The sequence below is a fragment of the Rhamphochromis longiceps genome, linkage group LG9 (assembly GCF_057381845.1).
Source record: "Rhamphochromis longiceps isolate RC_006_pf linkage group LG9, R_longiceps_female_GT1.1, whole genome shotgun sequence".
NCBI classification, from domain to species: domain Eukaryota; kingdom Metazoa; phylum Chordata; class Actinopteri; order Cichliformes; family Cichlidae; genus Rhamphochromis; species Rhamphochromis longiceps.
Window position 1 is genome coordinate 15,840,772 of NC_140565.1, and position 144,179 is coordinate 15,984,950.

The window sequence follows — 144,179 nt, forward strand, 5'->3', positions numbered from 1 at the left end:
GAATGGCATGGATATTCAAGTGTATTTGAATTGCATTTGTTTGTTTTTGTCAATATTATGCTAAAATATACTTTCCTCAACTATATTTAAGTTCCCTAAGAAGAGCCAACCTTCAATTTTGAAAATTCCCACTTTATTCCCATAAATTCCCGTTAATTCCCATAAATTCCCGTTAATTCCCGTTTATTCCCATAAATTCCCGTTAATTCCCGTTAATTCCCATGGAAAGATTCCATCTTTGAAAATTCCGGGAATTTTGCAACCCTAGTGTGGAGTGAGTGCATATGAGAGCATGAGGGTGGGAATGGATGTTTGTGTCTGTGTGTGCCTGTATGTCTGTGTCTATATGTCAGGTTGGGTATCAGACGCCACCTCTCTGGGGACACCTCAGGCCCTCCAAGGTTTGGAGGCCTATCTCCACCCACCACCACTTCCCCTGCCGGTGGCGGACTCCCTCAGGTGTCGGTGTGTTGGTGGTTCTTTGTGTCTGGGGGTGGGCGTCCGGGTACACACCGGCTCACTCCTTGGCGGCCGCTTGTCGGGGCCTGGGGCCTGGGGCTCGCTCGGGCCCCTTTGGAGGTGGGGTGCCCCCGGCCTCTCGGCCTGGGGCTCGGTCACTCAGGCACAGCTGGGGGCCGGCGGAGCTCACGGGCGCGTCACTGCAACTCCCCCTGACTTCTGCTCCGCGGCTGCTGGGCGAGCCCTCATCTGGGACTCTCCTCAGCTCTTACTGGAACAGTGGCGCGGCTGCCCCTCTGTTGGTCTTCCATGGTCTCTTGTGTTCTGGGGGCCTCTGGATGTCTGGAGTTTTGATCTCCTCCATACCCGCTTCACACCCTGGAGGACGGGGCTGTGGCCCCCCCACACTCCCTAGCACAGGGGTGCTCAATACGTCGATCGCGATCGACCAGTCGATCGCAAAGGTAGTATTGGTAGATCGCATGGCATTAAAAAAAATAGATGCCAGCCTATCATCCATCCCGTCACTTGATTGATACAGGGAAGCCAGTCAGATGACAGCAGATTTTTTCTGACGCTTAGGTCGCTGCGCATGCGCAAACAGCGGCGCGAAGTGTAGTAAAACTGACAAGCTAGTCAGCGAGTTAACTCCAATTTTTAGCTCTCGGTTTTTTCTCTTAAACCTGGCCGTCAGCAGCTACTGTCCGGACTATGCATCCCTGGCTGATTCAATTCAGTGCAAGTCATCAGAGTAAACTCAGGTAATGACAAAAAATTTACATAGTTAATTGTGTTGTGAAATATTGGATATTGCGGTTATGCATGTATATACATTGTAGATATAAAGAATCCTCAATATATTTATAAATAAGTATATGTTTTGGATTTTTGTAGTGGGTAGATCATTTTGACTTGGTCATTTTATAAGTAGCTCACATGCGGAAAAAGTGTGAGCACCCCTGCCCTAGCAGATCATTACATGGAGAAACCTTTGGAATGCAAGCATGCTGATCCACACAGGTATGCACACATGGGTATTCACAGACGCGGACTAAAGCTTTCTTGGCTGCTGCCTCAAAGCACACTGTGCGCTGTCTATCTTGCGTGCTGCACAATATCGTTTATTATTTAGTAAATATTGATATCTATGACTAGCTAGTTTATTGTGATGGTGCTTTGTTTTCTCTATTATTATGTTACTCTTTGTTGTTTGCTGTCTCCTCTGTTTGTTTTTTTTTGTTTGTTTTTTTTTTTTTTCTCCATACAGGTGACCCAGGAGTTCTTTTTTTTTTCTCTCTCTCTCTCTTCCCCCCCCTTCTCACCGTCTCTTCTCCCCTTTGGTTTTCTTTCTTTCTCTCCCCCTCTTTCTCTCATTCATTCCCCCTGTCCTATTTATTAAAAAAAAAAAAAAAAAAAGACAAAGGATGAACTGAAGCTCTGCCATCACGTAATGTCGCATACTGCTGTTTCTGATGTCATTTAAAAAAAAAAAAAAAAAAGTTTGGTCTTATCAAAACTCCTGGGGAAAAATGGCTGTCTTTTACGAAAGAAAGTTGCTCCCTGTAAAGTTTTTCTTACTTTTAAGAGTGAGGCCGCTTTAGGATCTCACATTGTCAATAGTTCTGATGCCGATTGGATTGTGAGACTTTATCATTTATTAATCGTTTTCAGCTTTTCAGAATGCCGTTCTTTGAGAAGACCTTACTTTACCCCTGACTGCATCACGCTATCATTTCAGAATACTTTGTTTTTTTTCAAAGAAATGACTATATTCCTCTAACTCTACCGGTTGTGTCACTGATTATATGTGGTTCTTGCTAAATTTGAAAGAATTGTGAATATAATGATAATATTTTTGAACTTTTGTTTATAATAAGGCCTCAGATCTGAATAAAATTTCAAACTTGTTCACAATCCATGTCATTAACATGTTTTATTGCATACCATGTTTTTCTTTCTTCTTTATTTTTTGTGGTATTATTTGGCAGAAGTCACTCATATCGCTTGCAGTGGGCAAAGCATACAAGCACACATTCAAAATAAAAGCGCTGGTATCAATTTTAAGGAGGATGCCCACAGCAGGACCACTTCCTGAGATTTAATAAAGACAAAAAATAAATCCAACCAGCTCAAATGTTTGTATACCTTTTAGAAAGGGTCTTTTTTTTAGTCTTTTCAACTTAAAAGCCTCACGTGTTATACTAGAACCAACCAGCAGAGGGCCCCTGCTGAGGATTCCCCATCAATTTCACAGGATTGGAAGAAGCTCTCATTCAGTGCCAACGCGGAATCAGGTCACCCTGTCTCAATCCCAGCCTGTAGCATCCCAGCATGACATAATAACTGTCACACTACCAGTGGACGGTGCGCTACTTATTTTGACACTTCTAAAATTTCTGTGAGAGATTTGGGTCGTGGGGTAGGGGTGGTGCTGACCAAGCCTGTGGCTCTTCATAATCCCAGGTTACAATCTTAGCCAACAGCTGTTTGAACTACAACGATGACCTAAATATGATCTGATTCATTCAGGGCTAATAGGTTTTGTCCGTTCCCTGCACCACACACTCACATGGAGCTTTCTGTTTGTGTGAAAATGGGATTTGTGAACAAGCTGTAACGGCACAGAGACATAAGCCTGTAATGACTCTAAAAACTGCATTCTGTTATTCCACAGAAACCTTTAAAAAAGTTGACTGACTGACAAAAGACAAACACAAAAGTCTAATGTAAATGAATTTGGCTTTTATTCATGGCAAGTTAACCTCGGTTGACTCGTGACAAACTGCAAACGGCTCTGCCAGCAAAAATCCATTTTCATATAAAACATGTTAATGTTAAATATGCTAATCCTGGAGCCACTTAGAGTTTCTGAAGTGTAGAGTTCAAGTAAATGTGCAGCTCGCTCCTCTTTTGTCATGTTCAAATTATTTCCTCTGGGCAGTATCTAAGCAGATTGCCACTCTGAAGTCAATGAAGTTTATTTGAAGAAACGATTTGGCTGTGCAGTGCCCTTGTAACCCCTTAGCAACTCATCACCATGTATATTAGACACACGCTCTTGGATAGCACTTAAGCCCCAATCGCCATGAGGAGTTAGGAGCGTGAAATTGTGCTCTTGAAATTCCAGACAATGTTATATCACTGCGCTCCCCGTGGCTCTGTGGGTTTAAATCACGGTTATTTTTCACCCCATTATTTTTCACTGTTTTAATGTCATAGCAGGAAACTGACCTCTCTGCTCTATAATGGGTTGGCTGTTTTTATGATCAGAGTGGCCACGTGTTACACGTCATCACTTCAGGCTCTCCTTTGTATGTCAAAACTTGCATGTAGTGTTTTGTTGTTTTTCTCCCCCTGAGCGGAGCCCCTAAAAATGCTATGGAGATCAAAAAGAAGACTGAGATTACTTTTCTAGCACTACATGGCTGAGGCATTTATAAATCATCAATAAGGCTAGGTTAATTGAGTCCACGGTCACTGTTAGTAGAAACTTTATTTCATTCGCAACATCCACACCTTGTGCACACGACTCATTCCCAGTCACTACGTGAAGTTAAGCTATGATCTGTGTTAACCCTTTAAAGCCTGGGCCATGAAATAATTACCAGAAAATTCTTTTTTTTAACTGACTGTTTAGTTTCTGATTGAATAAAAAATACATGTATACATTAATTTGCACATAATTGCTACATCAGGCATTGGTTTTTTGTTTTTTTGCAATTTGCATTACTTTAAAAATGTGCAATTTATGTACGTTTTTTTTTGGGGGGGGGGAATATCACACTGAGAGAAGCACGGTGGCACAGTGGTTAGCACTGTTGCCTCACAGCAAGAAGGTCATGAGTTCAATTCCACCATCAGGCCAGCAGGGGCTTTCTGTGTGGAGTTTGCGTGGGTTCTCCCCGGGTATTCTGGCTTCCTCCCCCAGTCCAAAGACATGCACTTTGTGGGGATAGGTTAAATAAAAAATCTAAATTGCCCATCGGTGTGAATGTGAGTGCGAATGGTCGTCTGTCCCTGTGTGTTAGACTGGCGACCTGTCCAGGGTGTACCCCGCCTCTCGCCCTATGACAGCTGGGATAGGCTCCAGCAACCCTGGAAAGGATAAGCGGAAGCGAATAAATGGATATCGCACTGATAAACATGATATAATAAACATGATACACTTGGCTTTAAAGGGTTAATTGGGTTATGAAGGGTAAATGCGCAGGAAGTAATCTAAAAATTTCTTCCCAACCTGTCAGATTCAAAAGCTATACATTTCAGTCTTCACCCTTAATTGAAAAATGTCATCAAAAGCATTTAAATTTCTCTCTCTACATATAAAATATATACGTTAAATACATTCAGGGTTTGTCACTGTAAAGCAAAAGAAGAAAGCATCTAAAATATTGTCAGGCAGACGTCACGAGATTCATTACAAATCTTGCTTTGCTTTCTCAGCCAGTAATGACGAGATCATTATTACTCCTCGCCGAATGACTTAAAAGATATATTTTTTAATAAACTGCTTTTAATTAACACATTTTTTTCTGCGGTAGGTTTCAGTTTCAGAGTGTGTGTTACTGTCTTCTGCTTCAACACAGTGCAACGTACTACAAAAACACCGGCGTAATGAGCACCCAAGGCATAAGAAAATATAGGCCCGGCCATCCGTTAAAAAGCAATAAATATGAAAAATAAATTAGCTTAAAAACATTTCAAGTATCAAATCCCCTGGGTATTCGCTGTTTGACGTCAGCGTCGTGCACTTCTAATGCTGTCGCTATAGAGACAGCCGTTTTTAAAGAGGTCGGTCAGCATCCAAACATTGCTGGTAATTCTGAGCTCACCCTGTGCACCTAACTGTGTAAAGCTGAAAACCATAAACGCCAGATCTGTCGGACACCTTGGCCCGTATGTTTTTTTGTTGTTTGGAGGGGGGTGGGGGGTTTAGTGTACACGATATCCTCTGAGGTAATGATATTATTTCCTTTTCCCAGTAGCAATATGTCTCCTCGTTGCAGCCTCCAGCCTCTTTCTCTCCGCTTCCTCGGCTTTTTTCCTTTCTTCCTTTAGCTCCTTGTATCGCCACTTTGGAACCTGCAGAAAGTTCCCCCCTCCATCTTTGGAGCTGCTCTTCCTCCGAACCTGTGCCGGCTCATAAGTGGACGATGGGGCCTTGGACACTCTCACCTTGGGTATGGTGAAGCCTGGCCTCACACTGCTCCTCCTCAGCACCATGTGCATGGGCAACAAGCTGGTTCTCCGTAGCTCCATCGCTTGGTTATAAGACACCAAACCCAAGCTGGAGCTCCTGTGCCGAGGCACCAGGCTCTGAGCCTGAAGGCTGGCCCGGCGAGCTGCTGAGTTCTTGGTCACCAGAGTCACGCGGGAGTTCTCAAAGAGTCTGAGATGGCTGTCCACCCTGTCAGGGTTGATGGAGCGAAGCTCCTTGGCGCGCTGCTGGCGAATGATCTCTGGGACCGCATAGCGCCGTTTGCCCACACCCGGAGGACTGTCAGGACACACCTGAAACAAAACCAGCAGAGTCTGATTGGTACTGATATCAGCAGCATTGCAGCAGCAATACTGGTGACTCTGGATGTCAATCATGCCTTTGTTTTCGGTATTGCAGACAGTTAATCTCACACGAATAACCTTCTTAGCGGATAAGGCTGGTGTTAATCATTTCCTTTAATTATTATGAACTAATCCTAAGGGAAATCACAGAATTGGTTGATATAATAAATGATAAATTAGTGCCACATTTTAAGTGTTATTACCATAATATGATCATTAACGTATAAGCACGAGTTTTATACTATACGGTGACAAAATAACTTTACCATTTGACTTTATGATTTCAAAAGCCAAGTCTGTGGAAGATTGTTTTCATACTGTTCAAAAACATTTGGCTTCATCTGAAGATAAGAAAAACAGTTTTGGTATCTCAAAGTTTGCCGAGTATAAGCACACATCATTGAATAACACAGAGAGCAACCTTACCACAGAGTGTTTATACTCATTCAATACCTCAGCTGAGGCTGTGATTGAGAAATACTTGTTGTGAGGAAGGCTGAAGAGGATTAATAAATAAATCAATAAATAGAATAAATAAATTCTAGAGCTTAGTCACTCACTGTGCGGCATGCCACAGCGACGAAAGGGCTCCTAATGCCAGTCGTAATAGAAACCATGTGGTCGATGGCGCCTTCATCCTCCGGGTTGGTGACATTTGCGATGTTGAAGATGTTGCGCATGGTGTCCGACAAGCGTTTCAAACAGCCGCGTGGCTCCTGGGATTTGGCCACCAGTGATGCCAGCGGGCGCCACTCTAGACTGGGAGAGCAATACTGACATCAGTTCATGTACCGACAGACGAAAAGGCATTTGTGTTGTGTTTTTTGTGTTGAATGTGTAATATTGTATGTTCTGTTCTTTTTAATGAGTCAGTGGTAACTTGCACTGACCTTTCTCAAGCAAGGCTTGTCTAGAAACACTAATGATGGCTACATAATCTGAAGCAGAGTCACAATTATTTATTTGCTACACAGCCTGCTATCAGGGCGAGATGATGTAAACAGAAAGCTCAGAAAGCTGCTTTTGTGGAGAGGATGCAAAGAAAAGGAGGACAGCAGGTACCTCATAATTGCACACAGCTTTTCATAACTCCATGTAAAGATAACAAGTGAGCAGGGCAGTAAATTCAACAAAGGGTCAGCGATTTTTTCTTCTCTTGGAAATCAGTTTAGAAAATGCCATCATAAACAAGGACTTGCACATCTTAGACAGCTAGCTGTGAATTGTACCTGTATGTATCACAGTACTGGTGTGGACAAGGCCGTTCTATTAAGCGCGTCATCACCCATGCAGTTTCATAACGGCCTGTAAACAAGGCCCAGTCCCTGGCAGTCAGTTGGCGGCCAAAGTCTTTTGCATTCAGGGCAGCTCCTGATGGACACAAAGAAGACAGGAAAAAGTTTAATTTGTGGATACACAAGCATGTAAGCTCAAAGATAACAAGGTGGGGACAGAGTGAGTTTGTGGCTAAAAGCTGTCTCGCTATGCTCACTGCAACTTGTGTACTCAGCACTCTCACAGGGTCAGTTAGCAGATTTGTGTAAATGCGTAAGAAGTCCATTATTTGGAAAAAAAAAAATACGTTGAAATTAAATCCATCCTGACATTTAAACCTCCTGCTGTTATGCTTTGGCATCAAACCTCAACATAAATCCTAGTTATGACTAAAAAATAAATAAATAAATTACTGTCTACGTATTCAAATTGTCCATCTGTTCGCCAAATTTCTGAAAATAACATTTTCTGCAGTTATAATCTAACCCATTCCAAGTATTGCACTGCTACAGAGTTTCGTGCATTTAATTTAATTAAACGCATTTCCTTACCTGCCAACATGAGCGAGCGCACGCACTCCACCCTGCCCTGCATGGCGGCTTTCATTAGGGCGGTGAAGCCGTGACAGTTTCTTCTCTCTATATCCAACCCAGAGTAGTAGTTCAGCAGATAGTTGGTGATTGTTATGTGGCCTAGAGTAACAGAGAGACGGAAAATAGTTACTGTTGGTCGGACAGAGGTGCTAAATACTGCAGATCCTGCAATGGCCACTCGAGGCTGGCTATAAAACCGAGGCAATTCCTAAAGACTTCTGCATTAAAATGTCTTTACAGCAGATACAGAATTACAACCTGGTCTCTAGCTAGGCATTTCAGTCTGCAAGTAAAAGTTTACTGGTTCGATTCAGCCAGAGACACAGCTCCCTTTTGCATTATGAAGGGCATTTGATGTAAAACTGCTAAATGTGTAAACATGCAGAGTTACCCCCTTGTAGCAAGTCGAAAGTAGCTTCTAAAGTTCTGATTGACCGCCATGTTTTGACAGCCAGCTCAGCTGATCAGAGTCACTAGTCCTCAACTTTTATTTAGAGGTTGTTGATATAATTCCCTAACAAATAACACAGCTTGCTGAGCAGTTCATTATAGTAACAGACCATCCAATATATATGTTCTTAAGTTTTTGTAAGTGAAATTCAAGTATTAATATATATGTTACTAGTGATGCAGGTATCTGCATCTGGTACAGTCTAAGTAGGTCGGTAGCCTTCAATATCAAAAGAGCCATTTTAGCTCCACCTACCCAACAATGGGAGGAAAAGAGCAGGAAACGAAGGTGACGGGGACAGGGGGGCAGATTACAGATATAACTGAAAGAGGACAAATTAATACATACTGTATATGTATTAATAGGGTTATGGTTAACCCTAATTCTAACCCGTGGCTTGCGAGCTGAGCCGCAGTTTGCTGACCTCTTGCCTTGGTGCAGGGATGCCGCTTTCCTACCTAGATGGCTAGCATTAACTGAAACTAATGTGCTGAAAACTCTACAACCTCTCATGCAAATATGGCTACTCATGGCACCAAAAAATTAGGATAGGCGTTGACAAAAATGCCAAACTTTAGAGGCTTCAGAATCATAGTTTAAAAACCACTGGGTGTCATGGTGGCTACATCCATCTTCTATTTACAGTCTATATTTAAAGTAAATGAGTAAAATGAGCAGCCCTGCTACAACACTATAAGAAAATGCCTTGAAAATCAGTTTCCCATCATGCATTCACACTTGCTAACAATATTTTTGAAGGAAATCATTGATATCATACGACTGGTCAAACAACATAGTCAGTGGCTCTATGTTCAAACACAAGTTTGAACATAGAGCCAGTTCAAACTTGTGTTTTTCTGGTGCTCATATGTGCGTTCATCTGTATCAGCATATTGTGTGTGTGTGTGTGTGTGTGTTTGTGCGTGTGTACAGTATTTGTTTCTGTACATGTAAGAGTCTAGCAAGACTGTGAATCAGCCTGTCAGTGTGTGTATTTGACTACTGCGAGCTGTGATTATATGGTTATGTGTTACCTGCTTGCGCAGCAGTGATCAGAGCCGTGTTTCCCTCGCTGTCCTGCCAGTTGACATCTAGGTACGGACACTGAGACAGCGCTATGACGACATCCACGTAACCTTGGTAGCACGCAACCAGTAGTCCTATCTGAGACGAAAAAGTGACAGGGCAGGAAAAAGAGATAGAACAGTTGAAAAAAAAAGAGAAGGGAGAGATATATATAAGGTTAGAATCAGCAAAATCGCTAAGGTGAACGAAAAAGAAGGTGAAGCAAAACTGCAATAAAGTGCTGACATATACGAAACAGTCTGCAGAAAAATGCCATCAAGGCAGCGCCGGTAAAAATCCACAAGACCGGTGAACCTGTGTGCAGTTCCCAAAACTAATATCTGTGATTAAACATGACATCTGTTGTGTTTTCGCTGAGAAACCTTAAACTCAAAAAAGCTATCTTCCTGTCTGATGTTGTTGTGTACTTTTTCGTGGATGTGTTTTTCTGCCAGAATAGTTGCTCTTTTATATGTGTGTGGACAAATGTGTAAAGGTTAGTCTGTGGGTGAAACTCTATGAGGCCTGGTGAGTGTTTGACACTGGAAAACTCCAGCAAAAGTTGTGTACTTTCTGGAAGGTGCACACTTCCTTGGCCAAGACAAACAAGTTGACTGAGCGAGCAGAATTCAGGAACTCAGCGTTCTCAGGTGATGTATCTTCACAGATATACAGGCAATACTTTATATGTAGCCAGACAGACAGACAGATAGATGCTGAATATAAAATAATAAATAAATCTAATAATATTATATACAACATATATGACACTTCATTAGTTACATTTATTCAACTTCTCATAAATACAAATATCTAATCAGGCAATCACTGAGCAGCAACTCAGCACACTTAGGGAATAGCGAATACGGTGAAGTCGACATTCTGAAGTTCAAACCAAGCATCAGAATGGGGAAGAAAGGTGACTTAAGAGACTTTGAACATGGCATGGTTGTTGGTGCCAGATGGGCTGGTCTGAGTGTTTCAGAAACTGCTGATAAACTGTGATTTTCCTGCACAACCACCTTCAGCGCTTACAAAGAATGATCCCAAAAAAGAAAATATCTCACGAGAGCCAGTTCTGAGGGCCAAAATGCCTTGTTGACGCCAGAGGTCAGAGGAAAATGACAAGACTTCTTCTCATAAGCCAGCTTACAAATATAATTATAAGAATGCAACAGTAACACAAATAAACACATCTCAGAACGCACAACAGATGAAACCTTGAAGGAGCTGGGCTATAGCAGCACAAGACCACACTGGGTGCCACAGCTGTCAGCTAACAACAAGTTTGTTGAGTAAGAAGAAGAAAAAAAACAAAATAATTGTGCGCAACTAGAAATCCGTGTAGCCTGATTATAGGCAATCCAGATGAGCAAGGAGAAGAAACAAAGGGGGCATTCTCTGAATTCTGAATTTGGAGCTGACAGGCAAACAACATGTTCATTACTTAACAAGCTACCAGACCCTACCCGGACTTTAAATCTAAATAAACTATCTAAATATGCTGTATTAAAGCCAGGAGTGCTAAAAAGAACAAGTCACACCTACTCCTTGTCATGTTTCAGCTGCACGTTGCACATGTATTCTGCTACAGGTTTATACACTGAGTAATACTGTAGTACTTTTTTGTTCTGTCTTGCATTTGCAGTAACACAAAATGTCAACTGTGCTAAAATAAAACGAGGTCAAGTTGACCACAAAGACTCGTATATCTCAACTTATACTACACATCATCAAGGTAACCCTATACTATTACCTTTCACACTCAATTTCTTTTAAAATGTGGTGTTCTCTTTATGACAGACCAGCCTGATGCTTTGCACCTTTTTGGCACAATACGTTTTTAATCTTGGTTTCCAAGCACACGGTGTTATTCCCCTAATTAATCTTTTCAGCTCTGGCATGAATGCAATCGAAAGTACCGGTAATCTCAGTATGAAATCTTAAATATAAAAACAAATGAAGATCGGTACGGATAAGGCCCGAAGATTTATATAAACCTCTCAAATTTATGCATATTCATAGGCTGGTAATTATAGTCAAAACAGAAAAACTTCAAGAAAAATCACAGTGTTTCGTTTTTTAAGTCGCGGAGTGTTTCAATTATCTCTAATTTAATAGGCTTCAACCGTATGTCTTTGCACCCAATAAATATAATGTTTTGATAAATCATTTAATTATAGCTTTTTGTCACAGTGCGGGTAGGATTGCTTAAGCATCGGCTTTATTTATGTTAATCAGACACATCACACTGAACACTGAGATTCCTATTAAAATATAGGAGACAAGCTTTTGGTTGAGGTTGAAGAGAGGTTCAATTATCCCTCAGATTTTACAGGACATGGACCTTAGCCGTATTAAACACTGAACTGTGAACTAAAACAAGTCAGTTGGAGACACAGTCGCACTAATTTTGGCACATCTGAGAAAAACAGCTGACAAAGGTCCTGCAGAGTAACTACTGGACTGTCTCAGAGAAGTTCACTTACACTGGCACAGCTTCAAATAGTTCCCTCTGCTTAGACACTCTCACGTAGACCTTGTCTGTGTCTCTCACGCTTTCTCACATACGCAAACACACATTCTTGGCAGCCCTCCGGTTGTGATGTGATGTACTTTAGCAGCACGCCCTGCAGCATGTCTCGAGCAATCTAAATCGTCTGACTTTGTTTTTGTTTTCCTTGCGAACCTTTGTCACACACAGGTATAAACACATACAAGCTTCTTTATTTATCCCAACCGCCCGACGTACTTGTTACGTTCCTGTCATACACACTACTGCAATCAGTTATTTAATGCACGTTAATGGTAGCTGCTGACAATGATGGAGCGCAGCAACGTACAGATATATAGGCTGTATACCAGCATCAGACCAACCTCCCCCTCCTCGATTGTCATAAATGGGCAAATAATGACAGGAAACTGGGAAAATCTCCATCATGAGAAAAAAAAAAGAATGTGATCAAAAGCATAGGTTTGCATCATTATAATCAATAATTCAATCAATCACTTCCAGTGACGGACGAGAATTAACGAGAATTCTCAGGGGGATTGGGTATTTTGTCTTTAGGGCAAATGAAGTTGCAGACCGGTTGCTGATGGACATCAACACATGTTCTCACTGTCCCCTGTGACATCACTCATTCTCATACTGACCTTTTCTTTTCAAGTAAAGTAATTGCATTGAATACATTGAAAATGTCTTAACTAATGCCAAATGTTACTATTTACTGTTAGGTTCTTCTGTGCACAGTCAAAACTGAAAGACGTTCCAAAGTAGGTTTAGTAGAAAGCACTTAAAAGTCATCCATCACTTCATAGCATTAACATGTTGGAGCATGAATGGTGTCAGGTTTATGTTGCATTCGGAAAATAATGGAAGCTAGCTAAAAACGTCTTTCAAAAATATCATCAGCTGCTGAAATTATTAGGTCAAACAGGGTGCTCTTATATAATAAAACATAAATAAATGAATTTTCAGCAGAGACCATGTTGATCAAATGCGTGCACAGGTCTTAACAAGATTAGGCTGAAGAATTCTAGCATCACTCGATTTAAAACTTGCATCTTGCAATCAAGATTATAATGTGTATTCTGATGAGCGGGCACGCATACACACATACACTGGACTGCCTGGACTTAGATGACCACACACACACACACACACACACACACTAACACACTAAGTAATCTGAGGAATATCCAGTGCTAGGAATAGAAAGGCTTAGCCTTATCAGTCAGAAAGACACGGAGACAGGGGGGAGGGAGAAACATAACCATGTATCTGCAGTTAATGTGGCAACACTCCAAAGACTGGTTCCAAAGAAGATGACACAATACGATGCAATACCCAGTGTAACCTTTAAAATTCCTTGATACACAATAAACATGTTTGCAGTAGTACCACGTTATCTTCACCGTGGATACGTTTTTTGATTTATGCTGGTCCTAAAAGAAAAGAGGAACTGCATCTTTTTAAGCAGCCAGTTATTAATTTTAGAGCTGCATAGTTTGTACGTAGTGAAAAAGTGTTGATAATCCAAAGAACGGCCGGTGTGTCCTGTGATTTCGATCACTCTGCAGTGGTGGAAAAGTTGGCACTCAAATAAAAGCCTTACTTAATACATATCAATATAAATAGGAAAGCATGTTTCCAATTAGAAACTTGCTAAAAAACAGCTCTCTTTCCGGTTGTATTGCTCTTTACCCTGGAGTGACTTAAAGGTGTATGTTCAAACACGTGCCGCCTTCTTCAGCGAACTATTCTGACTACTTTCTGCACTTATGGAAGCCTAACTGTAGCAGACAGCCTGCATGTCTGCAGCCTGTGCAAACCACATGTGAATAAATCAAAATGAAAACATTCAATTCCTTTTTAACTTTACAGGAAACCTCAGTACACATGAGCCACATGCTAAAGACCACCCTCATTCACATCCGTCAGACACACCACGGGCACAGACATACCAGGCCATGTTTCTGTCAATATCGCCCCTGTTAAATGTCTTTCTGTCTGCAGCTGAGCGTTCACACAACTGTATCAAATCAGATGTGTATGACTGTCGCTTTGATTTTTCCACTCATCAGTATTTGCTAGCAGCGTCGAGCTCGCTACCATCTGCAGTGCCACATTTCTGTCTCTATCTGACTATGCTTCATTTAGTCTATCTGCCTGCCGGCTTGTTGGTCGATACGTGTGTTGGTCAGCTGTTCTTTCTGTTGGGCGACTTTGCTGGCTCTCTCAGCAGATGAAACATACCGTATCTGTCCTGGTTTGTCAACTGGCCCCAATCTATTTGGAAATTTGGAATTATTATATTTGATCTGTGTATAAATCAGGTTGATAGGATTCTGTGCGTGTTTACTGAGTGCACATATGAGCATGACAAATTACCCAATTGATTGCGAGGGGAACACACAGTGTAGTAAACAGGGTCAGATGGGCTTTGAGGACAGAGCTGATACCTGAACGCTAGAAGAATTACCACTAATCTGTACCATGACCATATTATTCTTTTACTTTTAACATGAGAATGACGATAATTTACTGACATTTAATCCATCACGTCAGCCACAATGTCGCAATGAGAGCATGGAGATTTTGATAAAGTGTGCTGCAATCATATCACTGGAAAATTGGATACACATTAAACACACATACTTGTCATTATGTTTATTCCTAAATTCAGAATGCAGACATTTAATTAAGTTTCAATATGTGCACTTGGCAGCAGAAAATGCAGTTTTATTGCTTTTCAAAGCCTGTGTTGACACCAAATGTGAGTTTTCACAAGAACTAAGAAGGCCTCCTAAACATGCTGGGAAATGAAAAACGGGCATCAAAAGTTAATTGTTTTATGACAGCAGTGGTTCTGAAGAAAAATATCCTTTAGAGGATAAGCCTTCTCATAACCTTCACAAGTTATTCTCATAACACCACAAAACATTTAACTAAAAGTGGAGGCTTCAAGTGTTCAGTGAATCAATGTTGTCAAATTCCCCTTGAATTCCTGAGGGGCCATATGAAACTTTTGTTCTCTTTCTCTTTTAACTACACTCTGGTTTTTAATCGTTTTACTGGAAAACATCCATGCTGCAGAAGTACCTGTTTGCACAACACAGAATCTCTCACAGTTTCTGGGCTACAAGTCTGCAGCAGACTTTGTACTCAGTGGTCCCCAACTTTTTTTGCGCCACGGACCAGTTTAATGTCCGACAATATTTTACCCGTAACAAATTTCCCACGTGTGGGACTAGTAAAGGTTATCTTAATCTTAATCTTATTTTCACAGACCGCCCTTTAAGGTGTCGTGGATAAATACAACAAAATAAAATGATACGACCAAGACAATAATAAACGCAAATTAATTGTGTAATTGTGTAACTTAGAAGCGTCCTCCTGAAATGCGGCAACAACATTGAGAGTAACATCCTCCTCTCTGCCCCTTCATACTCTCTGGTCGCTATTGTAACGAGCAAATATTTATTTCAAAATAAGACACACAACTACAACACAGGAAAAGACCCAAGGAAACCGAGTTAATGATAAAACCCCCAAAAACCATAAATTTCACACCCGAGCCTCAACTCTCAAGGCCCAGTACCAAACGACACACGGACCGGTCCGGAGGTTGGGGACCGCTGCTCTAGCTTAGCTTTCCTTTTGGAGGGGACCAGAGGAAATGACCTGAAATAGTGACTAAACTAGGCAACATACACTCATACGTGCGTCTACGGAGCTTATCAAGTTTTGAAAAAACAGTATTCAGGTTATTACTAAAACCTGATCTTTTCATATTGGCCTGATGTGTCTGTGCTTCAGTGATTCTAAGCCAGGGGTGGGCAATCTCAGTCCACGAGGGCCGGTGTCCCTGCAGGTTTTAGATCTCACCTTGGGTCAACACACCTGAATCACATGATTAGTTCGTTACCAGGCCTCTGGAGAACTTCAGGACTTGTTGAGGAGCTAATTTAGCCATTTAAATCCGCTGTGTTGGTTCGAGGACACATCTAAAACCTGCAGGGACACCGGCCCTCGTGGACTGAGATTGCCCACCCCTGCTCTAAGCTCTCTGTACTTAAACTACTTCTGGACGCTAGATAACTATAATCTACCATCTTTTTAACATATTTGGACGAAAACTTTACCACAGTCCTTTTGATGGTCTAGATTAAGAATCTTTCGATAATAAATTTCTTTTTAAACTGATGATTAGTGACAGAGGAAGTGGCGTGTATGTTGTACTCAGACTAGGCCAGGGATGTAACAACCGCCTTTGTTTTACATGCCACTTGATGAAGCTATATTAAGACGCTGACATCTGTGTCAGGATGTGTTTCCAGTAGATGTGTTACCTAACCTGTATTGTGTCTCTGAGTATGTGCATATCCCCAAGGTCACAGGGCACGACAAAGCTAATGGTACATGCACAACCACACATCCTAGTCATCTGGAAGTCTCTTTTCCGATATCTCTCACTGCAGCTACACTCAAACACACACTAAATGCGAGCATGTGTCTTCCGTTTCAAAGTGCCTTGAGGACCTTTGACCTTTTCCCTGTTATATACTTTATAACATACACATATGTTCAGGTCACAAGGACTCCTTTCCATGTTCTCATGACTGGATGCACTATGTAAATGCAGAGAAATAAGGAGGGGTAGGAGATGATGAGAGACAGATGTTTAGAAAAAAGGGAGGTGAAATGTAAGAAGCGACAGATGGGGTCGGCCTCTAGGTCAAAGAAGCAGATTTGTGATATAAGACCACAAAAGCGCTCCTTATCTGAATCTACAGTGCTGTGAAACTTCATCCTCTCAGCTTAAACTAGCTGCAAACAGCCGAAAACTATGCTTATATATTTGGCTTTTTTCCTTGTGTAAAGATCTAGGCATGTGTGCTGCTTGGCACTGGGCTAAAGGGATTCTCCAACTTTCACTAAGTAAAGCCACAAAGACAATGGTGACTGACATGTGCTGCCTTACCCCACACTGAAGGCCAGCTCAATTACAATTATTGAAATGTCCTGATGAATAAATACAAGTATAGCATGCCATCACTGTGGATTTATCTCTTTGCCCTGGGCTGCAGCTGTTTGGCAGGACTGAAGCGATGCAGATTGATTCCCATGCAAATAGATGAAAACTAACATTCATTTTAGTTTATTAGGATCATTGATCAAAACCACTGAAGAGGACAATCTGGTTCACATAATTAACTGACATATAATTTGGTTTATGCTAGCGCTTAATTCTATAAGACATATTTGAAATGCAGCCAGCTGTAACGGAAATGGATCCAATCCTATTCTGAACTTTATGGTTTTAAAATGCATCCTGGTTCAGACTCTCATCTCATTGATATATATAATACGTTTACTCACAGACTCATACAAAATGAATCCACATATAAGTTAATGCATTTGAAGTAATAGTCGTTCACTGTCATGTGAAAAAGAAAGTGCACCCTCCTTCAGGACACAATAAAAAAAAATCATCTGGTCCTTAGCAGGTCGTAAAATCAGGTAAATATAACCTCCATAGTACATCAAAATATGACATATTACACTGTGTCAGCCAAAATACAAACGCAGTTCATGAAAAACTAAGTGCATCGTTATGTGAATTCAGAGCATAGGTCGACACTCGGTCCTGCTTATCAAATCCACTTGATTAACTGATCATTAGCACGTGTGAACACCTCTATAAAAGCACAGCTACAATTAGCATGTTAAATAGCAATGCAATTAGGAAAAGACTGAACAATTACAACTTGTTTGGAAAGGTTGCCAGGAGAAAGACCCTTTTTACTCTAAAAAGAAATGGCAGCACAGCTTAGGTTTGGGACTTATTTAAGACTTCGGACAGATAAGACCAAAGTGGAGATGTTTGACCATAATGAAGAGTGCTACATTTGAGGACCAAACATAGTGTGTCAGCACAAACGCCACATGTCAACTGTCAACCACATAGGGGGAGGTGTGATAATTTGGGTTTGTTTTGCAGCCCCAGGTCCTCGACATCTAGCAGTCAGTGCTAACTCTGTACACCAAAGTTCTCTAGATTCAAATCTGAGGCCGAGCGTCCGACAGCTAAAGCTTGGCGGAAACTGGGTCATGCAAAAGGCAACGATCCCAAGCACAGCAGCAAATCTGCAACAGCACAGCTGAAAAGAAAAGAATCAAGGTGTTGCAATGGCCCAGTCCAGACCTAGAGACACTAGTGTAACTTATAAAAGCTGCACACAAATGAATGCCTGCAAACCTCAATGAACCAAAGCAACGTTGTAAAGAAGAGTGGAGCAAAACTCCTTTACAGTGATTTGAGAGACTGATAAGGTCACACAGAAAAACAATTTCTTCAAGCCATAGCTGGAAATTTGATATTACCAGATATTCTTGGGCTGTACTTAGTTTTTCACAGGTTTTTAATAAATAAATATAGACAATCTATAACATGTTCTTCTGACGCTATATTTTCTTAATGCCTGCTAAAGACCAGATGACTTTTGTTATGAAGGCCTGATACATAAAACCTTAGAAGCACTTTCTGTTTCACACATAAATACGCCTGCATGACCACACGCGCAGAAAGGAGTGGTGTGTTTCCTCAAAAATCACAAGAGCCTTCAGTGTTTTTTAAAGCGCCTGAGCATTCTAGCTCCTCATAAACTGAGATCTGTCATCACACACAGGCACACACACAGAAACTCACACATAGAGGCCTTTCAGAAAGGCCTATCAGATAAAGGTGTGAGCTCATTATGAAAATAAACAAAGCAGAGGAAAAGTGCAAAAACAGCTGTCAGAAGTAAACTGCATGTAGGCCTAAGTCACAGAACTACAGAGACACTAATGTAAGCTACACTGACTTCCATATGACATGCATTACAAGTTGTAGAGGTCAAACCTTCCCGAAAATTGAAAATAGCTGAGTAAGCCAGAAAGCTCGGATTTAATTATTTCAGTCTGAAAATCTTTGACTGCATTTGTTGCACAAAGAATGGGCCTAAGATACTGTTAGATATAACTGGGAACTCCAAACATAAACCTTGTGAAACTGTTTCGAGATGCACGTTTTACAACAACTCTTGGTGTCACTGTGGAGGTGATCTAAAGCCACGTGTGTGAAGTTACTCGGAGTTTCTGTTGTGTGCTTCATACCCTGTTATTCCTGTCAGTCTCCTTGACCTCCTCCTCCTTCACACCATGCCGGATCATTATCCGGACTATGGCCGCGTTGTTGGTGCAGCACGCCTGGAAAAAAGACAGCGGCTCCGGGCTGTCCGGAGACGGGGAGCGCTCCGAGTCCGCGAACACATCATCCGGTGGATAGAAGGAGTCGTCCGACGCGATGCTCCGACAATCATCCAGGTCCTCAAAGTCAACTTCTTCGAACTCGTCATGGTCGTCCTCGCTTCCATCCTCAGTGTCCTCCTCACACGAGCCCAGGGAGTCCTCGTCCACATAGTGGGACAGAGGCTCCTCAGTTATGGTCGGGTGAACTTGGCGGATGTCTCCCCCGACTTTTTGCTGCTGCTGCTGCTGGAGCTGTCTGACTCGGACCGACGAGGCGCCTCCTCCATCCCTGTCGTCCGTGATCAGCACCATCTAAGCCCCGAGCCTAGGGTACCTAGGGTGGAGCGCAGCTTGGCAAAGGGCGCGCGAGCATCCAGACTGGCTGTCTCTCCACGACAACTAAACTAACGCGCGGGGAAAGTCCGTGAAATCGCCTTCGAGAGCCCAAATCACATAAAACACTTGATTCGTTTCCTCATTCTAATTAAAAAAATTACCCCACTTCTCAGTTTGGAGATTTGTGAGCCATAAAAAGTCCTGCGAAGTAAGCAAGTACGGAGTGCGTCCTCAAAACGAAACCACGTTGTGTTTTCGTTATGAGTTATCCGGCTCGAGGGTACCCGGAGACAGATACAATTTGGGTACTTTCAAAAAGTGTTGCTACAGCGAAAAAAAGGGAAAAACGGACTACAAGTGCAGGCACACAGGGACGTCCCACCTAGGGCGGAGAGAGGCAGCTGTATGTTAACCTACAGTCGCCTAATCCGATTAGAGGTGACTGGGACCTCTCTCTCTCTCACTCTGTGTGTGTGTGTGTGTGTGTGTGTGTGTGTGTGTGTGTGTGTGTGTGTGTGTGTGTGTGTGTGTGTGTGTGTGTGTGTGTGTGTGTGTGTGTGTGTGTTGGATTATACTGCTGGTTGTAGCCCTATAGGAAACAATATTCCGAGAATAGTATAATAATATGGATAATATATGGATTTTTGACTATGTTTGGGAATTAGCATAGTTAGTATTCAATTCTGGACTTTTAAGTGCAATACTAAAAAGATTGAAGTAAATATGAGATTGTATCTGACATGCATCTAGTTAATCCAGCAAACACTGAAGAAGCCCCTGATGTTAAAAGAAGGGCTACAATTTTAATGATCATATTTTCTACAGGTCAGAGATAATGTCTTTCTTTCTTTTCTTTTCTTTTTTTTAATCCTCAGCCACCTCTCTCTCTATATATATATATATGTCACTCTTTCTTATTTCCATGAGTCAGTCCAGATAATACAGACTTAGATTGGCCTTCATTACTCGGTACTAAACTACGGGCTTGTGTCTACGCTTTTGAGTAACCGCTTTCATCTCATGGAAACTTCACACTAATTTGGAAGGAAAATACATATCGTTCAGCTCTGGGCAAAGCAAAACGACTGACTGTGTGGGCTCAACACTGAAACCTTTTATGTAAAAATAAGCAAAACCTTACCAAAAAAATCACTTAGTGTAACACTAATCCCATCTGTCATTACATATGTGGTGTCACCATTGTGGTTGGGTAAAAAGATTTAGAAGTTCTGAAAACCTCACATAGATGATGTTGCAGAAGCAATATCAGCTCACACTGTCTGCGCTAGTTCTCTACATCTGACCTCTGCTTGATTCTGATGACTGTTTCATTCGACTTTACACTGAAAGGCAGGATTTCTGGGAATTTTGTCTTAAACTCAAATTCTAAGATGTAGTGTAGTGTAGTATCCTTTTTTCTCTCAGTAACAATAACATCAATTTGCTGACATCATCTGCTTTGGAAAAGAATCAAGTGCATAACAGTCCCAGTGTGTCCCTATTATTATTATACCTTCATCTACGCCCAGCTGAGAGCTCTGCTCTCCCATGGCTCATCCATCTCTGTCGTATCACTCTGCTGCTGTGTGGGTATCAGTCACTGTTAGCACTTTCAGAGATATATATCTGTGAAATTTCACTTTCTGCTCAGGCAGCAGAGGACTCAAAGACACCAGAGCAATAGATCACAGACTCGAATGCCTCACCTCCAGCTTTGAGTTAGTTTAGATCTGTGGTGAAGCTGCAGCCTTTTTTATTTCCCCTTTTTATTTGATGTCATTTCACAGATTCACCAACTAATTTTCATAGATTTCAAACCAAGTCAGCTCACAATTGTGGAAACTTATTGGGAGAGGCCTAAAAGTGACATTGCAACATTATAATTACAAAAACTTGCTATATTGAGAGAAAGGGAAAAAAAACAACAATTTCACACAATTTCCCTGAAACTTATGTAAAAAGAACAAGAAAAATTCCATTACCTGCTGGACAAAAACAAACCCCACTGGTTTTTGGCTCAAAACAGTCAGTGCATGGTGGGAATCTGACTATCTGAGCACAGTGACTGACTACACCAAAACACACATAAAACACAGAGCAGATATTCTACCAGTAAGAAGGTCAGAGGTTTAATCCCCGGCTCTTCAAGGCAAGATACTGAACCCTGCGCTTCCCCTGATGCGTCCATTGGAGTGCAACTTACGTTAAAAGTGCTTCAGCATAGAAAGAAATGCTTGTGTGCGTGTGTGAATGAGGCTTGGCATAAGAAAACACTTTGAATGCTGAAATAGAGAAGAAATCCAATATATATGTACCAGTTTGTTTATATAAGTATCAGTTCATAGAGACTGGCCAACAAAGACAAAACTGGATCTCTAAAGATGACAGGTTAGGAAAGAGCCACACTCTGTGCAACAAAGCAGCACCTATGAAGACATTAGAACAAATGTAAGCTCAACGAATGGGATAAAATAATATCGCGGTTTATATGGGTTTGTTTTAAAACTTTACAACTACATAAGAAGGCGGGAGGATGGGTGTTGCCGTCACCAAAAAATTCTTTTCGGGTGCTCAGCTGAAGACTGTGGTCAATTAGTGTGATACAAGCTACCAAGCACAATGGAAGATTATTGAGGAGAGCATGTTTTCTTCTCCAATACAAGCTGTCTTGATGGATTCGAACATTCGAGAATGTATTGACAAGGTTTGCAACCCCTGGGTGTCATGTACACTTACTGTATGGAGAAAAGTCGTGAAAGAATTTAAATTGGAACGGGATTTGGCTTTATTTAAATGGTATGCATATGACTCTGACTTTGTCCCGAATAAATTGGACTCACATTTTAAAAGTTGGTCTGCTAAAGGGTTATCTACATTCAATAGTTTGATTAAGGATGGGAACTTAATTAGTTTTGACACACTGAAACAGAAATACAATCTAGAAAAACAGGATTTTTATCGATACTTGCAAATAAGACATTATATAAAGACAACAATCGGTGTGATGTCAAACACTAATGTGGAATTGGTAACTCTGTTTAGACAGGCGTATAGTGGGGATGTCGATACAAGACTCATTTCCTTTTTGTATAATTTTCTTATAAATAAGCTTCCCCACTCAACTGACTATGTGAAGATGTTATGGGAAAAGGAGGGAGGGGTGTGTGTTTCAAGGGAGGAATGGTCTCAGATGTGGGAACGGCAATGGAGGAGTACTTCCTCCAGCAGCTGGAGGGAATTTGGATGGAAGTCTATGATAAGGTTCTTTATTACTCCGTGTCAAAAGGCTCATTATGATGCAAATCCTCCTGTGTGCCGGAGAAACTGTGGACACCAACGAGCACATCACACCCATATTATGTGGGATTGTTCTTTGCTACGGACCTACTGGAAAGACATTCATGGTACACTACAAGGCATTTTTGACTGTACATTCCCTTTGGACATGAAGACAATCTTTTTTGGATGTATCACAGCAAAATCTCCAGTGTTAAATTAACACTAGAGAGTGTCTATATGGGTCCACACCTCTGAGTGTTAAATACAACACTGTTGAGTGTTAAATTAACACTTTTGACAGTGTTATATGTTTAAAATTAACCTAGTCAGTTTTGAAGATTAACAATGGCTAACACTGAGCAGTGCTGATTTTCTAACACTGGAAAATAACTCAAAATGTTAGAAATATTCCAGTGTTAGAAAATCAGCCTTGCTCAGTGTTAGCCATTGTTAATCTTCAAAACTGACTAGGTTACTTTTAAACATATAACACTGTCAAAAGTGTTAATTTAACACTCAACAGTGTTGTATTTAACACTCAGAGGTGTGGACCCATATAGACACTCTCCAGTGTTAATTTAACACTGGAGATTTTGCAGAATTGGTCTAAAAATGATACATGTCTGTTAAGAGCTTTACTTGTTGCAAGTAAGAAAGGTATAACTAAGAAATGGTCCTTGCAAGATATACTGACTTTGTCAATATGGTGGGAAATTACGCTAGAGATTTATAGGATGGAGGAGGTAACAGCTTATGTCAATGACAGGGTGTGTTGGTTCCATTCGTGTTGGGATAAGTGGGTCTTATATGCCAATACCCATAAGCCGAATCTTCTTTTCAAAGCTTGAAATTACCAACCTAGCTAACTGGTCACTCCCGACTGTTCAGTGTTCCTTTTTTTTTTTTTTTCGTTTTGTTTTGTTTTTCTCTTGTAAACTGTGTTGATTAATGCCTGTAATCACTTTCGTGAAGTAATAGTTTAGAAATAAAGAATTTAAAAAAAAAGAAAAAAAAGAACAAATGTAAGCTTCCATCCATCCATGTCTTGGAGGCAGCAGCCTAAGCAAGCAAGCCCAGACCTTCTGCCCTCCAGGTACCTCTACCAGCTTATGCAGCCAGCCAAGAGATGTCATCTCTCCAGTGTGTCCTGGATCTGCACCACAGCCTCCTTCATACTTCAAGACTAAAGTGCAACATCTCCTTGGGAAACAAACGTGTGATTGCTATAAAATTAGCAACATTTGTTTATGCATGACAAGAGACAACCAGTGCAACGCATGACAACACTGATACAACTGTGCTGTCATTGCTATTCTGCTATTGTATTGTTATTAATTGTTTCTTTGTTAAGCTGAAACACATATCACTTCTACATGCAGTCAGCCTGTTACACACGCACAAATGCACACAAAGTGGATGGTCCTAGCTATCTAGCAGATTTTTATCCCTATATAGTATTTTAAACTGAGCTATTCAGAATAAAGCACGTGAAGTAAAACGGGGGGGCAGATAGTAGGAACAGACTCTTTTACTTCTCTTTTCCCCTGCTTCTCCTGCAATATTCCCAAATATCTAGTCTACTCTTATTTATAAAAAAGGGTGTGAACAAAATATTGGAACTACCTCTTATTGTAATGCAGCTGCAGTGTAATGCAAAGAGAGAAACTAACTATAAAGGGAAGTCCAGACACAGCTGAAATAACCACAGCTGAACAGTTATAACTGTCACAAAGGAGGCTTTATCACAGGCCTGTGGTGTCAGACCACAATCCTTTTAGCTAAGCAGAGCAAACCAACAGGCAATTGAGTGTTAATACTTCAAGTTGGATTCTGTTCCAGTCTTACATTTTGATCCATCCCTCAGCTGTAGTAGTGCTATTCAGTGCAATGTTCAGCAGAATAAAGCTCCCGTGAAAGCAACAATTTTCCTTTAGTAAAAAAGAAATTGGCTAGTATTGCTTGGCACTAAACTGGTCTTTCAGGGGATTAAACTCAATAACTAGAGCCCATTAAAGTGCAGGGATTCAAAGATGGCATCATATTACAAGTTCTTATGCGAAACAGTTTGCCTTATATTATTATTATTGTTGTTGTTGTCATTATTCAGCTTTATTTCCTGTGTTTGTTTTCTATCATGATATATAAATGATGGTTAGACAACTGTATTATAAAATCAAATAACCTGCTACAACATGCAAATCCCCACAGTGTCACTCTTCTCATTCTTCTCATTCAAAATGGAAGGGTACATTAACAAGGGTGATAATTTAGGATAGGAACTCTTTATCTCTTTCAAAGGGACATTTTATCATCAAGGCCTAGGACAGAAACACAGCTGTTGGGAAATTTATGTTTCAGATAAGGACACTTTACATTTGCAGACATACACTCTGTACTGTATATGTCCTACAGCATCCCACGGTGCAGGATTCTGCCTGATAACTGAGAACAGCCTCGTTGCAAATCAGACTTTGTTCATTATTGCACGAATGGAAAGTTGACAAAGTGATTGAACTTATTAAATCACCATGAAAATATGTATGTTAAACCACCACCAGTAAGGTGGCAAGTGTAATTTAAGCGACTTTTATTAAAAATAGCACAGTATTAAGTATGAATCAGGTCAATGGCTCATCACTGCTTGTAGTCATATTTATATCACATCGTGTTTATTGCACATCACATGCTTCACATGCACAGCTTTGGCTCAACCTTGGCTCAGAAGACAAACCATATTTTCTCTAACAGATCAGCTGACCTAAGGACTTCTGATAATGTGTGGATTTCATGAAAGTGTGAGTGTCTTACTGAGTCCTCGATCCACTGAATACATTTGGGTCCATACGTTTTTGGCATGACACAATGTTTGTCGTTTTGTCTGCTTACACCTCCTCAACCAATTTCTAAATCAAAAAATCAAGATGTGACTGAAGTGCTGACTTTCAGCTCAAATTCATGAAGCCGTTTTTTATGCAGTCATCATTTTCAGAGGCTCATAAGCAATTGAACAGTTCACTGACAAGTAGTTTTGTGGTATGGTGAGATGCTGATGCAAGTGAGGGTGGCCATCATTAGGCTGCAAAACTTAAATAAACATATCAGAGAGAGATAGCAAACTCTTTAGTGGCCTGAAAGACAGAAAACTATTAAAGTGGACGAACTCTGAATTACTTTGTTGGTTTCTTTCACATCTAGTCGAGAACACTGTTGAGGAGGTAAGACTATCACTGTCAAAGTCTTCAGTCAAAAGATGCTTTCATGAGTGGAAATACTTGTGGTTTGCAGAGCTGGCTTTTTACTTACTGAAGGCAGTGTGATCCACAAGCAGGCAGTTGCTGACAGAGCATCTCAAGCAAGGAAACACAGCATTTGGTTGTATGTGTGGGTTCTAGACTTCAAGCAGTCAAACAGTCACTTTTGAGCCTCTGATAATGGGGAGTTGTGTATACAAATAGCTGTAACTCTAAAATAAAACCAGAATGTCCTCACGGCATGTGTTTGAAATATGTCTTAACCTATAAGCAGAGTAATATTACTTTAAAAAAAACATTACCATGGAATATTCTTCATGTAAAAAGGCATTTTCCGATAAGACGCGTGTACAGTGGGATGCAACCTTGTTAATAGTTAATAGTCTTTATTTTCCTGTATAAATTGTTGGTTGTTAGATTAAAAAGTGTCAGTTAAATATATCATATTTACACACACACAGTGATATTTGAGAAGTGAAATAAAGTTTGTTGGATTTACAGAAAGTGTGCAATAATTGTTTAAACAAAATCAGGCAGGTGCATAAATTTGGTCACTGTTGCCATTTTATTGATTCCAAAACCTTTAGAACTAATTATTGGAACTCAAATTGACCCCTGACCTACATACACAGGTGAATCCAATAATGAGAAAGAGCATTTAAGGGGGTCGATTGTAAGTTTCCCTCCTCTTTTAATTTTCTCTGAAGAGTAGCAACATGGGGGTCTCAAAACAACTCTCAAATGACCTGAAGACAGCGATTGTTCACCAGCATGGTTTAGGGGAAGGATACAGAAAGCTGTCTCAGAGACTTAAGCTGTCTGTTTTCACATTTAGGAACATATTGAAAAAAATGGAAGACCACAGGCTCAGTTCAAGTTAAGGCTCGAAGTGGCAGACCAAGAAAAATCTCGGATAGACAGAAGCGACGAATGGTGAGAACAGTCAGAGTCAACCCACAGACCAGCACCAAAGACCTACAACATCAACTTGCAGCAGATGGAGTCACTGTGCATTATTCAACCAATCGGCGCGCTTTACACAAGGAGATGCTGTATGCAAGAGTGATGCAGAGGAAGCCCTTTCTCCGCCCACAGCACAAACAGAGCCGCTTGAGGTATGCTAAAGCACATTTGGACAAGCCAGCTTCATTCTGGAATAAGGTGCTGTGGACTGACGAAACTACGATTGAGTTATTTGGGCATAACAAGGGGCGTTATGCATGGAGGAAAAAGAACACAGCATTCCAAGAAAAACATCTGCTACCTACAGTAAAATATGGTGGTGGTTCCATCATGCTGTGGGGCTGTGTGGCCAGTGCAGGGACTGGGAATCTTGTCAAAGTTGAGGGACACATGGATTCCACTCAGTCAGCAGATTCTGGAGACCAATGTCCAGGAATCAGGGACAAAGCTGAAGCTGTGCCGGGGCTGGATCTTTCAACAAGACAACGACCTGAAACACTGCTCAAAATCCACTAAGGCATTCATGCAGAGTACAACGTTCTGGAATGGCCATCTCCTACAACCTACAGGAAGTGTTTAGAGGCTGCAATTTCTGCAAAAGGCGGATCTACTAAATATTGATTTCATTTCTTTTTTGTGGTGCCCAAATTTATGCACCTGCCTGATTTTGTTTAAACATTATTGCACACTTTCTGTAAATCCAATAAACTTCATTTCACTTCTCAAATATCACTGTGTGTGTGTCTCCTATATGATATATTTAACTGACATTTTTTATTGTAACAACCAACGATTTATACAGGAAAATAATGACTATTAACAAGGTTGCCCAAACCTTTGCATCCCACTGTATGTGAAAACTCTTCTTTCCAGGAAAGAAAGATGAGTTTTCTTGAATTTTTCTGCAAGAAAATAAAATGACCTTGCTGTTGCTTGTATGTTTAGACAGGCTCCTGTATGCTTTTCCTCTTTCAGTCATTCATTTTTCCCCTGAAAACCTCAAGCAGCCAAAACACCCACGATGCTCCCCTCTTTGGCACATAGCAGGAGTCCCTCACAATGATCTACTATGAGCCCTGTATGTGCACAAGCACTGAACTGTTAGGTGCATGCATGTGTGTAATGAACTGAAAATGTGACTTAAATTAAGTGTTTATGACAGGCTTTTAAAGGATTGTTTCTGTCTGAGAATAGGTTGGAAAAAAATTTTTCTCTTTATAGCACTGACCCTAACGTGGTGATTATTGATTAGAACCTTGATATTCTTGCCTAATAAGTTAATGAAGCCAGGGCAGAAAACACTACCAGCACTCAGAAGCTGAGGGCGACACTTAAATCCATGGTGAGAAAAAGCTTTTGTAGAATGTTAAGTAGGGGGAAAAAAATTCAATAGTCTACAAGTGGTAATTAGCTAATTTTAATCAATCACTAGAGGCCCTTAATTAAGTGCTGTGTATTCATGTGTTTAAAAAAAACCCTCCCAAATACAGGCTGTACCAATCAATGTTACGTATTGGTAGCATGATGTCAGACCAAAGACAAAATCAGGCTTGTAAATAGATTAATTTAAAAAAAATCTTTAAAAATCGTCTTTCAGTTTTAAGGATTCAAGTATACATCCTCCACTAGGCAACAACACATGAAGCATTACACTGGGTTATTATTTATTTAATAAACAGTATGGCAAAAACAGTGTGTGTAAAAACTACAAACAAGTGCAACCTTACATAATATTGGAATTAAGACAGTAAGTAGCTGCAAGGTGCTGTTAATCCAATGCACTTGATCAACTGATCATCAGCAGCTGTTAGTACTAGTCTGTAGCATTTAAGTGTGTGTTAAGGAGGAAAGACATCAGCAAAGACCTTAGATTACCAATTCTTGATGGCCATCTGGGATTGGTTGTGGGGTGATCTCCAAATAATCTGGTCCATCATTCTGCAGTAAGAAAATGATTCACAAGTGGAAAACAAGATAGATGTAATCTTTCCAAGAGCAGGCAACTCACCCCAGAGGACTCATTTCACCTGATAGGAGGCAACCTTTCTGCAAACAGTCCCAGTCTGACCCTGAAAGACTGCAACCACTCTGAGATTATGCTGTCTAATTAATAAATGCAGACAGATTGCCAGCATGTTTCCATCAGTCTGAATGCGTCTTTGTCAGTGAACACAACTCGAGGTTATATCCCAAAGACCAGGAAGGTTGTAATAGTTAAATGTAAATTTCTATCTTTTCCTGTCTACATAGACAGGACGAGATACGTGAACTGCATACAATTAACAGACCTCAACCTGACTGAAACACTGTGGTGGGACCTTAATAGAGCTGTGCATAAATAAATGCAAGAAAACCACAATTAATGGAAGGAGTACAACAGCAAAATCCCTTCACAGTGATGTGAGAGACTGATAAAGTCACACAAAAAACTATCACTTCAAGCAGCTACAGAATCATACAGTTTACTTAGTTTTTCACACACATTGATTTTCATTAATCAAATAATGAAACTGTGTAATATTTCACGTGATGTTGCTCATCCTTTGTCTCATTAAATCATTTTAGAACCTGGTAAGGACCAGATAATTTTTAAGAAGTCCTGATATATAAAATCTTCAAAGTGAAAGAGGGGACACTTTCTTTTTGGCCGTCTTGCAGAGCAACTAATGACTGTTGTGCATAATCATGTAGGTAATGCTACTGTACAAGGGACTTATCAAGCTGTATAAAATACTGGTCCTTCAACGGCAGCATGATAATGGCTGCAATAAATCCCAGAATGTAATGAAGCACCCCCACCCCGAACCCCGAGGTCCTCTCTCAAAATGCAAAAAGTAATTACAGTATTTTTTTGAACGAGTTTAAGTCTCAATAATTAAATTCACACCTGCTGATATGTGTCACAGTGGGGATTTTAAGATCACTGTTCCATTAGGAAGATAATGAGGCTCAAAGAGAAAATGCTTTGCGGGTCTTTGCTTGATTGACAGGTGCCTGTCAATCCCATCTTAAAGATGGCGGTGAGCGTATACCCCAGACGTATGAGAGAAGTGAGGGTGATATCACAGACAGTTCAGCCATATTTCTGTTTTTAGCATTTACAATGTAGACAGTATTTCCAGATCATTTCGTTATTTTTGACATATCAGCACATGATGCACAATCCTTTTAGGATTCGAATCCACCTCCACTGTTAAACCTCCAGCTTCGGTGTGCAACGTTTGTTATGGAGCTGAAGCCACATCGTCCCAGTAGATAAAGTCCAGTGGCTTTATCATCCCATGTTGCAGGTCCCTGTAATATACACGCACTAAATATGTTACATGTCAATTAAATTCATTTCATTCATATATATACAGCAAAACAATTCATACAAACATCTCCAGTCATCACAGATTACTTATCTAGATTTTCTTTTTGAAGTAAACTGAAACTAACCGACTGATAAAACCTACCCATAAATCTTTCAAACCAACAATGCTCTCATGCTCCCAAAGTGGAGTCTAGCTCAACCCAGTTCAACAATACAGCTCACAGAACGATAAATTCTGCAACTTCAGAAAACAGCTAGAAATATGTTTTCCCTTATCCTTACCCCGAAATCTCTTACACAACAGAGTCACTGTAGAATGAAGCCTTTGTGTCTGCTCTCTCTTCTACTGCCTTTTTTTTCCTTCGCACTGCCCTGCAACATTTGTCACATCCCTGGAGATGTGATGTTGTGAGCAAAAGTTGGAGAAACAGTAAAGGCTGCGCAACAAGGTCCACCCTAAAGCTGAGATTCCTAAACCACTGACATCTTTGCAATTACATCATGTTTTTCCATGTTCTAACATCCTAAAACAAAGGGGGCACACAGCATCTGTAACTGTAAGCCTGACTATTATAGTGCAAGATGCCCCTAAAAAGAAATTTATTGGAGAGAAATTTGAGGATATCCAAGGAATGCTTTGTGAGGAGCATATAATGTGTCGCAATCAAACAGTAGGTATTTACATATACAGTGATTTACAATCTATTCTTCTTTTGCTGCTTCATAAATTTACTTCTGCACCTTACTGTGTGCCTCGGCACCTCTATGGCTCTCCCTCAACATGTTTTAAATAAATAAACTAATGATGATAAGGAGGAGGAGGATAGTAATGCTTCTCTGTGTTGAGGCCACAGCATTCTTGGTGGATTGTACTTTTACTTTACTAGAACTGTCAACCAAGACAGGTGTGACTGACAAGACAGACATTTTTCTAAAGAACAAGAACATGTTGTGTCTCAAAACACGTGCAGTTTGCCAGCTTTGCCAGGTTTAGTTTGATTTAAGTCAACAGGAGGCTGCTCTTTGTAATTTGCTGTCATGAGGCTTGGATTTTGTAAATCTCAAAGAATTATGTGCACAGGGTGAAAGACATGTTTTTACTACTTTGCTGTTTTACTGTAGCAACATTACCAGAGTATCTAAATCCAATTAACAACGACATAATAATTCACTAGATCAAAAAGCTTTCAAATAGAAGCCCCTAACACTCATGCAAGCAATAGTGCTTGCAGACTGAATAAATACACAACTGAGCTTTCAACATAGTGTTTTATTGTAAGCAGTAACAGCATTAAGGGTAATTCCTAGATCACTGGAAAGTACCAGCTCACAAACATGTACTTTTTTGAGAAAAGAAAAAAACTATAACCCCGCAGGGTTTTTCCGGTTTCAAAATGGGCCGTTTTTATAATCCTTATAAAAAATGATCAGTCAAGGCTAGTCTGTATTTTGAAAAATCAATGGGTTTTTTTATTATTTCTGTGCAACTGATACACAGTAATGCCCACTATGTAATGGTGAATGAATCCCTAATAAGTAGTTAAAAAAGGAACTGTTATATTTCCTCTGGCTATGCATAAAACGTGTGGGGTTGCCGCAAATTCCTGTATATGAGAAAACCCTGCACAGAATCAAAAACTTCCTGATTTCCTTATCAAAAGAGGTTCATCGGCTCCTGGGAAAAAAAAAAGATCCACAGGAAACCAAGTTCAAATCAGTGTTTATGTTTTCTACTTGTCAATTTATATACCTCTTTTAATACAATATAAGTACAGCTAAAAATCTCGTCCTGTTTAACCTTGTAATTCCAGCTGGGCGATCCACATCCTCACGCATGGCTTCTGAATGTTGTGTTATTTGATGAAGACAAATTATGCGCTGTCTGCATCGTGCGCTAAATCTTTGATACCAGAGTTATCTCTGCTTCAGACTTCAGCCAGACATAAAAGCTATCAATACAAATAGGAATCTTTCCAAATATAAAAGCATTATGAGCAGATTACAGTTAATATTGAGTTATTTTCAGCGCGCTCATTTACTCAGTTCTAACGTGGGCGTTGCACAAAAAGATCACTGCTGGAAGCCCTGACAAAATTCTTTCTCTGCTGTGTCATATGGGCGGAGAGCCTGCAGTTATCGAGTTAGCGGGGGCTCTATCTGTCTTCCAGTCTTCTTTGACTTGACCACAGTTGCAATCCTGGAAGGGGTAAGCTACAGTATCTGTGTGTCCGTGTATCCTCCACCCCTGCGACCAAATGCCAAAAGTGTCTGAAGACAGAATTTTCTCTGATCCCATTTGTTGTGCTGTCTGTTGAAATACCTCCAGCGTAGCAGTTTTGTGTGTGTTTGTATGAGAGGCAAATATGTTAATAACAGTCATACTGTATCTCTGGACCTCTGGACCTTTCACACTGTCACTGTCACTGGTGTTGAAATGTGCCTGTGTTTGTTTACAGTACTGCACAGAGGAGTGAATATAACACAAGTCTCTAATGCAAGCTGAAACTCACACTCTTGTGGCGTAGGCGCTTATCTATTTGACTTCCTTTTTTTTTTTGGTCTGCTGGGTGAAATGCAGACGCGAGCAGAGAGGCCAAATGTGGTGAGGCAGCGTGCATGATAAATGAACTTCACTAGCCGAGTCATACGGGAATGGGAAATAAAAGGCATCCACACACGCCCTACCTGACAGTTTGAGCACGGCAGCTTTGTGCTTCTATTGCTGCTCATTAAATCCAACCAGACTCATAATAGCGGCTTGATTCAGCCGGACACTGATGAATAATCGGCCACAGTGGCTGATGCCAACAATTAATGGGACCAATTTCTTTTTGGAAAAACAGCTGTGCTTGACGAAGCGTTAGCTGCTCCATTTATTAATTGGGCGCCATCATTTCCTTATTCCTATTTCTAACTTCTTTCTTCCACTGCTTTCTGCCTCTGCTTCCCTCCCTTCCTGCTGGGGTAGAAGTTGGAAACCTGAATCATGCCGTTCTGCTTGTTGCTGTCGGGCAGAGAAACCAGCGAATCAGTGCAACAGCTCCACTCAGCAGCATAGGGATTTTCACAACACTGAACATCACAATCTCACAACATTATCTGAGGCTATAGTGGGAAATGGCTTAGCGCTTAAACTGTCTGTGCTTCTGAGCCAACTGCCACTGACTGGCAGAAATGTTGGGCCAACAGAGTTAAAATACTGCTTAGCACATCCAGAGTTATGACTGAATTACAAAAGAGGAAAATGTTTTTTTTAAACAAACAAAAACCTTTTTTTTTTTTTTTTTTAGCTCGGACTGAAGAAATAATTCAAACTGGGAAACTAATTACGCTGTGTGAAAAAAAAATAGTTATGCATACAAAATAGCTCAATTTTCCACTACTACACCCATTCTGCTTGTGGTGTGACTGACAGCTGAGGAGAAAATGACACCTACACTTGTGGCTGCAGAGTGCCGAGGAAGTTGTCAATGCGTTCCTGTGGCACGTCCCCGTCTAGCTGAGCCAGGTAAGTGTAGAGCCTGACAAAGGTGTCGAACGGGATCTTTGCGGCACCACCCGTCTCATCCTCTGTTAGGATCTCGCAGGCAAACTTAAGCGAACTGATAAGAGTCTGAGGATTTGTGTTGCCACAAAAACAAAGAATTAGTTTGCTGTTGCATCGCATTTAAGCAAGACACACTGCAAATATACTTGCATGCACACACTGTAACTCAGACAGCTAAATCTAAGTAGCATAAGAGTGCCCTCGTGTGGTTAAAGTGTTCAAGAGCCTTGAAAACAGGAGTAGAATTCTACCCAAATTACTAACACTGAGCACATAATGCTGTTAATGCTTAGCTGCATTTGCTTTCCTAGACACCAACTTATCTTCTGTAAAGTTCTTCATGCTTAAATAAATTCTCTTTGATCTGTCACTACTGCTCTATCTGAATCTGTGAAGCCAAAAAAAATATCATTGGCTTAACAGCGAAGCAAAGATTCAAGTAGTTGCTGAAGGATTTATCCAGTCACTCTTTTTTGGAGCCAGGGGACCCCGATGATGGAGACTGCATTGCAAATTCCTGGATCTAACATTAACACCTGGAGACTAGAGTGTGCTGCTGGAGGATCTCCAGCTGTGCTTGGCCTCGCACCAGGTTTTTAAGGCTCAAAGGAAGAAGTATATAAAGTTGTATTTGCATTTATAGCCAGGATTGTGAACACCTCACCCCTCCAAGAGCGCTGCAGCCCAGGGCAAAAAACTCCATCCAGTCAATATCTGAGCCAAAGCTGCCCAGCGACAGCAGGGTCTCCAGCTGAGCCACAGGTAGACACAAGCCCTTCCACTTCGCCTGCAGTTCCTCTTTGCTACAGGTTGTCTTGGGCGACAGCTATGATTTGATGATAAAAAAAAAATGGGGGGTTAGGAGACTTTAGGGGGGGAAATCTAGTTATTCACTTTCTAGATAAAATCTGAAATGAGTCCTATTTCCACAAATAAACAACAAGGTTGGATATGGAGAATCTGGTGGCTCTATTTACTTACAATCTCTTTTTTCTCTAGACTTTTATATGTGGACAGCCAGGGCATAAATAACCGCAAATACTGATGCACAGTAATCCAAATAAAAAGTAGATTTGAGCAGGATATAAACACTAATAATAATCTCTCAAATAATGGCACAGATCTGCATTTGTTTTGCATTCAGATTTTCTGGATTTCTTTCAGACTTTCTACTATCAATGCAGTTTAAAATGTTACAAAATGAATAACTCGAGACAACAAAAGAGCAGCACTCTCACAAGATTTATGCTGCCGCTTAAGTGCTAGCTTTTAAGGAAATATTAATTATTCATTTCTTTTAATGAATCCGCCACACCGAGATGCCAGTAAACAGCCCAGGTGAGATAAAATGGATTTAAGACAATATGAAACTTTAATGACCCACACGGGAAACATCACTGCTATATGGAGACACACACATAAAAACACGCATAAAAGAATAGAAGAGTAATCAAAGTTGGACATTAAACTCAATGGAAGTTATAATTATACCCATAAAAGCAAAACAGTAAATGACGAAACGCAAATATGTGATAAAGTAAATGCATTTATTTCTTTCAAAAGCAACAGTGAGAATAAAAATTTTATTTGTGCGACAACTTCTACAGGTTATGAGCCTGCTGTTGAGAAACTACCTGTTTGTGGAGGATCTTCAGAAGACCTGGAGTCAGCCCAGTGTCCGTCTTCTGGGTGGCAACATTTAATTCCAGCCTGTCCTTAACAGGCAGACACTCTCCTTTAGACAGCGCACTGAAGTATCTGGAAGAGGACACAGTCATAATAATTAGCAAAGAATTCTTAAACACTGTGTTTAGCATCACCATTCTCAGAAATTCATCTGCCCCCAAGCTTCCTAAGTATACCATTCAAATATACCATTTGCTTTTCTTTGTGAGAGGTTTTAAAGGCATGCTGTGGCATATTTCACTTCATTATTAGAAAAGAAAAAATATAACTTTCCATGCATTTACTGACTTTCAGGATCTCTGAAAGGGAACAGAGCCAAGTATTACTTTAATAACATAAACATCTCATCACCCAGGAGGCGCTCGATTTGTTTTTTCGCTTCACTGTATGACTCACTTTATTGTCTATTGCTATAAACAAAGCCAAGCTACATTGGTCAATAAAAAAGAAGAGGATGCTGAGAGTCCTTAGAGGTAGGAAATAAAAGGTAAAAGAAAATAAATTGAATATTTCCATATCATCGAGTGCTTTTAGCATGGTTTTTCTTTATTCGAGACAGTAAGATAGTTTAACTGCTGCACTAACATGAAAGCCCTTGGGATCTAATTACAGCTAGTCAATGCAACGATAAGACACGCACAGGTGAAAGGGGCCTGCCTTTCCCTACAGTGATGTAGCCTGGAGACATGGTTTATGCTCCTGTTTGTGAGAATTAAACTGGAATAAAACACAATCACACACATCTCTACTCTTAACCTGAACCTTCATTGACAGACATTAAGACTTACGCTGTAGACCACTGCAACAAATCCTTGGGCTGTGTTCGGATGGCTGCCTTAGTAAAGTCTTTAAGGATGTCTGGCAGCTCGGGAGGGATGTTGATTTGCTGGGCACAGTAGAATGTGTCTGGAAGAGGCATGGCTGTAATATAAACAATGCAATAATGTCCAATTAGTTGAAAAGAAATAGAATCCAATAGAAAATTAAAAACTACAATAAAAATCACCCGCACTGACAAAAAAAACATAATTAATATAAAGACTGCATTCTGGTGCTTCAAATTTGTCTGTGCTAGCCATGGGAGTTTGACAGGAATATAGACATATGATTATGAATACAGTGTGTTTCAAAGAAGTAAGTTTAAAATTTGCATATACACTCTCATCTGGTACCGTTTTTTTTTTACCGATTCAACTTAATAAATTAATACTAATTTCTAGTCCACCAAACATAATTATAGTATGTTCACCGACATTAATCCACTGTATGGTACTTGCTTTAAAAACTGTAGCCTGTTACCTGGACTGATGAACAGAAAGTCACCGGAAGACGCCCCTGAAATATGAGCTGCTAGCCTAAGTAATGATTATTTATGCCTAGCAGTTCATGGGAGTGTTGTAGCGTCGTCGCATAGCAACGGCGTCTTCTTCTTCTTCTTCTCCCTGTGGTATTAGAAACCCCACGGGAAGAGCACTACCGCCCCCTCTGCTGAAAACACTGTTCCTGGTACATGCTCAATCATCCAGCTAAGGAAATCCCAGAAAGTTGATTCTGTTCATGTGGAGGCAGCGTTATCTGTCTGACGAAAATAACATGACACCCATGGAGAACACTGACATAAATCTCAATACTCAGTCAGAAATATTCCTCCAGTGAAAACAAACTGGTGCACAAAACACCACTTTCAAAACTTTTTACTTAAATAAGAGCTAGAATCAGTAGCACCAGTGGCCCGTTCTATGCTGTATAATGGTTTGGGGCACTATAAGACAGTACTGTAGTAATATTTCTAATACAGTGACTTTGATGGGGCAGCCTATCATATTTCAGGATGCAGGCCCCTTTGCTCCCCTTCTAGACACCCCCCTGCTGTAAGGAACAAATGAATCATTCATCATAATTTAGAACTATTAATGGAATATTTACACAGATATACAAAAGGGCATTTTCAGCAGAGATCAGTGTTCAAACAGCATACTGTGCTCCCTCACCTAAGTTTATTGTAGTAAGACTAACTGATCATTGGGAAAATACCTTTTCCCTCATGTTAGTTACGCTAAAACCTGTCGGTCAAATTGAATAAATGATACATTTAATCAGATATGTGTTTAGAGGAATCTTTATGGGTTTTATTACAGTCTCAAAACTTTAAACAAACTTTCTTTTGAAACTGGTCACTGGCTTTAATATTTTTATTAAGATAAAATTTAACTTTAGATAGAAAAGTGGAAGACCAAAGTAACACTGCAAAAGGACAAACACATTAGTTTCGAGTTTAGAGAGACTGATGTACCCTCAGAAGGCCTCTTAGGTCCTGACTACATTATAAGGAATCTGTAACCTAGACTGTGCCTTTTTTTTTTTTTAAAGGAACAGTAGAAGTTAGTGTGAAAGCGTTAATTTTAGGGCAACTTCCCAAACTTTGGCATTATATGGCTTACAGCCTTGAAAGCTTCATAGTACAATTATGTTGTCACAAACAGTCTGGGTTAACTTTGCTTCGTGTGATGACTTGAAAATATATCAGATGCGGGAAGAGCTGCTGCAAAGCATGTGACATACAACATATTGATGGTTGAGTTTTTCCTGTGTCAACACACATTTATTGAAGTGATGCCACAAACAGGCAAAACATCATATTGGAGATTTTATTATTAAACAGCTTTTAGAAAATTCAGGATTCCACAGACTGTGATTAGAAAATAATAACAACAACATGGACAATTTAAAAAACAAACAAAAAAAAAAAAAGCAGAATATCTGACCCCCGACCAGCCCCAGTACTCAAAGGAAATATGATCAGACCAGAGAGACAATTTCATACTTGTGTGACAGAAACACATGCACATTCACACAATCACCGTCAGGTCACATACACTGGAAAGTGCAGATTTGTTCTAGCACATGTAGAAACTGAGCAGGTACAATATGCATATGAAATCCCTTTCAAATTCAACCAACTTAACATCTAATGAACTCATGTAATACGAAGAGCACAAAGTTTCGAATCTCAAGTTCTTGCAACAGTACACAGGGGCAAAACACCAAAAACCATAATGTGTCTAAAAGTAATTAATGAGGATGGAGTAGCAAAAGAAAAAAAACAAAACACAGGTTACATGAGCTAGATAATGGGCCAGCTCAAGGTTCTAGTCCACTTTTACCTCTCAAATCTCATATCTTTCTCTACTTGATATAAAAATAAAACTGTGCTTCTCAAAAAAACAAAAACAACAACCCTGGACGCTCCGGAGCCTATAAAACTATCTAGGATGTAATATTACACTCCTTTGATACTTCAGACGGAAACTCTGCCACAAACATTGCTCCATAAATCTTATCTGATCGTTTCCTGGACGATCCTTGGGCCACGTGATCATTTGGGAAGCGCTCGAGTGCATTTCTGTGATTGACAGTTTGTGGAGCACAGCAGAACCATTTCAAAGCATTAAAAAAAACAAACGGAAAAAACGTTGTCTTATAAAATGTTCTGGCTTAAGCAATTTCTCACCAGTAACTGAGCAATTTGCAAGTGAGCCAACAATCCCAAAGGCATTGTAGCACCACAGACCAAAGTGTGCAGAAAGAAAAACATTCTGAAGCAATGCAAATGAGCTAAATCCATGCTTAAAATGATATAAATGCTATTTTATCCTATCTTTACATGCCGCTGCCTACTGTATTGATTTGGGTCCTCCCTTCTTTACCAAAGGCAAAAGTAATCACTGCTAAAAACAGAGTCACTCGTGTACTTCTGCTCTAATTTCTGTAGTCTAATCCCTCTGCAGAGTTGGATCCAACAGGAAAACGTGAATGTGGGTGAATTAAAAAGAAATGCATGTAGAAGACTGGACAATTCAGAATAGCATATTTCCTCCGTTTTGGTTGGGTAATGGTCATTTTAGCATCGTCTTCTATGCTTTTGGGAGATCAAGCTGTACTTGCTACAAACCCATAGCTGGTCAGCTGCTCAGTAACATGCGTCTATCATTTCCCGTTTCTATCTCTTGCCCCTTTTGTTACCAGCTGGGGGCTTCTTCAACTGGAGTAAGGGTGCTGCTGTGGCAAAGCCTCCAGGAGGTGGGTTAGACACGCCAAATGTCAGGCCGGCAGAGGGGTTGATGCCAGGGTTGCTGAAGTTGAAGCCTGAGCTGTTGGTGCTACCAAAACCTAGTAAAGCAAGACAAGGAACAAAAAACAAAAAACAGTCAAATACGAGAAAAACAAAAAGATAAAACATGAATAACATGAGGATTTAGAAAATCTGGTGTCAGAAAAAGGAAGTTCAAATGAAATTCAGAGGTTTTTTATAAGGATTTTGCCATCCTAGCTTAAAACCCCCAAGATTCTAAAGTGCCAACACACACAAACAAACATATATACACATAACTGTATTTACCCACTGCTGGGACGTTCATTATAACTTTAAAATATGGATATACTAAACTTGTTGCAGTTCCATTTACATTACACTAATGAGACACAGTTACAGCTTAGACCCTTTCCAAACTTTATACACTTAGCGAGCTGAGCCTTTATTCTTTGTTGCCATCATGTTTGGTGGCCCAGGTGTTAAGGTGCTATATACAGCATGTATTGTACCTGCACTCAGACTGCCTCCTGTGGGCTTATTGGTGGAAGAGAAGGCAAAAGAAGACCCCCCAGTCCCCACCCCACCAAATCCTGGCCCACCACCAAAACCTGTGGGAGAGAGTGACATGGAAGTCAGACTGGTCTAAGCACACAGCCTAGACTAGATACAAAAACAAGAAGCGCCTCAGGAGTTACACACTGGCAGGCATTAGCAGACAAAAGCAAGCAAAAAAGAAAAAAAAAAAAGTCATAAACTAATCCACAGAGCACCACACTTGGCTTAACTTCTGACCGAATAATGCAGAATCAAACAGGACTCACAGTGCACTACACCGCAAAGCAAAGGCCAAAGGAAGAAAAACGGCAGATTTCACCGAATACCCAAACTACGAGAAAACAGACAATACTTTTGAGTGCGCTCAGACCACTTGCTTCCACACTCTCAAGTGGATTTGCAATTTGACATGCCCGTATTTTAACACCACAGCGTTTCGCCGTGACAGCTGAGTGAAACTGTTTACCAGGTAACAACTGTACGATAGGATTGCAGTTTTTGTGTGTGGTGTGAACGCACTTGACTCCTCGCAAAAGGCAGAGCAGAAAAGAGAAACAGCTAAGCTCTGACTGCACCACTCTGTCAGACACATACACACCAGCTGCTTAGTCTGTCATACAACCAAACTCAAATACATTTTCTTTAAAAACCCACTTTGATTTAACCACCAGGTAACATTAGGGGAAATGGCAAAGTATGCAGGGGTCTAGCAAAAAATAAAACACACGAGAAAACAGGGAATATTCATTTAAAAAAAAAAAAAAAAAAAAAAAAAAAAAGCAGAGGTAATACCTCCCAGGGTAGAAGAGCCCAAGCTAGTGCCCAATGCTGAGGCAAAGGGGTTTCCAAACCCTGCCCCCAGAGGCGCCTGGGTCCCTAAGGCACAAAGAGAGAGCACAGGCTTTTACTCTTCTTTTATGTGAGACAAAAAACACAAAGTAAACTGCACTGCTGTCACGCTGACAGCTTTATTTTAGCTTTAGAAACAAGTCCTGCAGTTGATTCAAATAAAATATGATAATCTGATCTAATGACTGCGCCGACAGAGGCATCAAAAGACTACAGCATCTAATTAACTGCAACCTCACATGAGCTGAAATATGACAATAATTAGGCAACGGATCAGGCTTTCACAAAGTACATATGAATATGTACTATCCTGCTATAAAGGCTTTCAACTATAATATTCCAGCTAATCAGCAGCGCATTTATCACTGCTGGCAAGCTGGGAGGGAAAAAGGAAGCACTGCTAGTTCTTTCACTCAGAAACTTGTCTTGTTTTCTTTAAGCGTTCTCTTTTATCTTATCAAATTTGGGAGCTTTTCAATTAGTCTACATTCTTAAAACAAGTTCAGTGAAAAAGAAACAAGGACAAGCGTTTCTTTGTTTAAAAACCAATTTATTTTCAATTAAATATGCAATTCCACTTACATAAAACACAAACAAACAGTTTGGAACAACAATTGGCTGTTAATTGCTAAGTGCTACTGCATTTGACAAGTTTCCAAATTCAAGATTTCTGAGAGTGAATGAACTAGCATACCTAAAATTTAATTTAAAAAAAACTTTTTAAAAATGCATCACACAATTACTGAATATAGCTTTAAAAGGCACAACATATTTATAGATTAAATATACTGTATCAACAGGCATTGGATATATAAGATTAAAACACAAGGTTACAGGTAAAAGCACTGGAGAATTAGATAAGAAATGTGAAAACGGCATTCATGGCTGCCTTTGAGTGTAAACTGGTCAAAACAAAGAAAATCAGTGATTTGGTACAGTTTGCCTGTGAAAGACAGCGTGGTCAAGTTTTGAGTCATGCGTCCAACATAAACTGAAGGACCTTTGTTACGTTCGTTTAAATAATTTTACACCGATTATGAAAACAAAAGCTCCATTGTAAATTACTATAAGCTACAAATCCGTCTTTGTTGGATCGAGTCTGACTTTAGAGAGAGATGACAAGCTAAAACCTGCAAGAGATTGATTTTTTTAGTCTAATTTCAGATAACTAACAGTAAATTCTACTGGTTCCAAAACACCCTGTAATAGTCATGCCTCCTGAACGCCACTAGCAGGGGAAAAAACAAACAAACAAAATACTAAACACTATAAATGACAAAGAATATGGAAATGTTTTGGAGATAATAGCAACATTCAAACAGTCAACTAATCAGGCCCATTATTGTGAACTGTTGTGCTCAAGCTTAACACACAGAAAAACAAAGATACCAAAAGGTATAATTCAGATTCATTACTGAGCATCTCAGGTTCATGTAGGCAAATTGTGACACTGGTAATCTACCTACCATTTTAAAAAATAAATAAATAAAAAGTCACATTAATTCCTTCACTTCTTTTATAAAAGGAAAAAAGAGGTAAATGGGAACAGCTGTTATATTAGCACTCATGAAAATACAGCATTTGCATACACGTTACTGACAGTGAGAAGATACCAACTAGAGAGTATTAATGTGGCTTAATATCCACAATTACCTTCAAAGTCAAAACAACTTTGACAGACCAATAATTATTACATTATTTAATAGTCATTATTGTGCCAAGTGAGACTGTAGAGGTGTGGAAGACGATATTTTAAAGTGTGAGCAAAACTGCACAGAATGTCAAATTCTGGATGAGTGTGGACTTCCATTAAATCCTACAAAAACAAACAAAAACCTAGCGTTTGATAAGAGGACTGACTGTCCAAAAGCAGCAGTGTTTTCATTAGCAATTAATCATTTAGGTTGTTTTTTTACCCATACACCACCGTAATCAGCAGCAGTATGCCGATGATTACTGGAAGTGGGTTCAATGAATTCCTGTTTGTATCGCGACATGTTCAACGGCAGTTTTCCAATCTTTATTCCTCTGAGTGCCAATACTGCTGAGCTCGCAGCGCTATCTACAACAAGCAACGCTGTATCCTCAGATGAGAAAAATGGTGGGAAAATAAACTCCCCTGTACAATCAAGACACACAATGTGGCCATACAGACCAGTTTCTTTTGGCACTAATGTATCTCACTGGTACTTATGGACCAGTGTGAGCAGCAACAAATTGTTCTCTTCTGAACTACCAAACAGTTAAACCAACAAGAAAAGTAGACTTTTTACAGAATTGAGAAGCAAATGTCTGTACAACATACCATCGCCTTGGATAAAATACCTGAAATCACAACTTGTGAACAGCTCTTTAGCTCCACATTTTCTCTGAAATGAACTCTATGTGAAATGATCCAGCCCTGTTGCACTGACAGTAGCCCTTAAGTGAAATCACTTTCATCAAGTTACAGTGGTATGGCCTTTATTAAAACCAAACCAGCCAAATATATCAAGGTATTGAACAGTGAGATAATGCACACACTTACTGTCACTGCTGACAATTCATTATCCAAATGATCTGTCCACATAAAAGACCAACCTCAGCTCCTTGTTCACAACACAAACACACTGAGAACACTGCTTCATTTAGGCCAGTAAGTGACCGGGGCTTTTCACCGTTCTCAGCCTTAGTTCCACTAGAAAAAAGTACATTTCAGAGTTATTTTCAGTCCTGAGTCTTTTGGTACCTTAACCCAATGTCCATGGAGACAGAAATCTGAACAGTGTAGGCCCATTCTCATCTGGCATGTGTACAGGTCGGATGTGAATCTACCAAAAAACAAACAAAAACAAAACAAAACAAAAAAAAACCACTCCAGCCCACTGCATCTTTAAATGCTGTGATACTGATCACCCTCCAACATGACATTTCAATAATGACCCAAGTTTAAGGTTGACCTATTATATTTCGAGCTCTACTTAGATTTGCATGACTCACGTCCCCTCAGTTCATCCACTGACTGAAACAAACCTGTTTTAGCTCCTCTCTCTTCAGTCAACTTTCTTCTGATTGGCTGCCCCTTGCAAAAAAAAAAAAGCTGTGAAAAGCAGGTGGGTGGGGCTACTATAACCATATTAATGATAATCCTTTGTTATTCAGTGTGTGAATGTGAGAGTGAATGAATAGAGGAATTGTAAAGCGCTTTGGGTGCCTAGAAAAGCGCTATATAAATGCAATCCAAACAGTGTCATGAGTTAAGAAAAAAATATTAGAAAACTTGCATTTAGAGTTCTGAAGGCTGAGTGTTTGGTTTGCTGGGATTACTTGTACACTAAACTCATTTTGAAACTTTCAACATGTTTAATATGCAACAACTAAATGAATCTAAACAGGTCACCTTTAAGCAGAAAAAATAAATATATAAATAAATATACTAGCCTGCAATTAGGCTTAGCAGAAAAGGTGGGAGATTTGCTAAATAAAGCAATCAATTACCCTAGCCAAAAATAATTTACAAACCCGACTCATGTTAACCTCATATACTACAGCCTTGTTGGATAGCTAGCATACCCAGAGCACAAATGGATAAAATGAACAAGTGATCAAAAAAAATTATTTGATTTTTAATGAAATTTAAAAAAAATCTTAAGCAGGCACCGAGGTGGTGTGCACTTCTACCACACAATAATAACTATTGTGGCTTGTGTGTTAAGTTGTTGTTATTTTTTCTTTTTCAGTAAACAGTGGCTAAGGAATGGATTAGTTAAATAGTCCCATACCTACTTGGCACATAGTTAATTAGTTTAGGTGTTAACGTACAACTCCATCTGCATACCCAAATAAGTGTTCAAAAGTATGTGAAATATTCATTAAAAATGGAAAAATTAGCAAACATCTGGTGGGCAGCAGATCTGATAACAGTCAAAGCACATCTCATGAGCTTTGTCAAATGAGTAGAGATCAGACTAACATTTTTAAACCAACCTGCCTTTACATCCCATCAACCTTTGAAGTTACGTCAATAAAGAGACTGCAAAAGCATGCTACCGTAATATATAGCTTAGTGTGTTAGCTGTATGCAGGTACCCTGATGTGCCAGTAAAAATGGCTTACAACTCAAACCAGATGTTGCAGTAAATATTCTTAAGGTTATGTTGGCTGTAGTTTAACAAAACTGAATTTGAGTCCTTGACTGCTCAGTATAAGAGTCTCATTTAGATATTTTAGGATATAAGCTACTACAAAATGCCAAATCAATTTCCGATTAAACACAATGTTTAATCCGTGTATTTATGCCTAATACAACGTACTTAATAGTATTTTTTTTGTTACTGTCAAAGAGTAGAAAGAATTTGACAAACAGCATGACAGTCAAACTGTAAATGTCATTAGGTTAAGGTTATTTAGAGAATGGTTTCTCTAAAGTGAATATCTGTGTCTAAACTAGACTTTTTACTTGTAAGACCTTGGGCAACAGAAGCTGTGTGCTTGAAGGAACGGTGGGGATGACAACTTTAATATATTCTCTTCTTATTTTACTACCCTGTATATTCAGAGAGGAGCATGTTGATTCGGTGTCAGATTAACTGGTGTTTCCCACACGTCTGAGATATCATTCGGATTTAAGATAGCTGGGGCTACATTGCCATAGACGTACACCAACTCAACGCCCAGACTGACGTGACAAAAATCTAAAGATGCACCACTACCTGGACTAATCATTCAGAAACCACAAAATTCGCAGCAAGTGCATTAATTATCCTAACTTCATTACACAACAACCTCAACTGAGTACTAGGCTCACTTTTAGCATTGCTAAAACAAAACAAAACCCAAAACTGAGGTTTAGAAGTTTCCAGATTCAAAATGAGATTGCTCGACTTTTTCCACCACTGTGCATTTTCCCCAGTGATGTCAGCCATAAAGCTGCTCTGGTATCCCATTAGAGAGGGCACACGGAGGAGGAGAGAAATTAACAGAAGGGATTTGGTCTTCATTTTGCACTGGGGCCATCTATTTAATGTCCTCACTCTTGAATTGTAAGGTGCATAAAATAAATGTTCCCAACCCTTGTACTGAGAGTCAGAGACAAGACGGTAAGGCAGCACAAATGTCTCCTGTTAAAGTTAAGCAACAGATTTCTCTCATTTCTTCCTTTCTAGCCTCTTTTCATTCACTACAGAAAGCACAGATACCTTAACACCAGATAAGGCTGCTGTTACTTTTGTACTTTTAATCATCCTCTCTCACCTTTTGAGTTATTTGCTACCAAAATATGTTAAAAGCACACTGATCCTGTCTTCTCCACAACTTGCTTTTATTATTGATTCTCCTTCCTCTCCTTCAGTCTCCTAACAAAGGAGAAACTTGCTAGAACTTGTAGGCAGTCAGACCTGGAGTTGGCTGCTGTTGCTGGGTCAATGTGGCTGCCATGGCCACAGCTGCAGCATTGGGCACACTGGAGAACGGAGCAGGCCCAGTAGTGACTCGCGGCGTGCTCTGCCATTTCCTGTTAGACACCCGTTTGGACTCAAACACATCCGTGGAGTCTTCCAGGAAGGCTCTGCGGTAGGAGAGGTACTGATGCTTCAAAATCTATACAACAAGACACCAGAGAGAAAGACACGTTAAATGAAAACGCTACAACTGCCTCGTCACCCAGTCCTATACATTATTACACATTACATTTCAAGCAATGCGAATGAGGATCTTTTTATTATTATTATTAACATATGTAAAAGCAGGAGGGAATAAACTGACCTTGACATTCTCATGGACAGACTGGAGCTGGGCGGCCTGTGCGACAAATGTTTGATACAACTTCTGCATGGCCAAGGTCAGATCTGTAAACAAAAGCATAAAAAAATGTCTGCATAAATATTTGATGTATTTTAATAAAACAGGGTGGGTTACAGAAAAGAAAAGAACCAGAAACTGTCTTTTTTCTCTTCATCTTGAATGCAAACACATCTGTAGCCTGTTTGTTAATGAAACATGTAACACTGTGATCAAACCGAACTTTAACATGAACAGAATTACGTTAACAGCCAGACAAATGTGTTCTCACCCTGAGGAGTGATGTGAGAGCCGCTGCTTTGGGTTGTCAGGTGGTTCTCCAGCTCCTCTATCTGCTGCCGGTACTGCTGAAGCTGCACCTCAAATTGCTCTACCAGGCTATGGAAATAACTACACACAAAAGGGACACATATTTTAAATCTCAGTACATTAAGCAATGTTCATTATTAACCTTTTGAATCAACTATTAAGAGAAGCTTTTTGACAAAAACATCCACTGGCCAAGTGTATTTTTTTATTGCTGTCCTATGATATTAAAATGAAATAGAGTCGTTTGAAACAGAGTCTATGAGAACTAAAGGACTGCAATAGCACACATTGACCTTGGATTTACTTTCTGACTTTCATCCAATAGCTTACTTACTCTGATGGAGCCGTATTCTCGTGCTGAAGTCCAGGGGGGGTCTTTTGTGTACGAAGTGCTATGTCAGCATTTTTCAACTCCTTAGCAACAAAGGAAAGAGGAAAGTCAAACATCTAGAAAAAAAAAATCTGTGAGATTTCCAAGGGAAACTTTTTCATATTTTTAGTTTGTGAGGTATAAGGAACAGGAAAGGTTAACCCACATATTAAGTTCATCTGAAGTCCAATTTAAAATAATTCTGTTTATCTTAGGTACAGCTACAGATGTTTTGGGAAATGAACACTGATACTGGACTTCCTGACTTATATATTTTGCAACACTGCATACACTATATATTGTGTATCCACTAGAAGTTTGGAATGCAAGTTTCTGATTTACTGACTTTCTAATGACAAATAATGTGCATCAGAAATAGACACCTGTGTCAACATAAGTACACCGTTTTTACCTGTGCCGTCTCCAGTTTCAGTTTGTCGATGGCCAAAGCTTGGCGCTGCAGACCGCTGGCGCTGACGGACAGAAGCTGTTTGAGGCTCTTGATGTCATCTTGGACTTTAGAAATGGCTTTTGATGACATTCTGCTTATATCCTCCTGAACTTGTTTTTGCTCTTTCACAAATTTTCTGCAAAAGAATTAAGAAAAGAAGGAAATCACTTGTAGATGACATAAAAGCTCTCTGATAGATATGGCAAACTATCAAAATATGCTTTCAAAGTGCTACTACTCAAACTATATGTATGCATCTGGGATTTTACACAGAATGGGGACTCCTAGAGACCTCACCAGATAAAATTTGGGTTGGGTCATACTGCTGCATTCAACCTATTAAACACCCGATTAAAAAAAAAAAATTAAAAAATAAATAAATCACACAACGATACTTACTGAAAATTTTCAACATCCTGACAAATAACTGGGGGCAGGTTCTCATCTTTTAGAGCTTTGCTGTCCCTGAGGGTGAGAAAAAGTGTTTTTCATCATTAGAACAGAAAGGATAGTCGGTGCTAAACATTAACAGCAGAGTGAGACATTAGACATATTCCATAAGACAGTAAAGGACCGTGTTGGTCAGCAGGACGTACTGCGCATTGGCTCCAGATGATGTGTCGCTCTTATTCTCAGAGGAAGTGCTGAAGTCGACTCCACCCAGGCCGATACTCTGAGCAGGAGCTGCTGATGACGCTGTCGAGGTTGCCAGCAGAGAACCGAACGATAACCCGCCTCCTGCACCAAGAGTAGTCTGACTCAGACCTGCGGCAAGAAATAGTCATACAGTTTATAGAACTGTGACAACTAATTAAAACGAACACTCTGTAATTCAAAGCATTCACTGTACTCCCACTTGGCCATGTATTTAACACATCAGCTCTGTAAAGCTGACAGTTTGCCTCTCACCTGTAGGCACAGTGCTGGAGAAGAGACTGCTGCCTAGTGATGGACCTGTTAAGGCTGCCGTGGTGGTGGTCGTAGCTCCGCCGAGACCGAGGGCAAAGCCAGTGGCTGTAGGCTGCTGTGGAGCAGTGGAGGTCAGGACAGAGCCAAACGTCAAGCCTGTCCCAGCAGCGGCTGTCGAAGAGGTGCTAGTAGCTGTGAGGGAGAACGGCGTAGCTGAGGCTGTGGGCTTGTTGAAAGCCAAGCTAAAGCCAGTGGTGGCAGCTGTATTGGCTGGGGCACCTGAGAGAAAGTAATTGTTTATTAAATAAAAAAATAAAAATAAAAATAAAAATTCACAATCATTACCTGTTGTTCAGAAGCTCTTCAACTTAAAAATACCCCAGAGAACCCCAAACATACCTAATGTGAGGCCTGTAGTGGGCGCAGCAGCACCTGAAATAACACAAGGTCCCAACATAAGATGGGCAGCTGGCAGAAATATCACAAATACTTTTATTTCTTTATTATTTTGCATTCTTACTTGAGGCAGGTGTATTGAAGGAGAATCCTCCAGCAGGTTTCTGAGCAAAAAGACTGCCTCCTAGGCCAAGAGACGGGGTGCTGGTGCTGGTACTGGGGGTTGCACTTGCTGTACCCAAAGGTGTACCAAAAGAAAAGCCACCGGTATTGGCCGCAGGAGCACTTTCGAAGAAAAAAAAAAAAAGTAATATGTTTAGGCCCATACATTCTTCTACGATATCTGCCAAGTTTCAAACTAATAAAAGATTGACATTGTGTTATGGTTACAGTACACACAGATTAACAACTAGGATTTTGTCGAAGAAAATACACAGGGTCTTAAATTTCTATATAGAAAACCTAAATGGTGATAAGTGCTTTACAGATGGATGGTAATCCCAATCACATTATTACCAGTAATGAACTAATTTCCCTCTTAAAAAATAAAAAGTAACTACAATTACTATAGCTTAATTGTCACTTCAAAGACTTCTCTTGGCAGCCCGCAATTTGCAAGAGTTCACTCTGCAGTGCGTGCATGTGCAAAGTTTCAAATAACAGAGTTTACAAATGTATCTAATTAAAATGCTCATCTATAACCCGACATTGCTGAGTAGCTCGGGAAAACAACGTACCCAGCACTGACTTTGAAACTCGCAAGCCGTATCTGCTAACGCCAAGATACCTCTGGTTATGCTAGCGTTAGCTAAGTGGGCTATCTAAAATTTGTCGTTACCTGGTTGCGGCCCCAAATGCGAATCCTCCACCTGTGTTGGTGGACCCAAGAGTTCCCGAACCAAAGTTAAAGCTAGACATTTTCTTTTAAAAGGCACGGTGTCAACACCAATCGGTTGTGGGCTTAGCTCACTTCTGAAAACATCACAGCTAATACGACAGTTAGCTTAGACGCCCGCGTGAGGGCCGAATCCGCGGTCCCGTCTTCACCAAAACATACTTGAACTCATCAGCTCTCTCACTAAATCCCAAAATATTCAGTTGCCACCTGTTATGTTTACACAACCTGTTCCTCTGCTTCTATTTCTTAAACCTGACAATTATCGCAGGGTGCATTCACGCATGGTGTCACTTTTCTTATTCCCCGCCTGGTATATCCTAAATGCTAGTGCATTTTGGGTAGTGGATTTCCTTTCTTTCAACTACATTAACCGTCATCCCCGCAGATTTTGCGTCTCGTGATGTGTCACGCATGCGCATGGGATTAAGTCTGGCAGTCCTGAGCAGCGGATGTATGTTGAATCCGGTGTTTCTTTCAAAATAAAAGAAGCAGCTACAGACTATAATAACAACGAAGAACGGCTCAGAGTACATTAGTGTATTTGCAAAGCTGAGTATAACTGGTTGCACAATGCTGTTTCAAAATTGTCATTGTCTCTGTGAGTTTAAATAATCTGTTACTTACCTGATAAACGAGCAACAGTTCCATTATTCTGAACCCAGGGCGGATGAATGGTTCACAGGTTTGTATCATTAATAGTTTTTGGTAACCTAATAAACCTAAAAAATTATGAAAATAAATATGTTGCAAATGTGTTATCTGAGTTTTTCCAACATTTATTGCATTGTTCCACCTTTTTTGACCCAGAAATGTTGCAGACCATCTTTTGCAAACTCTGAAAAGTATATTTTATCAATATTAATATCAATTAACAAATTAACTATTCTACATTCTACATTTCTTATTATAAAACAGCATATAAAAATATTAATACATGTTTCAGCAGAGATTTATTCAGATCTTTTGACATTATGTTTGGGTTCTTTTTTGTTTGTTTTGCTCTCACTTTGATATTTGCTAGATGTAACCTGTGTACAGTCCTGAATTTCATCCTTTTTTAGAGGGTGCCAAGAGGAACTGTGGCACTGCATGAGGAAGTCAGCAGTGGCAGGGAAGTATGTGAGGCTGGTGCCGTACATTTGTTAGGACAGCAAGACAGTGGTGAGGTGTGTGGTAGGCAAGATGGAACCTAGCGACATGGAGAGAAGATGTGATCTGGAGAGAAGAGGAATGGAAATCAGAAGAAACAAGACAGAAACTGTGAGAGTCAGAGGGAGACATTTGGAACCATAAAGCTGCAAGGAACAGAGGAATGATAATGAAGTTGGATGAGTTTACCTGAGGTCACCCATCCGAAACAATGGACAGATTTAGAGATGAGATAGTCTGAACATGTGCAGAGGAGGGATGCTGTATCTACTGGTGAAACGATGTTGACTATAGAGGTGGCTGTAGCTCAGGTGGCAGAGCAGGTCAGCCACTAATCAGAAGGTTAGTGGTTCAATCCCAGGCTACCAAATATCCTTGGGCAAGATACTAACCCCATGTTTGCTTACTGGTGGTGGTCAGAGGGCCAGTGTCCGGCAGCCTCGCCTCTGTCAGTGCGCCCCAGGGCAGCTGTGGCTACAATGTAGCTTGCCATCGTGAATGACTGAATGTAGTGTAAAGCGCTTTGGGTCCTTAGGGACTGAGTAAAGCGCTATACAAATGCAGGCCATTTACCATAGAGCTGAGAGGGACAAGGAAAGAGAAAAACTTCAGAGGGGGTTTGTAGATATAGTGAGCGGGGCATGCAGGGGAGATGATCCGCTGTGGTGATCCCTAAGCATTTAGGTAGTCAAATGGCGACCCATTCTTCTCCAGAGAAGAGCACACTATATTTGCTTTACTTTGACAAGTAATCATGCCAATAATTATTATAGGTTGTAAGTTTTTTGTTATCTTTTATCTTGATTTCATTTTAACTTTGCTTTTCATTCAGTTAGCTTCAGCTAGTTCCCAAAGTAGGTTTGATGGTTTCAGTTCAGTTTTTATTGTTTGGAAAATGTTTAGTTTTAATCTTTTGAAGTATTATTGTTTTTAGAAAATATACACTAATCTAAATCTATTATTGTTTTTTTAATTAACTAAAGCGTTTTTCACATATAGTTTAAGTATTTAGGTTGTTTTAATTCTGATTACAGGCAGCACGGTGGCACGGTGGTTAGCACTGTTGCCGCACAGCAAGAAGGTCCTGAGTTCAATTCCAACATCAGGCCGGGGTCTTTCTGTGTGGAGTTTGCATGTTCTCCCTGCGTGGGTTCCCTCCGGCTTCCTCCCACCGTCCAAAGACATGCAGCTTGTGGGGATAGGTTAATTGGATAATCCAAATTGTCACTAGGTATGAATGTGAGTGCGAAGTGTTGGCCCTGCGACAGACTGGCGACCTGTACCCTGCCTCTCGCCCTATGACAGCTTGGATAGGCTCCAGTGCCCCCCGCGACCCTGAAAAGGATAAGCGGAAGCGAATGGATGGATGGATAATTCTGATAACTTCAAATTGCTTACAAACTCTGTCCTACAACCCCAACCACCAAAACAGTAAAGGAGTTAAAAGTTGAATTTGATCCCGCTTTTATTTTGAAAACCCCCACCTCAAGTGCCGACGTACTTTGCGCAAGCTTTACGCGGATGGAGTGAAAATAATTGACAATAAACACATATCGTATGCCCCCGAAAAAGTGAAGGAGTCTTGTGCAGGAGTCGAAGCTTTCACATCATCAATGATTCATTTCAATCCGGAAGGTGTCGTTTGAAGCTTTGTAGGCGCTGACAGCTGTTTCGACCCGGGGGGAAAATGGAGCATATCCGAACGCCAAAGGTAGCTAACGTTTCTTGCTAATTGCAAATGGATGGGATACAGTCGGCAGCTGGGCCTTGTCTGTTTGCGATTTTGTTGGAAGGCTCGAGTCAGGCTCCGTTTTCTGGCCATCAGTGTTCAGAGTGAATTTGCGTGAATCAACGTTATAGCGTAACGGCTAGCAGGTGTCGCCAACGACTCCAAATGTCAGCAGACGTGGCGAGCATCAATGAGCCGTTTGTTTTTCCCGTTCATCAGGAAGATCGGCTTCCTCTATCTAATTTTACTACTTGCACGCTCTGCTATTTATTGCGACAGATATCCACCGTCAGTACAGTCATTGAATTCAGTATGATTGAAGAAGCAAGGAAAAGCCGGGCCATATCCAGCACAGACTCGCAGGGCTGACTTGGGCTGTACGTCAAATTGGGCGATCGCAGTTTTATCGTAAGCATAAAACGCCAAAACAGTGAGCTCACTGCCTGGGCTAAATCACTCCCAATAGACCAGATTTAAAGGAAAGCAACCAGCTGAAAAAGGCAAGACTCGAGGAGTGCTGCAGTACGAGTTTAGCCCTGCCAGGCCTGTACTGCTAGAAAATATACTGCTATGTGTGTGCACAGCAGTATATGCAAGAGCTGATCCTTTTAACCCTTAAATCATTGATCCTTTCAAATCTGATCTGCAGCCACTCAAAAACAACCAACAACCACCAACAGTCCTAGTACATACTTCATAATCTTCATAATTCCTTTTAGTCTGCCATAAGGTGGCTCAGTGTGCTTAATTTTATCTAACGTCTCTGTTTTTGATCATATTAGGAAGCAGTATCACACGGTTCTTGAGGTTCAATGACAATTGTGCTATTTGTCAGTGGGAAAAAAAAAAAATGCTGAGATCTGGCATGTAGACAGACGGGGAACACCCATGCAGAATGGGTGTTCCCCATTTTTCTCCACACCTCTCAGTGGTTTGTCTGGTTTAAAAGTCGGAGGAGATTATTATTTGCTGTTATAGTGTTTAAAACAAACAAAGAAAACAAGCTGCTTGTTGTAGCAATCAGGGTAGTTTAAGTTGCATAGGCATGTAACAGGATGAAACACAAATCCTAACATTAACTTCCCTATAAGATGGTATGAGGTCTCTGTCCTCCTTCTCTCTTCCCTTTCTCTCTAACCTGCTCTCAAGCACACGCATGTGGGCACACACACAAAAACAACTGACTTCCCGTATGTTCCAAGAAGCTGACTTATGACAGAGCCGCGACCCGCAGGTTGCTGAGCGACCGAGAGAGATTTGATCATCATATCTCAGCAAACGGAAACAAAGTGGAGGATGTCTGAGTCAACCGGAAACAGCTAATGTGATGAATCATGGATTCGGACAGCTAGTGCTAACAGCACTGCACAGTCCAAAAATCAGTGACTTTCCAAATGCACTTTGGCTATAGAGTGAAGGTGACAGGAGCTTTTATTTTGATATGTCTTGCATCTGTGATGCAGAAGGCAATAAAATACCGTAGATGCAACAGTGCAGAGCAAAGTCCAATGGTGATATTATTTGTTTGTTTTATATTGTTGTAACATCAGTCTCATAAAGATCTTTAAAAAGATTGTGCTGTATAAAACTGGTTTTATTCATTTATTTATTTTTTCTAGGATGTAAACCAGAAGCACATTAAAGGTTTTTTTTAAAACCTGTTATAGCTATTAGACCCAAGCCTGTGTGAAAACTCGTGACTTGAGTAAATATATTACTCATTATATCTGCTATTCTGTTTGGGCGTTTGTGGTATTAGTGCAATCAGTTGCTACACTTTCACTGTTGCAGCTACTGAATATAAATTTTTGAGAAGGAAGTCAAAACAAAATGAACTGTGTTTGACTTTAAGCTAGATAAGATTGTTTAATTAAGAGGCAGGTGGTTTGTTTATTAAGGCAGTGGCAGCAAATGTCACTTGTGACTGCACTTATTAAAATTAAACTGGCAGCTGATAGTGAGGACCAGGTGGCCAGGATTAATTGGTGTGCTAGCCAGAACTGGTGCCAGTAATTTTTCTGTCAGGTGTCAACCCTGCTCGCAAGATGCCATCTCTTGTAGTCTCAGTGTATCCAGCAAGAGAAGCAAAGGGTGCTCCTGATTATTTAGATATTACCATTATGTGCATCTGTTTTTGCAGGTGGAGCAGGTGCGGCTGTTGGATCGCTTCAGCAACAAATCCGTTCATGGCACTCTGTACCTCACAGCCACGCATCTCATCTTTGTGGAGAGCAACTCTAACAACTCGGCCTCTGCTGGACATGAGGTCTGGGTGAGTAGTTTTGTGCCAACTATGCTGCCCATTAATGCAGGTTTCAGAGTGCTTGCATATGGATGTCACCTCTGCGAATACACTGTTGTGCAGAGGCATAACTGGAGGATAGCAAGTGCTCACAGAACTTTTACCTCCTGTTGCCAGTTTTCTATAAATTGATGGTGCAGTTTCACACAAACCAAGTGTGCTCTTTAGACAATTTGGGCCTGTTTTTAGTCTAGTAATGAATATTTATTACCCTGCAAATGTTTTTAATACACTCCTGTTTTAGCTCCTAGCCTTCATGCAGGTTTGTTCTGTGTGTGTGGTTTAAAACCCCCTTTTTCTAGGCTTTGTGTTTAGGTGTATGATTCTTGCTGGGGTTCAAATCCTGAACGAGGCCCCAATTGTTATAACCTGTATGTGTGTGACATAATAATAAATTAGGTGAGTCGAAGTCAGTATCAGCAGTGTAAAGTGGTGCATGGATAAGCTGGCAAGTGTATGAGACCTGGTGTGCAAGGAAAAAGCAAGTTAAGATAACCCAACGAAAGAACCAAACGAGGATGCAGAGGCATGAAGACAGCACAGGCACCATCACAGGACTGGAGTAAAGCACCAACAGGAGTGGAGACCGGCAAGACCTAGAGAGGTAGGGTCTTAAATAGCATCTCCTGAATCTCCACCCAGGCAACTCATGGAACCCAAAAACCACACATATGCAGAGCAAACCCGCATGAAGGCCTGGGGCCATAACAACTCCATCACTGAAGGAACCGTTGCAGTGCAATATTGCCATTGGCTGGTGGCAAAGCGATTCCTGTAGATGCCAAGACCTGGGTGGCATATGTTTTGAGCTCTCAAATCAAAACCAGAGGAATATATGCAAATGAAGGGCAAAACATACAGAAACTGGAAGTTCTGCCACATAAAGAACCATTAATGTGATCACTACAGGGAAGCCTGCAACCAGACAGTTTGTTTGCATGCGATTTGGGAAGGAGAGAAAGATTATGAAAGTTAATGTGTGGTAAGAGGAAGAGATAGAGTTTCAAAATGTGCACACGTAGTATTTGTCTGTGTGTGTTTTTCTTCCTGCCCCTGAAAGAGGATCGCTGTCAGTGCACTGTAAGAACTAGGTTAGTAACATCTAGCAGCAGCATTCTGGTTTGCTGATGGACTTATTTGTGCTGCAGTAGCGGCAAAGTGGTGGTGTTGGGTTATGCGAGAATTATGGGCGCGTGTTGCAATGAGCCTAGAGCAGGCACTGAAGACAAGAGGCTATTTAATATTGAGAAATTAGCTGCAACCGTTTAGAGCTCAGGATTTCAACACATGACTTGCAAGATTTTATTTCCTATATTGAGTTGTGATTTGTCAGAATGACTTCATAGCATCAACTAGCCCGGTTTAGTTGGTTTTACATTGTACAATTGGAATATACATACTTGCTGGAATGGTATTACTTCTGAGTGTGCACAATAGTGTTGCGCTGTATGAATCCTGGTTTTTTTTTTTGTTTTTTTAAGCACTAAGTATTTAGTGACTGGCCTACATGCCTTGTGCAGCAGAACCTGGGCCGTGACCTCTTTCCCACCATCCTTCCTGTTTTATGTGCATTACTTCCCTATGTGTGTCTGGCTCAGCGCTGTGTGTGCTGTAGAGTAATTTCAAAGTAACCGTTTGTGGTGTTTGTGTGTATCATAAAATATTAAACAGCATGTGAGTTACTGCCTTTCTCAACAACTGGTGAGATCAGCAATTAGCCTGTGTGTGTATGTGCACATGCGTGTGTGTCCCACTAGTCATTATCAATGCTGATCCATGTGCATCTTTATGATTTCTCTTGGTTGTGATACTCAAAATGCACTCATGAATATGGTGATGTGTGGCATCTGACTCTCTTGCCCTCTATACTTCTGGGTGATATTAAAATAATTCATGACTGAGCTGAGCTTTTTATAGCACTCTTCTGTTTAAATGCATGCTCTTGAACCCGATCCCCTCCCCCCCCAACTAGATCCCTTTAATATTCCAAATCTTATCTGTTCTTCATTGTATTCATATTGCAGATAACACTCTCACTGTCCACTCGTGTTCATTGATGCAAATGTCTAGCCAGCTAATCACAAGGCAGCAGCTCAGTGCATTTTGGCATGTAGGATTGTCAAGGTGGGCTGCTGAAGTTCAGAATGAGGAAGAAAAGTGATTTAACTGACAATGAATGTGGTTGATGTTGCCAGATGGACCGGTCTGAGTATTTCAGAAACTGCTGATCTACTGGGATTTCTCCTCAAAGCCATCTCTAGGGTTTACAGAAAATGGTCAGAAAAAGAGAAAATATCCAGTGAGTAGCAGTTTTCTGGGAGAAAATGCTTTGTTGATGCCAGAGATCCCAGAGGAATGGCCAGGCTGCTTTGAGCTGATAGGAAGGCAACAGTAGCTCAAATAACCGCTTGTTACAACCAAGCCGTGCATCTCTGAATGCACAACATGCGACTTTAAAGCCACAGCAGCAGAAGACCACACTGGGTACTACTCCTGTCATCTAAGAACAAATAACTGAAGCTACAATTCACACAAGGCCACCAAAATTGTACAACAGAAGACTGAAAAATGTTGGCAGATCTGATGAGTCTGCAGCATTCAGAGGGTAGAGTCAGAATTTGATGGAAATGACATGAAAGCATGAATCCATCCTGCCTTTTATCAGTACTTAGGCTGGTGGTGTAATATTGTAAGGGATATTTCTTGGCACTTTGGTCCCTTTAATACCAACTGATCTTCATTTAAACTTTGCAAGTCTTTAGTAGTTCATTGAGCCTCTTTAAATATGAAACTATTCTCTAAACTGAGGTTCCTAAAGAGTAAGGCTTTAATTTTGACATACGTGTTTTTTAAAGTGTGCATATACAATGAGTCCTAGAGTTGAAGAAAAACATTTGTATAACACACACAAAATATATTAGTATGTGTGTATGTTTTGTAAAATATAAAAACAGCACCAGGCTTTATTAACAATACGCTAATGTCATTGTTGGATAGTGTACTTTGTTTAAATTAGTGTATATCGACCCAGCCACTGTAAATCACCAGCCTCTCTTTTCACGTCTTCTTTTTGCCTCCTCTTTCCTTGTCTGCAGATTTTGCACCATCATATAGCCTCTGTGGAGAAGCTGTCCCTGACCACCTCTGGCTGTCCACTGGTAATTCAGTGTCGCAACTTCAGGGTGGTTCATTTTGTTATACAGAGAGAAAGAGACTGCCACGACGTCTACAGCTCACTGCTTCGTCTTCTACGGCCAGGTCAGCTTCGCGTTCTATTCGCTTTGGGCATTTCTCCTATCCACTTAATGCCTAAACAGAGATACATTGACATATTAAATAGTGCTTTCTCATCTGTCTGTGTTTAATGGGTTTCTCTCTGTTTTTCTTCTCTGCGCAGTATGCTATGAAGAGCTTTATGCTTTCTCCTACAACCCCAAACAAAATGACCAGCAGCGAGAGGAAGGATGGCAGCTCATTGACTTGGGGGCGGAGTTTGAGAGGATGGGCGTCCCCTGTGACCAATGGCAGCTCACTGATGTGAACAGGGACTACAAGGTAGGTAGTAAAATCCAACAAAGTCCTCTGCCCACTATAAACTGTATTTATTTACAGATTCTAAACATTGGTACCATCACTGTGATAGTAGTAGTATTTGTGATAGTATTGATATATTATTTACTATAAGTTGACTTATAGTATTTCTGTGTATTGGTCATTGCATGTCTGCATTATGGCTTTAAAAGTGCCAGAAGAACATACTCAGAAAGGGATGTAACTCCAAACGACCTCTGTAGCGACTGAGTAAACACAAAAGAGGAAACGACTGTGACAATAACTGGATTTATTTAAATGGATAAAAAACATTCCCGCCATGTGGTCACAGCAGATGGCAAAGTCCATTAGGCTGGCCTCTGCACTTAAACCAGCTCCACCTTCAGCTTCCTCTGTTGCTTAAACAGGGATAGGCTGGAGCAGCAGATGAAAACAGAAAAAAAGAATTACTGCAGCTTGTACAAGTCACTGACAAAATCATGTAAACCTAAAATGTGCAACATTGTTTAGTCTTTAGCTTAGTGTCATAATGTATTAAAACAAATTAATCCGAATAATTAAACTAATTGATTGTCAAATAACTTAATTGCAAACGAAGTTAATGTGAAAATGAGGTGGGCGTATGAAAGCTTACTCTGTATCTGATTTAAACAGATGAATATTACCAGAGTATTTCAGTTGTGTGGTTGTGGACAGCACCGTCACAGTGGTACAGTCTGGATTAGGGCTGTTGATATAACATATATATCGGATGACGATATAAAAACGTCTATCGTATCATTTTACGCTATCGTTTGTTTCGTGGTGTCGCAAAATAAACTGTTTACGGCAATATTTTTTCATCGTTTTGATGGTCACTGTAGTGGCTATATTAATTTCTTAAAGTTCTCTTTCTCTTATATTTTATATAACCACACTACAGACGGACAAGCGCCTGTTTTTATGCGTTGTCGTTAGCAACAACGACGGTAACAGCATCGGTGTCCGCTTGTTTATGTTCCTCATAAACCTTTCACAATAAAGCTCAAGATCCTGTTGAGACTTTTCAAAATAAACTGAATCACGTGAAAGAGCAGATTATTTACGGATGAGAATTAAAAAAGAGCCGCCAGGTGCTAAAAAATAAACCTTAGACTTAAACGTTAGAACAGGCTTTTCCCCCCAGCACGCTGTGTAATAAATATTCACAAAGAATACGGCGGCTGATACAACTTATGTCTAAAAATGTACAGTTTCATGCATCGGTTAAAACACTCGACTCCAGCTACATGATGCGCAGCTGGAAACACTTCCCGCAAGACGAGCTGCCCGAGATTCACAGAATTTACAGAAAATGTTACATTTTTGTGATTTATGTCGTTATCAGGACGATAGAATTCTTATATCGGAATATGAGATTTTGGTCATATCGCATAGCCCTAGTCTAGATTCAGCTGGCATCCAAGTGATATCACACAGGCTGTCATTATTTGGGTTTAATGACAGCCTGTTAACATTATATCCAGGGGTGCACATAAGGGGTCCGCAGGTGCGCATTAGCTGTCAAAATAAAAGACGCGCACCAGATAAGAAGTTGCAACGCGCGTTTGCGTACATAAGATTTTCTGGAGGAGGACAGACATAGGTTTAGAACTCTAAAAGCTGTCAAAAAAGCAAGCTCCTTTAAGCAATTACTTTGGTGTTCCTCCACCTCCAAAGAAATGTCAGAAGGAGTCCGAACCGCAAAAGAAGCGCGTGTTCTCGGAAAAGTGGTTGCAGGAGGTGAGCTGGATTCAAACAAATGATGAACGCACAGAGATGTGGTGCAGAATATGCCGTGAAAATCCCACTCTAGCGGACAAAAACAGTGCTTTTATATGTACGCGAACTCTCGTTGCAGCTTCTTATCTGGTGCTCGTCTTTTATTTTGACAGCAAATGCGCACCTGCGGACCACTTATGTGCACCCCTGATTATATCACAGAAACCAGTTCGACGTTACCACATCTTAAACACTGTGCGCTGTGGTCCAGAAGAGGGTGCTGGAGCTTCACTGTTAGTTAGCTCCAGCCTTAGTGTGATGGACTACAGAGTCTTTGAGTCAAAAGTAAGAATTTGTCTGTAAAGAAGAAGAGCAGATCCCTGCTCACAGGCAGACTGTATATCATGTGCCTTTATAGATTGTAACATAGTAGCACGAGGCATTCACAAGGTACTGCTGTCTGAACATGGACATTAGTACATTTTTAATTCTTATTTTAGTTAATGGATTTTGTTTGTGACTTTTTTCAGGTGTGTGAGACATATCCACGGGACCTCTATGTTCCTGTCACCGCCAGTAAGCCTATCATTGTGGGGAGCTCCAAGTTCAGAAGCAAAGGACGCTTTCCTGTCCTCACTTATTTCTACCAAGAGAAGAAGGTACATTAAAACTGTGACCATTTACATACGCCAATATTTGTCTTTGGTCCAGTTTCTTTATTTAGCTCTCCTTGGCAAGTTGTTGAGTAGTTACTGAGCAAGATCAAAGTCCAAATCTTAATATTCCTAAGGCAGTACAAGCAAAATGGAAATGGGATTGCTTAAATTGAAAATAGGGTCAACTCTCTCGGTTATATCGAAGTGCAAATATCATGGGAATGAACCAGTGGGATTATATATTAACACGTGCAAAGTTGAGTTGCTTGGCCAAAGGTGGATTTACAGCAAAGCTCATAAAATGTCTAACACGGAAAGGATTTGTACTCCGCTTAACAAATTTGCATGACATCTGCTCATTCGATTTTTTTTTTTTTTTTGGTGTGTTTGTGTATGGATGGAAATTTTGACCTTTCGCTGGCATTAGAAGAAACATCACCACATTACAGAAACGATTAGTAACCAAGGGTCTGTGAAATTTGATGGAATAGCTGCACTTTTTTTTTTCTTTCTTTAATTTTCTCGAACAAAACGTCAGCATCGCTGATGAACAAACCTTGCTTCCAAAGCAAGCGAGGGAAAGAACTCCCACACCCGAAATGTGCAGCATATTTTGAATTGTGATTTTCAGGTTAAACAACATTTAGGTGGGATGAGCAGTTAATGACCTAACATTCTGGGGAATCTTATTGTGTCAACTAGAAACACCTGACTTTTAGGGAAACAATGTAACTACTCAATGGCATTAACATCTAAGTAGTTACATTTATGGTGTTAGGTTAACCAAAAAAGTTTATGAGACTCATGTAGTTGTTCCATTATAGGCAACCATTAGAAGGAAGTAACACAGGCTCAGGTGTCCTGGTTTTAAGGTTATATTTAGATTTTTTTTTTGTACTCTCTTTACCCTGACAGGCAGCAGTGTGTCGTTGTAGTCAGCCTCTCTCTGGGTTCAGTGCACGATGCCTCGAGGATGAGAGCATGCTGCAGGCCATCAGCAAAGCCAATCACAACAGCCGATTTCTTTATGTCATGGATACCAGGCCGAAGGTAAGGTGGTGACGGCCAGGCAGTTTCTCAGAATAGCAAGCGTTGTTCATTAACTTTTAAAAATTTCTTGTATGTGTAAATGGGTTCAGCACTAAATGAATGTACTTTTGAAAACAGAGTTCAGAGCTCAAATGTGTTGTTGTTGTTTTTTTTGTTGTTTTTTTTCCTGTCCTGCAGCTGAACGCGCTCGCTAACAGAGCAGCAGGTAAAGGCTACGAGAATGAGGACAACTACTCCAACATCCGCTTCCAGTTTGTTGGCATTGAAAACATCCACGTGATGCGGAGCAGCCTGCAGAAGTTGCTAGAAGGTTAAACATCTGCTACAGACAGAGGATTTTAAAAAAGAAAGAAAAGATGTTTACAAAAAGGCTTTTTTTTAATGAATGTCAGTCAGTGCACAGTTAATCTTAAATTCCTTTGATCCTTTAGTGACTGGGACTCGGTCACTTTCCATGAGTGACTACCTGGTGGGACTGGAGAGTAGTGGCTGGCTTCGGCATATCAAGGCGATAGTAGATGCTGCTGTCTTTCTCACCAGGGTAAATGTTTTCTGGTTATACTTCTTTAACTGTATTCTGGTGGAAGCTGATAAAAAAGTCATTGTTGTTTTAAAAACCATATTTCTGTGCCATCTGTCTGTTCTCTTAATCCCAGGCGGTGACAGTTGAAGGAGCCAGTGTTTTGGTTCACTGCTCAGATGGATGGGACAGAACCGCCCAGGTCTGCGCCCTAGGGGCGCTGCTCATGGACCCTTACTATCGTACAATTAAAGGCTTTATGGTACCAGCCACAGACGCATGATGTTGAACATGCAGATACTCAGATGCTCCATGTTCTCTACTCTTCACTCTTTGTTTTTCTTCTAGGTACTGATAGAGAAAGACTGGATCTCTTTCGGTCACAAGTTTGCAGACAGGTGAGGTTTCAACTGGAAAATGTGAAGCACTGCATTTGCTCCAGTTCACAGTCGCAAGTTCATATTATTCTATACGTGGATTGTATGCTCTCAGGTGTGACCAACTGGACGGGGATCCAAAAGAAGTGTCTCCTATTTTCACTCAATTCCTCGAGTGCGTCTGGCAGCTGACTGAGCAGTTCCCACAGGTGAGTGGGAGAGTGCAAGCTACGTGAGATTTATATTTATTTCCTATGGTTTTTTTGCTTTTATTTATCCACAACTCTCCGTTTAGGCGTTTGAGTTCAGCGAGTGGTTCCTGCTGCAGATCCACGAACATGTTCACTCCTGTCAATATGGAAACTTCCTTGGTAACAATCAGAGGCAGAGAGAAGAGTTGCAGTAAGTCAAAAACACAGATTTATGCAACTGTTGACGGTTGAAATACTTTCTAATGTCAACTGTGAAATCTATCAGTCTGTCAAGACAATCTCTTTAAAAGATCTGTGCGTCAAGAAAGCCACACCTGGATTTGTTGTCACTGAGTTTGCAGATAACCAGAAGTGATAAAAGACATATAATGTGTAATCCTTCTTTTTAGTAGAAGACAAATAGATTAATTACTATATTGTGAGCTTCTGTATGCGTGTGTGTGAACCAACCATTGGACTATGTCGATATGCTCCCATGTGTCTAACTGCTGTTCTGGGTTGCAGACTAAGAGAGCGGACTCACTCCCTGTGGGCATTTCTAATGAGCGAAAAACGAAACCACCTGAATCCGTTCTACAGCCCTGCGTACTCCGAAGCACATCCTGTGCTCGAGCCCTCCACCCTGCCTTATCATTTCAAGTCAGTACAGCTTGCTCCCCTTTTGGTTGCTGCTTATATCTAGAAGTAAACCCTAAAGGATCTTATCTACATGTGTAACATTGTGATCACCAGGTTCTGGAGGAGTATGTACCATCAGTTTGACCGATCCATGCACCCTCGTCAGTCTATCCTGAAAACCATTTTGACTCTGAAGGAGAACAGTCGTAAGGCAGAGAGCACGCTGCAAGCACTGGAATCTGTGAGCACATTATTGCATATTGTCATATTCCTAAGTTTTAAGCTTGATCTTAATTTTGAGTATTTAAATGACTGCATGAGTATTTTTAATATATAGTATTTACAGTATAGTATTTGTATTTGAGTATTTAGATGCACTTTATATTTGGAATATGTTGTTTTATATACTTAACTGTCGTATCATTCAGAGGCTGCAGCAGCTTGGTGTAGTCCCGGTTGCAACATCCGACCCCCCCGCACCTCCTCCCACAAGAGATCAGCTCTCCAACTCCCACAGCCTCCCGCCACGTCCCGACTCCCTCATTCTGGGAGCGCCCATCAACCACAAAGAAGTGCAGCGTCACGAGGAAGAGGATGAGCAGGAGGAGGTGGGTGAGGAGGCCACTGAGAGCACAGATACAGAGCGGACAGTAGAGGGCAGCAGTGGCACCGAGAGCAGGAAGCAGAGTTATGGAGAACTGGAAGGGACGTATAACAGTGATCTGGTCAAAGAAGAGCCAGCTGTTGTCAGCCTGGAGTTTGGTGTAGCACGTATGACCTGCTAAAACCAAAAAAACAGGGATTGTGAGAGACTGAGGGACATGAGCAACTAAGTAAGAGAGCATACTGAAACTGTGTGTGTGTGTGTGTGTGTGTGTGTGTGTCTGTGTGGGTGTGTGAGAGAGAGTGGGAAGCTGTTGCTCTGTGTGGATTATGTGCCGATTTACGCATTGGTCCTGAATGGGCTGAATGGATGAAGTTGTGTGTCTGTATAGTCTAAAATCTCTATGGAAAGCCTCATTATTATGTCATATACTGCACTTACAGTGGGAAAAAAAAAAGCTTGTTTTCTTTTTTTTTTATTAATGAATGTTGAAAAAGCACTATAAAAAATTAATGAATCGGGTAAGAAAAATAAATGAATCAAAAAACAAAGAAAAAAATGTCGTGTCTTGTAATTTGTACAGTCACGTTGTGCATTTTTGAAATACATGGCCTTGATATTCTTCACACGAAAATGCAGAAAATCCCAGTTTTGGCTCATGAAATGTTTCATTTCATCCAAAGGCTGAAATCCAGCCTAATCTGATCATGTTGGTGAGCTGACATTCCTCTGGTCTGAGTGATTTAAAAAATAAATAAAATCAGTGTAGAGAAAAAAACATTTGTTTGAAACTGTTTGCTGACAGAATAGACAGTTTGTTGACGTCATTTCCAAGAAAACGCACATCAGGTTATGTCGTTGGCAACACCAGAAGGTTTCAGAGGGATTTTTCATTATGACCTACCTACAGAGTAAATTTAACACAGACGTATATGTCACCTGTGCATTTCCGCCTTAACTAGACTGCTATAATTTGTTGCTCTTCTTGGTGCTTCTGCACTTTGGTTGGGAAACAGATGATGAATCATGTGTGGGGCAAATACCAAACTTGAATTGGAGTATGTTTACATAAATACAGGAAGAACTCTAGGACAATGAAGCCTCTTTAATCCTATTTCTCTTCGATCAGGTGATCTTTCTTACTAATGCTTACTGATGCTGATACCCAAATCCTACTGGTTGTATCTGCCATGTCAGTGACTTATTATTTATGACAGCTGACCTCGATTAAAGTTCACCGGCACATAAAAAACACCGCGTGCATGCAAGGTTAAGTTCTGTGGGTTTGGATAGCTAAATACTGTTAAATTCAACAATAACCATAAAACTGATTCCCCTAACTGTGATCTTTCTGCTTGAGAGGTTTTGAAGCTCAACAAAAACCATGACATAGCAGTTCTCATAAGTAAAAAGAACTTCCTGCATCTGGCAAGTTTAGTTTCTGTGATGAATCTAAATAAAATGATGTGGAATTATTTATTTATTCATCAGAAAAAATGTCCTTGGGGCTGGATGTTGTTCGACTTTGATTTGTTTTGGGTTAGATTCACTGGAGTTGTGGCAATTCAGCACAATTTTTTTTAGGCTCAGCTTGTTTTGCCATGAGTCATTACAATTTTTTTTTTTCAAGAACATATTCTATATTAGTTCCTGAATAATCATTATTGGAGCTCAGAAAGGATTTGATCTTGGATTAGATTTAGCATACAAGCAAATGCCCAACCCAATCAGTTTGCTGCACAAGAGCAAGATGTAAAACTTGGTTTAAATGAAGTTACACAGAGTTCATGTGTGTATTTGTCTGCCCTGCAAGCTCTTTTCATCCTGCTGTGTTACATCCAGCAAAAGCTACTAGTCTAAATTCTTTATGGAATTCAGACTAGTAGCTTTTGCAGTGAACTTGTTCCTTCTTAAACGCCACTCAGTCCACAGCCCTCCGATGCCATGGGACTAAATGTAGCAATAAATTGAGCTCTGTGTTTACTTTCAGAAGCCAATTAGACAAAGTGAGCACTGGCCCTTAGACAAATCAGTGTCTATGAGCAAATAAAGTCATTATTCAGCTGTAACAACTTGGAATAGAGAGAGGCTGGCAGTGCAACGTGATGTGATGTGTAAACCCACTGTGCCACTTTACTCTAAAGCTCCATAATATATGAACTGAAAGAAGAAAGGGCACAATAACTGATGTGTAAAGTGCCTCTATATGAAGATAGCTAAAAACAAAGGGGACTTAATCTTCTACTTTAATTCTCTCTTTTCTTGTGTTCATAATTTTTGCTCACATTTTCTAACTGATTATTCAAAAAGACCTTAAAGGTGTTTTCCATGAATCGCCACTGATGACTTGAATGTGTAAAAGAAGGACCTTGTTTATGGTTTAAACAAGTAAAAAGTGCAACAACAACAAAAAACCCCCACTGCATTAGAGCGTCAGAGCTTTTATATGACTCAGTCCCTTTTTTGAATGTGGATAAACAGTAAATCATGTTAATCCACAATCAGCTCTAAGTTTTCTCTCTCTCGTGTTAGAATGGTCTTCCTGTAGCCTACTTGTGCATATTACCTTAAATTAAACATTGAGAAGTGTCTTCCAGAGACAAGCTGCCGAGGGCTCTCCCAGGGCTCTGAATCATTCAGATGAGTAGCTTATTGCACGCCATTCTGGTAGAACGCTTTACTGGACAAGGAGGAAATGCTGTACTTACAATCAGGGCCAAATAGTCTACATATCGGCAGAGCATATGCTATACACATGAGCGCACGTGTATGCATGTTGTATGTGCATTTTTTTTTTTTTTTGGTCTGTGTGGAAAATTGGTTTGCGCCATTGCCCTGTATATAACATGTGACTAAAATCTCTGATGATTGTATTACTGTTAGGACATGAATCTATTTTTATGTATCAGGCTGACACACAAGTGCAGTGTTTCGAACAAGGCAGTGGCAGCCCAGAATATATCAACGGCATTTCTAAATTGACTACAGCACTTGGCTATTTATGCCCTTGTGTAATTTGTTACAGCCATTCTCTGTCATATGACACAGCTTCTATGGCCTTTTTCAGTTTTCCAATATAGCCACTGTACATTTCTGTATAATTATTTTGATGAATGCATTTGAAATAGGCATGTTTTACAGTGGGCTGTGGTGGTGCCACACAGCTCTTAGCCGGACAGTGTTATTTACATGGGGGTTGGACAGATACTGATGTCTCCCAGAAAGTTTTTACATTTCATTTTTAATCATTTTTATCATGTTTATCATGTTTTTGTCATAATTTGTAGAGTGTAGAAGTACACTCCAGACCAGGGGTGTCAAACATAAGGCCCCGGGGGACAGAATCGGCCCAGCAAAGACTTCAATCTGGCCTAGATGACTTTGGAAAATGTGAAAGGGAACAGAAATTTTGGACTTTTAATTGTATTTTCACAATTTTTAAAGCTTTTCTGATTGATAAAGATTTCCCACATGGCTACACTGAAGTAATTAAGTTATAGATTTCTGTAGTTTTCTTTTGCACTGATAGATTGCTTTCTGGTGAAATAGAGGTTATTTTTTTATACGTAAGATATCTCTGGGATTACATTTGCACACTGGCAGGAAGGGCAGTTTCACTGGTGCAGCCAACAAAAGATCAAAATAAGCTGTATGTAGCCTGCGATGTAAAAAGAGTTTGACATCCCTGCTCTAGACAGTCGTTTCTGGTAAGTTTTATTTCGGGTCAAACTGAATGAAATAAGGGAATGTGGTATTTGAGTGTTAAGATAAAGTTGGATAGTGGTATGTAGTATTTAACCTCCTAAGACCCAAACTCCTTCATGGCATGCATTTTTAATTTCTCTTTGCTAATTGGGCTGATTGGGACCTGATGAATGTAAAAACAAAGAATTAACAGATTTTTTTCTTTTATCTGATTTTTGTTTATGAGAAAAATGAGGTCCTCATAAGAGGGCATTCATTTTAAATTTCGATAGAACAGGCAGTATAATGTCCTCATAAGTGGTAATCAGGCCCTTGTAGAGCAAAAATTAGTATTTTGGTCCAGACAACCCAAAATGTGATGTGGACACCAGGTCCTAGGAGCATAAGAATCAATTCATTTAGCATTTATATGATGCAACTCCATTTCTATGAGTTTGTGCAAAGTTGCTACTGGTTGTATGTGGTGGCCAGAGGTATAACCAGGCTTTAGCCTCAGCCTCTGAAAGTAGGAGCATAAATTATAACGGTAATGAAAATCCCCTCCAGATCTGTCATCTCAGCAAGCCACGGCAACTAGAAGTCCAGAATATATGAGTCTAAATGAAAAAAAGGAACATTTTTTACTCCAAACAGTCGAATAACTTGCCTCAAAAAAGTAATTAATGTACAAACATTTTGACCCTGACATATTCAGAAAAATTGATAATTACTGCATTGCAGGGAACATGTATAACTTTTATATACTTTGGGTTGCTTTTTCTGTGTGATAAAGACAAGTTTTCAGAAACACTTTGGTTTTGCAGTGTTTTGAGTGTAAAAGTGTCTGAGCACTCTGGGTTTAGGCAGCTTAATAACATTTAGTACTGCTCCCTGTTGATTACCAAAGTAACAAAAGAGCACAAGCAGTAATCCTTGGGGGTTTAATTTTCATTAACACATAAACAGGAACATGTGTGTATGCACACACACAGACACACAGCTTAGTTTAATCCAGAGCTGGAAGACCCCCTGTGCTGACACAATCTAACCGATAGAACCCCTAATAATGATGATAAAGACTATGTGGTGTGTATGTGTGCCTGTGCCAGGAGCTAACCACTGATGTATGATCAGCCACACCTGTGTCTTGTGTGTGTTACTAGTCTTTGTTAAACCTCTTGCTTGGATCCTGTTGTGCTGTTTTCACAGATGTGGTACTTGAAAGGAAAATGGGTAGATTGCTGATTGTATTGTTCTCACATTTGAAAAGATTCCCGTAGTTACTGATATGTACTACGTCTGACTGACAGCTAAAACTATTGTGGTTTGTTATGTGAACCTACAGTCATGACCACATCAGAGCTACTTCTTTGTTGGTGTCCTCTATGATCCGCAGATAATAAAACTCTTGTGAGATTACTGATAAGATACGTGACTTATTATTATTATTCAAGTGAGGCAAAGTTCAGACACTCTGTGGGGATATTCTGGTTTCTTTTTCTCCTATATGTGAAACTGAAGCAGGAATCCCATAGATGACTTTCTAAAATAATAAAGGTGTTAAAGCAGGAGCCTAAAATAGCATAATGTGTTTTAATGTAATGACCTTTTGCATTCTTTTTATATTGGTCACATACCAAGATTAAAAGTCTTAATATGTGACCGATTTAAAAAGACTGACGTGGACTGAATGAAGATGATGTCATGACTGTGACACATGACTGTGACACTATCAGACAGTTCAAGATGGATAATAAGGATACACGCTCTAATTAATTAGGTTATTTATACCCTGATGTGAAGACACCGAAACTCTTTACAAAATTTAAAGCACCCTTTTACTTTGTTGACAGATATGCATTTCCTTGAAATGATTTACATCTTTTTCACAACTTCTGCCTGGTAAAGGGTGTACACACAATGCAAGTTTCACATAACAACACACAGTCTGTTTTTCTTTTCTTAGCAAGACAAATTAGGCCTTTTAAAAAAAAAAAGTATTTGAGTCCTGAGGCTCTTTCCTCACAGAGGAATGAAAAAAAAGACATTCAGCTGCTACTTGTGGGCACTGTGCAGTGGAAGCACACTGACGTAAAAGAGGAACCATATTAACAGACAAAACAGTGAGAGACATGAGAGAGAGAAAATGTCCTCCAACTGTCCCACTTAATGCTGAGCTTCGCTCAGGGGGCTGAAATGGGAACCCTTTTTAGAGAGGGTGGGGGCATGGAGTAGGAGGGATAATAGGGTGTGGGCTTCTTGTATTGCATGTGTGAATCTGCCTTAGCCAGTACAAGTGGACTGAAAAGAATAATTAGGTTGCAAGGAGAGCACATGTTGCATTATCCAAGCACCAAACTAACCAAACCAGTTCAATATCCACAAAAGCCTCTGGACAAAAGTTCTTTTACACTTACATACAAGCCCCATGCTTTTACAAATGGCCTCATATATATATATATGTGAGTGTGAGGGTGTGTATTGCTTTCCTATGTCCTCCATTTAAATGCAGTTATACAAACTGCTCGATAAGCCCGATATGGTCTAATGGTCTCCATTGTGGAATATAGTAGCATTGTCGTAATGTGTGCATTTGCTTCAATAATTTACTGATGTTTATAGCACTGTAATAATGTACACTGCCACTCTAAGAGCTAAGCAAAATCCTTTGTCTCATCATGCGATAACTGAGCTCCCTCATCAGTCTCCACTCATCAATCCACCTGCCATCTGCTGCTTAGACTCAGCTTCAAGTCCACGCAGCAGCCAGCTGACCTGCTAGCACTGCTGTAGGGCATTCTGCTTGAACATCTGATGTACCTGAAAGCATGCATAGTGGGTGACTGACTGGCAAGTAGACAGGCTGGCTGACTGACTCTTGGGGACATATTATCTTTCTTATTGGTGGGGGGGGAGCATAGGGATGATATGCTTCGACGCTTCACTCTGGGGAAGCCCTCAAAAAGTGTTTGTGTGGGTGGGAGCATGTCTCTAGATTTGTGGTTGTGTGTATTGGGCTCATGAATGCAGACATTGTTTGATAGCAGTGGGATGGAAGAGGAGAGCCTGTGCTCACAGTCACTGTGGAGGAGGAGGAGAGAAAAGGAGAAGGGGAGGGAAGGGAAGGAAGGTTTGTAAGTGGGTCGGGATAACAGGGAGATTCATGGGGGGTTGGGAGCACCCCCAGTGGATTGCACTCAGAAAAAAGGAGAACTGGGTGGATCTACGGTAAATGGTGATTATGTAATTTGTTCAGATATACAAACTGGTTGCCATTCTCCAAAATCAAACAAACAAACTGAGATGTGGAATAAAAATTATTTCACTCTTTATTATTATAATTTTTTTTTAATTTTAATGTATAATACCCTAATTCATTCACAATTTTACTTATTAGCACAAATGCATTTTGATAATAAAACTGGAACACTTGTGCACTTTGTAAAGACACGACAACAATGAACAAAAGTCAGCAAGTTGATCCGCTGCCACAAGGTTTCCTTCTAGTTGGTGAACAGTTAATTGTTCTACATGCCTGCAGAAACTCTGCTGGTTGCCAAGGTATGCTCTAAAACTATAACTAATGTGAAAAGAAAGAGTGTACTGTGGGCTGCATAATTGGTGACACAAAACCACAAACACAAGGAAACTGAGGATGACGTGATGACAGTTATATGTGGCATCACAGGGCTCAGACACCTGGCCCTGTGTGTCCATATGGAAGAGGCCTCAAGGCCATATGGCTTATATGTGTGTGTCTCAAACTCTATTGAAGGCTGTGCTATTTGTGTTTGTATGTTTGTCTACTTGTAAGTTGTGAGGGGCCTAAATCTTTTTGCAGAGTCACTTGTAAGTCATTTAAGTTGTGGATGAGAAATTGGTTGTGACTGGGAGGTTAAGACCTCCGTGTCCCTTGAAATAACAAAAGCCTGACTGCACTGACATTTCTAAATCCATATCCTGGTCTAAGCCCGCTCATACTGTTGATCAGCAGGTCTTGTTTTTGAGTCCACTAAATCGCACTTGTGATATGCTTAGTTTCGTTTACTTTGAACTTTTTCACCCTCACACTCCAATTTAGCCAGTCTAATAAGCCTGGGTGAAGGGAGAAGGCTAATTCTGATCAATTTACAATGTAAAGCTACTGTTTACCCAAAGCTCTGACTTACCTAACAGGAAAGATATACCCAGAAATTAATGTCCACACATGCAAAAGTTCTGTTTTTAGTGGGCAGCATCATTGTCAGTTTTCCCACATCTGTGGTCCATGTCCTACAAACAGTCTGTATAAAGATTAGCCTGTGATCTGTCCTAATAATTGGCTATTCAACCGAGCTGCCATTAAGGAAACCCTCATAAACATATTGAACTCATGTCTAATCCTTTATAATGCATCAGCAGATCAGTGGGTGCGTATTGCTTCATTGCTACCCTGGAATGGGTTTGTACAAACACAGAGACGTGGACACACGCACACACGGTGCACACACACACTGATGGATGGGGTGAATTTTGGGCTTCGGAAATACTCAATAGTTAAAAGGAAAGACCAACCAGTGCATCGGTGACAGGCAAGGTGGAAGCAGAGAAGAGGAAAGGGGGTTGGGGGAGGGAGTGGAGGAGAGACGCTGGCGCCCCGCCAACGTTGACGAAAGCTGCTTAGCCCACCCAGTTGCCATGGATACAGTGAGGAGCAGCATGTGTGTTTGTGTGTGCGGCTGTGTGAGAGAGAGCTAGAGAGAGAGAGAAAGAGAAAGAGGGAGGGAGGCAGACAGAGAAAACCAGCAGGCAGGCGTTAAAGCAAGTCAGAGTGGGAGTGAAAGAGCACCAGACAGCAGGGTGGAGGGAGAGAGAGAGAGAGAGAGGGTGAATGTATGTGCGCCAGAAAGAGAGAGGATAAAAAGGTAGCTAAAGAGCTCGAGGGAGACGATAGAGTGGGAGCAATAGAGTACTAGATAATGGAGGTGCACTCAGAGTGTGTGGAGCCTCCTGTGGCCCCTCAGTGTGACCCTCAGCCTACAGGGAAGATCAACAAAGCTGCCTTCAAACTCTTTGGGAAGCGGCGCACTGGATCTGGAATGGCCAGCTTCTTTTCCTTCAGGAACAAAGGGGCTACAAACAGCGGAAACAACGGGAATTCTGACAATGGAAATTCTTTGAATGGAAACAGCTCAGGGGCATCGGCGGAACTTGTGAGGAGCAAAACCCACGATGGACTAACAAGCTCTAATAACGACGCTGATGGACAGAGAGGGGAGGGACTTGCAGGCCTGGAGGTGGGGCCGGTGAGGTCTCTGAGCAAATCGCTAAGTTTCTTCTCTCTTCTCCGACGCGGGAGTTTTAGGTCGAGTGAAAACGGAGGAGCAGGACTTGTCAGAAGAGGAAGGGGCCTGAAAGGGTTTTTCAGCAGCATGCGATGGAGACGTAAAGACAAAACAAATGAGGGCGATGGAGAAGAGGCGGAGGCGAAGAAGGACAAGGATGGAGATGCTGCTGATGCTGAAAAGGTAAAGGACATTACTCTAACCCTTGAACCACCTCCCCATAACCACCAAGCAGACTGTGAGGATGCAGAAGCAGGACCTAACCTCCAAGCACTAGAGACTCCCACCACGAGCGTTACCATGACACCTCCACACTGTGTTGCCATGCCAGGGCCATCTGGTGAGCCAGACTCTCCCTTTCCCTACACGCCCACTGACTCACCACTGCGACCACCCATCCAAAAAGCCAAAGCCTCAATTTCCAGTCTCACCCCCTCCCTTGCTACACCCCCTTTGGATCGCTGCAGCACTGGTGACCCACCATCAGAGCCCTCTGTGGACCGACTCTGCTCCCTCCTCTTCACTGACGTCACGTCCCTCAAGAGCTTTGATTCTCTCACAGGCTGTGGTGACATTATTGCTGATGCCGATGAAGAGGGCCCAGTGGGTAATGGGGGCAGTGGTACCAGCAGCAGTAGCAGTGGGGGAGGAGGAGGTAGCGTGGGAGTGGGTATTGGGAGAGTTGTTGGTATCACCAGTAGCATCTCCCCATCTAAACCCCCTTTATCTTCTCAGATGCCCCAGCCCATGTTCTCTGTCTCCCCAAACTCTGCACCTGCCTCCCTCCCTGCCCGGACCAGGGCACGACCTCAACCACAACAGCACCCACCCGGGAGTGGTGTGGTGGCCTACATGGGTGGAGGGGAAGAAATGGCAAGTCCAGAAGGAGTGGACGATGCAGACATGCAGGGACTCTGGCACATGTTGCCTTCCACAGGAGACAACTCCCCTGCATTGCCCCGATCGCATCAACCTTCCTCCTCTACCCCTACTTCTACTTATCCCCCTCGCACCAACCCTGCTAGCAGCTACCTTCCCTCAGCTTCCAGGAGTTCAGATAGAAAGGTACCACAGGTGAAGGCGCTGGGACTCAGTAAGATTCCTGTAGTTGGTGGAGCGGGAAGCCGGGCAGCTAAACCCCCTCTCCCTCACGCACATGGTCGTCACCCTACATCGCCAGGTGAAAAAGAGCCGCTTAGTGACGAGGGCTACTGGGACACACCGTCAGCAACACCTACAGCAACACCTGACGAAAGTGGGCTGCAGCATAACCAGAATATGGCCCTATCACGTGACAGTTGCTCTGGAGACCACCTGTATGACCTCTACAATGATCCTGAAGAAGAAGCAGAGGATCAGGAGGGAGATGAAGATCCAAACAGCTCGCCCTCTCCGTCCACTGAACACAAAACGAGCCCCATCTCCCAAGCAACTCTGCCTTCCTCCTCCTCCTCTTGCTCCTTCCGATCAATGAAAGGCAGCGCCAGCCTTCCTCGAGAATCCAAGATCCCGGTAAGCACCAAACCAACCACACCCCCTCACTCTGCAAGCCAGTCAGCCCTGTCGTCCGTCCTAGAGGCTGAATCAACTCCACCAAAGACGCAACCGCCTCCTCCGGCTCGCACCAGAATCCCAGTATCCAAGGTGCCAGTTCGTCGTTCTGGAAACAAATCTGGCGGCACAGCCAGAGGGACTGCCCACAAGAAGTAGCTTCTGTCACATGGGTGATTTTCCGCTGGACTGGAGTGCACATTGCTACACTGCAGCTTACGTAGAGCCAAATGTTTCCCCAGACAAAGAAAAATGTTGAGCTGTACAGTCAATGGCCTAGGAATTCCTCTCAAATCTTTAAATCTCTCATTCCTTAGGCGTGTTGGCTCACGAACAGCTACATTAGAGTAAGTGCTTTGTTCACCTGAGAAAGTCACTAGGAAACTTGAAAAAGCTAGGTTAACATTTTGCAACCCTCCTTAAACCTTTGGGGGTTGACTGTTGACAATCTGTTAACTATACAACCACCACTTTGACAGAAAACAAAAGCAGAGCACCTTTTTTTCTTTTATGTTTTTCTTTTAGATTTCCACAATTTGTTTAACTCAATCTGATAGTAAGGACCTAATCTAATCAACATTATTATTATTATTATTATTATTATTGTTATTATTATTATTATCTAATCTGTAATACGTACCTCCTAATTCTCTGATTTTAGAGCCAAAGTTTTTTGATTTTGTCATAGTTTGGAAAAGTCCCAACAGTTTTCCTCCATTTTTCCTTTGGTTGCTGTAAATGGTTTTTTTTTTTAACATGGTCTTTTGCTGATCGCACACTGGTTTTAAAACTATACATGAACTCTGAACTGCTTTTATTATCTACTTTGCAGCTACAAAGCTATCCTGCAGAAGGTCACACTGCATCTCATACTTTTTAAGATCGATTAGCGGATTTCTTTTTTTAAAATCCATTTGGACTAACTTTGGCTTCAGCCTTTGTACTTGGATCTCACTCACACCCGGCTGCTTCACTGGAAGTACATTCACAGAATTTTAATCTCTGGGATTTACAAATGTTTAAATACCAATGGAAACCTGCAAAACTATCGCAATACATCAACCTGGAGGGATCCCTTGCACTAAGGCTTCGTTGTCTGCGAACACACGCACATGCAGAATCATACACACACACACATACACATTTCTTCTCGCTCTCTGCATGTAGTGCCACATATCAAGGCACAAAGGTCAGGGAACGTCATCTAATGCTGAAGGATCTGACGCATGTGCACTGCTCAACCTTTGGCACTGTATTTGTAGCTACACTGGATAACTTTCTTCTCTACGAACACATGCACAAACACATTTTTTCTAGCTAGTACTTTGTTCTTCACTGGATTTCGTACTGTTTTTATAGACTTTCCCTTTCCGCAATCATACTGCACGGATCCTTAACTGTGACAGCACCAGCTTTCTAACACTCTGCCTTGTCTTCTTTCTGTTACTCTCTGTTAGCATACTGTATAGGCTAATGTGGATGGATGACAAGTGCCAGTTTAGAGAACTAGGATATTATACATAGCAAAATTTGGGAACTAATGCTAAATGATCGACCTCGCCCCTTCTTCTCCTGGCTATGAATAAAACAAAACAAAACAAAACAAAAAACAATGTATAGCCTAATTTCACGAGCCACCACAGCTGCGAGTGAATGTGAATGTAGCTTGACATTGTAATGGATATTTGTGAGGACATAGTTTTCTGTGTTCTACTATCCTCTTTGTCCCTCTTTTGTGGGGGCAAGACAAACTGGATTTGACTCTTTTCTAAGTCCCCTGTGGCTTACATTGCAAAACGCCGCTTGTTTTAGAAATAAGAAGGTGTGTTGCAGTCCTAGAAGGCCTTTGTTAGTGATTCAGTGCAATCAGTTAAAAGGGAGCAGGTTGGTCCCTTATAGGGATTTCCATAGAATTTTCATAGGATATGCCAAGTTTAATGTAATCATTCCCACAGAAGCTATCAGTGACACTTGAGTGTCATTCTCGTTCTTTAAGCCATCTCATCTCATTTAGAGTCTAATGATTGATCCATGACACTGCTCCGGGTTCAGATATCTTTTCAGCCTCCCTATGGTGTAGTGTAGGCAACCATGGAGTAACCTGATTCTGAGACTGCAGTAGGAACTCTCCTAGCCAAATAAAAGGGTGCCCTAGAGGTCACCTGGGAAGCAGCAAGTGATCATGTCGGTTCACATTTTCCCTTTCTTTAGCTTTAGACCTTTAGCTTCCTTTATTCATTGCTGATTGAGAAAAAGATTTGTTTTTTAAGTAAAGTATTTTTTTGGTTGATGTTATTGGTTGGCAAGATTTTACTTGGATTCCTTTAACAGTCAGATTCTGTAGAACTGAAAGATGACAGGTCATTATGCAATCAATGTCCACCAGGTTTTGTTTAAATACAGGACATCACTCTATCCAACATGTCACTGTTTCTTAGCTTCATCCAGGTATGACATGGCATGATACAACTGTTCCACTGGGACACACTCTTACTCCTGAGGTCACCATGTTTCCATCATGGGCTCACCAACACCAGACTCAGCTCAATGTATTTTTTGCAGGCACACACTTCTCTTTTTTTTCTGGGCCTTTATGTGATCATTTGCTCTGATGAAAAGCAGATTTCCCCCCCTCCTTTATGTTTCTATCTGTTTATATTGTGAAAACCTCATTACATTTTTAATAAAGAAAACTGTATTTGCGCTGATAGATGAGCCCCTGACTCTTTGTAAGCACGTTTACACCATCATAGGAGTTATGTCCTTTTTGTGTTTGGAGAAAAAATAAAATGGAGGTTGAATTCCACTTCTCTCATCCCACCCCTCATGTCCTGCTGTCTTAAATCCCTAAGGATCAGCCTGAGTGAGAAAAGGTGATGCATTGAGTAGAATGTAGCTTTAGTTTTTGGATATTGTTGTGGTCCGGCACTTAGGGAGAGGTCATTCTGGGTCGGGGATTACAGGTTATCAATAAATCCTATTGATTGCTGACATGAAAGCCCGACAGATGCGTCCCTAGCTACTGTTGGTCTCTGTTGGGGAAAGAAAGGAGACAGACAGGCACGGTGATGACAAAGAGAGACAACTGATGCATGTGGATATGAGACCCGTGTGTGTCCTGAATAGATGAAAAGTATAGTTGCATTTTTTCAAGAATGGCTCATGTTGCTAGAAAAAGCTTATATGTTGTGGTTTATCCATGTGAAGTAGGAGGAGGATTTGGTGCAGTGCGAATCCCCTTTGTAATGGTGCAGCAATTCCCCCTCCCTCTTTATCCAGCTCTCTACACTCCGAGGTTTATGTAAAAACCTTACGTAAGACCATAACACTCACTTGTACCAGCCCACCACATCAAAGCCAGGGATGCTGACAGTAAGAATGGTGCGTAATGTTGCATGTGTGTGTGTGTGTGTGTTTGTATATATCTGTGTCAGCTGATCTCATCAGTAATCTGCTGTTTGGCTGCTCGATGTGGACAGTTGTTCTCAGTGTGAGCCATGTTTGTGCTTATTTGTTTTCGGCCATAAATCTGGTTAAAGAGTGCAACAGAGAGCACTGAGTTTCTGATGAACAATGGGGTTCTTATTCAAACCAGTGAGGAAGAGAACAAGGGAAGGACTCATGGTGAAAAGCAAAGAATAAGTGGCAGAATAAGATTTATTGTGAGTATGTGAATGGGTTTGAAGAGCTTCAGTGCTCTTAAATGAAGCTTTTATTTAGCTGGTATAACTTCTGATGATCACCAGCCACAAGTATCCACTTGTCACTGGCCACTTCATTAGGTACAGCTTGCTAGTAGTCCATGCCAGTCTCCTGTTCCACCACATCCCAAAGGTGCTCTATTGGATTGAGCTCTGGTAACTGTGGCGGACATTTGAGTACAATGAACTCATTGTCTTGTTCAAGAAGCCAGTTTGAGATGATTTGAGCTTCGTGATATGGTGTCTTATCCAACTGGAAGAAGCCATCACATGACGGGTACACTGTGATCACAAAAAGTAGACATGGTCAGCAACAAGCTGTGCCATTCAAACGACAATCAGCTGGTTCTTAGGAGCCAATATGCAATAAAAATGTGCAATAAAAATATCTCAGACAACACCACCAGCACCCTGAACTGTTGATACAAGGTAGGATGGATCCCTGCTTTCAGTTTGTTTACACTAGATTCTGACCCTACCATCCAAATGTTGCAGCAGAAATCATGATTCAGCAATTTTTCCCCTAATTTTCTACTGTCCAGTTTTGATGAGCTCTAAAATTCTTTCCATATATGAGTGGCACCTGGTGTGGCTTTGGTCTTTCGTAGCCCATCTGCTTTAAGGTCTGGTAGTGGATGACCAGTAGTTTTGCTCTAATAGATTTAGACCTACAGTTTGATTGTAGGCAAAATATTCTAGCACGGGCTGTAGTAAATAACAAATAAGCATTTACTGCTGTCATAGTACTGTAAGTAAAAGTACTACCAGTTGAATATAACAAAAAAAAATGAAAAAGAAAGACTACACTACCTATCTGGTGGTAAAGAAAAGAAATTCTAGCACAGACAGAGAAAAATGAAGGCCACTAGTATTTACAAAAACACAACATCTTGATGGTAGGTAGGCTTTCCTGGCCTTGATAAATGTGTGTGAGTGCATGTGTGTACGACAGAGCACCATTCAAAAGCTGTACCCCACATTCTGCATGGCAGCCTCTCCACAGTTGTTCCCATAGTAACTCCACTAGGTCAACCAATAAAAAGAGGGGGCTGGGCAGGAAGGAGGATGGGAGTCTGTTTGGGGGGTGGGTGCTGACACAGTGTGTGAAAGATGTGATTGGAGTTGAAGTGCTGCAGTAAAAAATGCATACAAAGACAATAAAACACCAAGTGAAGCCTTTAGAAAAATGGAAATGCAATACATTTGAATGTGTGTGACCTTCAGCACACAACACATCTTTGCATCACTGGATTTCAACTTTGCATCCCATGTGAAGCCTCCTCTCACTACTATTTTTCGCCTCTTCACAGGTGTTAGTGTCATTTTGTCCTCTGTCCCTCTTCACTTTTCAGTCTGCCTTTTGAGTGACACTACAGTTCATCTCAGGGAAAAATTGTGCAATCTTCCTTTTATTAAGAATTCATGAAGCGCAAAGATTTTGACCCTTGAAATGGGCACATCTGTTTGGTACACCGTAAAGACGAGAAGATCCAGTACAGTATGACGCTAGTACAGCTGTAACCTTCAGAATGTGTAAGTCTAGTTTATTCCTCAGGACGCCAGACAGTCCTGGATACCAAACAATGTTAAGCATCACATGGCTATGACACCAGTAAGTTCTTTCTAAAAACAGCATGTGCTCGTCTAGAGTGATAAATTCTGCTTTGAAATGATAAAACGGAAAATGTGATTAACTTGCAAACTGAATATGACCGTGTCAGGCATGAAGCAAAATGATTCAAAATTTAATTATCAATCACAAGATAAATATTGAGAATATTAAAATGTAAGGTCAGACACAGCAATACAAAGTACAAAGATTTGAAATTTTTACTCAATATTGAATTAAAAATTATACTAAACTGAGTTTGTGCTAAAACTTTCCTGAGATTACCATCTTATACTAACTCAATTCTCAAAATAAATTTCCCTAAAAGCATTAATATAATATATAATATAATATACAATATGATGACCACATTAAAATAATCAGTCTAACGTAGTGAATCCATAGATGTATCTAGACATGTATAGTTAAAGGAGCTTGCAAAGAAAAGCGTCTGGACTTCTTTAAGTTAAGTCCAGACGCTTTTCTTTGCAAGCTCCTTTGACTACGATGACCTGGATGACTGAGAACCTTCACAGACACCTAGACATGTATAGCTGTACTTAAGCATTATTGGTATTTTGTGAAGAGCAGGTGTATAAAATCACCTAGACACATAGACTGCTTCTACAAACATCTCTAAGAGGATGGGTCGCTCTCAAAAGTTCAGTGAATTCCAGTGTAGTTCTGTGATAGGCTTCACGACTAGACTGTACAACAAGTCTAGTCGTGAAATTTCCTCACTAATAAATATTCGACAGTCAACAGTTAGTGATAATATAACAAAACTGAAGTGATTGGGAACGACAGCAACTCAGCCATGAAGTAGTAGGGCATGTAAAATAGTGGGGTTAGCAGATGCTGAGGCACAAAGTGTGCAGAGGTCGCCAACTTTCTGCAGAGTCAGTCACTACTGACCAAACTTCATGTGGCCTTCAGATTAGCTCAACAACAGTGCATAGAAAGCAGCCGCATCTGAGCCTTAGCAATGATGTAAAGCATGTCGTCACTGGACTCTAGAGCAGTGAAGACGTGTTCTCTGGAGTGACGAATCATGCTTCTCCACCTGGCAATCTTAAGGATGAGTCTGGGTGTTGCAGTTGCCAGGACACTGGTACTTGTTGGCCAAGAGTCAAGTTTGGTGGAGGGATGGTAATAGTGTGGGTTTCGGTTCCTTTATTCCAGTGAAAGGAACACTTGATGCTTCAGTATACCAAGACATTTTGGACAATTTCATGCTCCCAAATTTGTAATAACAGTTTGGGGATGGCCCCTTCCTGTTCCAGCATCACTGCACCAGTGCACAAAGCAAGGTGCATAAAGACATGGATGAGTTTTTTGTGGAAGAACTTGACTGGCCTGCACAAAGTCCTGACTTCAGCCACGTAGAACACCTTTGGGATGAATCAGTGACCCTTAGCCTGACCTTCTCATCCAACATCAGTGTCTGACCTCACAAATGTGCTTCTGGAAGAATGGTCAAAAATTCCCATAAGCACATGTCTAAACCTGTGGAAAACCTTCCCAGAAGAATTGAAGCTGTTATAGCTGTAAGACGAATGGGATGTCACTCAAGTTTATGTGAACATGTGAAGTTCAAGTCCATGTGAACAGGAGTGGACTGGTAATCTGACATACCAGGCTGGTGCACTTTTGGGCTGATGGGTCAATTGAAGGTCCGCTGCACTGCAAGCACTGGCAGCAGCCCATTTGTTCGCTGTAGAACCAGGTTGGTTTCCCTTTTGCGTTCAGAAGTTCCTTAATACTGGTTGGATAAATTCAATAAAGAGCTGGCAACATTCAGAGGTTTTGATCCATAATGACCTTTGCCAACACATTGTTGCAGTAAATTTGTCAGCTGTACAGTAATGATGGAGATCTTCTGTTCAACCACATGCCAAAGGTGCTCTGTTGAATTAGTGCTTGTCGAGGAATGTGAGTACAGAAAATGCATTATCATGCTCAAAAAACTGGTTAGACAGAATCTGAACTGTGTGACATGGTGTGCTATCTTTCTGGGAAATGGGAGGAACGTGCTCAGCTATAACACTCAGGTAGGCTATTGTGATTAAATGATAATTGTTTTCCCCGATAAAAATATTAGAGAAAAAATATGTAAAAAATATTGCCGAAGTTTTTCTTGTCTCTAAGTGTGCTAAGAAAATATCCCACACCATTGCACCACCACTAGCTGCCTGAAAAGTTGACACAAGGTCAAATGGATCCATGCTTTTATGTTGTTTATGAATTGAAATTCTGACTTTACCATCTGTCATTTCATTTTATGATGAAAATAAACTCCATAGTATACAGTCTCACTTGTGAAGTAATTGAAATCCAAATGCTCTAAATAGACACTATTAGCACAAACATTGAGCAGACACAGTGGCCGTGGCTGCCTCTGTTGGTGCCAAATGGCAACTCCTGAGGCTTAAAAATGAAGCCATTCATTCATTCATTCATCTGAGACAGCAGTTTTAATGTTCTTATCTTCTCTAAGAATATCTAATATACAATAGTGTCCCATTTATCATGCTCGTTGGTAGGTTCTTAAGCATTAAATTTAAACCTTTTTTTCACCTTCCTTTAGTTACTTTACTTTCTACCTCTTAGATATAGCGCACAGTTATAACACACTTTTTAAAATATATGTATATGTATATATATGGTATATTTATGCTTATATCCTTACTCTCATTCCCCTTATTGTATCTGTAACATGCAACTTCTGTTGGTGCTGTGCTACTGGTAACTAAATTTCCCAGAGGATCCCACCCGAGGGATTAATAAAGTTTCATCTAATCTAATCTAAACTGGTAGGTTACTTAACAGCTGATCAAACCCAGCCAGAAGACATTATACTTCTTGTTATTTGCTGTTTGCAAAACAGATGAAATCATCACTTATAATTGCTTATACTTTGCAGAGTTCAAAAAAAAAAAGTAGAAACAAGCACTGGAATTTCCCTGTTTGTCCCAGTGCAGCAAAAAAAAAAAATGAAAAAAATGAGTTGCTTGAATATTCAGAATTTCAACATTTTCCTTTTGTTGGAGTGGATACCTAAATTAATTATTTATTTATTTATTTTAGGGCAAATTGGATTCACAGAGATTTTAAGAGCATAAGTCACTCGTTCAGTTCTGAGATCAAAACACCAATGAATCACTGGCCACGCAAGAGAGTTAAATTGCATTCAGGCAGATCATTCAGGAGAGCCGATATCTACAGTGATAAAAGTGTACAAGATATCCTTCTCAATGTTCTTTACTGTGTATTTGAGGGAATTGATGCCATCCGCATTCATGGTCCAATGTGTTTGAAACAGTTTATCAGGATTCTTTGGATTTGGGTCATTGTGCGCGTCTCTTTGATGTTTGATCATCCTGTACCTGCCCGTCAGTAAGTCAGGTCGAGAAACCTGCATTCCACGTAAGACTATTCGTTTGCAGATATCATCGTCCTCACCACCCCAACCCCAGTAGGTGTTTGGGAACCCATTAATTTTCAAGTACTGATGTTTGTACAATGAAGCGACCCCACCAAAGAAGGTCTTATAGGGTAAGTCGAAATTAAATTTGTCCATGCCTATAGCCAAGTGTCGTGGATTGTCAAAACATCTGTAGAGGTTACGGTCATTTAGGGGAACCAGATCTACGTCAGAGAAGAGGAAGCAGTCATAATCATATTCCTTGAGCGCTTCGACATATCCTGCATTCATCAGTTTAGCCCGATTGAAGACTCCCTCTCCATCTTGGTTGATGACATAGACTCCGTAGTCCACAAGCTGTCGCTTCAGTATAGGATGCAAGTAATAAAGCCAGTGCTTCAAATGCTCGTGCCGATTCCGGAATGGGATGATGATTGCCACCTAAAGACATGACAATAACTTTTACTTTAACATTTGAAAAATTAGCCCGTGATTCACCAATAATTTTATTTGATTGATTCTAGGGTAGCTTTGCATGATTCAGTATTATCTCATACCAGGTGACAGTTCATCCTCTCTCTAGCTCTGTTTGCCTTCCCTTCAAGACTGCTTTCTTTTGGCTGGGAGCAAACCACAGGTGTGTTTGCTTGAAATGACCATATTAGTGTCACTGGGATCCAACTGTAGAAAGAATTGTCTGAATTGGAATGTTTGTAGCTTTCTGAAGCTTGTGCTTTTAGCTCATGATAATTGTGCTCATACAATGACAGACCTCATTATTTAAATGTGACGATGTTTAATATTAGCATGTATGTCACGTGTTATCTTTAAAAGCTTAAAAAAGCATGACGTTTTTTCCGAGTTTATTTCAAATGATACTGAATCGAATGAAGCCAAATAAAGAAATATGTGAGTGAGTTAATCATTATATGATATATATGATACCATTTTATCTCTATATATTACCTCTAATTTCTCTTTTGGTTGGGTAAAATCAGGTTTTATTTGATCATTTACACCTGTTTAAGTATTGAAAATAAACTATGAAAAAAGAGTGCCAAAAACATGTAAAAATAAATACACAAACAAATAAATAAATCCTTACATAAATAGTAAATTTAAGGAAACTTGTCCCCTTAAATGCAAGTTGCTATCAGTTGCTGGTTTCTTTCTTTCCTCTCTTCTTCTCAAGTCATTCACCTACCTTCTGCTTTGCAACACAGTCTTTTGGCTTGAACCTTCCTCCTTTTTGAAGCAAAGGACTGACTTCCTTTCTCACATGTTCCCAAGTCCTTCCGAAATCAAACTCAACGAGGAGTGGACCTATGAGATCTGGGGGGTTTTCAGGGCAGGGGCCCAAAGTTAAGCTGACAGCAGATGGTGTCGGTGCCATCTCACTGCTTTTGTTTGAGGCTTTGATCTTCCTCTCCAACAGCTTCGCGACTTGCTCCTTTACCATCCCTGAAAATGTTTTGTTTCCCAGTGTCAAAATATGTTTTTCAGGAACAATAACCACAAAGCTTCTTCTGGAGTAGAATAAAACCAGCACAAAACATGCGACACTAACAAAAGAAAAAAGTACTAGAAAATTAAATAATCTTTTGAAGTTTCCTGCCATCTTTTATCTTGAGTATACTCAGCGGCTCTAATTTCCCTTGTTACAGCTCAGTTGCCAGCATATCTGTATGTTTGCAAGTCAAAGGTATTTCAAACAAAGAGCAACCCAACCGGTTTTTATTTTTGCTGTACGACTTCCTTGTTCACGTCACCTTATCAGGATAGGCCTCGCACCTGTGGTTATTAATTAAACATGACATCTTTTGACTAATTTCTCCAGTGTACAAGACTCTGTTGACTGTTTCATACCTAATTTGTTTGTAATGTGAAAGTAGATTACTTCCTGGCTTTCTGAGTAATTCAGTAAGAGAGCACTAGTACATTTTCCTAACATCACTTTCTTTAATGTATATCTTACCTCCAAGCAATTTCAGATGGCCAACAAAGTAATGTAGTGACAAGAATTAGTGATTATTATGGGAAAGGTTTAATTAAAAAAGTAAGTTCTGTTTGAAAATACGGATATAGTGATATTGGGGGAAAAGAAATCTCTGAAAAGTTGTTAAAGTGTGCCCTCTCCTGGTTTGAATAATAGTGTTTAAGTTTGAGATCTGTCTACATGTGGTAATTTCTGTAATCCTCTGGATTGTCGCTGATAAGTATCCAATGCTCTAGATGACTATCATCAGAAATTAAGAAACTGTTTCCATGTAATTGGTGACAATAGTCATGGAACACTGTCTCATATTGTTTGCAGCAGGAACTCTTTACAGATGAATGATGGGTCCTCTTTAGCAAAGTAATATTGGAACTGTTGGCAGGTTATGTATGTTTAGGATTGTGATTTTATCAGCAAAGCATAAACCAGCGTTTAATGACGTTGTTAGTACACACAGCTCCCTGTTTTCTGAATGATAACATGAACAAAGTCCAGCTACTGTATAATTACACTTAGACTTACTGACATCAGTAAATAAAGCTTGCCCAAAAAAGAAGAAGTCAGTGTTTAAGTCATGGGACCAACTTAAATAGTGAACAGAGGCCATGCTCATCTGAAAGCATAAAAATATTCCAACTGACTAATATTAAAACACAAACGGATGAAATGCCACGGTGTTGAACTGATCCGATGATTGTCTCAAGAACACAGCTCCGTCCTTCCATCTCAAATCACCACAAGCATTCTACTCGACTTCTACTCGACCATTTTCATATATCAAATAATTTCAAAGATGGTTTTTGTGTGTGTGTGAAATGGTCCATCCACCCACTTCCAGGCAGCTTTTTGGCACAGTGAAATCTACCGCCATAATCGAACATGAACATGTCAAAAACTATTAAAGATAAAAGCCTGAGAGTTTTACTGCCCTTTCTTACTATCAGAATGAATCAGGATCTGTGATTGTTGCTCAATCTCAAGTTGTACCACCAAAAAAACAAATAAATAAATAAATAAAACAAACCAACCCACCACCCCCCTAACCCCCAAATATCTTTGAAGATATTTGGTTGCTTTCTTTTTCTGCATTCCTTTTACCAAATGCAGAACAGAAATGGCCAAACTTTCGCATCTTTAATGTAAGCTTTTGGAAGTATTCCTTCTACATTTTAAGTTTAATGCATTACTGTTACACACAGGACATATGTTACATGTTTCTGTTTGTCTCACAGAGCTTGTTCACAGAGTTAACCTCCTAGGTTATGGAATAAAAACAGAGCCCGGACTTGTTAAATGAACTGAATGCTCTCCCCGTGACCCCACTCACTGGCAGTATATTGAAGGGTAACATTGAAAGACTGGAGGAATACGTTTCAATCCAGTTCAAAATCAGCTGAGTGGAAAGACAGGCACTGTTTTGAAATGTGAGCAGACCTCCATTGCAGTAGGCATTCTCTGGTCAGCTGATTTGAAACTGCCACGTCTTAAACAAGCCCACAGACCTTTGGGAAAAATTTTTGCTTCACAGAGTGAAATCAGATACTTGATTCACAATAATAGCACAATTAGCAATCAGTTCTAGTTCAGCAGTTGAAGCTGGAGCTGGCATCATCAAAGAATCGGTTATAACCTTTCAGCATATTGTTATTGAAGTGGTCTGAGAGGGAAGTGGACTCTTGCGCCTCATCTGGAGTGAGTTTTTAGGGCTTAGAAGATCTAGCCTATGAGTGGAAACGCTGAGCAGCCACATCTTTAAAAAAACAAAAACAAAACTGATAAACAGTGTAAAGTTGTCATGGTCTCCGTGCCTGCCCGGTCGGCCCCACAAGGCTACATTTGCTGTTTCAGTTCTCTCCCTCTCTCCCTGGGCGGAGCTCACTGTGGGCTCCCGCCCTTGGCCCACACACCTGACAACAATCACCTGTCATCACCAGGAGCACTATTTGAGGCTGGAACACAGATCCTCTCGTCGCTGGATGATTGTATTACTGATGTTAGTGTTCTCACAGCTCCTGTGGACTTGTGCTTCGTGATTTGTGATTCGTTTGTGACTTCCCTTCTCTTCTGCTTCAGACCTTCCCCCCCCCCGGACCTGCGACCTCCCTGCCGTGTGAACGTGTGTGAGCGTGGGCAAGAAGACGTGAGCGAGTGTGAGAGAGCTACCCTGTGATTCCCTGGAGTTTTGGATTCCCTTCACTGTATATATATTGTGCACTGGAGCCGTAAATAAACTGTATTTTGGAGACATCTAACCGCTCTGCGCTTGAGTCCCTACAACCAGATCGTGACAAAAGTAGTATAAAAACTATCAATGCAGATGTGGTGGCACATCTTTAACCTGTTAAAGTGACTTTTTCCAATCCTGTGAACAGAGATGGGCAGTAACGCGTTACTGTAATCTGATTACTTTTTTAAAGTATCGAGTAAAGTAAGGGATTACTATCGCAAAAACGGTAATTAGATTACCGTTACTTTACTGTAGGAACGCTGCAGGAGGGCGGGGCATAGACTGCTAACCTCCTTATTTTGACTTTTTAAACTTCGTTTTTGTTCCTGTTGCAGCTTCAATATAAAAAGATTTTCTTTAATTAAAAGTCGTTGTTTTTCATATCTTGTGCTTCTTGAAAAAATGGCTTTGAACTCTGATTCTTGATGATTGCTTGTCTATAGCATTTTGTTTCAATTTTAACCGTGAATAGTGAGAAGACAACGTAGATGGGCTGATTTTGTTTGACAAAAGCGAATGTTTGCACGACAAAGGCATTCAAATACCAAAAGGCCAGTGGCAAAAACAAATAGGAGCTGCAAGGCGACCAGAGGGCTCCACAAAAATGATCCAAAAGACGAAAAAGAAAATATCAGTTTGTCAACACCATGAACAAATTAATACTTTAACACCAACATGTAGGCCTACTGGTCGATTTAATTGGTCAGTTGCAAACAATGTATTTGCAGGGTTCTTTTTTAATCAGTTGATTGTTTTAATACAACTAAACAACATTTTCAGATATGGACAGATATGGGCAAAAACCTCCAATATTTTCGCCCAGTTTTGTTGTTTGTGATTTTTGACAAACCTTTATGCAATAAACGTAAACAGTACACGTAATTTATGTATTTCATTTCCTACTATATGAGGTGTGAAAAGTTATCCTGAACCTAACCGAGTAGTCAAAGAAATCACAAAAAATAAATAAGTAAAAATTGGTGAGCCTTTGTGAATTGTGGCCTCATCTTCCTAATTTTGCCCAACAGGAGTGGCACCAGATGCGGTCTTCTTCTGCTGTTGTCCATCTGATTTCAAGGTTTGATGTGTTGTGCATTCAGAGACGCTCTTCTGCATATCTTGGTTGCTATTTGAGTTACTGTTGCACTATCAGCGTGAAGCAGTCTGGACATTCTCTGTCACCTAAGTCACTTACGTCACTTTCTTCCCCTTTGATTTGTTTCTTTGATTCTTGATTTTATCTTTATCTTGATCATAACCATTTCCAAATGCCTAAATGCATTTCCTTGCTGACTTTCTGCATTGACTTAGAACTGAAGTGTTCCACTGTGGATTTTCCTATTTTTTAAAGGCAAACACCAATTTTAATTGACAATGCAGATTATTTTGTGGACAAATTAAATAGCTACAATAAATGATCATCCAACTAAACCGTATTTTCATTCCCCCCCCCCCAGTTCAGTTCAGTTACATTTTATTTATATAGTGCCAATTCACAACAACATATCAGGGCACTTTATCATCATAAGTAAAAGAACTTTAAATGTCATAGATTGAAACCTGATGATATAGCAAGCATTTTGCTTCTGTGGGAAGAGGGGGGTGGGGGGGGGAACCTCCCTTTGAACAATAAGAAACCTCCAGCAGAACCACAGTAAGGGCGGCCAGCCAACTGCCTCCACCAGTTATGCTGAATGAAAGGGAGAAAGTAAGAGCATAGAAAAACCACAAACAAAGCAAAAATTGAGAGGGAGAGAAGATGAAAAGGTAATGACATACAGTAATTACAAAGACAGCAACAGAGAGGAGTGTAGATCATATCCAGTACTGGTCATCTTACTTCAACTCAATATCCTGGCAGTAATCACATGCCTCTGACTCAGCTTTTGTCGTGGCAGGGAAATAAAATCTTGTCAGGAACTTCAGAAATAAGGGTGGAAAATTTAAATGTCTCAGAATAGCTAACCATATTGTGCTGAATTTAATTACCCAATTGCCAAAAGTGTATTCTCGACAGCACTAATGGTCTGTGTTCCCAAGACCTTTTGACTATAGTAGATAGCTTATTATCATTAACTTGCAGCTATGAAATTGAGTAAGACTGAAAAAATCTAAACAAAGCACAATGACATTTTTTCTTTCCTTTTTGTTCTTTTCGATTTTTTCACCCTACACTGTGCTGCACTCTGCAGTGCTCAGAGGTTAACAGCACAGAGATCAGAGTTTAATATGTTTGTGGCAGCTAACACAACACACAACCATCAATGAAGCAACAGTGGTTCGGATGATTTATTGTCAATAAATGTTCCTGATAATTTTTTTTTCCGGGGCAAGAGCAAGCATTTGCTTTAATGACTGCTTTCATTTCAGTTAAACCAAGTTCAACTAAACTCGATTAAAAACGTTGTAAACAGTGACCTCTAGTGGCTCTCATGTACAGATGCCATTCTATAAGACTTTCAAACCATAAACTATGTGGCTATTATTGTTGTTTTTAATATTTTACTTGTGTTTTCATTGACATATTATTTTTTGTTTTAATAAAGTCCTTAGTTGTGAATTGAATGCATGCCTCAGGCTCATCTAAATTGTTAATGCTCTGCTGGCTTATGATTTCTGGCTAGAAATCATATATTTAGCATGATGTGCTGGGCCACACAGCGCAACAAGGGTTTAACCACGTTCATTTAAATGCAAGTGTTGCCCCATGGAAATATCTGTCTTTTTCTAATGCAAAATGAGGCACTGCTTGGTGTGATCACCCTTCTCCATGTGTCTCCAGGGGCAACCTCAAGAACTGTTTAAAAAAAAAAAAAAAAAAAAAAAAAAAGAACACTGATGTTCCTCTATGGTAGCAGTTGATGGAGCTCCAAAAGGGAGTCAGTCTCTATAGAACCGCATCTAAAATTTCCAATTTTACAGTACAAATTAGTAGTGTTATTGTTGTTGTTATTAGTGTTAAGTGTTATTGTCTATGGATTCAACCAACAACAATTCTAATGCTAACTCTTAAAAGAGGACTCTTTTATTTTGGTAGTCTCCCTCTCTTGCCCACTGCAAGGAATTCATACTCCTTTGCACACACCACAAAACTGATTCACTTATTTATATGCTTTTTTGATTTATTTGCTTCTTTTTTATTGCAGGCTTAAACTGCTTGTAACATAGTTTTGTTTTGTTTTGTTTTTTTCAAAAGTACTTTAAATGTGAATAGCAGATATTTAACTACCAACTCTTATTGGTGCTTACTGGTAACTGATGTTCCCTCACTATTCAATTTTCCCAGGACTTAGTGGATGTGCCTTTATACTCTATATTATATATTTACAATGATTCCAGTCATAAAAAAAAACGTTTTGTTGAAGCTTCAGCTGAACTTGAGCTGTCATATTCAGTCAAAGTCGCTTTAAATGCCTTTTGTTAGACAGTGAGAATGAGGAGACTCACCTAAACAGCATGGAATTAAACAAAGGACTCACTTAAAAAAAAATTCCCAGTGTCCTATAAGTGTATATTTACCTAGCTGTGGATTTAATCTTTCTTATCTCTTTGAAAAACTGCAAGTGTTAAGTTTTATGCAGTTGTGATATCACTGGTGCAGACAGTTTCCTTGCACTACAGATGAATATTGAAGCAGGCTCAGACTTCAGAGTTCAACTATTCATTTTTTTTCTTTTTGTGTGTATGAAAACAATAGTGCAAAAAGTATGTGCAGTTATGTATATTACCACTAGATGGTACTAATGTACCACCAATAAGGAATAAGCCCATTAGGAACATTATCCTGTGCCAGTCATGTTTCATTTCAGATAGTGATAAATTGACACACTCCAGCCTTAAACCATTCTTCAGACCTAATTTCAATGATATCAGTTTCTTTTCATTAATAGAAAAATATAAATGAATTGAAACTACAAAGTAAATACAAGTACATACAACCAAACAGAAATGTGTGCATGCTACTGCATTTTTCTTTTTCTTGTGCAGCTCTGTTTTTAACCACACTTTTGGATAAATGGGCTGTTGTTCACAGAGAAACCTGATCCTGAGGCATTTATAGATGGAACCCCGCTTTGGTCTTAATATCTTCTTTTTTTTCCGAATACTTCCCACTGGCTGGTCATTTTTGCTGCTCCCACCGACTCCAGTTTCAGAATAAGAACGATGCTTACTGAGACACATTTTGATTTTATATTCAGACAAGTGGGCATGTTGGATTTACAGCCAACTCACACTGAGCTAGCAAACTAGTGAACCCCTGTGAATTTAACCACACAAGTCTTTTTTCTGGCACCGAGGCATCCCTTTGGAAGTGGGAGGACCTGCTTGTTTTGGACCCGAATTTTACTTAGCATGCATACTTGTGGTGTCAGAGAGGCATTTATGCAAACCTGCATAATCTCTTAATTAAATATTTGGTTATATTTTTTAAGAGAAATACTCTGGAATTTTTTGGTTTGAATGTTAAGGTGGTGCCAAACAATTGTTCTTTAGCACCATATAAGTAAAATAACACATTCATCCATTGTTCATTTGCAACACTACAGGGACTTTCTCACTAAATTTTCATACAGGTCAAACCAAACCAATTGGATGCTAAAATGCTTGCAACATGGACAGGACTGAGCCAAATGTTTCTGAGAACAGAATAAAAATATGTATGTTGTGGCATATTAGCAAATATACAGATACATATATAACTTTTTTTTAAAAAATGTTGCAGCCTGAAATGTCCTAGTGTAGCACCTCACAGAATATCCAGAGCTCAAGAGGCATAACAACATGTCCACGTACACCCCCACTATCAGAAAATTTGAATACACTGCATACACAGATTCTCTGCAGTCACACACACACACACACACACACACACACACACACACACACACACACACACACACACACACACACACGCACATTTATACTCAACCACAGCTCTTAAAACAGCCCTAGTTACAGCCTAGAGAACTCAGCAGTTTAGTGAAACATGATGCCCAAACCACAAAAGTGTGTGTTTGTGTGTGTGTGGTTTTGAGTGGTCTCAGCTGTGTGGGGCATACTGCAATGACAGCCAATCAGAGCTAATTCAAAATCAGAGTGGTTTTGACGGCTCCATGGTCTACCCGAGGGAACAAAGCGCTTTATGTGTGTGTGTGTGTGTGGGTGTGTGGGTGCGTGAGTGTGTATCTGAACACACCTCTTCAACCTTACTCTGCACTCCACCTGCTTCTGATTGCCAAAATGGCCTGATAAAAATCAGTTTTTTGGATGTTTTCAGCATTTGCATTCCACAGCCTTTACTCCAGAGTTGAAAATTTATGGAAACGTATAGAAATTATTTGAATTTGAAATGAAAGCAATCCATTAATATGCTATAATTTAAAAAAAATAATCCCAGGTACTTATCAAAGCTCATTATCGTGTCTAAAACACAGTTTAGACTTGCCAGCTACCAATTTTAATTTCCCCATTTCCCCTTAACATTTTCCTGATAATAATCTGCTGAATTCTGTGGTTTAAATCAACCTTACCTCCCAGCCAAACCAAAGTTTGAACCTCCTTCCACTTCATTTCTACTTACAATCTACAACTACAGAAAATTGGGAACACACCACACAGTACTTTTTCCCCTTAATTTGAATTTTCATGTTCTTAAATATATATAATTCGTCTAGTTTAAATCTCAATTAAAAATACTATATAAGCATCAATGTGGGGTGGTCCATGGAGGCAGAGAAGGTTGTCAATTCTACATTTTGAGAGGCAAAAGAAAAAAAAACAAAGAAAAAAAACACTAAAAGTAACAAAATTTAGTTTGGATTGCTTGTTTTTTTAATGGCTAATGCTTTTAATGTTTTTTGCTTTAAAAAAAACAAACTATCAGTTAATTTGCATTTAACATGGGTTAACAGCGACCCCTGCAGGAGAGGCAGGGAAAAAGGGCATTTCCTCTGAAGTTGTGATGGGAAGCAGAAAAGAAATGGCTCAAGCTGTCAAGCTTATTTATTTATTTGTATCACAGTAATCTGTAATTGGCCATAAAGCATATAAATGGTCCCCCAGTAGAGCAATAACCAATCAACAAGAAAAATTTCGAAAACCAAGCCTTTATTTTTACTGTGAAATTATGTACCTTTGTCAAAATTATATTATTTTATGTAAATAAATTGTAATGTAATAGTTTTTAACACAATGTGAACAAATCACGCTTTATTCACTCATTTTCTTTTTATATTGTTACTAGCTGCTTGTTTTAGGCAACCTAGGTTTGAAAGAATTTTAGGAAACTAGATCCCGGCATGACTGATTAGGAAATGTTTCAATTTTTGTCAAAAATTTTACTGACTAGGCTTCCACTAGATTAAAGAATTCAAAGAAGACAGTCACATTTCATTTTAATTTTTATTTTGCTAACTAGATGCAACAGGACTCACAGCACCAATGAATTTTTGGTGGGTAAAATGCAGAAATCTTTACTATCGAATTAAATATCAATACAGTTGCACCAAATATTGATAAATTTATTGAACAGATTGCCCCTGCAAACCTGTGATCACCCCAAAAACTGTGAACTCTTATGCTATGGTTGTGTAACCAAATTACAGTTCAAAGAGGATTTTTTCTCCACTAGTGGTCTAACCTGTGACGACAAAGAAATCCTTGACAAATGCTTGGCAAAGGTGAATTAGTGCATAAATAAGGTGACAGCTATTACTACAATACTTTCATTTTCATTCAGATTAGTAAGGGATGTCCCTGAGTTCGATATTTAGGGCTCTATTATGAACATGTGGCTTGTACAAAAAATGCTCTCTATCTGAAAATGATCTTTTAATGCAGTACTGCCCAGTGCGCTCTGGGACTTGGGTTTTCAGGTGGCATACTTCTGACCAGTCGCTCTTTGTCACAAGTGTGCCACTCTACCACGAACATTTATATTACAGCCATTTGCAGTGTTTAAGAGAAAGCTGAGTTGGGAACTTCTTTTCTTTAAAAGTTAGAGAAACATCTGCCTTACAGTGAGTCACGGGGGCCGGGTGTGAGGATCTAGAGAAGGAAAAATGACAAGCACCATCCTCTACTCCTCGTATCATCCGTCGCTCCCGTTTTCTATGTGACAGAAAGCTGGTGTTCTCCCAATAGGCCCAGGGGCGATGTGTCAGTAGCAAGTGCAGAATGAAGGAGAAGCGCTCAATTAGGGCCCATTGACGTATGGTTTTCACACCTACCTGTAACTATCTGCTTCTCCCATCCCTGATTGGTAGCGCTGTGGAGGCTCTCTCGCTCCCTCCCTTGTTTGCTCAGGCACACACTTGCTGCCTCAAACAGCTGTCTCACTCGCTGACACACTTGTTCGCTCATTTCCCTCTTCATTAAGGCTTGTCCCCTCCATCTTAGGTAAGATAGACCTCCAAACTCATTTATTTGCCTGCCACCATTTGGAAACATAGTCCTGCCTATTCTGCCCTGCTCAATGAGAATCTCAATGAGTGTGATGGAAATTGAATGGTTGCAGCAGCCTTTATAAAAGGAAAAGAAAAAAGCAGTAACAAATAAGATTGCTAAAATTCTTTTTAAAAATAAGTCTATTTTTGTATGAAATAAATAAAATGGTTTATTTAAATGTGCTAATTTTCTTTCTTGTTAAGAGAACTACTGTTACATTTGTATGAAAACCAGGCAACTTTTCATACAACCTCCTTCAACCAAAAATAATTCTGGGGCACAAGAGAGACAATATGATTTGAAGATGTGCAGAGAAGAGATAGTAGATGCTCTGGACAAAAACAAGAAGGAGGAAAAGATGAAAACCACAGAGAAGGCTTGTGGATGTAGTGAAGGATGATTGGTGTGACAGAGGAGGATGCTAGGATGGGTGATCCCTAAAGTGAACAGATAGAAGAAGAAGAAGACACCACCCTAAATGCTGATGAGTTTCAAACAGGCACAAACAGGGCATACGTTAACTTAGAGATATATAGTAATCCAATGGTTTGTATTTTAGCTTGTTATCAGAAATGATATCGACTTTATTCTCCTTCTAATTCTTGAAACTGCCAATAATATTTTCCCAAAATATGTCAATCCACTCTTTCTTCTTAACTCTGGAGATTGACCTGGACATTTAATCAAAATCAGAATCAGACTACTTTATTGATCACAGGATATTCTAAAATCGGAAAAGTGAGTGTCTGTGATTAGTTTTGTATTAATTTTGAAACTTTTTGCGTTTTGTATGCCCCCCTTCTTTTACTTCCTGCAAGGTTAAAGGCTTTCAAGAGGTCATTGCTTCACGTTGCTAGCTGCTTTCATTATGAATGACATGTTTTGGAAAATAAAAGGTTCCAGTGATGTTATGTTAGGTAGTGTCATTAGCTACTTTTTACCTTTAGACTTGATTGGCTAAAAAGAACATCCTGCTGCAATGAAAAACCAAAGTAAATTACATGTAAGGTAAGGACCTGTGCCTGCTTTTTGCTGTGCTCTATGTAAACTCCATGCGACTCATGGTTAGCTAGATTGTTGCCTTGCTATTTTTGACTTATATATAAGCTACTCTTACGTGTCTTGTATTTGCTATTAAGTACAAATATAATGATGAATTTTCCAGAGGGTTTAGTCTTGAATATATTTCTAGCAGAATAGCTGGGCTGTGCCTTAAACGAACGGGCTAATAGCCGCTTTTTTGTGTGTGAGAAAATCCTGCAGCATGGCTCGCTGTGAAAGGTTTCCTGGTGTTTAGTGGATTCTTCACTGTCAGTGCGGACTGCTCAAGTCCATCCAAGTCACATGGTTTATTAAAATAATCAAATTACAGCATTTACATTTATGTTAGACTACTTTTAATTAACTGCTTTAGCCCACTTACAATGAAAATTAAAAAAAAAAAAAATCTTATTCATGACCTGTGTAGTATGTTAACACTATTGGAAGTAAAAATAACTTGAACTCCAATTTTGAAAACACAACTTTATTTATTTATTTATTTATTATAAAGCTCTGACTTGTATTATGACTATGAGTCTGTGGTCTGGGAGAGAGTCCTGCAACTCTCTGTCTACAAAATATAGTAAATAATGACCGATGTTGGGCAATTAATTATATAGTTCTCCAAAAAAGTTACTGAGTTTTGCAAACAACAAAGTTTTTTTGCAGCTGTTTAACCTAAAAATGCAGCCATGGCGTTTTTTTTTTAAACAAACATTTCAAACTATTTACAGAACAATCAGCTGTTCTGCATCAAATCTGATGCCACACAAATAATTTGTGCCACTCCAAAAAATTATTTCTGTCCACTATGAGATAAAGGAGAACAACAGCCTGATACCTGCAGGCCTGACAACAGGAGATGTATCACTCCTGTAACACCTGTAACATTCAGCAGTCGCCTCATTGTTCTGACACACACAACAAAACTATTGACTACACTAACTACACAAGACTTGCGCTAAATGTCTCAAATCTCTCACATCTCAAAACACTGCCATCACTCCTAAAACTTCCTCCCGTTTCTTAACAACTAAGTGCCATGTTTTGATTGGTCGACATGGTACATTTTTCGACCAATAGGAAAGGGTGGGGTTTTTTTGGTTTTGTTTTTGCTCAAAAGCGGAGAGTGTTTCGATCGTTTTTCTTATAAAACGCAGTTTTTACCGTTTCTTCCCGCAGTAAATATAAACAACGATAGTATCCAGGAAGAAAACCAAACATTACAAATTATTTTTATCATAACTCTGGTTTTACACGGCCTATCAACACAATTTAAAAACTGGTATAAAGTCCACACGTTTTCCGTCAATTGTTCCGTCTGTCCTGCTCACATCTCCAATGGTTGTTCACGTTGTCATTAACGTGGCTTTACTCCACATCAGCCACGCCACTTTCCTAGCTAAAACACCGGTGTTGGCACATAAGGACGCTGGAGAACTGCCAGGAGAATAACCTCCTCCTAAACATCAGCAAGACCAAAGAGCTGATCGTGGACTTCACTAAAGCAGACAAGGAATTACAAGCCCCTCATCATCAGTGGCACGCCAGTGGAGAGAGTGGACAGTTTCCGATACCTGGGTGTCCACATCACTGTCACATCAACACCCTGGTCAAGAAAGCCCGTCAGCGTCTCTTCTTTCTCAGAAGACTTAGACTTCCATCTGCCACTGAGGGTGCTCAAGAACTTTTACTCCTGCACCATCGAGAGCGTCCTGACGGGAAACATCTGCACCTGGTTTGGGAACAGCACCAAGCAGGACAGACGAGATCTGCAAAGAGTGGTGCGCTCAGCCGAACGCATCATTCAATTAGAGCTCCCTGACCTGCTGTCCATCTACACCAAGCGGTGTAAGACCAAAGCTAGGAAGATTATGATGGACCTCTCCCATCCCAACAATGGACTCTTCTCACTGTTGAGGTCTGGGAAGTGCTTCCGCTCCCTTAAGGCCAAAACAGAGGCAATGAGGAGGAACTTCTTCCCCCAGGCTATTCGGGCCCTGAACACATAAATTTGAATTTGTCATAGCCTGTCAACGACGTTGATTAGCTCAGTATATACAAATTTTGTATATATATATATTTTTGTGCGCAACACAGATTTTTTGTGCGCAGAGACTATTGTGTGCAATTGCGCACGCGCGCTATGTTCCCCAAAACTAAGTGTTAAAGTAAATTGAGGTTTTGGATGAAGCATTATACCCAAATTTGTTCCTAGTTTGGCCCAAAGACAAAGAAATGTTTAAAACCCTTAGTGCTGTCCTATAGTGCACCAAGTATGCACATCTGTATTTGAGGAATCTGTACATCTTTGTTGTCTCTATTCTCTCATAGTCCTGAATTAATTTCAAATAATTACTGAGAAGAGTTTGTGCATGTCTTATAAATGTCAGCCTTTAAATCATCTCAGGGTAGAAGACGAAACACAGGCTCTTGGTCTCTTACCTCCTTTATTCCTCCACTTCTCCCCCTGCTTGCACTCGTTCTTCTCCCCTTTCCTTCCTCTTGACATGTGTCATATTTTGGGCTTCTGCTCTCTAGGGATAAATGCCAGATTACATGGTGTAGTATTTTTATCCGTAGTACATTAACCGGCAGAGCTTACAGCATCAAAGCCTCATAGTGTACATCACACAAGCATGCACACATATGTAGACACACATGCATGCAGGCACACACTCCTATCAGAACTGAAACGGAGGGTGGAAAGTGCTCACTTTGATCACTCTTTCCTTCCTATTCCTAATTACCCTAGTGGCACACATAACATGAAAACACAGAATGCCCTGATATCCCAGCATATAGTCGCACACACAACCACACATAGACACGCACACAAAGAATTTAAAAACATCATGAATTCTAAATACTTAAAAAAATGTGAATCAGTTGTAAAATATTTAAACGCCAAAACCTGAATAAAAGCAACGTGCATGGCATGTACAGATATAAACATTACTTATTATGAAATTAAGAGGATATTAATGCAAAAACTTATGATAAGATAATGCTCTAAAAACCAGTTATGGCTCATATTTGCCTTCATTTACATGCAAACACACAAAATAAGTTAGTGTGTGAATAGAAGAGTCTTTAATCCCTCCCTGGGATTCAGATGATTATTTTTTTAAACATTTGTTATCAGTGATGGATGAGCGCACCTCCAAAATGCGTGCAGACAGACCAGGTTTGACATGGCAGAAGGCATCAAGAAGTACAAGGAAGAAATTTAGCAACACGTCAGAATATTTAAGGGGTCTATTTTGTTGGTGCCAGCGTAGACTGCACTCTGACATTTTGGTAATTTACTGACCTTGAAATTTGCTTTAACCAGCATGTGTTTTATTGTTTTCGAGCCAAGCGGAAAGTCAAATGTGCACTAGTGAGAAGATTGAAACAATCAGGGGGAAGGTTCATTCAGACGAGGCAATACAAAATGAGTTAGTGGTGTTCTGGTGGAAAACATTGTCTTATGCTGAGAACAGACATCTCAAAACTGGAAAAATAGTACTTTGAATCTTCCTTTTCAGTCAATTGATTTGAAGTAGGTGTAACACTACTAACACTGCTCTCTTTTCTCTCTTCTGATGTTTATTTATTGTATTTTGGATTATAGAAGCTCATTAGTCTTCCCCTTCTTCCAACCTTCGTGTTAATAGAAGTAACATTTCGTTTTTTGATCTCGAAATGCATTATTTTGTGACACACTTTTTGTCTGACTGCAGATTCGGGGTGCTGTGAGATTACGTCGCGTTGCTCTGCCTCCCCTTTGTTGTCCAAGTGTCATTGTGATGGCAGCATCACGAGATTGCAGATGTATTTAGGTAAGAATGAAATTAATTATAATAAATTAATTTTCTTGCATGCTGTGTTGCTGTTGTTTTAGGAACCCAAACAGTAGCAGGAACTTGGGGTTCATGCACCCAAGACCTAGCGCTCTCATTTTTAGCAAATCAAGCTGCTCTGGTTTTCTAATATCCTTAATTCAAACAGTAATAATAATATTCAATAATATATTTAGTTAAATAGTTTATTTCATAGCTGGTAATATATCATCTAGATAAAACAAATTTTGAATGATAATAAAAAAAACAGGGTCATGGCTTAGCACATAAATCGAATTAGTTGTGAATACATATTATGCTATAATTTAGTCGAAATCATCCTGTTACAGGAAAATCTGTCAGTTACTAGAACTCGTTTGTGGCGAAAAACACAAACACTTTTACAAACAAACCAGGCACGAGTCAGGAAAAAATGGAACAAAAGGGAAAAACCTCTCTCCAATGCTTGAAAACTGCTCACCAGCTTTTAGCTAATCTCATTCAAATACACAGAGTTTCTCACCATCTCATCGGTTGCAAACAGGATCTGATGGGGGCCATTCAGCCTGCTGCGAACGCTGCCTTGTTGACCTTTGGGTGCTGTCAAGCGATCAATGAGGGGATATTTTGCTCAGTTTCCACCACTGTTGGTAGATGTGTGAAGAGCCTCACCCTTACTTCACGAGGTCATTTAGGAGAGAGCTTGGAGTGGTGGGGAGAGAGTTTGCGCCGTGTGTACGTGCGCGCGGTGCACTAAAGATCGCAGCTCTGGTGTTTGTGTGTTCACGGTAGGGGTTAGTTGCTCGTAGGGTAGATGTAGCATGAGTGAGTTGTCGAGAGGTTGAATTGGCCCTGCAGTACATACCGTTTAGCTGGAATCAATAAGGATCTATTCATTGAGTGCCTCACCCCAGGCTTGTGCGCCTCATCCAATAACAGGTGAAGAAAGCCTTTTGTGTGTGTGTGTGTTTGCCAGTGTGTATTTGTGTACTCTGATAAGCTTATAACCCTTGGGAAGAACATTGATCTTCTAGTTGACCTTTCACCCTTTCAGGTTGACTCTGGTATTATTTTAGGCCTGACTTGTAGGCTCTAATGAAACACAGGGCAATGTGTCTATTGCTCAACTGAGGCTTTATATTGTTATTAAAAACTTTATGCTGTCAAATGAAACCTGCACAACTGCAACTCTAATATAATTTTAGAGTTAATATATTAGTGTATGTGCAATTACTTTAAAGGAGTTATTTTGCATCACACATTTGATGGGGTACAATTACAGAAAGGAGCAAGTGTTAGTTTGCTGCTGTTTATTGCGTGTTTTTTCCATAAATAAGAGGCATTTGAGGTTGAGTGGAGTGCTAATGTCTGTCTCTGTTTCTCTGTGTGGGGTACATACTCCCACCAGGGGTGGTTGACAAGAGATGACTGTGGCTTACCTCACACTGTGAGTGCTGCTCTTCTTTAATCTCTTTCTTTCTGTGTTTCTCTCTCCCCGATCTTAATTTCTCTCAACTCTGACACGTAAAAGCCTTCCCTCCCATCTAAACCACTGCATTAATCCTTCAGCAGGTCTTTGGGGGTATCGTGCTGTTTTTGGGCTCTTCTACTGACACAACGGTTTAGTATCATAATGGCTTGCAAACACCTGTCCAATTAGGCTGGTTATGATGCACCTCAAACTATTAGATGGATCCTGTGGCGTGGCACGGAGATTTAGCATAACGCACTAAATACTTTTTGCTCTGGAAAGATGTTTTTGCAGTTTTGTGACAAATGTCTTTCTGTAAATCCAGGTTTAGTGAAGGGTAATTGAGGGGACTTCAGGAGTCAGCTGTCAGAGAAGGACAAAAGTCTTTCCGCTAAATTTAAAATGCAATGTCAGTTTGCTCTGCGTTACAAAAGTGGAGAAAATTACAGGCTGCCCAAGGTTTATGGGAGGGTTTTTAAAAAGCATGTTGGATTCAAAAGCATCTAAACTGTGGTTGAGTGGCTTAAAGATTTTTGTTTTATTTGAAAAGCAGCTAGGAGATACCAGACTGCACTACTGCTCAATGTCAGATTTTATACTTTGTATCCATATTGGATCTTCGCTCACGTTCCACTTGCACCTCAGGTGCTTTGAGGCTGAAGGGGATTCAAACTTCTGACAACTACTGGAGGAAGTACATCCCTTATATGTGTATAAAAGTTCTTAGACTTTAGTTTTAAGATTGTTTTTTAATTCCTCCTTCAAAGAAATGGCAATTGGTCCTGATATTAAGTGCTGATTGGTCAAACAATGGCAAGCATCCTTTTTAAAAAGCCTGTGCAAACATGGGCCAACGTCAGGTCAAAAATACTTCTTAAAAGTGGAATAAAGTACAGAAAAAACAAACCAACAGCAAAGTTTGGGCTTTACTGATCTTGCAGTTATGAATTGTTTTCAGCTATTAACTCATCATCAGCATTCCTACTGGAAATGCAAACCTACCAGAGGGGTATGAAGTGTGCCAAGAAATTCCACAACATAACCCCACCACCCGCAGCCTGAATTGTTGATACAAGACCAAATGAATCCATGCGTCCAAATTCTGACTCTATCATCCGAACGCTACAGCAGAGACTGAAACTCATCAGAACTTTCATTGTTCAGTTTGGTGACACCCCCCCACCACCCCCGTTGTTTGCTCTGGACAGTGTTGTTCCCTGTCTTGTTTACCTCTGCTATCAGCTAGTCGTTTTTGTCTGGACAGCCAAATGATTACTTTGTGTAAACCCTAGAGAGTTCATGAAAACACCAGTAGATCACAGGCTAGTCTGGCACTGATAATCTTGTCAGTTGCTGTCCAGGGCCCTACGACAGCTTTGTGGCTTATGGCTGACCTGCTCAGCTTTGTGGGCTATGCTGGCTTTTGCCTTTATTTCCCAATGCTTAATGTGAATTTCAGCAGATGGTAAATGGTAAATGGCCTGTATTTATATAGCGCTTTACTAGTCCCTAAGGACCCCAAAGCGCTTTACATATCCAGTCATCCACCCATTCACACACACATTCACACACTGGTGATGGCAGCTACATTGTAGCCACCGCCACCCTGGGGCGCACTGACAGAGGCGAGGCTGCCGGACACTGGCGCCACCGGGCCCTCTGACCACCACCAGTAGGCAACGGGTGAAGTGTCTTGCCCAAGGACACAACGACCGAGACTGTCCAAGCCGGGGCTCGAACCGGCAACAGATCAGCTTGACCATGTCTACATACCTAAATGCTTTGACTTTCTATTGTGAGATTTTCTGATTAGAGATATCATTTAGCAATAAAAGCTGTTTAGTGGTTGCAGGTAGCTGGTAGGTGATGCTTCTGGATGCAAAAAGAAATCTGACTGTATAGAAGTCTTTAGGAAAACAACCTTAATATAATACAATATCCATTTAATGTATTATTTGATATCACGTGATTTTTATTTTGTAAATTATGGATCTCTTTCGAGTCAAAAAAAAGAAAAATCAGTGTATGCTTTAGATCTTGTACTTCACAGGTTGCAAGTGCATGAGTTGGCAGAGTCTCACGGTTTCTCAATCAGATCCATCCCTCAGTTATCACAAGGTTTCAAAGAACAAAGATGGCGATGGCCAAAATGCTCAGCTTTAGGCATCAAAATAAGTGTGACAGAACAATAGCGAAGTCTATCCTTTATATACAGTTTGTCAGTGAAATACTTTGATTGTTTTGTGATGGCTGATAAGTTGTAAAATCTATGAAATGTGCACGTTTTAGAAGCGTAGCAGTGGAGCACATGCAGCTAAAAACTCTTACTTCAGTAAGAGTCAGTTCTCTCCAAGCTGAATTTATTAAACTGGAGCAGATCAGGAATCTAAAAAGGCTCTGAAAGCTTTACAGGCATTCACTCAGCAGCTAAACTTTATGTAAATGCTGTTTTAATACCAGACTTTCCTTTAAACGAGCCCCAAAACACCACTGTCAGTCTCACTGTAATCTCTTTCCCCTTCTAGCTTCATAAAAACCTTGAACAATCTTTCTTTGAGCTTTGTCCTGGATTAACTCATATTACCCTTTTTATAATTAATGGAATTTTGAAATTGTTTATTTCATTAGTTTTGTGTTTATGTTTCATGGACATCTACATGCTTGGCATTTTCTTTTTGTAAGCTCCAGTTCAAAGGTGACAGCCCCCTGCTTTTTGTCCTTGTTTCATCGTGTATCATCAAATGTATATTGTATGGCAACTTTCTTGGTTTGCGTTCATTATGAAGCTCTAAGGATTCGAATTGCCTCCACCTATATGTGTGCGTCTGTGTGGTTTCATGGTGCACGCTGCAGTAAGTGTGGATGCGGTGGAGGCAGGCCGCTGGCTCTGGCTCCGGTGCCGGTTTAGGAAGACATCACTCTCCAGGCCAGGCAGATAATGAAGCACAGTGTATGGCGACACAGAAAAGATGACTTCTGAACATCTCTCCCTCCTTTTCTCTGACGCTCATTTGCTCACTTGGTCATTCCTCCTCTCTCTCTCACTCTACCTCTTCCTCTGTCTCCATCACTTCATTACACACACACACACGCATGTACAATAGGCGCAGACTGTTTCCCCCTTCAGCCAAACACATTCTGGTTTCCTGAGCATGATTAGAAGAAAATAGTTGTCAGGAAAGAGAGAGAGAGGAAGAGAGAGCTAGCGAGCGGGATGAATGGAGACATGAAGGGACATGTCACACCGTTCACAGAGCACTAGGTCTGACAGGAACCCTCAGGACATGGCACTTGTTTCAAGTGGGGACCAAATGGAGGTGGCACCAGGCTGTCAGTGTTCTCTAGTTAATTAGAAGACATTGCCTTTCTGGCTCAGAGAGGGCAGTTGGAAATCAGAGTTAATTACATCCAGGTTAGAACACTAGTTTGGCACCTCGAGTCAGCTTGTCACAGCTTATCTGATGCTGACCATAATGGCTTCATCCTATACATTCACAGTCAATGATGGCGGCGGCATGTCTGCACTCTTAAGTCTAATGCGTGTACAAATTGGACATACTGGTTTTCACTGTAGTTAAGCTAAGTGGAAAATTCTAAACAGTCGTTACTTTTTGGATCTAATTAATGAGCTGCAGCTCTATTTATTTTCAAAAATGGCAGCGGTCCTGTTTAAAAGCAGAAAAATAAGCTGCACTAGCCGATTTTCAATTTTTATAGAGAGGCCTTTGTTGGGGTTTCTTAATATGTTTTGTGCGTTTTCATTTTTTTTTTTATGCCGAATTTTTGGGATGGGCTCTCAGCTCTGTCCTGAGATCTAAAACAGTCCATTGCAGTAACCCATTCTGACTCACAAAGTAGTATACGCTCAATGTGAGAACGCACCCCAGAACGAACAAATACAAAGCCCCGAACACAGCAGAATGATAGTATTTCAGTTGCTTTTAGCTCATTTTGTTTGGCCACATGTTGAAAAATACATGTACAAGTCTCACATTTGGCCTTTTCAAACAAGTTCAGGGAAAATGCTTCTACTCTGTATGCGGAATCTTTCAACAACACCGTCACAGCGAACCACTCAGGGCCTGATCCTCATCTCTAAACACAAAGGAAAATGCCTGTCAAGTCTTGAAAGAAATCGTGTACCTGCATTTGAAAATCCATTAGGCAAGGCGGAAGCTGTAGTAACTGAGAGCAGTAGAAGCAGATGAAAGGGGTGACTCATTTGATGGTGCCACTGTGTGTTTTGAAGATGGAATATAGTCTGTAACTTGGCCGCATGGGTGAAAACAGAAAACTTTATGGACGTACGGTCACGTTTTTGGGTAAGCATGCACAGGCATGAGTGTGTGCATATACTCTGGGTTGTAGGTACGCAGATGCATGCACGTTGCCCCCCGTGGCTCAGACCCTCTGTCGAAACCAAAAAGCTACAGGAATGCACACCCTGCTTGTAGCCAGGAAGAGAAGTGGAGGAGGGGGTAATCAAACAAGAGAGCACTTAAGGAGAAAACGGCGGGCTGTTATTCTTGAGCTGCTGTACCGCCCTCCCTTAAAAATAAAGGCCTGTTCTTTTCCTCTCTCCATCATCTTCCATTCAGTTTCCCCATCTTTTAGGCAAACCTAATTACCAGAAAAGCTCAGATTGAAAGGAAAGAGCTTATTGTTTTTTATACTGGATCTCCTGCTCTCCCTGTCTCTAGCGCTTTCTTTTCTTCTTTCTTTGCGTAAAACAGAAATATAAGCTCCGGCTTTTCACCATTTGCAGTGACTTGGGAGAGCCTCGCTTGTTTGAGATCACGGCACTTAATATCCATAAGAGGGAAAGGAAATTTTGAGAAACCTGGTTTTTAAGTCGGCCTCATCTGGTGCTATTCTCCTCTCAAAGCCACTCAAAGCCAAATGAAATCACTCAGGGGAAGATAAGTGAAGCTTGCAAATGACCAGAGAAAAGGGAGAGATCATAGTCCTTGCATCCGCTTCATTTCAGTCAGATTCGAGACACACGAATGAATAGGGCGAGTAATTTGGTATCAACAACTCGCAATTCTGTGTTCCATCTTTTTCTTTTATGTCTGTTTTTATGAATTTTCAGTCTTTTCCACAAGTTTGGTTGCACAGTTTACATAATTCTTAGGACAGTCATGCATGAACTTTGTGATAGGCTTAAACTTGGGAATCCAAGTAGTAGAATTACACTCAGTGTTCCTGGACTCCTCAATTGTCCTCTCATTTTCAGTTGTGACAAGCCGTTCCACAGTGATAGCCTACATATAACAGCTTGCTGTGGACACTAATGAGGCTATGTTTATTTTAATGCGCAATTAGAGGCTCAACTGAACCACAAAAACTGAACAACTGGTGTCATTTTCCCTAAGGGCGTTTTACACCTACAGTTCGTTTACTCTGCTCCAAATCAGCTAATGAGTTTATCAACCTGTAGCTTATACTCATGCTTTGGTTTCTTTTCACACAGAGAAGACTCCAAGTGAACTCCAAGCAAACCAAAAATGCATTATTACAAACCATGTGACAACATTCATACCGCTTATTCGCCAGAATTGTCTGGAACGGGACATGGTTGCTTGTTAGCTGTAGCTGCTGTTAGCGTTGGTGTTATCTTTGGGTTGATTGCATTTGTATTGATGTATAGATAGTTTCCAGTAGCATTTATTTAAAGTTTAGTATTTCATCACCTTTAACAGTTAATATTATGCTAAATTATTTATCATTAATAAATTATGTCCAGTTAATACATTATTAACTTTTACTGTAGATAGCTGCTAGGGATTTTGATCTGTCCTAAGACCACATGGTAGTGCGGATAACTGCTGATGTGAGATGTGTCATCCTGCTCATGACTCATATGTTGCATTTGATTGGAACAAATATTCCTTCCTTGTCTTTGGCAGTTCATGCAGAAATAAACGCACAGATGTTGTTCTTTCGCTGATGCCCGGGTGTCATTTAAATTTTTTTTCATTCAGTTCTTGATTGTTTTTGCAGGATGTCCAGCTAAGATACACACACACACACACACACACACACACACACACACACACACACACACACACACACACACACACACACACGAATGCAAATCATTGGCTTGAATACCACGCACACAAACACACACCCAGGCAGTCAGCCGCATTTACATTCTCCGCAACCACATCCACCACATCCCCAAAACATAAATTATTTCAGTCATGTTTTACGTTTCTAATTGCTGTAAGTATATATGTCAATGTATGGGACCGAGAAACCCATGTGCAGAAATAGAAATATACGTAGTAGATGCACCATAATAATTTTAATGACGTATTTAGGCCACATTAACTGTCTATGCAGCACTCGCCACTGTAAATGCACATTAGCATATATTATGACTTGGCTATGCAAATAAGCTGCATTAATTAGGGATAAAAAGTAATCTTTCCCTCTCAAGTAAGTTTTCTCAAGGCAAGTGGCACACTTGGCTGTCAACAGGGAATTAACTAAACAAAACCTCAGTGGAAAAGCAACTTTTCCTCATCTGACTAATTCCCAATGTTTTCTCAGTTAATAGTGTCATGATTAGTGCCTCACTCAGTGGTCTGAAAGCTCCGTGGCTGTGGACTCTTGAGCAGCTTCAAACCCGAGCTGAAACGGTAAATGTGATTGGACATTTCTGGGTTGGCTAGATGGCATGTTGGATTAGTTGCTGCATTAATTATGCTCTTAGACAATCAATAGCTAAGACTAAGGCTCTGCTTTGATACTGAGCTTCATTTCTACATTGCAGGAAGTATAAGTCCTTCTTGGATATGCGCTGAAACACCAGCGTTTTTAAATATAGTACTTCTTTTGCATACCAAAGAGACACATAAAACTTGTCAAATTAGTAATATTAGCTTGTGTGACTTATTTTTATTTTTCTGGAAGAACTTCCCCCCACACCCACTGTTCAGGCACACATCAGCTTTCAGCAGTAATCAAATGGACCTAATGGTATGTGACTTTATTTTTACAAATCCCTCAACCTTTAGAAGGTACTATAACAAAAAACATGTTTAACATGTTGGCATTATTTTTTTTCTCCAGACTGTGACATCAGTGTTTCTGGTTGAACTAGTTTTATAGAGTTGTATAAAACTCGACAGGAGAAAAGCAAAAGGGGAGGTCAAGCAACAAGCTTACAAATTATACTGTAACTGTAACCTCAGCCTGAGAAAAAGGAGTAAATATGTCATAATTATGGAGATTACAAAACAAAAGAAATTAAAAATGATACAAATATCTGCCATAGCAAAACTTGTTATTATTTTTATTTCAATCACCCATGTTTAGTTTAGTCCAGCTGAATCTGTAATTTCTTTAATATAAGTTATTAATTAAACATCCCCCCCCCAAAAAAAACCTACAGCTGGTGAAATTCTTATCTTGCAGTGATATACAAGTGGCCTCCAGGCTCTGTGACATCACTGCTGGGTTGGGTTACATGTACAACAAAGAACATTTCTAACCAAAAAAATTCAGGCATTTTAATAAGGATGGGGATGATCAGATCAAAAACAGACTTGAAAATCTGAAATAAAAAAGGACAATAAAACACTGTTTGTGTTACTCTTTAAAAATCAGACTACCTTTAAACCTCATCAATGAGCAAATTTCAGCTAAAGATACCCAACCATAGCCTTTCTTCCCAGATGTTCCTCTTGGTGCCCGGTGTCAGACATGATGGCAGCTCACCTCAAACTAGAGTGCATTCTTGATTATACAGGGTGAAGGCCGGGCTTTTTATAGAAAACCATTACTACAAGGGTTGGCTACAAGCTGAGTCCAATCCAACTTTACATTTGTGCACTATGCTCATTTGATAGCATGTTATTCCCATCTGTTTGTACATTTAGAGACTGTAAGGTGTTCTTCGTCTCTCTTAAATTGTTGTTAATTTACACCTTCAGCATTTTTGCAGACCTTTCCTGCCTTGAAATAGGCAACATTTTATTAACATAGTAGGTCTTTTCCAGTCTTAAAGAAGGGCTTCCAATCTGGTATTATATTGTTTTCTTCTTTGTAAAATCAGTTGCTGCCAGTAGGCTGATCCATGTGATGGTTTGTGATGATGCTAACGCTTCCCCTTTCATATGAACACGCTTGTAGCTAGATTGTTAAACCCTGTGTTAATTTAAACCGCCTTCATGTGATCTTTCTTGCTGGCATTAGGGTAAGCAAACTACATAATGAAAGGAAAGATATCCTTGCTATGCTGAATTTGCTTTTTAGCAGACGCTGTTATAGTGTTTCCCTACCTGGGCCTTTGTTCAAGCATTTCCTGGTTTGGTCACATGGTCATTATTGATTTTTTTTTTTTGGGTCTTCTTTTTTATGCCACTGGCTACTGTGCATCACCTGGGATTAAGGTGGTGTGTGTTTGATTTCATGGAGTTATTATAGAGACACAGGGGGCTTGATGTAGTTTGAGGAGCCTATAGCTTACAAACATACACACACTAGCACATGCTGCTTGGTAGGCGCTGATTGTTTCAGATGATGGATGTCACACTTTCACCCGTCAACACAGCGCCCCTGCTGCCTTTAATTGCCCAATCAGAAGGCTGGAACATTTGTTATTGTAGGGCAGTTAGGGCCAGATGACAAACCATACACACACACACACACACACACACACACACACACACACACACACACACACACACACACACACACACACACACACACACACTTGCACAGTATCCACCTTTCTTTAATCATTTTTGTTTGATTGGAGGTGAACAATGCCTAAAAGAATACCAGGTGTCTGTACTTTTAGTATACACAGTGTTCCTGACAGTGTCTCGCTGTTGTCATAACACATTAAAATACTATGACACCTGCGAGTACATGTTCTCTTTGTAACGGTCCACTTTAATCTCAGGAACAGCAATCAGCATTTAGCAATGAAATATAAAAGGGGGGATGTGGCGGTGACACGACTTCCTGACAAAACAGCACATTTTGAGACAGATAAAAAGGATCGAAACATAGAGGAAAAAATCAAATCAAACCAAATTTGCTTTGGCTTCACACATTCTTCCTCGGCGATGTCTTGCCTTCACTGTTCAGCTCGCTGCCAAGATCTTTCCTTTGGGAAGTCAATAAACTCAACCAAATGTGATTTATATTGTCAAGCTATGAACTTTTATCAAAGTTATACAAGTTGATGAGATGCGTGGTCCTTGTTTAGCTCGTGTGAGTGGCATTCGTTGCAAAGATGTGGGAAAGAAGGTCTCACCACACAGAGGTATGACTGACTGTCAGCAAATGCTGTTCTCTGCATGAACAACAGAGGGCAGTATAATACTGGTGAAAAATTGATTTATACAATCCGTTGCTTCATATTTCTGTCTGTCTCTCATTTTGCCCCCTTCCTCAGTGCTCCTCACTTGATATCAGTTTTTTTTCTCAGCATTCAGTTTCATCTCCTTCTCTTTGTATGTCTGTCTTCCTCTCGCTGTGCACGCGCGCGCGCACACCGTGCAGCAATGCAATAAATATACATGCACACACGGAGGGTGACCCATGCACAAGTGTGAAGTAATCTCCAGTCTGATACACCCCGCTCAATTATGAGCTACAATGCGTGTAATTAGAAAAGAATAAAATGCATTTCAGTTTTCATTAATGAATTTCATTGATTGGCTCTGTCTCTTTTGTTCCTTGTTTTGATGAAGTTAACTTTGAGGGGAATAAACACAACACTTCCAGCGCAATCAGACCAGCTGCGGACGTGCTCGTGCGCTCATGTCTATGTGTGTGTGTGTTTGCGTGCACGTGTGTGTGTGGCACTGGCTGTGTGTGTTGTCTTTGGCGTGTCTTTTTAATCTGTCCAAGTGGAGAAAATAGAAACGGGCCCCACCACAAAGCATAAAATTGTAACGGAGAGAGGGAGAATTCAAATCAGAAAGAAAGAAGTAATAAATCATGGGACGAGACGGGGGGGGGAATAGCGAGAGACAGTGTTTTAAAAACAGCAACGAGTGGCGGTGAGGAGGCTAGAATAGATGAGGTGAGGGGAAAAGACATAATTGGTACTGTGTTTTGGGGACATCTTGCTGCAATACAGTAAAATAAACCACAGAAATATGAGTTGGAATAAGCCGGGCTAAAACCAAATTGAGAGCACTTGTGTATATTTCGGACTACAGCAGTGTTAGAGACTCATGTGTTTGTTGGCAGGAGCGAATGCCAACTCTGCATGTATGTGTGTTTTCATGCCAGTGACCGTGCTTGGATGGCTGGGTGCACTTAATGCCCACACCTTTTGTTTTCATGCATTTTATGTTTGCCACAGCGTCTATGTGTGTGTGTGTGTGTGTGTGTGTGTGTGTGTGTGTGTGTGTGTGTGTGCACAGTGGAACAGAGGCTCTGTGTCAGCAGTGGTGTGCCCTCAGTGAGCCTGTCTCTAATTACAGTCTAGGGTTTCAGCGTTCCAGCCCGTCCATCTCCCTGTTTAAACCCAGCTAAGGAAGCCAGGCCCCACTGAGCCAAGGTAAACCATACAGCTAATTAGACAGACTAGCTTCCATCTCTGTAGCAGTGGGGGAGGCAGGGGGTGGTGGGAAGCAGGAGTGTGAATCGAGAGAGGAAGACATAGGTGGAAGGACTTGGAAAGAGAAGGCTGGGAGAAAGAACAGAGGGAAAAGGAGGGGTACCGAGGGATGGTTAGATGATTTGGGAAAGACGGGTGAGTTAATCTAGAGTGATGGAGAAAAGGACAAATGCTGGGAAGAAAGAGTGGAAAAAAAATTACTTTATAGAGCATTAACTCCATGTCAGAAGTTAAGGGCAAAACGCTGCAGTATTAATAAGTTTTTGTCGCACAAAAACCTCCAAAACACTTCATCAAACACTTCATCAAACAAAATCTCATGCTAAGTTGTTTCTCTTTCATTTGCACATGTTCACTCACATGTGGGAGCATTGCGGGGGCTTGTGGAGAGGGGGGGGGCAGTTTAGACTAACACTGTAATGCCGCAAAAGGTGTTTTGACACCCTCCAGCACGTTTTGGAACCCAGCGGTAATTTGCATATTGTAAACAAATGTAAACGGGTGGGGGGTTGGCGTGGGAGGTCATTGGTCAACCTGGGGCAAGCTAATCTGCATAATTGGCTCCGGTGGTTCAAATTATAGCGTGTTGCTGCTTCTGCTGAGAGAGGGGAAGAGAGGGGGAGGAAAAGGAAGGGGTGCAATTATGGTCATATGCACCCAATGAAAAAAAATTATCCTTTTTCAGTTTTTTTTTTTTTTTCCTTTTCTTCCTTTCCGTGCCTTTGCCTCTCCTCCCTGGCTTACTCTGACCAATAAGAGTGCTCCGCGCTGCCCGACAGCAATCAGAAATTCATCTCGCTCCACGACAGTGAAACCCCACCCCCCTCGCAGGGAGCGGGGGAGAGTGAGAAAGACCAAGAGAGGGAGAAAGCGAGGGCGACGGGAAAACGGATGAATGGAGGAGAAAGAGAGAAAAAAAAAAGAAGGAAAGCGCGAAACAGAGAGAGCGAAAGCACGAGATGGCATCTAGACTTGCTAGTCTTGGCGGTGCAAAATGTGAGAGGGGAAGGCGCAGGGAGGGCGAGGATGGGAGAATAAGGGTGAGAGGCAGACGCTGGCTCTAGAGAAGGAGCTAAAATGAGAAGAGGACAGGGAGAGCGGAGAAATGGAGAGGAAAATAAGATGCTACTGCGGTGTGAGATAGGGTGACCGATCTGTTCTCTTCGCACCAAACACCATTTTCTCCTGCCTGTCCTGTCCTGAACGAGGAAAAAAAAAGAGCCACATTTGCAGATTCTACCTTATCACTGAAATACTAGAAATCATGTGTCCATGTGTGCTGGGAGAGGTTGGATAAGGGCACAGTAAATAAATCATGGGGGGCTCATTTGAAGAAGGTCACCGGCTGGACCCTGCCAGCACACACACACACAAGCACACACATAACCATGCGTGTTGACAGGCCCCTGCCCCTCATTTCGGGGTGCTCTGGGTGATTCTCCCAGCGTAATGGCTTCTACCCCATTTCCAGTCTCCTGTCTGAAAGAAATCACACACAGACCCTCCAACAGTAGCTCACACACTGACATACACACACCTGGCCAGTCGGGCATTGGGGAAAGGGAACGGATGGAAACAGTCGGGTAAATACATTCTTTTGTAGATATTTGGTGTTTGTCTGCGCCGGCATGCCGTTATACCGCATAGGCTTCTTATTATTTTTCTCGTCATTCTACATTGTACACAGTATTATATATTTCCAGTCTTAGCTGTGTGCTTTTGTTAGTTTCTCATTGTAAACTCGCTCTCATTCTTGTGCGTGTTTAAAGAGGCCATTGTGCGAGCTTGGCCCTCCTGAGCACAGGTCTTGTTTCTTCATAGCGTGCTGCTTTGTCAGGACAGAGCCCAGTAAGTACATGCAGAGGTACGGCGGAGATGCAGTTAAATTTAATGCACTGAACAGTGAGGTGAGTTGTGCTGTCAATCGGGATGTTGCAGAAGCAGTTAGATGGATTTTTCAGCACTTACTTGTCACACGTTAAGGCTTGAAGTGGAGGAAAGTTGACACCTTGAGGGATTTAAACTGGCTGCAGTGACTTATTGAAAACTCTCATGGTCCATTGAGTTGATTTATTCATGTATACTGGCCATGTCCTGTAGTCTACGGAGTTGACGTTCAACTTCTCTGGAAGCTAGTCTTCAAAATATCTTTGGCCACTCTGGCACTTCTGTCATGAATTAGGATGGGGACTGTATTCTAATAATGTACTAATTATTGGGAAGATTGCACATATTTGGATATTTCCAGGGCCAGTTGAGGCCTGCTGTGCATGAGACCTAAGCTCAGGGAGTGTTTCTTGGGTGTTAGTGTTGAATTGAAGCACTATTAATAGTTTATAACTTGTTGATGAACTAGCATATATATATGTTTTTACTTGTTTGAGTGAGTGGGTGAGACACAGGGAAAGGCGAGAAAGGAGAAAGAGAGATGCATATATCTGTCTGGATTTCTATCTGTCTGTGGAGGGTGGTCAGTGGGAGGGTCTATCAATCATTCCCAATCATTTATATTCAGCAGTTCATATCACTTTACCACGATCGGGAGTGGGAGAGAGTCGGCTCATTTGCATAGGCAAGCGTAACTGTTCCAAAGCTGTGGGATCAACAAAATGTGTGTTTATGTTGATGTACACGTTTGGTGTTTTTGTTCAGTGTGAGAAGCTTGGAATGAATACGTGTGTATGTGGTGACAGATGCAAACCCACTACCATCCATTAAAAAAAGTCTTTTTGACAACTCCAGTGGCTTTTGTTGCATTAGGTTGCCACACACCTGCTCTGTGACGCCACAGCGTGAATTTTTGAAATTGCAATTTAAAGACGGTCCAAAGTCTAAAATGAAAAATCTGAACTGTATTGTTTTCTGATCTTTTTTAGATTTCATATAAATGAAATTTGAAAAGAAAGAATAAAAAAACAATTAAAATGCCACAAAGTAACGTGAATATAGTCTAAAAACAGAACAAAATATTATGTGGGATCAGTGGGGGATCTGTTTAATGCTACGTAATTGTTATGAGGACCCCTTATATTCTTTTGATAAGCCGAGGAAAAACAGCAAAAAAACGCCTATGTTTTTGGTGCTTTTTGCCTTTTTTGGGGCAAAAATTTACACTTAAGAATGAATGGAAAATGTGAGTTAAATGGGACACAACATAATCTCTTAACATATGTGGTGTAGTTGATTTTTTTGAGGATATAATTAGGAAATCATGTGAGAAACATCTGATGAGAATCACGATTTAAAAGCATGGACCATAAAACATAAATAACGCTTGGATTTTTTATTATAAGTATTATTATATCTACAACTGCTTCATTTAATAGTCATTTCTTTATTAATTCTTTACCTATTAATTAGGCAAAGAAATAAGTGACGCCTTCAATTGTTTCGCTTTGTTCAAACAAAAGTCAAAAAATCCAGATGAATTTTTTTTAAATAGTCAAAGAAAAGCCAAAAATCTTTTTCATTTTGAAACAGGAAGCAGAAACCTCTGATTTTATTTCCTTAAATTGAGATAAAAATCATATATTGGTGTTTATTCTGTTTAAGTTGCGCGTATACTTATATATTTCAGAAAATCTCTCAATTTAATACACGTGTGTGACAAAATATGTTTGCCCCACATCTCGTGGGCCATGCCACATAAGTCCATTTCCTAGAAGAAAAATGACCATGTTCACGATTCATGTTGAACGCATAACTGACACAGGCTTCATGCAGCTTGTAAAATAGCTTTCGCCCTGTCTGTAGTTTCCCAAATGTAACAGAAACGTGCTCTTCCTTGTGTCTTCATTTCTTCATCCCACACTGTCCTCCATTTCTGCCCGTTTCTCCCTGACTCTCTCAGTGTGTGACCTTGTGTTCCTTCTGTGTTAGTGTGTGGAAATTGGGCACACCTAACTGCAGAGGCTTAAGTATAATCATGTATTTAGCTGCAGAAATGTACTGACACACTGTTCCTCCCTGGAAAAAGAAAACTCCCAACATTAATTGAGGCATACTACTGTTGGGATCAATTTCCACGTTTTTTGACAGAGATACTCATTCCCTCAGACCTGAGCAAATATTTATGTCTGGGTGCAAAATAAGGGAAATGACACACACACACACACACACACACACACACACACACACACACACACACACACACACACACACACACACACACACACAAGAATCAATATGAAATGATTTAGTATTTTTTAAATATATTTAAAAATGCCTTTAAATGAAATAAGTGCACACATATAATCCGTAGTCAGTGATTTAAGTGTGATATTTCGATTCTTTGCATGAATTATTTGGAAATATAAGACAATATCATGACCGTGGTGTATAATAAAAACAGATCACACGATCCTGCCTTTACAAGTTGACTCATTTCAAAAATTTTGAAACAAATAATTAAAAAATAAACAAATAAATCGCTGAACCATTTGGAAAAAATGCAGTTTTTTTACCCCCTCATTTGCATGCATCACTTAGATTTGTTCAAGTGGTAAGACTGCCAATAGGGGCCAGTGTGTAACCAAGTATGGGGCTTTGCTGAGGTTCGGATTCATTGGTGGACGAGAAAGAGAGAGAGGGAGAGAGAGAGAGAGAGAGAGACGGGCTAGGGGGAGCAGGTGGGGAGGATGGGGGCGGCGGGTGGGGGGGTATTGTTGGAGGGGGTTATTGTGAAATAGGAAACGGCAAACAAGGCGGTCTTTAACTCTGCTTATAGAATATGTTAAAGTGATGTCTGTGATGCGCCGTGTGAATTATTTGCCTTATCATAAAGTGCATTTATGACGCACAGTCATAAATATGCATCTGGACGAGTGTTTTCAAAATTGAACCTCCCTCCTCCTTTCTCTTTTCCATCCCTCCCTCCATCCCTTTTTTCATGCTAACAACAGGAAAACAACATTTTTAAAATGCAACCCACCAGTGGATGTTTTGGAAACATTTCCTCTTCCCTCCCCTCGCCCCCCTCTCCTCCTTCACCTCCTCCTCCTCTCTTCCGGTAAATCTGCTTATTGTATTATAATGTGGGATGATTTAAAAATGTTTGGAAGTCACAAAGTAATTAGGAAATTCCATGAATTGGTACGATTGCGCTTAAAACGGTGGTGTACTACAAGTACATACATTGACTGCCCCTCTCGCTCGCCCTCCCTCTCTCGTCCCCTCTCATCTTCATAATCAAAATCCTGTTTCTAATTTCTATGGATTTCCTGCCAGGAGCAGCCATGCCAAGAGCTGACCCCCTTAACTTGAACATATAATGTTCTTAATATCCAGATTAAAATTTTTTCTTTAAGCTCTTTTCTACATGTGAAATTATTTCTGCAATCAACCACAAAAGCCAACCCCACCCGTACCCTTTGCTCTCAATTGTGGCCTGTCCTCCACAAAACACAACTTCTTATGCAGATGCTCTGAAAGCACCCACCACCCACTCAGCCTCCCGCAGCAGCACGGACACTCACCTCCCCCTGCTCTTGTCTCTTTGCAATTAGAAAGTAAAAGACTGCAATAAAGGTGGCGCTATATAGGAGGGCAGTTAATGAAAGAAAGGATTATGGGTAAAGGCAGCATCAAGGGGAGATTAGGAAAGGACGAACAGGCTTGCTGAGACAAAAGATCCTGCCGACAAGAGCTGTTTGGAGCGCACACTTCTTTTCAAAAAAACAAGAAACATAAATGAACACTTTTACACTTTTGCATCCAGGAACTCATATCTACAAATGCATTCATCAAAGCGTCCTCTAATATATATACAAAGTTGAGAGCGCCTCTGAATTCGAGGATTGCTGTCTTATGGAAAACTACATTTCCAGTGACACATTGTGGCATACATATACCACAGTGAAAGATTAAGCCAAGATGTTGTCACATAATCCATGTGAGCTTGGAATTAGAAGACCCCCTCACTGAGAAGAGACTCAAGATACTAGGCATGAAACTTTTCACATCCAGAGAGCAGTAGTTGTAGGTGGGGCAGTGCAGAATCATCAACTTTAAGACAAAACAGATTTAAAAAAACACAAAATGCACACCTATTTTTTTCACTTTCCCAGCAGTTCTGTTAAAAAAAGGCAGACTTTTTATTAACATCACTTGGTTTGCGCTTTAAAAAACTACGTTTATGCTAGTGAAGGTGTCTTTTAAGGTTTCCAGAATGAAACCCTTACATGTCCACCAGCACTATGAGACAGGCATACGGTCTCTTTAAGTAGAGTGATAAGCACTTCGGCCTCAATACTGAACAGGGAGCAAATTGAAAGTGAAGATTGCCTTCCCATAGACTTTATCTTTTCCCACTAAAACAGGGAGCGGGCGGCTATGACTACACCTATTGATTTTGCAATTTCAGCAAATTAAGAAGGAGACAGCCAAGCCTATTAGAGATCTGTCTGTGGCAGGGCCTAGCAGGGCCGTTGTGGTCTGTGATGGCGATACTAAAAGAAGGGGAAAGAAAGAATGTGTACCCGTCTTGGGGGGCGCCTGTCTAATTATGTTTTTTACACCTCTTAGCAGGATGTACATAAATAAGCACATGCCACTCATCTTTTGATTTCATGCTATATAATGTGTTATGAACAGCTGCCACAGCGGGCTGGCTGCCACATAGATGTGTAAATATAACACAAGGCAATCAGGATGAATGAATTACCCACGCATGTGGCCAGCCTCAGGATTTCAGTAATAAAAGAAGCTAAAGGCCAATCTGTACCGCTCTAATATCCACAGTAATATCCACTGCCACATGAAGAGTGATGAGAGGAATAAAAATTTCTATAAGGGTGAGAGAAAGAGGTGCAATTCAATTATAAACATCAAATAGTGCACGTTCCTATAAGTGGGCTGCTGGTTTGGACATGCTATATATATAGGCACGTGGCGATGCTTTGTCAGTGTTTTCGTTGCTACTTTCTTGCTGGGCTTGATCGCAACACGAGAAAGCCCAAGGTTTGTTCACCTTCCGAGAGGTCAACAGATTCAAACCATCCAAGTGCACTAATCCGTGATATACATTTATCGGTAGGAGGTGAATTTTTCTCAATTTTCAATCTGATTGTGTTATCAGCCTATATGACTTCCATATTGGAGTTTTAATATGGGAAATTCAATAGGAGCAGTGATGGATGGTTTCTCTGGTAAGGGCTGCACATTTTTCATACTGATAGGTTTTTGGGTACTCAAAAAGGAAAAAAAAAAGATGAAATATGAGGGTTTTTTTTATTGATCATTAGTCTCGAGTCTGCACCTGCTTCACCAATTTGTTTCCAATCAGAATTGGCATTAAGATTCATATTTGGCATCACAGCAGCAAAATTTTCTCATTATTCATTCAATAACGAGCAGGAATTACGAAGACAAAGAGCAATACAAGACGCCCAATTTGTCCAATTTCCTCCATTGTGATTATTTTTTAACGTTTTTTTTTCCTCAGCCTGTTTTACATTGAATTTTAAACTGTTGCCCTCAGGCGTTAGGTGTGCATAGCGGAGGAGAAATGAAATTCTTGACCACTTTGCTTACTAAAGGTGCAAAATGGTTTTACAGTCTGCCTTGGGTTATAAAATAAGCTAATTGGGCAAAGTGTGAATTAATTCCTGTTTTCTGTGCCATGTAGGCACTTGCTCTATATGTGCTAGGCAGGAACAGAAAAAGTGTCTGAAGAGCAAGTGGGAAGGAGTGAGGAGGAGTGTGAACGGGAGGGCTCGGCTGGCAACTCAACACGGGAATCGCAAGCTAATTCATTGATTGCCCCTTGGAAAAGATGGCTGCTAATTGTTAGGTAATTAACATGGCAAGCTGTAATTATGTTCGCCTAAGGACCCGATTAGTGTTTCTGCATGTCTTATGGGCGCTGAGGGGCTGTATCTGTGTGTGCGTGTGTCTAAGCCTATCTGTTGGCTCGAGGACAGATGGCACATTGTCAAAAGCTGACATGTTTTGTTTTCCCTGATGTGTGTGTGTGTGTGTGTGTGGAGAGAGAGAGAGAGACCTGTGTACAGAGAGACAGAGAGAGGAGACGAGCTGCGCCCAGGGACTTGTCCTTTTGTTTCAGCATCATTAATTAAGTGCTAATTGAGTGTAATTATTTACATCATCACACACGGCGAATGGAGATGTCAAGTGGCAGAGGCACAAAGGCAGTTGGTGGGAGGCTGGCAGCTGAGAGCCTCCAATCTGTTGATGCCTGCATGGTTACAACCCACTGGCAGCAGAGCAGGAACAATTAGCAACAAGCTGAAATCGGTGCTGTAAAATGTTTACACACGAGCGTGGCTTAGACTTGTAAAAAAAGATTGTATAAAATGAAAGCTTTAGAGGCAAAGAGAGAACAGAGGGAGTGATGAAGAGGAAAAGGAAGTGAGGCAGAGAGTGACATTGATCACTCTGGAGGAGAATGAGATGAGGCAGTATGTAGTGTGTTAACACCTACAGCTAATCAACATGACAGAGTTTAGACTTGCCCTAGAAACAACACGTGTACACACAAACACGCGCACTCATTTTCACAACCTGACTGAGATAATAGCGCATATTTAAGTGTTTTCTTTACATGTGCACTCATTCTGCTAGTGGTTTTCTGTGTAGAAATATAAATATGCACTCATTTATGAGCAAGTCTGCATTAAAAAAAATCCCCTTGCTTCCACTCACATCCTCTATATCTTCATCAGAAAATCACTGAACCTTGAATCAAATTTGGCAGCAGCTGGATTTCCCCTCCTCTGGTTTTGCTAAGACAAATGAACAGCAATGAATCTTGATCATTTGCCACACCTGTCTGCGCGTAAACATTCTAAAGGCCTCAAAAAAACGCCAGAGCCTCTATCGGTTTGATGATTGCGCCGAGCATGAAGAACACAGAAAGTTGAACAGCTGCACAGACCTCGGTAACAAAGACAAAGTGCGCCTCAAGACAAGAGAATGAATGTCACTTAAATATGAGTTAACAAAAGGTCACTTAACAACAAGCCCCGAATAAAACAAAACTCAGGCATCTTAGCGGACGTGCGTCGTGCGGCGCTCTGGGAACAAAGTGTTTATTTTGAGGCATCGCAGTCAAGTAGCTGTGACATATTGCTGTTTTTAGACGTTAAATGTATTAAGAGGGAGCCAGCCTTTATTGATGTTGTAAATCAATATTGCTGGATAGAGGGAACTAATGTTGTGGTATCAAGTGTTCCATTCAAAACTTTTATTTATTTATTTTTTTATTTTTTTATTTTTTAACCACATTTTAACAAGCTTTGTGCTAAAAAGAAACAGCATGCCATCACAGAATGGTGTTTTGTTACTTTGTAGCTTTTAGGTTATATAATTCATGCGTGTGCTCTCTGCCAGGTTGGAGCACCAAACGAGGAAAAAGAAAATGCGTTGCTTAAATGCGCAGTAGTTTTGCCGAATGTTTCAGCTTTGCTGTTTGCTTAGACTTTTGATCAAGACTGAGTAGTGCGCACTGAGACCGAATGAGGACTACTCCAAATTCAGCATCAGCCTGCGTGTCCATGTAGCCACTTGAGTTTGCGTGTGTTTGTGTGCGCATGTGCTTGAGCATGTAAGAGCTTAAGTGTGTGTTTATGGGTGTGTGAGTGTGCAGAGGGGGTTAAGCAGAGGGGTATTCTTGCCTCTGGTCAGAGGTGGAATTAATTTTAGCTGGCAGTCCCACGCTGCGGTCATTTGGTTTAAAGGGAGGTGTTATTATCCTGATTTGGCCGTAACGGCAGGGGATTGGATACCCGACTGGCAGCTAGACACTTTTAAAGACAAAGGGGCTGGAGACTGTGTCCTTTTATGAGGTGAGAGATAAATAAATGAGCAGAAAGCCAGCTAAACACAGGAGTATCAGAGAGTTACAGAGCAAGTGCTCGAATTTAAGTTGATCCCAAAATAATATCTGTTTTGACTGTTTCGTTTCTGAATTTGAAAGAATCTCAGCTTAAAAATGAGAGTTTAGTTTTCTGCAGGACACCCTGCTCAAACATATTGCAGTTTACATTTTTTCTACATGATCTGTTTAATGATAAATTGCAGCTGACACTGCAGAACAAACTTTGACTAATAAATAACAAAACACATCAATAGCTGCAATCAGATACTGAGCAATTTGGGATTAATGTGATTAATGTCGGTCACCGAGTGTAAACTGAAACGCAGAGTTTACGCCTACAAAGCCATGCGCACGAAGACACGAGCAGGCATGCGCATACATATACAATCCAGCGACAAGCTTAATAAGAGATGCTGGTTATAAAATAATTGCATTGTCTATTTTTCAGAATGAGCCTAAGCCCCCATTTCATTAAATCAAAGATCGATCTCCTGACAGAAATACCCAAATGACCACATTCCTCCCTTTAAATACCAGCCATCTGCCAAGGAGGGCCTTTTCAGCCTCCCAATCATTTGCATAACCAAAAGATTATTATTTTCCCCTATGAAAGTTGAAATGACTGAATAATTATAATGTAGTGGATTAGAATGTGGAAAAAAAACATGCCTTGATGTCAGAGAAGATTGCTGAGTAGTCACTATAATCGCTGCTTAGGTTTTTAATCAGAGTGAAATATGGGCCATAAATTATTGCCTTTCATGCAAACTTGTGTTTATGCACCGGCGCATCACAAATCTAATTTTTCAGCATTTTTAAGAGGCTTAAAAGATAGTTATTTTTGTGCAGGAGCTCTGAATTAAAAATCGTTCGAGTATACTTTCACTCGTGGGGATTATGTTCCATACTGTAAGGTTTTTGCCCGAATTACATTATAAACTTGAAATAACCTGCCCTTGCTTCAGCACAACTGCTTGTTTCATACATGCCAGCCAACTGAGATACAAACATAAAATACATGACATGGACCTTTAACTCAAAGCTCACATTGTGTAATACCTGGAAACCTTCATCTTAATATCCTGCAGGAGCGCACTTTGCTACGCTGAACCTATTGCATCACGCTGAAATCTACAACTCATAAAAGTATGTGCTGTTAAATCTTAGCGCCGATGTTTCGGTACTGTACAGCAGTGTAGTGTCAAAACGAAGAAGTCACTCATTTATTTAAAATACCTCTCAGCCAGAAAGTGAAAGATAGTTTTAATATTACAAAACACCTCAGGATTCAGCTACTAAGATAAGATGCTCTGAGCCTTGAACAGAAAAACGGCACACATAAGTACAATCGGTTTATCTATGAGCTCCATTCTTGCTGCTCACGCGCTAAACACGGCAAAGTCTATGATGCCTGCACACCCCTTATCCTTAACAAAGCAGCAAAGCCAATGCATTGCGCTCGATCCTTCTGTAACGAATTCATACATCTATATCGACGCACCGGGAAACAAGACACCTGAGGAGAGAGGGATAAAGTTATGGACAGAGAGATGGAGGGATATATTTCTCCTTTTTTTTTTTTGGTTTCGTTGGGAGTATTAGCAATCAGAGCCCCCACCCCCCCGCTCCCCTCTCATGTTCTTTACAGCTGCAAATTGCTTTGCCACCTCTTCCCCCAGCAGTCTGTCCTGCCAAATCCGCCCATGATGTATCATTATCGCAACTTTGGGTGGAAATCCATAGAATCAATAGGTTTGTCAGGGAAACTCACGCCTGGGATTGCTTACATGCTGTGAGGCTTGTTCATCTACTAGTCAGGCCTATCCTGCCACAGGCAACGAAAAAAGGAAAAAAAGAAAAGAAAAGAAGAAGCCAACAACAAGCGCATCGGTATATTCAAGATGTACCCAATCACCACATTCATATAGAAAAATACGCAGGCCCGCATGCGCGTATGCAAACGATACGATGCGTAGTATCAATTTCACAAAGGCGCAGATATACCCACGCAGATATTTGTGTTACCATCTATATTTGCCTGTGTATTCGTCTATCTTTGCTTCCCATCTGCCCTCATCTTTCCCCTATCTGTCTGTGCTGTACTTCATTAGTCGAGCTGGTCAGCAGGATCTGGATGGACGTCTCTTCCCATGTAATTACTGTCCGGTAAACAGGTCAGAAGGGTAGAGTCCAGCCACAGCTGCTGCAGCTTTCAGCAACTCACACACATATACACGCAAGTGCATGCACTCATGCACGCACAACCACACATGCAGTGGCTGTGGATCCCGAGCTTTCAGAGTGGTATTGATTGGTTGGGCTGTGACATCTCCTAAGCCATGTCACCCCTGTGAAAGAAGCCTCCAAATTGACCAATAATAAAGTGGTGGAAGTTGTAGTGGCACTCTCCTGGGAGCTGTCCGCGAGGACTGTGTCGCTGTGTTTGTGGGTGAGGCATGTGTCTGTGTATGTATGTAGCAGTAAGTGTAATCAAGTATTTGTACTGTGTATTTTCCTTTTATAGTATTACAGAAATAAGTTTTATAAATGGAAAAGACAATAAATCAGCTGCCAGAAGCACACTATTTATTATATTTATTACACACCAGAAACAACAGCTCTACGGTGATCATTGCAGTGTGGTATAATCCATATATATTTACCTACACATATGACAAAATATTTTTTAAAACTTATATAAATATATAAATAAACCTTTTTGTAATGTCAGAAAAAAGACTTAAAATCAGCTTCAAAGTTACTGAATGTTGTGGCTGATAGTCATAGTCAGACAGTTGATGCATTGTCTGAGAGACCCTTACAGAATCTGGTCATCATAGACTCGAGCACTACTCAGATTTACATTCATGCAAATATAATCAAACACTCTGCATTTTGACACAAGCATTTATCTTGAATCGTCTCTGGTTGTTGCACCAACCAATGCACACACTACAGCACCGAGCTGCCCACATTATACAAATACACTTCTTTATACTCAGTTGAATGCATTCCTCTTGAAATTTGCAGGTATGAAAGCAATATATATGTGAACTTTCCATTTCCCGTACGATCTTGTTTCCACTCGGCACGTGCCGATTTAATTTAGTAACTTTACAACCAGTCGCAAGAGTGAGAGCGAGTTTGAAATTTTACTTCAAAATGTGACCATTTGATCCTAAGAAAAGATTTCAGATGATGAAGCAGTCCTTAAATATGCATGATAATATCTGTGTGTGAAGAGCGCTGCTTCACAACTATTGTTATTTTTTAACAAATAGACTCATGTCGACTGTTGCAACACACTTTCATAGCCTCTTCACTTACTGACTCATTAATCTTCACTTTGAGAGAGATCAACCTTTATACAAATTTTTTTTTTACTAAAATTAGTGTCTGCGTGTGTGTGTGTGTGTGTGTGTGTGTGTGTGTGTGTGTGTGTGCGCGCGCACAGGCGTTCCAACACCAGCCTCATTATAGCACCGCTTTATGCACAAAGACTGTGGGGTCACATTGATTTGACTCCCTGGAGTATTAGCATGGGATTACAGCAGTCAACAGGCCTTCATCAATGTGTGTGTGTGTGTGTGTGTGCACATGTGTTTGAGAGAGTGAATGAGTAAGAGAGATGAGAGAGATGAACCAAGAGTAATTAGCGCACAGAATAGTCCGACATGCTGCGCCTTTGCCGTGGAGACTGTGTTTTCCGTGCGTGTGTGTGGCTGTGCGAGCGAGACAGAGGGTGAGTGCATTTGTGTGCCCTCATTAATTCTTTGTACTAATACAACTACCACCCTGCTTGAAGTGTTAGACTCTTAGAGAGCTTCTCATCTTTATGATTTAACACTTTGATCTCAGAGTTTGATTGCGTGTGGGTGGGAGCCAACTTAGTTAATGTTGATGTGCGAGTCTCTTTGTGTTCGCTTGCCTCATGTGCTATTAGGCTTGTGTACAATAACCTCTATGAATAAATGCATATCTGTGTTACATCTCCAACCTGTGTGTCACTGTGCGCGCTCTCAGCCGAATGGCAACTCACAACAACTCACAATCAGTTTATCCACAGTCTGTGTGTGTGTACGTGTCTGTGTGTCCTTGGTGTGTGTGTGTGCCTGTGTATATAATGACAGTCATTTCAAACACTTGGTGGATTACTCATCATCACAATTTGCATAACTTTGAAGTATTCATAGCATTAGTGAGGCAATTACAATAATTAACATGGGAATCCATGTCAATGGGCCACAGCCATGAGGCAAGTGCAATTACAGTTATGCTAATTAGGGTTTGATTAAGCTTTTAAAGAACAATCAGCTTATTTAACTGAACATATTCAAGAGGCTGTAGAGACACCCCCCCACCCCCCCACACACCCACACTTATGCTATCGCACCACCTGATGCACATATGTGATATGCACATAGAAACCCCCCCACACGGTTTTATGCAGAAGCACCAGGTGTGCAGGGGTGGTGGATGTACACACAGGACACCTTCGCTGATACTGAAGACAGGCCTGTACACACAGATGCACAAATCCATGCCCCCGTGCATACACACACATGGCTGCACACTCACTGTCCTCCCCCCTCCTCTTCCTCCTCCTTTTGTTTTGTCCGCCAGTCTTTCTGTCCAGACAAGAAGACAGGATGTGTTTTTTTTTTCTTTTTTCTTTTTTTCTTTTCATTGAACAAGAACAATTTGCTGTCTGATGTTGGAAGCCTCATTGTAGTGACAGGGCCTAAATTAAAGTGTGGGCTTATTAAAGCTTGTGTGTGTGTGTGAGTGTGTGCGCATGTGCTCCTGACACTGATCCGCCCAATAAACTCACTGTCCGTGACTAAGAGTGCGCTCGCAGCAAGACAGACACAATTGCCTGTTAAGTCAGTGTTGCTTTTATTGGGCCTCCCTGAACAATGCCTTGATGTGTGTCACGGCTCAAACCGAAATCAAGCCAAACTGAGATTATTTTAATGAATTAACATGCCCTCCTCTTCGCTGTGAGGGCATTTCCTCTTTCCCGATCTATGCGCACCTTTTCCACCTCACAAATATGCATCGTACGTCTCTATTTTTCTTCTAAATTTGATTTTTCACATCATTTTATGGCTCGTTTTAGCTCAAATGGAAAGGGATCTGGATTCTTTCTCTCTGGCTAGAGCCAGGACCTTTGGTCTTTTTAGTTCAGCGTGCCAAGTAGAATAAAACAGTGCTCTAAAACTCAATCCTACTTGACCCAAGTCTGAGGAGAGGTTGGTGAACTTTTTTTCAGAACACAAATGAGTAACTTAATCTTTTATCATGGGTCTGGGGCTCATTAAAATATATTGCTTCTTTTGTCCGGTGGGGACCTGCCAGATACATATCCATGACCTATTTTTTGGTCCAAACTCATAGTTAAGCCAAGTGTTTAAGTTTTTTAAGAAGGATTTCATTTTTTAAATGACTACAGTTAGAATAGCAGTATATCAAAGCAAAAAACAAAAAAAGTCAAACTGTACGTCTTGTGGTTTGACTCAGTCTGGGTCAGCCAGCAGATGAATGTCACTCACTGCCCTGTCAGGGTCACTATAAAGCAAATAAAGTGCTGTTTTGGATGCTTTATAATAACCACTGACAAGAGAAGTGCTGTTTATTTGTTATAACACAAACACACAGACACGAATGCGCCATTACTGTACCCATACATGCACGCTTAAACTCACATGATAAGCACCTTCATTCAGCTAAAATCCATCTCTGCTTGCAGGTTACCTTTTTAGATCACTTTAGTAAAACTGCATATGTGTGTGTTTGCTCGAGCCAGTCTGAGGTATGTGGGTAAATGCTATATTTCCATACGTGTGCGTGGCTGTACATGCATGCATTTGTGTGTGTGTGCGTGTGTGACTGTGCGGTTGTGCAGCTATCATCATTACCCTAGTCAATACCCACACGTCCACGTATTGATCAGTCAATCGATGAGCGATGAAGGATCTCAGGCTGCAGAGAGCTTTGTGGATCTGTTTAGACTTTTACTGAGACCACACAGTGAGATCAGCTCAAGTTCAGTTAAAGATCACCTCCAGGGCAAGATTATTGGCTCTTAGACAGTTTTACGGGCGGCATTGAATACACATCTGATTAGAGCATTTCAAATAAAATACATATTACAGCATGTGTGTGTGTGTGGGTTTTTTTTTTTTTTTTTTTTTTTAAATAAAGTAGCTTTTTAATATCTATTTGTTAGATTTATCCTCTGGACAGAGAGACTTGAGCACATTCCTAATCATTACATGTTATGTTTGCAAGCAAGCTGGTTTAATCTCCCTCTACAGGCTTGCTGATCAAAAGTTTGTTGCAGTTGAAAGTGTAAATTATAAATCAGAGTTGCATGCATTTGTTCATTTTGTTTTGCTATTGAATCATCTTTATAGATTCTCCAAACTGCATACAGAGAAACTAAATTATACTTAAACTTTTTGTTTACTGACAAAGGAAAGTATTTCATATACTTTAATGATACAGTATGAACTGACCAGATGTGCCTTTAAAAAAAAATAAAAAAATCATTGCACTTTTTTTTGACCACAATGACAAGCCACATGGTAAAGTAACAATGCATGCTAAACTGTAACTTTGCACCAGTTGCCATGAGTTATGCATGCTATACATAATTACTCCAGTCTTGTGATGCCCTGTAAATGTAAGTTCTCTGAATTGGAGAAGTCATGCTTATGTTACACCAGAGGCTCTTCGTCTTTTTCAGCCCACGCCAAAATTAGAAGTTTAGTCTCTCACCCTGAGGAGAAGGCTCATTAAAACATATTACTGCTCTTGACATGTGGAAACCACCAATGGCCTATTTAACTCTGAAGCCAGAGTTCATGAAACCAGTGGACAGTTTCTGTGCATAATTAACATATTGAACATGTTGTATCCGTCTCTGTCTGCTTCCTGGTGAGTCTGCTAATGTAAAGCACAAACTGTGAGTACATCCACAGGTGTATTTTCTATTATATGTCTCTTTTAATCCTATGCAGTAAAGTAAGTCCTTAAAAAGTGTGTTTTTTTTTTTGTTCAAAGAACATTTTCAAAAAAATATGTTGCTATTTGGTCATATGAATATTGTTGAATACATAATATTATGCTTTTAGAAACAGGATTCACAATTTAGGGATGTTATCAACAACCATTAATTAACATGCAAGCGGGATTAGTTTAAATCCCGAGTGAATAGTGCAATCGCCAGAGGCTTGAAAACAAAGCAGAACTACAACAGGAGCAAGTATGAGAATTTGAGTTATTTTCAAAGGGAAAAAATAGGAATTCATGTTTGCAACATGTAACTCTGTACTTCTAATGGTAACTGACTAATAAACATGTCAGGTGCCACAGGTGTCAAGTCATCAAATGTTCCAGTTTCTCCAAAGCTACTGGAATCTTAAATGTCGGTGTTATATATATGTACAATATACACATACCACACATGTCATATGCGACACGTTGCACTGGACACTGCTAAGCATTGTTCAAGGTATGGGAGACGGACCGTCATTTTTTCATAAACCTAACAAACAGTGTGGGAAAACAAAGTGAAACAAACTGCAAACACAAACCTTTCAAATATAAGACAAAATACTAACCTTTGATTTTTAAACACTTTTATTTTGGAGATTTTCTGCTGTATGATTATATAAATAGATGTTCTGCTTCTGTGACTCACAAAAGTTTTGCATCAAATTATTATGGAAAATAAAAATAAGCAGGTCTTGCTGATGTTTTAGTGTTTACTTTTTTAGACAAATAATAATTTTGCCTACCTAAATAATAAGTGAGCAGTATTGTTCATGTAAATTATGCTCTACTGAATTCATAACCTGTACATTACTATAATTAATCCACTTTTGGCAGTTGTGATTAATATAAGCACCGATTATTTATACAAGATTGTTACTTCTTGCGTTCTTTTGTCTTGATTTTGATTTGGTATTGAGCAGTGACTCATTCTTGGTAGTAGCAAGCTAGCGTTTCCATCCTACACTTTTCTCCTTTTAAATGGCATCAGACACCCCTCAACCCATGCTTTCAGATTGCTTTCAGTTTTAAAACACCTTCTGTACTCGAAGTTTTGTTTCTTACTGATCTCATCCAGATAAAGCCGACCGAATGTCACTGTTTAACAGTTTCAAGTCCAAAAGAGCTCTCTATCAAGTAAATGCTCTTCTGAGGTTTGCTCTTGTTTTATTTTTGGTTTCTATCACTCTCACTCTTCACCTTCTATTCCTTCTCCAACAACAGGTCTCCTTTTTCTTTCACTATTTGTTTTTTTTTGTTAGTTTCCACAGTTTCTCCGCTTGTTCCGGCGTCCACAATTTCAGCTACCTAGGGAAAGCTACTGATCGCTAAAGGGTACAACAAAAACAGCACCGTCTTCTGTTTTTTACCAAGAGATTTTGTATCCAATGGCAAACAGAACTAGTATAGTGAAAGAGAGAGGCTTATCCTTCTAACCATTCATGGTGTCATTATTCTATACACAGCACTCTGTGCAAACAATTTTTAAAATGCAATGTAAAGGAAAACTTCCTGTTTAATTTAATAATACGCAAAACATCACGTTAAGCTGCTAACAGACAGCTTGTCAGAAGCCCTGCAGCGCACACTGCACTCAGTGAACTGTAACTGAACAACCCAGTAACATAGAACATGCATAACATTGTAGTCTATAAGCTTTGCTATTGAGGTTGGCAGCCGGGACAGAAAAATAAGAATACATAATTGTTCTATGTATTTATGTCCATAAAATAACATGGACCCCTCCACTGTTTCTATATTTAGTAAAATTATTTAATTCAATTCTATTGATTTAAATACTTTGTATTCTAAGGCAAAAATCCTCCAAAAATAATAATAGATTATTTTTTCAATAATCTATAGATGTGGAATTTTTATAATAGAAATGTATAAGTGTTGTAGAAATACTAAATGATTACATTTCCCCAGAGAACCAACCCACATTACAAAACTACTGAAAAAGACTTTATAAAACAATAAATAAATACACAATGTCCAGTTTTAAACAATTAACAAATTATTTAAAAGTAGATATCGTCATATAAAATGAGAAATTTAAAATCATTGATCTAATTGAGCTGCATTTACACCCCATATTTGTTTGCGTGTATATATACAAAGGGACGAGCTCTCCAGACTTTTCCCTAAACAGTTTACACAGAATTATTCGATGTCTGATGTTAACAAAGCATCACAGGGTACATTTCCATGACAGCATTGTACATAATGTGTGTCAACATAGTCAGCTTGTATTAAAAAAAGAAAAAAAAAAGCCTGGAGGCCTCTTACATTTTCTCCCTCTCCACCTTTCAATTTCTGCTCCCCCCAGTCCTCTTCACCATCACTCTCCCTTCTCCCTCCTCCACCCCTGCCCAGTCCCCTCCTCCTCCTCCTACATACCCCCAGGGTGTCCTGAGACCCTTCATTACTGTCGCCATGGTAACACCTCAACCATTTGACAGTGGTCCTGGACACTCCTCCCCACCCACCCATCTTCTTTTCCTGACTCCTTCTCTCCTTCTGTCCTTGTCTTTTACGCTTTTCCTTCATCTCACCCCCCCCTCTGCAAAAGTCCCTCCTGCTCCTCTCAAAACATGGCTTCCGGACAAAAATCACCAAATCACAGCGGCAAGTGGGGCATATGATGATGGGACGACCCCCTGAGGTTTTCCTTCTACCCCAACCACTCCTTAAATGGCTAGAGCAATCATAGCGTCCTAACACTTTGAAGTCAAGTCTCAATTCCACTCCTTTCACTTTCTTCGTCCGTCTGTCCGTCTTCCCGTCTGCCTGTCTCCCTTTTTCTTACACCCTTTCCTCAAGAGTCAAATTGGCCGGCTTGTGGGCCTATATTGCCGTGACAGAGGGATGTCGTGCAGACTATTTCTCAACCAAATCAGTCGGCATCCAATTAAACATGGGAATATTGATCTCACGCCTCATTTCTGAGGATTAGTATTCCCTTTGAAACATGCTCTGTTTGAAACACGGCCGTGATGAAAACGCACATGGACACACACACGGATACACACTCATAATATACATGCTGAGAGACACGGGCGCTGTTGGCTGTCTGCCCTCCAGGTGTGACACGATGATCAGCTGTCATTACGAGTTGCCTTCATGTTTGCGACAGTTGACAATGTCAACATTAGGTTTAAGGCCCCTGTTGCTTCTGCGATGCCAAGTTCATGCTCGTACGCATGCATACTGTAGGTTCATATGCATACAAATACACACATGTGTGCACACACACATGCACGCACACACACAGACTGGGTCAGATCAGTTCTCTCTGGCCACCTCTGTGCTTTGTAGCAATGTTTTAATCATGATCGGGTTTGTTTGTAATTATAAACACTCTGAGACACCCATATCAAAGAGCTTCATAGAATTCAGGCCTATGGGTATCCTTGGTTGCTTTTGAAAAATGCTTACACACACACACACACACACACACACACACACACACACACACACACACACACACACACACACCCGCTTAAACACTTCACTTCAAAAGCAGACCCTTCTTTCTGAGATGTCTGTGCGGCTTTTGCATACACCTTGAAGGCCTCTTGCCCAGAGCCCCAAGGTCAACACAAGTTGTTTGTACATGTCATATCGAGCCATCCCCTGGGTTCAGCTGCTTCAGAGGCTAGGTCCTGCTTGCTTTTTTTTTTTTTTACACCACAAATGCCCGTCTTTCAAAGTCAACTCCCAACATCTGAGAGAAACGAGACTTTGAAAGCTAAAGTTAGAATCAGCGGAAATTAACAGAGTTTATTTTAAACAGAAAGCGGCTTCTTAATGGAAAGTTGGCAACTTATAGGTTAAGTGCTGGGCGTTTCACGGGCATCTCTCGAAAAGAAGTCTTATGTTTCAGATCATATTTAATCCCGCTGTTTACAGTACTGACTCCCCAGACAAAATCGTGCAGTCCTCTAAAATGATGATGTTTTATCCGTCATCAGCAGAATGGCGACCTAAATATAACATCTTTTTGTTAAGATGCAGATGTTAATCTTCAGTTGAACCGATAAATCAAATATAACCATCCCGCCCAGACCTAATGATTATTTCAAACGCAAACAGAACACAAGACCAGAAACAAATCCGTTGTGGTATATTGTCTTCATTCATTTTATTCGGTATGTTTTTAAAAACCCTCTACAGTTGCCATTTTATCGTAGTTATATCAATGCTTGCACAGTGAAATGCAGCTTACTGAGCATTTCCTCAGCATAACCTCGAAATTGCTGTTCCACATCTGTATCCTAAGGTGTATGCAAACATACACAGATTAAAAAAAGAAAGAAAAATCCCCCCCAAAATGAACGCGTAAACATAAAATTCCAAGCAAAATGTACTAGTTTAAATTAAGTCAAAGATTTCAAAGTGGTAATGTTATGCAATAAATAAATAATAATCTTTTCCATAACCAGGCTGCTACAGGCCATTTTTTATAAAACTTTCAGAGAAGATTTTATTGACATGAAATGGATTGTGTGTTTGTGCGTATTTGTGTTTGGATTATGCAACACCTGACTGATCACAGGCAGGATATGATGAGTGTGTGGTGTTGCGTGTGGGTGTTCAACAATAATAAAATTATTGACTGTTGCATAACCCGCATAAGAGTTTTTGTGCTTCTCGTACTGAAGGATGGCGCTCACTCGTTTGATTACTTCGATTACTGTATTTATAGGAAACAGGGGCTCCTATTAAAGCGGCTCTAAGACATGAACTGTTTGACCAAAGAATTTAAATAAAACATTTGCCGAGGCAAAGTTGAAGACCTGCATCAAACTTCAACATGAATTATAAAACCGATGTCTTTGAAAACGACCTTGTACTTTCACTTTACTTTTTTCTCACTCTCGGTAAAGACCATGAAATGAAAGAAATATGTGTTGTTGTTGGGGCAAAGGAGTGCATGGTGTCTCCAGAGTCATTTTCATTCACAGATAAACACACGGCAGCATCGGTAAACAAGATTCACGGGGAAAGAGTGAGACACATTTGATAGTCATAAAGGATTTTTTCCCCTCAACGAGCAAAGATCAAATAAACTCTGTGTGTCTGAGGTGCCGCGTAGCCTCAAGCAGTGAGGCATAAATTTAGAACAAATCTTGTTTCTCTTACAAGGGTATTACTTTAATTTCTATGCTTGGGTAAAAAAGGGAAATGCGGGGGGCAAATTATGAAAATAAATAAATAAAAACAGCAGAAGAGTGCAAGTCGTCTTCCATCCATCCTTCCTATGCATTAGAAAAATATGCTCTATCCCAGTTCAAGTTGTCACCTCATATACCACCTGACCCCGCAGCTCCCTTCTAAAATCAGTTTTGGTTCAAAATGAAAAAGCAATTTTCCTTGGGTTTATAATCCTTAATAATAGTCAACCATCATTTTTAATCTTTAGATGCATTTTAAATCCAAGCTGTAATGTCTTAACTCTCCGCCAAGGTCAAATATCTTAGCAAATAAGGCTTAAGCTTTGTTTTATATGAAAGAATTACATGATTAATACCAAAGAATTAATCACGTACTCTTCAGATCTCCCAGATTGGGTTTGTGCTAAAGGATTATGCTGTCCTACTTTTTCACATGGCACAAATTGACATGGAGGTTTGTTTAGTAAAGTACTGCTAAATACATTCTTTTGAACTATTTGGTTGAACAGAGCATTGATTGCAGATGTGATTGCAACTTTCGGGTCATTCCTCGCCCTTTAAAAGTTCGAATCTTATTACAGGAAAGACTTAAGAACGCCATCAATTGAAGTAAAGGCAAATGTTCTTTGATATGTAATTTCTTTGCACATTGGCACATTAACAGTTAAGAAGAAACACACATAAAGTACTGAGAACGCAAAAGTTGCACTACTGATAATGAACTCTCAGGCTGTCCATGTGACTTTTAAAAGGAACATGCCACACTTAGTCACATCATATGACCTTGCAGTTTGTAATGCTCAGCATACAATAACACTCAACTTAACAATAAGTCCAATAAGTCAACTTGTTTTGAAAAAGCGGCTCCTGGCATCCGAGACGGTCATATTTGAAATTTTCCTTTTAAGCGATGCCAGTAGACAAAACTGTAGCAGCCATTCTCCCTGCTGAATCAGTCATCATTGGAAAACTCCAAACCCAAATCATCAGCTGCCACCTCATGTTTCTCTATTTACGACCACCCAGGAAGGCCTCGCTTATTAATGCACACTTTTATAAACTGGACAGCATTTTCACTCCTCGGCCCCCTCCTCTACGTCCAAACAAACCATGATTTATAATTCCCATGATTTATGATCCATTGGAGTGCCGAAGTACCACCGTCTACTCAGCCATTCGTTTATACATGCACCCACTACAGATAAAGTAAAACTAGATGTAGATGCATTGGATGATTTCATTCAAAACCTGCTCATGTGTTTATTATGCACAATAAATCTAAAACCACTTGGAGTGTCAGAGCAATCTGTTGCCTCTGCTGCACTTTTATTGCCGGGCAAAATGATAAGTTGCTTTGTAAATTGCAGGGATAGCGACACATGCATATTAATGGGAGATTTCGGATGTCCCCGCATTTTGATCAATGCAAAATGAATAATTGCTGAATGTTTTGTGGCAAAACTTGAGTCACAGTTAGGCTATGGATATTTTACTTTCAGGACAAGAACAGACAGATATATTAGAGTCATTGTGCGCCAGCCTAGTTGAGTATCTTTTATTTTGAAGCATTAAACCCCAGACTTTTTAAAGCACCCTGATCCTCCAACTTCTACTTTCATTTTACACTTTCATGAAACATGTGAGATACATTTCAAGCAGTTAGTGTAAGTGCATGTGATTATCATATGAAAGGTTATGTTTGACCCCACGGAGTCGGTTGCATTTAGCATCCATTTGGAGATGCTCTCCCCCTTTTGTTCTGGCTTGCCTTGGATATCACCTGGCTGTGACTGTGAGTCTAATGAATGTTGATATCTCTATATGTGACAGATATTACACAATAAAAATGTTTCAGTAAAACTCACTATGTGGGGTAATTGGTGCTGTTTAAAAATGCATCAGGTTCGGGATGGCAGCGTAGACACATTGCGCGCACACACGAGCATGCCCGTATACACACGCACGCACAGTTGCACGCCAGGCACTTTCTGATCTGACCCGTCAAAACTCATTAAGGCTTAAAACATATTTCCAACTGACACCCGAAGTCTCCATTAGAAAACCGCCAATTACCGCTGAAAGATATCCCCCCACCTGCCTGCCACATTTGCATATGATTGGAGCGATCAGTTAAAATGAGAGCATTTTGGCGCTGCTCAAAAATTCACAGTAAGCCGCCAGATCAAGGGAAGAGGGGGGGCGCTGGGGGGGCATAGTAATGTGAAGTCAGCGCTTTAACTGCAGGTTTAAAAGTTGCTTGGACTGCGGGGGTGAGAATGGGGTTACGTCCTCAAAATCGTGGCTACAGATGCAAGTTGGGCAACGGCGCCCCTTCTTTGCGCGGCTCTCTCGGCGATGCACTGTTTTGCCAGCGCAGAGTGGATCTAAACATCTCTCATTTAAATACATTTGAATACAAGGACAAGAAATAATAGGCACTGAACATGTAGCGCTATTGTCGTGGGAGTGTAGAGTGCAAGCAGTGCAGATTTTCGCAATTATGAATGTTTTAATGGCAAAGTTGTGCTTGTACAATTTTTTTTTTTTTTTTGGACATGGCTTATGAGCGTATGAGAGTTTGTCAGTGTGTGTGTGTGTGTGTGTGTGTGTGTGTGTGTGTGTGACGGAGAGAATGAGAAAAAAGAGAGAGAGAGGGGGATTTAGGGTGTTTGCATCAAGAAAAAGCAGCACTTATAGCCATTACAATCAAGATCATTCATGTGCAGCTCATATTTTCTGTATCGCTCTCTCCCTCTCTTTCTATCTCCTCTTTATTCTTTTGTCTCTCTCTGTCATGTTGATTGTCTGACCATCGCTGCCTTCATAAAGTTGTCTGGAGATGAGAAGTCAAGTCTTCAATCAGCGCGGAAGTAGGCCAATAGATGTGAATCCAAACATATGTCAATCAGAGACATAATCACCAAGCCTCTGGCTGAGGTGGGAACTGTAACAGTGGACCCTATGGATGCACATGTGCAGCCATTCTTTTAGAGTATATGCATTCATGCACAAAAGTATGGACGCAGCCAGAGTCACTTAGGGTCATTTCGATGGTTGATGATACATTTCTCATTAGTCTTATTTGTGTCTTTCAGTGGAATAAAGTTTGTTTCTCAATACTTATTATATCCAGAAATCAAGTGTTTCAATGATAGTCTACTAATAGTAATGCGATATAATGTGCAGGCCTATGACATCATGCAACTTAAAGGTAAAATTAAAGGAAAACAAGCAACAAAAAAAGGTCTGTTAGTGCTGCACAAATTAACCTTTTATGTAACAGGATGCCATATGTTGTAGTTCTGCAATGAAAGATATGAATGGAGACAAGCTCTGAAGAAAAAAAGAAAGGCCACTGAGCCAGCAGCTGCTATCTGGACATCATGTGTAGACTGAACTTAAATGGCTCTGGATGAGGTTGTCAGACTTTGGTAAATGTGAGAATATTCAAATATAAATATAATAGGTTGAGATAATGTGAAACGGGTTATCACCCACCCGTTGAAAGAAAAAAAAAAAGCTGGTGATGACATTGATTGCAAGGTGTGACACATTTTCTTTATATGCAACAGACAGTAATGACTGTGCTGATGGCAGGACGATCATTATCACTGTAATCATCATTGGTATAATCAGTACTGTTTTTAGTGGGAGATTGCTTTGAGCCTCCTATTGGTTGTTCAGGGTGTGATAGGGAGATGGAGGGACACACAACACGCACACACCCTCCTACCCACACCACACACACAGACAGATAAACCCAGCGGCTCTAAACGAGGCTCTTCATTGTTTCCCATGTGATTAAAACTGAGTGCCGTTGAGTCTCTTATATTGTCATCAGCCTGCTTTTGTGATGTGTGCTGTATGTGTGTGTGTGTCTGTGTGTGTTTGCTCTCCCTGCAGTGGCCCTGCTCTAAATGAATGTCAGCTTGCCTTAGTCCAAGCATGGGCCCCAATGTGGCCGATCGATACTTCATTAGGCCGGGATTGTCTTGTGTCCATGCAACCTTGAAGCTGTTCCTTAATTACCCCGGCATTAAGACCCTGGACATCGCTACAGACCACGCTACACTGAGGATGGTCAGACCCAACAAAGCAGTGACACCCCACCACCACCTCCCCCAAAACCCTTCAACTCCCCCCTGACATCACCCCCCACCACCACGACACCATGCTGCATCAGATGCAAAAATGCTCACACATGCACATACATAGAAGAATATATAAGCATGCATCAACCCAAATGTATAGATGCTCCTTCATTCTCGCTTTTGATGGGGGGGTGATGTCAGGGGGGAGTTGAAGGTGAAGCGAGGGCAATGAGGAGTACACAGAAACAAAGCAGTGGCAAAAACAAATGCAGAATAATTGTATGTTTTCCTGATAGTCACTGCAAACGAATGAGCAAAGAAGAACACCACAGCACTATTTTCTGACGTTAGCGTTTTGATCAGTAGAAAAAGGTGTCGTTTCGCTTGCCACGCATCACAATATTTTCCCTTTTTTTTCCCCCCAGTAGCCCTGGCTGCCTTGAAAAGTGAAAAAGTAATTATCAGTATCATTTGATTTTAGTGTTTGTGGGGGTAACCTACATCACTAACCTCTTTTTCAAGATGTGAAGCAGATGGCGCACGAGATAAAATGCTTAAATGTCACCAGGCTTGACATTTCAGCCGTGCATGTGTGTATGTATGTATTTATTTATATAAAGTGTGTAGGTGTGCGCCTCACGTCTGTGTCTGTCCATTCGAGTTTGCAAGTGTGTGTGTGTGTGTGTTTTGTGCTGAATGCCAGTCTAATCCTTACCATTCACTGAGAACAGAGATTTCTGGGAGGGGGAGGAGGGCGAGGAGTTGGGATTGTGGGGGGGGGAGTAGTGGGAGGAGTGAGGAAAAGATGATGTGGAGACAAGGAGGAGAAAGGAAAACATAAATAAATCATATCCCTTTCTTCTTGGGCGCTGAGTCAGAAATGAGTGAAATTTCTTACAAAGTTAGAAATACTGTACCGCTGTTAATGTAAGCAGGTGGAAGTAATATCGGCAAGAGTCGGGCACAGTGAGTGTGCATGAGAGGGAGGATGAAGAGAGATGAGAGGCAGTGGGATGCGTTCAAATAGATCATTACAATGAAAAGAGAAAGGGAAGGAGAGACAGGGAGACGACGAAGGAGGCAGAAGAGGAGGAAGTTGAGGAGCGAGGGAGAGGGTGAGATGTGGAAGAGGAGGCAGATGGGAGGTAGGGGGAGGGAGGGGGTGGGGTGCAGTCAAATGGCACTCATGACAAATGACATCCCCTGTCTCCCAGTCCCCTCTCCTCAGCACCATGATTTGTCATCTCCACTTCTGACATTTTTCATCGCACTATCAAATCACCCTGACAGAATGATATTTTCTAATTCTCCCAGCCTTGGAGCACGCCAAAAATAATGGCCTCCACATGCTATGCACACTCTTTCTCTGTTTCCCCTACCGCTCTCTTTATTTTCCATCCTCTGTCTCTCATAAACATCCGCTGATTCTTTAATAATGAAAATACAGCAGCACAAATGTATTGTAGGCAGGACTAGACTGGAAGCAATTGGCTTCATAGAGTCATTGGAGTTGTTTTATTTAGGAGGTGGCACGTGTTACTGCTGTTTTCCAAATGCGTACAGCTAACAGTTCGGATTTGTTGGTTTGCATGTGAGAATGAAAAATGAATATTAAAAAAAATGGTTTTTTGGCTGTTTTTTTTTTTTCCTACCTGGGAGAAAAGTTAGCATTTTCTATAAGTGAGTAAACGAAAGAATAAAAAAACTTTCAGAATAAAAAGTGAGATATTTCTGCACTTGTAACCTGTTGTCATTTTCCTCAAAAGATATAAGTGAAATTAAATGGACTTTTTTTTTCAATAGTTCTTTTGTGGTGCACATCGTGATAATCAGCGTGGTAATCCTTAATCTTTCTTCTGTGCTAACAGAACTTAGACAAGTCCCCACCTGCTGAGCCTTTGAGTTTCCTGCGTATCACCCTCCATTGTTTTATTGAATATTAATAAGCACAGTGTCATATCTGCCGTGACCCACCTTTCCGATAATCCGGGTCATGGCACCGCAAATGAGTTTATGGCTAATTCCGTCTCAGCAGGAGATCACTATCTCTTTAGCCCAAAGGCATACAAAGAAAAATAGGAATGCCTATAAGTCTTCACATGACTGCTGGCTTTGGATCATAGTGATAATCAAACATTTACCATTTAGCATTATGGTGATCCAGTTTCATCTTAATGGCAGATTTTTGGAAGAATCAGAAGATGAGAATGTTGAGAACCAATATAATTTATAGAGATTATAATTTTCTCAAAGTAACACATTATCCTTACTTTATTGTTTTCGAACCATTTACACTGTCAGATGAAACAAAACCATCCACCTATTTTCCAATGCTTTAATCAGTCTCTGTGTGCTTTTCCTGACTTCCCCATGTGCCTCTGTACTAGTTTTACATCAGGGGTAATTATGCTTTATCCTCCAAGGGATCAGCATCTCGCGCTAAGCAGCACCAGGGTGTTGTTGTTTAATGTAATAAATGTCATGTATGCATGGCTTCACATGCGCTTCGTTAGCAGTTTAATGCTAACGATTAAGCATCACCAGTGCCTCCCAGCCAAATGGCAACATCTGCTGATGACAGAACTGTTTAGTTGGAATCATCATGTGGAGAAAGATAAACATTGTTTGCGACACCTCAGCCTCTGCAACTGTGAAACTTTGGTTGTTATTTTAAGCTGTTAAGGGGAAATGATTCACATAGTATTATGCCATCTTTGATAAATACAGTTTTATATCAGTTTTATTATTTACTTGAGTCAATCACAACCAACTAGGAGGTGGAGTTTTAAATCATTATAGCTGAGGCCTATTAGGATTGCATGAGGCCTGTAGCTAGCTACAGACACACCACTAGGTAGGATAGGATACTACTATGTAGCTAGGATAAGAGGCATACAGTTTTTGCTAGTCTGTGTATTTATTGCAAATTTTTATTGGTTGAAAGAGCATGTGTGTAAATACAGGATGAACAACAGAGGTTGAGAAATAGCTTGGTAAAGTCTGTTATGCCATGATATGCTAGTTAGCCACATGCTCATGTTGCTTATGTTAGCTAATCATGTGGGGCTTTTACTGTAATGCCTGGTGAAAACAGCATAGAAAGGGGAAAGCTATGTTCCTAAAGCTCATCTTCTCACTAGAATGATCATAGCGTATATATGTTTGCCTGTATAGGCTATATCCATCCATGTTCTTTTGCTTCTCCAGTTCAGGGTCACTGGGAAGACTGGTGCCTATCAGAGCTGTCATTGGGCAAAAGGAGTAGACCGTGAATAGGTCACCGGTCTGTCGCAGAGCTGAAAGAGGGAGACAAACAATCCTATTCATTCACAGTCACATACACACCTATGGCCAGTTATTAATCACCGGTTTGCATCTATCTATCTATAAAAATACAAAAGCAGTCTGGGTGTTGGCTAACAGACCTTTGCTCATGAGCACATGAGCACAAAAGGTCACAGGGTCCACTTTACAAACATAAAACATTTAGAGTTAACTTGATTTTTTTTCCTTGTTAGTCAACCCTTCGACTGTGCTGTTGTAATACAAAGTTTTATGCCAGCAACACGCTGAAACTGAGAGAATATTAAAGCAATTTCAACTCTGCCCGCTCTGAGATTGGGCCACAGTCAAAAGTAATACCAAAGCAGAAGAGATCAGTTTTCTATCATCTGAGAATTCTCTAAAGATGAAATAGGCTTCATAAATGAGTCTCAATGATAACTGGTGTATGGTAAATGATAGAGAGAAGATAATATAGGAAATTGGGCGAATAGTGTCTGGAGACTGAATCCATTCATTTCCAAGTAGAGATCTACTGTGGGCCCTGCTATTTTTTAAAAAAAAATGTACATTCTGTGCTTTGCTGCAGATTTCATCCCAACTCTCACGTCAACCACTTACACACAGTATTTATGGTCAAGCACGCAAATATACATACACCGACATAAGGAAACGGAAGAGAGGCAGCGATTATGGTAAAGAGGCATGGTGGATACATCATAGGATGAAAGATCACATCACCGAGCTATTGATGTGCTCTTGAGCAACACATTGGTAGCTTAGTATTCCGACTCTTTAGGTTGCTCTTGATAAGACCATCTGACTGAGTATAAAATGTTGGGGAGTGGGACACAAGGGGTGTGGGAGATAAGTGGAAGAGGGGGAATGACAGTAGAGTGGATAGATAGGATGGAGGTAAAGGAGGAAAGAGGAGAGAGAAGGAGGAGAGATTGATTTGGCCAGCCAGGAGATGACTGCTGATGAAGGCCTCTCATAGACAGATGGATACAGCGTCAGGTCCCCGCGCCTATAAACCCTCAGCCTAATCCGCCTCAAATTTCCCTCTGATTGCTTCTAAATTGCCTTCTCCCATAGTTTCCTGCTGATTTCTCACTGTGAACTCCTTCCCTCCCTGCCTGCCTCTCTGAACGGGGAATGATGTCTAGCCTGGTGAGCTGCTTCCTTGGGTTTGACCGAAGAATGTGCTAGAAGAGAGCAATTGGGGAGGGTGTGAGGGGTGATGACTCCTGTGCCCTTGTTGTGTGTGTATGTGTATAAAAGTGTGTGTGTGTGTGTGTGTGTGCATGTGTCAGTCCCCTCATAAAACCAGTCTCAGGTCTTGTCATTAAAATGCATTATCATCCCACTGTGTCAAGAGAGGAGACAAATAGTCTTTCTCTCGGCCTGCTATCTCTGTCTCATTCTTATTCTCTCTTTCATATACTCCCCGACTCCATCTCTTCAGGGAAGTGTAGAGGTGGTGGCCACGGAGGAGGGTCTCTCTCTTTTTTTCCTCGTGCATCCCCCCACTTTTTTTGTGTCTTGCGTTTCCTGTTTTATTTCACTCCATTTATTCACTTTTTCTTATTGTGTCTTTTTTGTTTAGTTTTTGACTTCTTAGCCTTTCATTCCAGCATTCTCTTCCTCCATTGTCTCCATTTTTGTACAGCGTCTCTCTCTGTGCCCTCGCTTTAATGCAATGCATGGACTCGACAGAAATGTAATTCAGAATTATTCAAAACGGGGACAGTGTTTTCTGTCCGTGCCATGCGCGCCCCCACCTCAGCAGCGTGGTAATAAAGCTATAGCCTAACGCCCTCTGATTTGTTTGCCATTCGTTTATCATTTGACCTTTCCCTGCTACCATTAATACAGAAGGGGAGGGGGGAGATGGACAGAGATGGACAGGACGGACAGACTGAAAGACAAAACCAGAATCAAAGAAGCATACATTTAGAGATGCAGAAAGAAAGGTCAAGTAAAGAGACAAACAAGGTAGGAGGGAGCTTTAGAGAGAATAGAGAGAGAGACTGAAGAGTGAGAAGGAATAAAATAGAGAAGGAGAGAGAGAGATAGCAGGGAAGGAGCAGAGAAGATTGCATTTTAGAATTACTGGCCAACACCTAACAATTTATGCCCTCATGCAGTGCTTG

General features: G+C 40.6%; 6 protein-coding genes across 11 annotated transcripts; 2 read left to right on the plus strand and 4 right to left on the minus strand.

The window, feature by feature from the left end:
* Positions 1-3,205: 3,205 nt before the first annotated feature.
* On the minus strand, positions 3,206-19,913 carry ankrd33ba (ankyrin repeat domain 33ba). The gene is made up of 6 exons (XM_085418475.1): positions 19,070-19,913; positions 9,375-9,504; positions 7,848-7,988; positions 7,251-7,392; positions 6,582-6,780; positions 3,206-5,970 (listed from the first exon to the last, which is right to left on the minus strand). Exons 1-6 carry the CDS (start codon positions 19,514-19,516, stop codon positions 5,425-5,427), a joined length of 1,605 nt encoding a protein of 534 aa, XP_085274601.1. The 5' UTR covers positions 19,517-19,913; the 3' UTR covers positions 3,206-5,424.
* Positions 19,914-28,691: 8,778 nt separating this feature from the next.
* ropn1l (rhophilin associated tail protein 1-like) lies at positions 28,692-37,003 on the minus strand. 2 transcript variants are annotated; one of them, XM_085418476.1, is made up of 6 exons: positions 36,879-37,003; positions 36,368-36,500; positions 35,528-35,651; positions 34,558-34,719; positions 33,784-33,959; positions 28,692-30,327 (listed from the first exon to the last, which is right to left on the minus strand). In XM_085418476.1, the coding sequence occupies exons 2-6, from the start codon at positions 36,496-36,498 to the stop codon at positions 30,258-30,260; spliced, it is 663 nt and encodes a 220-aa protein (XP_085274602.1). In that variant the 5' UTR covers positions 36,499-36,500; positions 36,879-37,003; the 3' UTR covers positions 28,692-30,257. The 2 variants fall into 2 exon arrangements, with proteins under 2 accessions (XP_085274602.1, XP_085274603.1); XM_085418477.1 differs by lacking the exon at positions 28,692-30,327 and adding an exon at positions 30,334-33,350.
* A 1,156-nt stretch (positions 37,004-38,159) lies between these two features.
* On the minus strand, positions 38,160-50,541 carry nup58 (nucleoporin 58). Of its 5 annotated transcripts, XM_085418478.1 has the most exons (14): positions 50,128-50,541; positions 49,414-49,574; positions 49,293-49,325; positions 48,894-49,172; positions 48,581-48,749; positions 48,384-48,449; positions 47,946-48,120; positions 47,498-47,577; positions 47,126-47,244; positions 46,819-46,901; positions 46,452-46,653; positions 41,020-41,103; positions 40,182-40,280; positions 38,160-39,749 (listed from the first exon to the last, which is right to left on the minus strand). In XM_085418478.1, the coding sequence occupies exons 1-14, from the start codon at positions 50,205-50,207 to the stop codon at positions 39,580-39,582; spliced, it is 1,800 nt and encodes a 599-aa protein (XP_085274604.1). In that variant the 5' UTR covers positions 50,208-50,541; the 3' UTR covers positions 38,160-39,579. The 5 variants fall into 5 exon arrangements, with proteins under 5 accessions (XP_085274604.1, XP_085274605.1, XP_085274606.1 ...); XM_085418479.1 differs by lacking the exon at positions 41,020-41,103; XM_085418480.1 differs by lacking the exon at positions 40,182-40,280.
* A 2,288-nt stretch (positions 50,542-52,829) lies between these two features.
* mtmr6 (myotubularin related protein 6) lies at positions 52,830-65,318 on the plus strand. The gene is made up of 15 exons (XM_085418484.1): positions 52,830-53,047; positions 55,206-55,337; positions 58,463-58,625; positions 58,765-58,922; positions 61,190-61,318; positions 62,231-62,365; positions 62,543-62,675; positions 62,797-62,906; positions 63,022-63,147; positions 63,234-63,283; positions 63,378-63,471; positions 63,558-63,664; positions 63,979-64,113; positions 64,207-64,333; positions 64,521-65,318. Exons 1-15 carry the CDS (start codon positions 53,024-53,026, stop codon positions 64,875-64,877), a joined length of 1,980 nt encoding a protein of 659 aa, XP_085274610.1. The 5' UTR covers positions 52,830-53,023; the 3' UTR covers positions 64,878-65,318.
* A 7,816-nt stretch (positions 65,319-73,134) lies between these two features.
* Positions 73,135-78,067, plus strand: amer2 (APC membrane recruitment protein 2). Its single transcript, XM_085418485.1, has one exon. It carries the CDS (start codon positions 73,339-73,341, stop codon positions 75,412-75,414), a length of 2,076 nt encoding a protein of 691 aa, XP_085274611.1. The 5' UTR covers positions 73,135-73,338; the 3' UTR covers positions 75,415-78,067.
* A 2,977-nt stretch (positions 78,068-81,044) lies between these two features.
* LOC146662074 (beta-1,4-galactosyltransferase 1-like) lies at positions 81,045-85,683 on the minus strand. Its single transcript, XM_085418486.1, has 2 exons — positions 85,194-85,683; positions 81,045-84,430 (listed from the first exon to the last, which is right to left on the minus strand). The coding sequence occupies exons 1-2, from the start codon at positions 85,605-85,607 to the stop codon at positions 83,765-83,767; spliced, it is 1,080 nt and encodes a 359-aa protein (XP_085274612.1). The 5' UTR covers positions 85,608-85,683; the 3' UTR covers positions 81,045-83,764.
* Positions 85,684-144,179: the final 58,496 nt, after the last annotated feature.

Bases quoted from the DNA above. Each gene is read 5' to 3' on its own strand.
- LOC146662074 (XM_085418486.1), bottom strand. From the start codon at position 85,607: ATGGCAGGAAACTTCAAAAGATTATTTAATTTTCTAGTACTTTTTTCT. The intron at 84,431-85,193 runs GTAGGTGAATGA...TCATGTCTTTAG, and splicing joins ACTGTGTTGCAAAGCAGAAG to GTGGCAATCATCATCCCATT.
- mtmr6 (XM_085418484.1), top strand. From the start codon at position 53,024: ATGGAGCATATCCGAACGCCAAAG. The intron at 63,472-63,557 runs GTGAGTGGGAGA...CTCTCCGTTTAG, and splicing joins TGACTGAGCAGTTCCCACAG to GCGTTTGAGTTCAGCGAGTG. The intron at 63,665-63,978 runs GTAAGTCAAAAA...TCTGGGTTGCAG, and splicing joins AGGCAGAGAGAAGAGTTGCA to ACTAAGAGAGCGGACTCACT.
- ankrd33ba (XM_085418475.1), bottom strand. From the start codon at position 19,516: ATGGTGCTGATCACGGACGACAGGGATGGAGGAGGCGCCTCGTCGGTC. The intron at 6,781-7,250 runs GTACAATTCACA...TTGCTCTCCCAG, and splicing joins CAGTACTGTGATACATACAG to TCTAGAGTGGCGCCCGCTGG. The intron at 5,971-6,581 runs GTGAGTGACTAA...GTTTTGTTTCAG, and splicing joins TCGCTGTGGCATGCCGCACA to GTGTGTCCTGACAGTCCTCC.
- nup58 (XM_085418478.1), bottom strand. From the start codon at position 50,207: ATGTCTAGCTTTAACTTTGGTTCGGGAACTCTTGGGTCCACCAACACA. The intron at 48,121-48,383 runs GTAAGTATCGTT...ATTCTTTTGCAG, and splicing joins CAGGATGTTGAAAATTTTCA to AAAATTTGTGAAAGAGCAAA. The intron at 40,281-41,019 runs GTATTACCTCTG...TCTCTCCCACAG, and splicing joins GGGCTCTTCTACCCTGGGAG to GTTTTGGTGGTGGGCCAGGA.
- ropn1l (XM_085418477.1), bottom strand. From the start codon at position 36,498: ATGCCTCTTCCAGACACATTCTACTGTGCCCAGCAAATCAACATCCCT. The intron at 34,720-35,527 runs GTAGTTTCTCAA...ATCAAATCATAG, and splicing joins TGAAGATCCTCCACAAACAG to CTGTCGCCCAAGACAACCTG. The intron at 33,960-34,557 runs GTGAGGTGTTCA...ACAAATCCTCAG, and splicing joins GCTGCAGCGCTCTTGGAGGG to ACTCTTATCAGTTCGCTTAA.
- amer2 (XM_085418485.1), top strand. From the start codon at position 73,339: ATGGAGGTGCACTCAGAGTGTGTGGAGCCTCCTGTGGCCCCTCAGTGT.